Consider the following 125,885-nt stretch of genomic DNA (forward strand, 5'->3'; position numbering starts at 1 on the left):
ATTCTCTTCAGCTTCAACTTGTACTTGCATATGAGCAATTGGTGATCTGTTCCTTAGTCACTCCTGGCCTTGTTCTGACAGATGATATTGAGCTTTTCCATTGTCTATTTCTACAGATACAGTCGATTTGATTCCTGTGTATTCCATCCAATGAGGTCCATGTGTATAATTGCTGTTTATGTTGTTGAAAAACGGTATTTGCGATGAAGATGTCGTTGGTCTTACAAAATTCTAACATGTGATCTCTGGTGTCATTTCTATCACCAAGGCCATATTTTTCAACTACTAATCCTTCTTATTTGTTTCCAGCTTTCGCATTCCAATCACCAGGAATTATCAATGCATCTTGATTGCATGTTTGATCTATTTCAGACTGCCGAAGTTGGTAAAAATCTTGAAGTTCCTCATCTTTGGCCTTAGTGTTTGGTGCATAAATTTGGATAATAGTTGTATTACCTAGTCTTCCTTGCAGGTGCATAGATATTATCCTATCACTGATAGCATTGTACTTAAGACTAGATCTCAAAAATGTTCTTTTTGATGATGAATGCTAAGCCATTCCTCTTCAATTTGTCATTGCTGGCATAGTAGACTGTATCATTGTCTGATTCATAATGGCCAATACCAGTCCATTTCAGCTTAGTAATGCCTACGATACTGATCTTTATGCATTTCGTTTTTGGAAACTTCCAATTTTCCTAGATTCATACTTCATAACATTTCACATTCCAGTTATTAATGGATGTTTGAGCTGTTTCTTCTCATTTTGAGCCATGCCACATCAACAAATGAAGGTCCCAAAAGCTTGACTCTATCCACGTCATTAAGGTCTACTCTATTTTAAGGAGGCAGCTTTTCCCCAGTTGTCTTTTGAGTGCCTTCCAACCTAAGGGGCTCATCTTCTGGCACTGTTCCAGACATTGTTCCACTGCTATTCATAAGGTTTTCATTGGCCAATTTTTTCAGAAATAGTTTGCCAGGCCCTTCTTCTTAAAAAAAAAAAGTTGTTTTTTTTTTTTTTCCTTAGTCTGTGTTAACCTGGAAGCTTAACTGAAACCAAGGGTGACCCTGCTGGTATTTGAAATATCGGTGGCACAGCTTCCAACATCACAGGAACATGCAAACTACCACAGTACAACAAACTGACAGATACATGGTGGATATATTATTGTTGTTATTTGCCGTCAGGTTGATTCTGACTCCTGGTGATCTCATGTGTGCCAGAGTAGAACAGTGGTCAATAGGGTTTTCAAGGTTGTGATCTTTCAGAAGCAAATAGCGAGGCCTGTCTTCCGAGGCACCTCTGGGTGGGTTTGAACCACCACCAATCTTTTGGCTAGTAATCAAGCCCCAACCATTTGTGTGCCCCCCAGGGATGTTATAACACACACAAACATATTTTTTAACATAAATGAGATTATATTACACATATTTTTCAGCAACTTGTTTTATTCACTTAAGAGTATGTCTTAGCCATGCTTCCATGTGAGTATATATAACCCTATCTCATCCCTTGTAATTATAATATACTAATTTCATCATACTGATGTCCTATAATTTATTAACCTTTCTCCTGTGGATAAACATTAAGGTTGTTTCTTAATTTTTTGGTTCCTACAAATGTAGTATTTGCTGGAATTTTTATTTTTCTAGAAATTATTACAATAATTTCTTTGTGAGAAGAGACTATTTTTGTTAAAAAAAAATAGTGCTGGATAGTCTCAAGCTAGAGTCAGTATCAGCTTTGCATGATGACTGAGGGAGAAAAAGGAGGATGGGGGCTGAATACTCTGAGGGTCAGGGTCAGATATGAGGTGGAGCCAGGAAAGAGACACGAAAGCTTTGAAGGCGACACGGCCAAGGGGGAGCTTTTGAGTTAATGATGCACACTGAATGGACGGGGACACACTCTTCCTTCTCTCCTCCAAAATGTTGAGAAACTGCTGAATTGCTCACTAATACTTCAGTGAGGGTGGAATTACTTTTGGAATCCACAAAGAGATGCAGAAGTTTTGTGTCAAGGCCGGTGAGAAAGGAGCAGTGAACGTCTGGATTCCACATACAGTGTTAAAATGGACATCCTTGTACGTTACTTTTGAGTTCACGATAGAGTGAGCTAGGAAGGCAAGATTCTTTTAAAAGGAAGTTGTCCACGGACAACAGCCATTTGTATTGCTGGCACTGCTGAAGCTGGGGCGTGGCTCTTGCTGCAAGAACCTCTGCCACTCACTACTGCCACTGTCACCTGATGGATTCAGTACAGTCTCTGTTTTTACAACACTAGCTCCTGATGAGGTCTGGCATGACTATGCAGGAGAAGTAGAATGGAAACATAACTATCTGGCTTCTGTATAGACTTATAGTGGGAGTGGTCGCTGTGACTTTTTCTCCAATCAAGACTCATAAGATGGGGTCTGCTCCTATCATAAAGAGGGAATTGGATATTGGGCAACCACACAAAACCAAACCAAACCATCAAAACCAAAATAAGACATAAAATTTGCTACAAAATTTACTCATGTTGCTACATGTATTAAGATTTATTTATTTCAAGTGTTATGTTGTATTTCATCATATGGCAGAAACATGGTTTATGTATTCTTTCCTTTACTGAGGCACAGCTAGGTTATTTCTACCTGAATGTTATAGACAGTGCCACAGTTACCATGTTTAGGTATATTCTGGTAATATCTAAGGTAGATAGTTATTGGTGAAGTTGTTGGATTGCAGGTTATGAATATCTTCCCCCCCCTTTTTTTTTTATTAAGCTAAATTATTATCTGGGGCTGGCACTATTGGTTAGCCAGAAGTCCTCCTTTCATTCCTTCCTTGTCAGCAGAACTCCAATTTTGTTTGGATATCAGACAGCTATGTGTTTCTCATGGGGCTGTGTCCCTACCAAAATCAAGGGGGTAAGTCTTAAGCGTTCCAAACTAATTATGGTATTCCCAGTACCTTTGCCAACTGGTTGTCATGGTCATATGATGCAAATCTATACCAGATGAATGGAGTGTGAAGGGAATTCTGTTGGGGGTTTCCAGGAAAGTTATTTTTCCCCCCGATTCATTCATTCTTTCAGCAAAAATGTATTTGATGTCTATTTTATGGTAAGTATTGTTCTAGGCTCTCTTGGAGTTATATTCTAATTGGTGGGGAGAGGAGTACAGAGGCAATAAACAAACAAAAAAGTACAATATAACAGGTGCTAATAACTGCTGTCCCCTGTGTGTGTGTCAGTTTGTTGTACTGTGGGGGCTTGCATGTTGCTGTGATACTGGAACCTATGCCACCAGTATTCAAATACCAGCAGACTCACCCATGGCAGACAGGTTTCAGCTGAGCTTCCAGATGGAGACAGAGTAGGAAGGAGGACCCAGAAATCTACTTCTGAAAAGAATTAGCCAATGAAAACCTTATGAATTGCAGTAGAACACTGATATAGTGCCAGAAGATGAGCCCTTCAGGTCGGAAGGCACTCAAAAGACTACTGGGGAAGAGCTGCCTCCTCAAAGTAGAGTCAACCTTAATGACATGGATGGAGTAAAGCTTTCAGGACCTTCATTTGCTGATGTGTCGTGGCTCAAAATGAGAAGAAACAGCTGCAAACATCCATTAATAATTGGAACGTGGAATGTGGAATGTACGAGGTAGGAGCCTAGGAAAATTGGCAGTTGTCAAAAATGAAATGGAACACATAAACATTGATATCTTAGGCATTAGTGAGCTGAGATGGACTGGTATTGGCCATTTTGAATCAGACAATCATATGGTCTATTATGCTATGAATGATAAATTGAAGAGGAATGGAGTTGCCCCCATCATCAAAAAGAACATTTCAAGATCTATCCTGAAGTACAACACTGTCAGTAATAGGATAATATTCATTCGTCTACAAGGAAGACCAGTTAATACGACTATTATTCAAATTTATGCACCAAACACTAAGGCCAAAGATGAGGAACTTGAAGATTTTTACCAGCTTCTGCAGTATGAAATTGATTGAACATGCAATCAGGATGCATTGATAATTACTGGTGATTGGAATGCAAAAGTTGGAAACAAAAACGAAGGATTGGTAGTTGGAAAGTATAGCTTTGGTGATCGAAATGATGCTGGAGATCGCGTGATAGAATTTTGCAAGACCAATGGCATCTTCATTGCAGATACGTTTTTCACCAACATAAGCGGCAACTATACATGCGGACCTCACTAGATGGAATACACAGGAATCAAATCGACTACATCTGTGGAAAGAGACGATGGAAAAGCTCAATATCATCTGTCAGAACAAGGCCAGGGGCTGACTGTGGACCAGACCATCAATTGCTCATATGCAAATTCAAGTTGAAACTGAAGAAAATTAGAACAAATCCACAAGAGCCAAAGTAAGACCTTGATTATATCCCATCTGAATTTAGAGACCTTCTCAAGAAGAGATTTGATGTGTTGAACACTAATGACTGAAGACCGGACGCATTGTGGAAAGACATCATATGTGAAGAAAGCAAAGACAAAATGGATGTCAGAAGAGACTCTTAAACTCACTCTTGAATGTAAAGTAGCTAAAGCGAAAGGAAGAAATGATGAAGTAAAAGAGTTAAACAGAAGATTTCAAAGGGCATCTCGAGAAGACCAAGTAAAGTATTTATAATGACATGTGCAAAGACTTGGAGATAGAAAACCAAAAGGCAAGAACATGCTTGGCATTTCTCAAGCTGAAAGAACTGAAGGAAAAATTCAATCCTCAACTTGCAATACTGAAGAATCTTACGGGAAAAATATTAAATGACACAGGAAGCATCAAAAGAAGATGGAAAGAATACACAGAATCACTATACCAAAATGAATCAGTCAACCTTCAGCCATTTCAGGAGGTAGCATATGAGCAGGAACCGATGGTACTGAAGGAAGAAGCCCAAGCTGCACTGAAGGTGCTGGTGAAAAACAAGGCTCCAGGAACTGACGGAATACCAATTGAGATGTTTCAACAAATGGATACAGCGCTAGAAGTAGTCACTCGTCTATGATAAGAAATTTGAAAGACAGCTACCTGGCCATCTGACTGGAAGAGATCTATATTTATGCCTATTTCCAAGACAAGGATTCCACGGAATGCGGAAATTATTGAACAATATTAATATCACACGCAAGTAAAATTTTGCTGAAGATCATTCAAAAGCAGCAGCAAGCTGGATTCAAAAGAAGACGTGGAACAAGGGATATCATTGCTGATGTCAGATGTATCCTGGCTGAAAGCAGAGAATACCAGAAAGATGTTTACCTGTGTTTTATTGACTATACAAAGGGATTCAACTCTGTGGATCATAACAAATTATGGATAACATTGTGAAGGATGGGAATTTCAGAACACTTAATCGTGCTCATGAGGAACCTCATGAGGATCAAGAGGCAGTTGTTCGAACAGAACAAGGGGATACTGTGTGGTTTAAAGTCATGAAAAGTGTGTGTCAGGGTTGTACCCTTTCACCATACCTATTCAATCTGTATGCTGTGCAAATAATCCAAGAACCTGGACTATATGAAGAAGAATGGGGCATCAGGATTGCAGGAATACTTATTAACATCTTGTGATATACAGATGACACAGCCTTACTTGCTGAAAGCAAAGAGGACTTAAATCACTTACTGATGAACATCAAAGACCACAGCCTTCAGTATGGATTACACCTCAACATAAAACAAAAATCCTCACAACTGGATCAATAAGCAACATCATGATAAACAGAGAAAAGATTGAATTTGTCAAGAATTTCATTTTGCTTGGATTCACAATTAACACCCATGGAAGCAGCAGTCAAGAAATCAAAAGATGCACTGCATTGGGCAAATCTGCTATAAAAGACCTCTTTAAAGTGTTGAAAAGCAAAGATGTCACCTTGAAGACTAGGGTGCGCCTCACCCAAACCATGGTGTTTTCAATTGCCTCATATGCGTGTGAAAGCTGGACAATGAATAAGGAAGACCAAAGAATAATTGACGCCTTTGAATTGTGGTGTTGGAGAAGAGTATTCAATATACCATGGACTGCCAAAAGAACTAACAAATCTGTCTTGGAAGAAGTACAACCAGAATGCTCCTTAGAAGCAAGGATGGGGAGACTACATCTCACATACTTTGGACATGTTATCAGGAGGGATCAGTCCCTGGGGAAAGACATCATGGCTTGGTAAAGTAGAGGGTCAGTGAAAAAGAGGAAGACCCTCAATGAGATGGATTGACACAGTGGCACCAATGATGGGCTTAAGCATAACAACAATTAGGATGGTGCAGGACTGGGCAGTGTTTCCTTCTGCTGTACACAGGGTTGCTATGAGTCAGAACCAACTCAACGACACCTAACAACAACAACAACTGCTATGAAGAAAAACAAATTATAGGAAGAGGGATAAGGAGCCTAAGAGCTGAGGTTACTGTTCTACATCAGATGTTGGGGGAAGGTCTCTCTGAGAAGGTGGCATTTGAATGGATACATAAATAGGGAGTTATCTGGGGAAAGAACATTCTGGCTAGAATAGCAAGGACAAAGGCTCTGAGGTCCAAGTGTCCTTGGAATGCTAGAAACAGCAAAAGGATCAGTGTGGCTGGAATGATATAATCTGATGTACATTTTAAAAGATGACTCTGGTTGCTGTGAGAAGAATGGACTGTAGGAGCCAAGAGTGGTAGCAGGCAGACCAGTTACGGGGGCACTATAATAATGTAAAAATAAGAACCTTTTCTGCCTAAGGATATTATAATTTATATGTAACAACTAGAACCACAGCAGCCATTTTATGACCAGACGGTGAGCTAGCCCAAGAGGAAAGATGAAAAGAACCTGGACCTTATGACATAAATTAACCAACATGGAACCACCCATATCGAGACCTCTTATTTGGAAAAAAGAAGTTTACCTTAATGCTTAAATTATTTTGAATTGGTGTATCCATTGGCATCTAAACAAACTCTCCAAAGTGATTTTACCAATGTGCACTCCACCAGCAAAGTATGACTCTTCCTTGAACGTAGCCAACACTTTTTCTTATCAGTATTTCATTCCCACTCACAGGTGTAATATTGTATTTCATTGTTTTAAGTTGCATTTTCCTGATTACTAGTGAGGTTTAACATGTGAAAGATTTTGAAATGTCCCCTTTCCCCTAGCTCCCACCCCTCAAAGAAAGAAAATGACTGGGTGTTCTGTGTGGTGGAACTTCTGGGTTTCCTCAGCTCGTCATTGTCTTTGAGCTGTTTTATAACTCTTTAAGTTAAAAAATACTTGTAGTAATGCAAATGATTGTTGTCCACAGAAATGAAAATTGTGTCGTGGAGATGCAGTTGATTACTGCTGTGCAGATATTGAACAGCTTTACATTTATTAAGCAATATTCTTGATTACCTATACATCCTCTCCTCTTGAAGACTAATAGTCATGTGATGCTGTTTGCTGAAACTTTGAGCATTTAAAATGGCTTTGTAACATTTATCTTCCTGGGCAAGAGTTCCCTGGAATAGTAAAGTCATGGTGACAAAGAGAATGGAATTGTAATGTCGTCATGTTAGTGAAGACAGTAAGGCATGTGGGTGCAGATAGTTTGGTTTTCAGGCCTGATTTCTGAGATCTTCCCTTTCGGATTATGGAGAAAGCTCATTTAGCAAGAAGTTTAACCCCTCCCCATCCAAATTCTAATTTAATTTTAATATTGTCTCAATCCTTCAGTAAAGGAATTACTGCATCCCATCTCCTCACACAATGTCTGTGGAAAAAAAAAAAAAAAAAAAAGGGAGCCTCAATTCTACAGGAAAGTTTGGGATGTTGATCTGATTGATCAGAAACTGAGACTTCTATTAGGCCACATTTAATATGTATATGTATGTGTTATTACGCTATATAGTCAGAAACCAGACTTCAGATTTTTGCTCTATTTGGTCAGGTCTTTCTTGCTCCCTCGTACTGAACATTTCTTGGAAAGGACCTCTTTCTAAGAAAAGTCCAGCCATATTCATACTCTCAGATACAGCTCTGTGTCCATGTGGCTGGCTGGCTCAATGGACTCAAATCTGTTCTGCCGCCCAGGCATTCAGATTCATAGGAGGAAAAAGGAGAAGTTTCCCTTATGCTTCCAGGCCCATGTCTCGTGTCCTAGCATCAGTTACCATGGAGGCCCTACATTGGAGAGTGCCGGGTTCATGCTGAATATGCTCCATCTCTCACTCCAGAACATCCTCCATGCTTTTCATTCTGTTCTGTGCATTGGGAAGCTGATCTCTATGGTCTCTATCCGTCTCCTCCCTTGCCTCTCTGTTCCGCTAATGGGAAGCAGCACCATGAGATCTGAGGGAGGGAAGAGAATGAGGGCGAGGTATTTATTCTCCTAGCTCCCTCCTTGATGGTCCTTGGTGTGCTAGTTGAATCACTTAACTGCGTGCCACAGCTCCTGTCACGTGGCCCTCTCCAAACAGTTCTTTCCATCTCTGAGCCCTGGAAACAGTTCACTCCTTTTGTTCCAGTGGGCATAGGCTTGGAAACAGCTCTTCTTGCTCTGAGACTGCAGTTCCTCTTGTGATTTCCTTATACCTTGCCCACACTTTTGTAAAGAGTCCCTTTTTATTAAACTCTACTAAAATTATCCAATTTGAGCATGCCATCCATACCTGTTGGGGCCCTGATCAATGCAGGGCTTTGCTGAGTGGTTAATATAGCTGATATTTTGTTTGACATTTTGTTGTTGTCAAGTGATGCCTGTCAAGAGTTTGATAAATATTTGCAGAATGAATGAGTGACTGAATGCTTGAGTGGCAAGATTTAAACTGCAGCCCCTCTTCTCCAAACTTCCAGTGTACAGCTGAGCATTCACATATAAGTAGAAATGCTTGATGTACTCTCAGCCCAGTGACTGGCATAGGCTCTGGGGCTCCAGTATCCAGGGACCTCCACTTCCATGGCCTTGCCCTAGTGACTCATGCCCAGGGATCCTCCTTCCAAGAGGAGCAAGATCGGTGAATGCAAAGAACATCTGAAATATACAGAAAAGGTAAGGATATCGTGTCCACCAAATGAAAAGTTAAATGATTTTTTTTCAACTGAGGAACAGATTCTGTGGTTCAGACCACAAATTACAAAATGCATATTGAAAGATGTCACTTGGGTTTTAAAGAAACCATATTGAATGAATTCAAGTAAGAGCTACCAGTTATGAATTTTTAAAGTTTATGTGACCTTTATTATAATTAATTTTGTATTAATCATCATAATATTATTATACATAAGAGGTAAATTTGATATAACTACCTTATAATTATACCTGTGGTTACTATCAGTTTCACAACTACAGGCTGCAGTGGTTCTTGACATTTATTATAATTAAATTTCTACTGTGCAACTGTTAGAGGAACCCCTTCAAATTATGAGATGTGAACTGTGATTTGCAAATCTCTAGGAATGCTCTATTTATCCTGCTGGAATATGGCTTCACAGATGGAGCCCAGATAAATATCTGGCAGAAAAGTTCCAGGCTCCCCCACAGTGCCTAGTTGTTTATAAATTTGTCCATATTATAACTCCTTAAGGAGAGAAATTCCATGAACTTCCTCCCTGGATTTCCCAGCAAGAAAGCAAGCCAGGGTGAATTGTTATAATATACTTCCTCTTGGCGCAGGGCTCCCGCTTTGATGATCTCCAGGGCACATTCATCCTTTGGAGCTGGGTTGCCATCAACTATTCCAGAAATTGCCTTCATGGCTGTTTCTGTAGAATGAGAAGGGAAGAGTGGGGTTATCAAAAACTAGTGTGGTCTACATGATGGAAGACCAGTGGTTTAGCTGCTGGGGACTGTTTGCCAGTGCTTGTTCAGCACTACTGGGAACACATACAGCCTGGGAATGTTTAGGCCTGTGGGACAAAGAGAGGCTGTAGTATTAACACGGTCCTGCCTTCCCAGATGAAGATTTTTCAGGGTAGTTAGAAGTGGTCAGTTGGGAGATTTGAATCATGCTGTCTTTGGTGTTTTGGCTGGGAGGGAATGTAGGGGGCCAGAATGAGGGCAGAAGTCATGATGAGCCAGTAGCTAATGGGAAGAATCAGTGGGCAAAAACAGAGTGCTATATGATAATGGGAAACCCTGGTGGCATAGTGGTTAAGTGCTACGGCTGCTAACCAAAAGGCCAGCAGTTCAAATCCACCAGTCGCTCCTTGGAAACTCTATGGGGCAGTTCTACTCTGCCCTTTTGGGTCGCTATGAGTTGGAATCAACTCGACAGCAGCGGGTTTTGTTTTTGGATATACTTATAAAAGGAAGAGATGGACACGAATCCAGGCTTTTAGTCCCTTGCCAACACTAGTCCCTTCATTTAGAAGGTAATTCTATTGTTACCTTCTCTTTCTGTCCAAGTTTTCAGGTTCTCTCTTTGTTGCCATCTCTTTCTTGTCTCTCTCTCTCTTTTTTTTAACTACTACTCAGTTACTGTTTAAATGAAGTTTTCTTATATTTCCTGCTGAATGTTTTAGGTGGACTTGTATTTGGACTTAAAGAAAAGTTGCAAAGATTGTACAAAATGTTCCCTTATATCCTTTACCCTGCTTCCCCTAACCTTAACATCATACATAACCCTTGTGTAATTATCAAGAACAGTTACAATAACTAAACTACAGACCTTATTTTTTCACTGATGCCCCCTGTCTGCCCCAGAATCCTACCCAAGATTGCATTTAGTTATTTCTCCTTTGTCTCCTCCAATGTGTGACAATTTTCTTAGTCTTCCCTTGTCTCTTGTAGCATTGACACTTTTGAAGAGTACTGATCAATTGTTTTGTACCATGTCCCTCAATTTGGGGGTGTCCAGTGTTCTGTCATGGTTGGAGTGAGATTATGCATTTTTTGGCAAGAACACACAAAAATGTTGCTATACCAACTCTTCAGACAGGGATTGTACTGGGCTATGGGATAGAAATGATACTGGTGAAGAGTGGGCTTCTTGGATCAAGTAGGCACGTGAGACTATGTGGGCAGCTCCTGTCTAGAGGGGAGATGAGGGGGCAGAGGGAGTCAGAAGCTGGCTGAATGGACACGAAAAGAGAGAGTGGAGAGAAGGAGTGTGCTGTCTCACTAGGGGGAGAGCAACTAGGAGTACATAGTAAGGTGTATATAAATTTTTGTATGAGAGAGTGACTTGTAAACTTTCACTTAAAGCACAATAAAAATTTAAAAAAATGTTGCTATGTCCTTCTTAGTGCACCATATCAAGGATTTCATAATATTGATATGTCTATTACTGGTGGTGTTATCTAAAAAACACAAACTTGTATTTGGTAAGTCTCATATAGGAAAGTAATGGCCATTGAGTGTCCATAAGGACTTAAGGTGTTCAAAGTGGGGTTAGGTGATGAGTGTGGTGTCACCTAGGATACTTGATGGTCAGAATGGAAAGGAGGTCAAAGAGTGGTCAGGAAGTTCCACTAGTGACAGAAGCCCTTCATTAAATGAGAGGACTACTGCTTTCTCTTTCTCTTGCATGTTTTCAGTGGATTACCCATGAGTCAGAGTTCAGCACTGTTTTTTCCCACAATGGTAAGACAGGCAATTCATTTGCTGGTTTATTTACTCCAATGTCTTGACCTTACCTGTGTTTATGAGGCCAAGGACACAGAGAGTGATTGACACATTGACTTTGGTCACTGAATATTCTGTCCTGATGGAGGAGAAGAACCCATCCAGAGCAAACTTGCTTGCAGAATAGGGAGCAATCAGTGGATTAGCTATTTTCCCTAAATGATAGATTAAAGAAATGGGTTAGTAAGGTGACCCACTTCAGCTTCTGACAGAGCTGATCTTTGCTCTATCTGTAGCAGGTTTTGTGACTTCTGTGGAATCTTCTTGCCCCTTTGAGTCTTAGTTTCTATTCCCTACGGTGATTCTCCTGCTGTGTTGAATTGCTGAAAGAAACATCATCAAGGTATTGAAGAAACTCCCCTTGCAGAGACTGGGGTGGGCTGTAGTGCAAACTTCATGGAAGAAGGATTAGTTACATTTTTAGTAAGGATGTAAATAAGCTAGGCAACAAAAGAACCATGTAATTGCAGAACTGCCAATCCTTCCACTTCTGACCCAAGTGAGCTAGGGATCTATGGATTTGACAAGAGTCTTCTGCCAACTCAGTGATCTGTCACTGATAATGGAAAGGGTATGTTTTACCTTCTGCACAAAGAGGTTGTAAACTCCTGTCTTTGTGAAATCTTTATCCTACTTTTCTACCCAAAGCACTTTTCTTACTATACTGGGTTGAATAGTATTCCCCCAAAATTCATGTGCACCTAGAACCTCAGAATGTGATTTAATTTGGAAATAGGGTCTTTTCAGATGTAATTAGTAAGTTAGAATGAGCATATATTGGATTATGGTGAGCCCTAAATGCAATGACAAGGTCATTATAGGAAGGCCATGTGAACACATAGAGACACACAATAGGAAAAATGCCATGTGAATACGGAGTCAGATTGGAGTAATGCTGCTACAAGACAAGGAACACCAAGGGCTACCAGCAACCACCAGAATCTGGGAAGAGACAAGGGAGGATTCTTTCCTAGGCACCTTAAGAGGGAACATGGCCCTGCTGACACGTTGATTTCAGACATGTAGCCTCTGGAACTTTGAGAGAATAAATTTCTGTTGTTTAAGCCACCCAGTTTGTGGTACCTTGATATGGAAGCCCTGGGAAACTAATACATGTACTTTTATCAGCCTGGTTAATTCTTACTCCTGTTTTTCAGAGAACATATAGGCATATGCCTAAGAAGATAGCCTATTCTTTATACCCTTTCCAAGAGGAAGGAGCAGAAGTGGATGGAGACCTTAGACCCTTTGCTGAGCATTGTTAAAATAGCTGCCTTAAAATCCTGGTCCTCTAATTCCAAAATCTGGGTCACTTCAGGATTGGTTTCCACTTCAAATTGATCACCTTTCCTCCTGAGTATGGGCCAAATTTCCTAGTCTTTGCATGTCAAATAACTTTAGATCGTATCTTAGATATTGCAGATGATACATCGTAGAGTCCTTGGATTCTGTCATATTCCTCCAAAGAGTGTTGATTTTGTTTTGTTTTGTTTTAGTGAGTACCATATTGCTATAAAAAAAAAAAAAAATTTTTTTTTTTATATTGCTATACAAATAATGCACCCTTCTGTGTTTGTTTGCCAGCTGTGCCCTCCCCCTGTGAGGCACCCTCACAAGCAGTGCCATGCCAATCCTCTTCCACATGTTGCTGTAAAAAAATTAGCATAGTGTGCTTACAAAAATACCTCACAGAGGGAGGGTTTGGCTGGTTAATGCAGAAATTGCATGTTATTTGTGTAAAAATATAGTAATTGGCTGAAACTCTGTGTCTCTTGCAGTAGGTACCAACTGAAATCTCTGTTCAGTTACTTGAATTTCAACTGGGCTGCTTGATGTCTGCACTGCCTATGCATAATTAAGGGGTCAACTAGAGATTTGGCAGTTTATATTTAAAAATTAGTGTTCTCTCCTTGTGACACTCTCCTTTCTAGGATGTCTGCCTTTACTCCTCTGCTGCTACAGTAGCCCAGAACTCTCCATTTTGGTTCTTTAAGCCAGTAAGAGTACAGGTTTCTATCCAAGATATGGCACTTGGGCAAAAAGTTAAAAATTGAGAAACTCACCTATTATCACTTCCTCCTTCCAAGTGTCAACACCCTCCAATTTCTGTCTGCTTTTGGTTACTCTCCAGTGCTTTCAAAAGTTGTTTGGTCTATTTTATGCAAAGTTTATAGTTGTTATCTGAGGAATGTTGGTCTGTAAGATACAACTGTGTCACTACTAGGACTGGAACCTCTATAATTTTTAAAATATTATGAGGTTGAATGCCACATCAGTAAAGAGGTCATGGCTAATTCAATAAAATGCTGGGAAAATTAATGGTTTATTAATTGGAAAAAATAAGTTAGTTCATTATTTTATATCATATATATCATATATATATGTATGTTTGTAGCCCTGGTGGTGCAGTGTTTAAGCGTTAAGCACCAATCAAAAGGTTGGCAGTTCAGCTCCACCAGCCACTCCTTGGAAGCCCCGTGGGTCAGCTCTACTCCATCCTATAGGGTCACTATGAGTCAGAATCGACTAAATGGCGATGGGTTTGGTATGTGTATTTATATGTATATGAAAAATTGTGGCAGACAATATTGTCTACCCACTTTCCCTTCTTTAATAATAGAGGCTGATTTTGTTCAGGACCAAAATGTGATTAGATAAAAATACTCATCTCCCCAAGATTCCCTTGCTTCTATGGGTGGGCATGTGAACTAGTTCTTGGCAATGAGAAGTTTAACAGGTGGGGTTTCCAGGAAAGATATTATTTCCTGATAAATAGATGGGGTTAAGTAGCATGCAACTTTTCCATTTTGCCCTTTTCTTTTCTTCCTAAATGGAATTAATATGTGATGCCTATAATTGCAGCAGTTATCTTGTGAGCTTGAAGGAAAACTTACATATTAAGGGTAGAGGAACAGAAATGTGGAATAAGCTTAGATTCTTGAGTGTGTCATAAGTCCACCAAATCTGCCCTGAACTTCCTGTTACTGGAGAAAAAGAAATCCCTATGTGTGTTAAGCCACTATAAAAAAAAATAAGACCTGGAGTATATCCCACCTGAACTTAGAGACCATCTCAAGAACAGATTTGACGTATTGAACACTAGTGACTGAAGGCCAGATGAGTTGTGGAGTGACATCAAGGACATCATCCATGAAGAAAGCAAGAGGTCACTGAAAAGACAGGAAAGAAAGAAAAGACCAAGACGGATGTCAGAGGAAACTCTGAAACTTGCTCTTGAGTGTCGAGCAGCTAAAGCAAAAGGAAGAATTGATGAAATAAAAGAACTGAACAGAAGATTTCAAAGGGCCTCTTGAGAAGACAAAATAAAGTATTATAATGACATGTGCAAAGAGCTGGAGATGGAAAACCAAAAGGGAAGAACATGCTCAGCGTTTCTCAAGCTGAAAGAACTGAAGAAAAAATTCAAGCCTCGAGTTGCAATAGTGAAGGATTCCATGGGGGAAAATATTAAACGACGTAGGAAGCATCAAAAGAAGATGGAAGGAATACACAGAGTCATTATACCGAAAAGAATTAGTTGATATTCAACCATTTCAAGAGGTGGCATATGATCAGGAACTGATGGTACTGAAGGAAGAAGTCCAAGCTGCTCTGAAGGGATTGGTGAAAAACAAGGCTCCAGGGATTGATGGAATATCAATTGAGATGTTTCAACAAACAGATGCAGCACTGGAGGTGCTCACTCATCTATGCCAAGAAATATGGAAGACAGCTTCCTGGCCAATTGACTGGAAGAGACCCATATTTGTGCCTATTCCCAAGAAAGGTGATCCAACCGAATGCGGAAATTATAGAACAATATCATTAATATCACACGCAAACAAAATTTTGCTGAAGATCATTCAAAAGTGGCTGTAGCAGTATATCGACAGGGAACTGCCAGAAATTCAGGCCAGTTTCAGAAGAGGACATGGAACCAGGGATATCATTGCTGATGTCAGATGGATCCTGGCTGAAAGCAGAGAATACCAGAAGGATGTTTACCTGTGTTTTATTGACTATGCAAAGGCATTCGACTGTGTGGATCATAACAAACTATGGATAACATTGCGAAGAATGGGAATTCCAGAAAACTTAGTTGTGCTCTTGCAGAGCCTTTACGTAGATCAAGAGGAAGTTGTTCAGACAGAACAAGGGGATACTGTGTGGTTTAAAGTCAGGAAAGGTGTACGTCAGGGTTGTATTCTTTCACCATACCTATTTAATCTGTATGCTGAACAGATAATAAGAGAAGCTGGACTATATGAAGAAGAATGGGGCATCAGGATTGGAGGAAGACTCATTAACAACCTGCATTATGCAGATGACACAACCTTGTATGCTGAAGGTGAAGAAGAGGACTTGAAGCACTTACTAATGAAGATCAAAGATCACAGTCTTCAGAATGGACTGCACCTTAACACAAAGAAAACAAAAATCCTCACAACTGGACCAATGAGCAACATTGTGATAAACGGAGAAAAGATTGAAGTTGTCAAGGATTTCATTTTACTTGGATCCACAATCAATAGCCATGGAAGCAGCCGTCAAGAAATCAAAAGGTGCATTGCATTGGGCAAATCTGCTGCAAAGGACCTCTTCAAAGTTTGAAGAGCAAAGATGTCACCTTGAAGACTAAGGCAGACCTGACCCAGGCCATGGCATTTTCAATCACGTCATATGCATGTGAAAGCTGGACAGTGAATAAAGAAGACCGAAGAAGAGTTGATGCTTTTGAATTGTGGTGTTGGCAAAGAATATTGAATATACCATGGACTGCGAAAAGAATGAAGACATTTGTCTTGGAAGAAGTGCAGCCAGAAAGCTCCTTAGAGGCAAGAATGGCGAGACTGCGTCTTACATACTTTGGACATGTTGTCAGGAGGGATCAGTCCCTGGAGAAGGACATCATGCTTGGCAGAGTACCGGGTCAGCAGAAAAGAGGAAGACCCTCAACGAGGTGGATTGCCACAGTGGGTGCAACAGTGAGCTCAAGCATAAGAACGATTGTAAGGATGGCACAGGACAGGGCAGTGTTTCATTCTGTTGTGCATAGGGTCACTATGAGTCAGAACTGACTCGATGGTACCTAACAACAACAACAACAACGAGGAAACCATTTGCAGCATATCAGTCAGACACAATCTTACTAGCCTCAATTCTTATACAGAGTGCTTACAAATAATAATAAAAAAAATACAAACACTCTAGGGAACTTTTTTTTCTTTTACTTTTTGGTTGGCTCAGCATCTCTTTAGGGAACTACTCCAACTCCATTCTCAATCATGAGTTTTAGGTTGGGATAACTCCACAACCAAGTTTCAGGGATAAATGTGTGATACACAATGGTCATTCAGAGCATCTTATAACACTAGGAATACTGAGTAGTCTGGGGATGGGCCAATGATCCAAGCAGGGCTGCAGTACACATTCTTAGTTGCCTAAACAACATTTATTTCCTTTTCTTCCTTTGCAACAGAACCCCAGTTTAATGAATGTTTCCACCTATTGCAAAGAGTACTGGTTATCTCTCAATATATCTTCTGCCCTTCTTCCTTAGTAGTAAACCAGGTGTCACTGAGTCAACTCCAACTCATGGTGACCAAATGTGTGTCACAGTAGAACTGTTCTCCATAGGGTTTTCAGTTGCTGATTTTTTGGAGATGATTGCCAGGACTTTCTTTCTACCATAGAGAAGAACGTCTGATTTTTAGGTGGGCTAATAGTTTCCTGGAACAAAATCCATGTTTTTTTTTTTTTCAGTCAGATGTTGCTAAATGATTACATTCTCTCCAATAGGAAGTTAGAAGAAGTATACCATGTGACTTCTGGGACATGTCCTTAAAGAGAGAGATCAGGCTCTCCCTTCCCTCTCTTCCCTCCTTTTTGGTGCCTGGAAGTGGGTGTGGTGGCCGTAGCTTGGGAGCTATCTTTAACCATGATGTAGAAGCCACATGTTGAATATGGGAGAACAATGAGATAGAAAGAGGAAATCTGGGTCCCTGACGAACTACTAGCTGCCATACTAGCCCTTCACTACCTACCTTCAGCCTTGGTTTACCTGAGAGAAAAATATGCTTCTAATTGTTTAAGCCACTGTAATTTGTGTTTTCTCTAAACAAAACAAAACAAAAAAAAAAATTTTTTTTTTTTCTATCCCAGAGCTGACTCCAATTCTTACTGATAGTCCTTCTCATGTCTAAGCAGCCCAAGTGCCAAAGGAAAGCTGACATCACTTTTACGGGTGGGCTTGTGTAATCTATCTAATCTCATCCTACTTGTACATGATTGATACAGGAATGGGCATGTGGCCCATTTTGGACCAATGAGACCTGAGGAGAATTTTGTCATGGTGTCTTGGAAAATTCTTTGTTCTTCTGAGAGAGTTTCCAAACATAGCAACCCTCCTTCTCATCCACTGGACATTTTGTGCATGGATATGGGGACAGGATCAGCTATCTCATTGTCAACCTGAGGGTGAAGCCACATATGGAAGAGAGCAGAGCAAAGAGATTCACGGGAACATTGAACTTGAGCCAAGTCAACAGTGAAACCTGTCCTACATCTGGGCTTCCAGTTATGTCAATAATTTTCTTTATTGTTTAAGCCAAAAATAAATCCAAATTATTTAAAAGAATAGCACAGTGGTTACAAGTATGAACTCTAGAGACAGATAACCTGGATGTGAATCCCAAGTATACCATTTCTTAGCTGTAATATATGTCTAATAATATTATTAAGTGGACATAGTCCATGTAATATACTTAGCACAAAATCTGACATATAGAAAGTATTCAGTAAATGCTATTATTATTGCTACTAATAATTGTAGTATTAATATTAGTAATAGTATTTTAAATTAGTGAGAAAAGTATAAGCTATTCAATTAACCATGTTGGGAGAAATAGCTGACTCCTTGGAGAAAAGAAGAATACCATTCTGATAAATGAAATTAGATTAGAACAGAGACTCATGCTCACACTGCCAGCTGCTTCCCTACCCACCTGAAGAGAGGTGGTAAGTGCTCCCGTGCTGCCAAGCTGGTGACAAGTGGAGCATGCCTGTCCCACCCGCCCAGATATACCAGAACAAAATAAAACAAAAAATCAGGATGGAGCAAACAAACATACAGTCAACCAATCAATCAATAAAACAACACCTTAATGCCTCAGAGACAAGAGACAATATCAAATTATATAAAGAAGCAGGAAAAGATGGGTCAAGTAACTGACTAAAAGGGGTAGAAAACCTTCCTGAGAAAGAAATAGCAATGAAACTATCTGATAAGGAATTCTAAAGACTTACATATAGGAAGCTCAAAGAGATAAAGGAAAACACAGACGAAACCAAGGAAAATACAATACAAGAACAAAATGACAAAATAAATAGAAACCATACAAAATACCAACTAGAAATCAAGAAGATTAACAATAAAATATCAGAAATAGATAACTCAATGGGAGGACATAAAAGTAGAATAAATAAATGGAAAAAGGAATCAGCAAAATAGAGGACAAATCCCTTGATACTAATTTGTTTGAGGAACCATCAGAAAAAAGAATGAAGAAAGCCTAAAAACAAACAAAAAAATTAAAAAAAAATTTACTGGCAGAAAACTTTCCTAATATCATGCAAGATAAAGTTTCTAAGAGGGAGACTCAACAAACCCCATACAAGATACAACAAACCCCATCCCAAGAGAAATTAACCAAGACATATCATAATCAAACTTTCCAAAACCAAAGGCAAAGAAAGAATGCTGAGAGCAGCGTGGGAAAAATGAAATGTCACTTCCAAAGGGGAACCAATAAGACTAAGCTCTGATTTCTCAGCAGAAACCGTGCAGGCAAGAAGGCAATGAGATGGTATATGTAAAATCCTGAAAGAAAAGAATTGCCAACTAAGAATCATATATACAGCAAAACTTTCTCTCAAATATGATGATGAGACTAAGACATTGGCAGATAAAGATAAATTAATGGAATATGTGAAAAACCAGATCAACCTCACAAAAAATATTAAAGGAAGTCCTTCGGATGAAGAACCAAGAATATCAGACAACAACCTAAGATTGAAACACTGACAGCATCACCCAGATACCAACCCAGATAAAGTATCTTCAAAAGTAAAGTTACAAAACTGAAAATGGAACCAGAGACGTCAATTTGTAAATGATGACAACTTTAAAACAAAAAGAAGGAATGAACGATGTAGTTATAGAACTTACATATGGAGAGGAAGTCAAGGCAGTATCAAGAAATAACAGATTGTTTTAAACTTAGGAAGATAAAGATAGATTTCAGAGCAACCACAAAAAAATTAATACATCTACTCACCAAAATAAAAAAGAAAATCATAAAGACTCAGTGTCATGGATTGAATTATGTCCCCCCAAAAATGTGTGTATCAACTTGGTTAGGCCATGCTTCCTAGTATTGAGTGGTTGTCCTCCACTTTGTGATTGTAATTTTATGTTACTAGGATTAGGGTGGGATTGTACCACCACCCTCACTCAGGTCACCTCCCTGATCCTAGGTAAGGGGAGTTTCCCTGGGAAGTGGCTGTACCACCTTTTATCTCTCAAGGGATAAAAGGGCAGCAAGCAGAGAGTTGGGGACCTCATACAACAAAGAAGGCAGCACGAGGAGCAGAGTGCATCCTTTGAACATGGAGTCCCTGCGCCTGAGAAACTCCTCGACCAGGGGGAGATCGAGGACAAGGAACTTCCTCCAGAGCCAACAGAGAGAGGAAGACTTCCCCTAGAAGCTGACACCCTGAATTTGGACTTGTAGCCTACTTGACTGTGAGAGAATAAACTTCTCTTCATTAAAGCCATCTACCCATGGTATTTCTGTTATAGCAGTACCAGATGACTAAGACACTCAGTAAACACAAAATCAACAACAATGAAGGAAATGAAAAGAAAATCCATAAATAAAAAGAACTCAGCACAGAAAATTAGAGGAAAAAACTGTCAATGCCACAAAAAAAAAGTGTAACAAAATGACAGCAGTAAATTCATACCTTTCGATAATCACAATGAATGTAAATGGTTTAAATGCACCAATCAAGAGACAGAGAGTGGCAAAATGGATTAAAAAAAAAAAAAGCATGACCCATCAATATGTTGCCTACAAGAGACACACCTTAGACACAAAGATATAAATAGGTAAAAAATCAAAGGATGGAAAATATATATCAAGCAAACAGTTACCAAAAGGGAGTAGGAGTGGCAACACTAATTTCTGATAAAATAGACTTTAAGGCAAGATCCATCATAAGAGACGAGGAATGGCACTATATAATGATTAAAGGGTCAATTCACCAAGAGGACATAACCATAATAAATATTTATGCACCCAATGATAGAGCTCCAAAATATATATGTAAAACAAACTCTATAAGTTTTGAAAAAAGAAACAGACAGTTCCATAATAATAGTAGACAGCTTCAACACACACTTTTGATGAAGGACAGAACAACAAAAAAGAAACTGAACAAAGATATAGAAGATCTTAAATAACACAATCAACTAATTTGACCTCATAGACATGCACAGAACACTCTACACAACAGCAGCACAGTACACATTCTTCTCCAATGCACACGGATCATTCTCCAAAACAGTCAACATTTTATGCCACAAAGCAAGATCCAGTAATTTCAAGAACATCAGAATAATACAAAGCATCTTCTCTGATCACAATGCTATAAAACTAGAAATCAGTAACAGGAAGACCAAAGGGGGAAAAAAAATCAAATACAGGGAAACTGAATAACACCTTGCTTAAAAGCCAAGTGGTAAAACCACTGGATAATAGAAGATATTAAAAATGAAATTAAAAAATTCCTAGAATCAAATGAGAATGAAAACATAACATACCCAAACCTTTGGGATACAGCAACAGCAGTGCACAGAGGAGGATTTATAGCAATACATGTACACATTGTCTTAGTTATCTAGAGCTGCTATAACAGAAATACCACAAGGAGATGGCTTAAACAAACAGATGTTTATTCTCTCACATTCTAGTATTCTAGAAGCCCAAATTCAGGGTGCCAGCTCCAGGGGAAGGCTTTCTGTCTTTGTCAACTCTGGAGGAAGGTCCTTGTCATCAATCTTCCCGTGGTCAAGGAGCTTCTCTGCACAGGAACCTTGGGTCCAAAGGACACGCTCTGCTCCTAGCATTGCTTTCTTGGTAGCATAAGGTTCCCATATCTCTCTGCTCGCTTCTCTCTTTTACATCTCAAAAGAGATTGGCTCAATACACTATCCAATCTTGTAGATTGAGTCCTACCCCATTAACATAACTGCTGCTGATTCCATCTCATCAACTTCATAGAGACAGGATTTACAACATATGGGAAAATCCTTTCAGATGACAAAATGGTGGACAATCACACAATACTGGGAATCATGGCTCAGCCAGATTGACATACATATTTTTGGGGGACACAATTCAACCCATGACATTTCATCCTGTGGTCCCCCAAAATTCATGTCCTTGCCACATGTAAAACACATTCACCACATCATATCATAGCAAAAGTCTTATATCAACTGCAAGTCCAAAATCCAGAAATCCTTCCTCATCTGTGAAATCTAGAATGCAAGTTATTTGCTTCCATAGTACAATGGTTAAACAGGCACAAGCTAGACATTTCCATTGCAAATGGAAGAAACTGAAGGGAAAGAAGGGATTACAGGCACCAAGCAAGTCAGCAGAACACATTACATTAGCCCTCAAGGCTTTGAAAATAATCCTCTGTTCTCTGAGACCATTTATAAAATGGCCCTGCCCTCTAGTCTCTAGGTATGGGCCACACTCTCCAGATTCTGAGCAGAGACCCCTGGGTCTTTGGCTTCAGTTCTGCCTTCCAGGCACACTGGAGGGGCAACTCCGCTCCCTTGGCTTTAGATGCACCATTCTCCTAATCCATATGAGTGGTGATTCCACCTGTAGAAACTCCAGAGGCCATGGGTCCACCCTTTGAGACTCCAGAGGTCCTGGCCATACTCTTTGAGGGTGAGGCAGCTCTGCTTCCTGTGTTTCTTTTCATTTTCTCTTTCCTAGTTCCTTGGCCTCTTGGCCCCTTGGGACTCACTGTCTGTGTCTGCCCTGCTGGGACAACTGTTCCAAAGCTTTGTAGTTACACCAGTAGCTGCCTGGAGGCACTCCACTCTGCCAGGATCCCTCCTGCACACAGGCACTCAGCTCTCTCACTCCATGGGTTGGCTCCAGTGCTGTCTTGCGCTGGTCTCCTGGCTCTGCCACTGCCGTTTCTCTGCTGCTTCTGGTCTTCTGCCCCTGCCAGTTATGTGCTGCTTTTCACCGTCTGTGCCGTCTCCAGTGTAACAGCACTCTTCACTTCCTTCTGATTCCTCACCAGAATTATGTTTGATGTCCATAGTTCCAGCAACAGTCTCTTCAAGGCAATCTTAAAACTCTTTCAGCCTCTATCCATTTACAGTTTCAAAACCACTTCCATATTGTAGATATCTGCTACAGCAGCATCCCACTCCTGGTACCAAATTCTGTCTTAGTTATATAGTGCTGCTATAACAGAAATACCACAAGGAGATGGCTTTAACAAACAGATATTTATTCTCTCATAATCTAGTAGGCTAGAAGTCCAAATTCAGGGCACCGCTCCAGGGGAAGGCTTTCTCTCTTTGTTGACTCTGGAGGAAGCCCCTTGTCATCAATCTTCCTGTGGCTTAGGAGCTTCTCTGCATAGGAACATTAGGTCCAAAGGATGCACTCTGCTCCCTGCATTGCCTCCTTCATAGTATGAGGTCCCCATGTTTTTCTTCTGGCTTCTGGCTTTTATATCTCAAAAGAGATTGACTCAAGATACAATCCAATCTTGTAAATTGAGTCCTGCCTCATTAACATAACTGCTGCTAATCCCATCTCATCAACATCATAGACATACATTTACAACATGTAGGAAAATCACATCAGATGACAAAATGGTGGACAATCACACAATACTGGGAATCATACCCAGCCAAATTGACACACATATTTTTGGGAGACACAGTTCAATCCATGACACACATCAAAAAGGAAGAAAGGGCCAAAATTAATAGCTTAACCATACAACTTGAACAAATAGAAAAAGAGCAGAAGAAAGAAGCCAACAGTCACCAAAAGAAAGGAAATAATAAATATTAGAGCAAAAATAGTTGGTTCTTCGAAAGGATCAATAAAATAGACAAACCACTGTCTAAATTGACAAACAAAAAGAATGAGAAAAGCAAATCATCAAAATAAGAAATGAGATGGGTGACATTACAACAGAACAAACAGAAATAAAAAGGATCATAACAGAATATAACGAAAAATTATACTCCAACAAATTTGAAAACCTAGAAAGGAGGATAAATTTCTAGAAACACACTACCTACCTAAACTAACACAAACTGAGGTAGAAAATTTGAACAGATGCAAAACAAAAGAAGAAATTGAAGAGGTGATAACCGCCCCCCGCCCCCCATCCCCCCAAAAAAGCCGAAGCCCGGACAGCTTCACTGGAGAATTCTACCAAACATTCAGGGAAGAGCCGACCAATTCTCTCAAACTATTCCAGAGCAAAGAAAAGGAAGGTATACTATTGAATTCATTCTGTGAAGCCAGCATAACCCTGATACCAAAGCCAGGCAAAGACAGCCTGAAAAAGAAAACTACAGACCAATATCCCTCATAAATACAGATGCAAAAATTCTCAGCAAAATTCTAGCCAATGGAATTCAACAACATATCAAAAAAATAATACATGATGAGCAAGTGGGGTTCATACCCATCTGTCAGTTTGTCATACTGTGGTGGCTTGTGTGTTGCTCCAATGCTGGAAGCTATGCCACCAGTATTTAAAGTACTGGCAGGGTCACCCATGGTGAACAAGTTTCAGCAGAGCTTCCGCAATAAGATAGACTAGGAAAAAGGACCTATTGGTCTAAGTCTGAAAAAAATGGACAGTGAAAACCTTATGAATAGCAGCAGAACATTGATTTCATTTTACTTGGATCTACAATCAACATCGATGAAAGCAGCATTCAAGAAATCAAAAGATGTATTAGGCAAATCTATTGCAAAAAAAAAAAAAAACGAGGTCTATTGCAAAAGACCTCTTTAAAGTGTTAAAAAGCAAAGATGTCACTTTGAGGGCTGAGGTGCACCTGACCCAAGCAATGATATTTTCAATCGCGTCATATGCATGTGAAAGCTGGGCAATGAATAAGGAAGAGTGAAGAAGAATTGATGCCTTTGAATTATGATGTTGGCCAAGAATAGTAAATATTGAATGGACTACCAGAAGAATGAACAAATCTGTCACAGAAGATGTACAGCCAGAATGCTCCTTAGAAGTGAGGATGGTGAGACTTCATCTCATGTACTTTGGACATATTATCAGGAGGGACCAGTCCCTGGAGAAGGATATCATGCTTGGAAAAGAACAGTGAAAAAGAGAAGGACCCTCACACCTCACCCAACAGCAAGTATACATTCTTTTCAAGGTACATGGAACATACTCCAGAATAGACCACATTTTAGAACACAAAGCAACCCTCAATAAAATCCAAAACATCAAAATAATACAAAGCATTCTCTCATCACGCCATAGAAGTATACATCAATAACAGAAAGAGCAAGGAAAAAAATCAAACACATGAAAACTGAATAACACCTTGCTAAAAAACAACTGGATTATAGAAGAAGTCAAAGAGGGAATTAAAAAAATTCCAAGAATGAAAACGTATCATACTAAAACCTTAAAAAACAAAAAACCTGTTGCCGTTGAGTTGATTCTGATTCATAGAGATTCTAAAGGACGGAGTAGAACTTCCTCATAGGGTTTCCAAGGAGCATCTGGTGGATTTGAACTGCTGACCTTTTGGTTATCAGTCAGAGGTTTTAACCACTATACCACCAGGGTTTCTACCAAAACCTTTGGGACACAGCAAAGGCAGTGCTCAGAGGTCAAATTATATCAATAAATGCAAGCATCAAAAAAAGAATGGCCAAAATCACAACGTTAGCCTTACAACTTGAACGATTAGAAAGAGAACAGCAAAAGAAGCCCGCAGGGACCAAAAGAAAGGAAATAATAAAGATTGGAGCAGAAATAAATAGAGAACAGAAAACAATAGAGTCAACAAGACCAAAAGCTAGTTCTTTGAAAGGACCAAGAAAATTGACAAACCTTTGGCTTAACTGACAAAAGAAAAACAGGAGAGGGAGCAAATAACACAAATAAGAAATGAGATGGGGGATATTACAACAGACGCAACTGAAATAAAAAGGATCATAAGAGACTACTATGAAAAATTATACTCCAACAAATTTGAGAATTTAGAGGAAATGGACAAATTTCTGGAAACACCCCATACCCATTGCCATTGAGTCAATTCCGACTCATAGTGACCCTATAGGTCAGGGTAGAACTGCCCCATATGGTTTCCAAGGAGTACCTGTTGGATCTGAACTGATGATCTTTTTGTTAGCAGCTATAGCTCTTAACCGCTATGCCACCAGGGTTTCCTCTGGAAACACAGTACTTCCTAAACTAATACAAGCTGAGATAGAAAATCTGAACAGACCCATAACAGGAAAAGAGATTGAAAAGGTAATTAAAAAACTCCCAACAAAATAAAGCCCTGGCCTGGAGGGCTTCACTCAAAGAATTCTATCAAACATTCAGAGAAGCACTCACACCAATACTACTCAAACTATTTCAGAGCACAGAAAAGGAAGGAATACTCTCGAATTCATTCTATGAAGCCAGCATAACCCTGATACCAAAGCCAGGCAAAGGCACCACAAAAAAGAAAATCATAGACCAATATTTCTCATGAACATAGATGCAAAAATTCTCAATAAAATTCTAGCCAATAAAATTATTGAAGGATGGTTGAACATTAGAAAGTCATTAATGTAATCCACCACATAAATAAAACAAACAATAAAAATCACATGCCCATCTCAGTTGATACCGAAAAGGCATTTGGTAAAGTCTACTACCCATTCCCGATACAAACTCTCAATAAAATGGGAACAGAAAGAAACTTCCTCAACATAATAAAGGGAGTCTATAAAAAACCAACAGCCAACATCATTCTTAACAGAGAAAGGCTGAAAGTATTCCCCCTGAGAATGGAAACAAGACAAGGATGTCTTTTATCACCACTCCTATTTAACATTGTGCTAGAAGTCCTGTTAGAGCAATAAGTCAAGAAAAAAAAAAAGAACATCCATATTGGAAAGGAAGAAATAAAACTGTCCCTATTTGAAGATGATATGATCCTATACATAGAGAACCCCAAAGATCCCCCAAGAAAACTACTGGAACTGATAAATTCAGCAGAGTAGCAGGATACAAGATCAACATAGAAAAACCAGTTGGATTCCTATACACCAAAAAAGAGAATTTCAAAAGAAAATCAGGAAAACAATACCATTAAAGTAAAATAGCAAGGAATAAATCTAACCAGAGACCTAAAAGACCTATACAAAGAAAACTAACAAACACTATTGCGAAAAACCAAAAGAGACCTACATAAATGGAAAAAACATACCATGCTCATGAATAGGAAGACTCAACGTTATGAAAATGTTAATTCTACCCAAAGCAGTATACAGATATAATGCAATACTGATCCAAATAGCAACAGCATTCTGTAACGAAATGGAAAAACTAGTCACCAGCTTTATGTGGAAAGGAAAGAGACCCTGAATAAGCAAAGCATTATTAAAGAAAAAGAACAAAGTAGGCGGCCTCACACTGCTTGATCTCAGAACCTGCTATACTGCCATGGTAGTCAAAACAGCCCCATACTGCTACAAAGACCAATGGAATAGAATAGAGAACCCAGGCGTAAATCCATCATCTATGGTCATCTGATCTTTGACAAAAGACCAAAGTCCATTAAATGGGGGAAAAGACAGTCTTTTTAGCAAATGGTGTTGACAAAACTGGATATTCATCTGTAAAAAAAATGAAACACAACTCATACCTCACACCATTCAAAAAACTAACTCAAAATGGACCAAAGACATAATGTAAAACATAAAATGATAAAGATCATAAAAGAAAAAGTAGGGACAATCCTAGGGGCCCTAATACATGGCATAAATAGAATACGAACCATAACTAACAATGCACAAACATCAGAAGATAAACTAGATAACTGGGAGCTCCTAAAAATTAAACACCTATGCTCATCAAAAGACTTCACCAAAAGATTAAAAAGAGAACCTATGGCCTGGGAAAAAATTTTTGGTTATGACATATCCAACAATGGTCTAATCTGTAAAATCTATAGAATACTTCAACAACTCAATAACAAAAAGACAATCCAATTTAAAAAAATGGGCAAAGGATATTAACAGACACTGCACCAAAGGAAACAATCAGGCACCTAAGAAACATATAAAAAAATGCTCGTGATCATTAGCCGTTAGAGAAATGCAAATCAAAACTACAATGAGATACTATCTCACCTCAACTTTACTGGTACTAAAAAAAAAAAAACAAAACAAACAAACAAAAACAACAGAAAATAACAAATGTTGGAGAGGTTGTGGGGAGATTTGAACCCTTATGCATTGCTGATGAGAATGTAAAATGGTACAACCACTATGGAAAATGATATGGTGCCTCCTTAAAAAGCTAGAAATAGACATACTATACAATCGAGCAATCCCACTACTAGGAATATGTCCTAGAGAAATAGCAGCCATCACACAAATAGACATATGCACACCCATGTTCACTGCAGCATTATTCACAATAGCAAAGAGATGGAAACAACCTAAGTGTCCATCAGCAGACGAATGGGTAAACAAATTATGGTACACACAATGGAATACTATGCAAGGATGAAGAACAACAATGAATCTGTGAAACATCTCACAACATGGATGAATCTAGAGGGAATTATGCTGAGTGAAATAATTCAATCACAAAAGGATATAAATATTGTATGAGACCACTATTATAAAAACTCAAGGAAAGGTTTACACACAGAAAAACAATCTTTGATAGTTATGAGGGAGAGGAGGGATGGGGAGAGGAAATCAGTAATTAGATAGTTGACAAGTGTTAACTTTGGTGAAGGGAAAGACAACACACAGTATAGGGAAAGGCAGCACAACTTGACCAAGGCAAAGTCATAGAAGCTTCCTAGACACTTGAAAACACCTTGAGAGACTGAGTTCCTGGGGCTGAGGGCTGGGGGCCATGGTCTTGGATGACAACTAAGTCAATTGGCATAATATAGTTCATTGAGAAAATGTTCTACATCCTGCTTTGGTAAGTAGCATCTGTGGTCTTAAAAGCTTGCAAATGGTCATCGTAAGATATATCTATTGGTCCCACCACGTTCAGAGCAAAGGAGAATGAAGAAAACCAAAGACACAAGGAAAATACTAGTCCAACGGACTAGTGGACCACATTAACCACAGCCTCCACCACCCTGAGCCCAGAAGAACTAGATGGTCCCTGGCTACCACCCCCAATCACTCTGACAGGGATCACAAAATGGGAGAAAAATGTAGAACAAAATTCTAATTCACACACACACACAAACCAGACTTACTGGTCTGACAGGGACTGGAGGAACTCTTGAGACTATAGCCCCCAGACGTCCTGCTAACTCAAACTGAAGCCACTCCAGTGGCTTTCAATCAAAGATTAGATAGGCCTATAAGACAAGAATATCATGAGTGAGGAATGTGTGCTTCTTAGCTCAGTCGAGTGTAGACCAAATGTGCAACTACTGCCCAAAAGCAAAGAGGAGAAGGGAGGAAGGGACAGGAAAAATGGAGGAAATGACGTGGAGAACCCAGAGTTGAAAGGGAAAGGAGGAGAGTGCTGACACATTGCACGGATTGGAACCAATGTCAGGACACAATTTGTATATAAATTTTTGAAAAAAGCTAATATGTGCTGTAAACTTTCACCTAAAACATTATAAAATAAAAAAGGAGGAAGACTCTCAATGAGATGAATTGACACAGTGGCTACAACAATGGGCTCAAAAATAGGAAATATTGTGAGGATGGCACAGGACCTGGCATTGATTCATCTGTTTTATATAGGCTCCCTATGAGTCTGAACCGACTAGAGGGTGCCTAACAACAACAACGTGTGTGTGTGTGTGTGTATAAAATATGGAGCCCTGCTGACACAGTGGTTTAGTGTTTGGCTGCTAACCAAAAGGTCAGCAGTTCGAATTTACCATCCACTTCTTGAAAACTCTGTGGAGCAGTTCTACTCTGTCCTATAGAATCACTATGAGTGGGGATCTACTCAACGACAATAGTTTTTTTGGTTTTATGTATGTATACATATATATACAGAGAGAGAGAGATTGATTTATTGCAAGGAATTGGCTTACACAAATCGGGAGGCTGCTTACCAAAAAAAAACCAATGCCGTTGCTGTGGAGTTTTTTCTAACTCATGGAGCCTGCTTAGGAAATTCTGAAATCCGTAGGACAATCAGGCAGGCTGGAAACTCTCGGGCAGGCACTGATGCTAAAGCATACAGGCACTCCTCATCTTTTAGATGCATTGCCTCATCCCTGTGTCCATCTTCATATGACCTTCTCGTCTTTGTCTTCTTCTGTCTGCATCTTCTCCTCTTCTTACAGGGATATTCGCCATTGGATTTAGAAACCACCTGATAATTCAGGCTCATCTCATTTCGAGGTCCTTAACTTAATTACATTGGCAAAGATCCTTTTTCCAAATAAGTAACATATTTGGGAGGACATGTCTCTTGAGTCCCCTATTCAACCTGCTATACCCTTCTAGATGATGATAAAGGTATTGATGTGGCGTTTTGTAATGTGTCTGTTCAGGCAGCCACAGACCTTGTTTTGTGAACCTATGGCCTGAGTTTCTGGAACACTGATTTTTTTTGTACCTCTCTTAGAGCTAGGGTTGCTATGAGTTGGAATCGACTCGACGGCACTGGGTTTGGTTTTTTTGTTGTTTTAGAGCTAAGTGCATCAATTTTTTATCCTTAATTGTGACTTGAGTTACAGGCAGTTTTGCTCAAGGTAGAAAAAAGGATCCTAAATTGTTTTGCAGGAGAAAAGAAGAAGAATTGTTTTGTTCCTGAGAGGAATGTGAGAGAAGGTGGGAAGAGAAACAGGAAGAGTGGAGAAAGGGAGGGAAGGAGTCAGTGACACAGAAGAAAATAGTTCCTGAAAAATTCACAAAATAAATGCATTAAAAAGACATTAAAAATGTTTTTAAATGGTGAAGAAAAATACTGAATTATTAGACAGTGGTCAAGACTGGACAAAGACTAATGAAACATTATTAAGCATTATAATTAAAATTATGCATGAGGTACATTGTAGCATAACTACCTGTGGGAGCTGTCAGTTTCTCAGCCAAAGACTGCTGCTGCCCTGGACATTCATTATAACCATATTTTACCTCTTTAAAAATAAATGGGCAGTGTCATGTTTTGTGGCCTGTCATTAATCTGCAAACCTTTAAATCAGTAGTTCTCAAATTCATCACACATAAGGACCATGTGGGGCACCTGTTAACCTGCAGATTCAAGTCCACACCTGCCTCCATCCTCCCTAGATTCTTCTTGGCTGTGTTCTGGGGTGGAAAGATGTGTTGCAGAGTTCAGCAGGAAAGAGTGTCTTCATGTATAAATGACATTTGTGGTGGCTTTTGAAGAAGGGGGTGGTGGTAGCGTTAGCTTGTTGAACCTAATCTAGGAACGTGCAGAAGAAAGGGCAAGAGGAGGTCTTTGGAGGGGCCTGAAATCCCATAATGGTAGGTATGTGAGCAGTCACTGAATTATGGATTTTTGTCTCTTTAAAGCCCAAACTAGTATGATGTGGGAAAACATGGGTCCTAAATCCACACTGAATATTCAGGTGAAGAAAGATCATAGAGTAGAGGAATTATTAGACTAACCAGGAAACTCCACCTAGAGGAGGTTAGTTTTGAACTCTACATTAATGAAGGAAAGTGCAGAAAGGACCAGAGGTAGGAACAAGTTAGTTAGGCAGTGAGAAGCAAGTAGAACAAGACAAATAATAAAAAATTCCTTATATTTTCTCCTTTACAGAAGTAAAGCATTATCCAAACCCTTGGGGCCATGTATGTTAAGGAACTCAGATTTTTTTTTTTTTTTAAGAAAGGTGATACGGGGCATATACTATATATTATATTAACACTCCCAGTAGGGAGTGTTAATAATATAATATAATTAATATAATATAATATAATATAATATAATATAATATAATATAATATAATATAATATAATATAATATAATATAATATAATATAACCCTGTAGGCAGACACATTTATTATTTCTGCACTAAAGCATTTAAAAGTTCACACCGAGACAAATAAAGGCTTTAACCTTGCTTCAGTTCAGATTAAGTTAATTGTAATGAGATCATTACAAAAACAAAATTCAAAACACCCTTAATTTTCAGAGCTGTATTTTTTTTTTCCTTTTTTTCCCCAGAGGTTTTTGGATTTTGGAATTGTAGATAATGGACTGTGAACCAGTCTAAACTCATTAAAGGTGAGAAACCATTTTATTTCTTCTGGAATCCAGATTCCTGGGTCCATGGAATTAGGGTGACCTACCCAGGCCATTACCTTTAGGTGTCCTTTTGAACCTTGAGCCTCTAAGGGAACTTTTTTCCTAAAGTCACCTTCAAGTCAAACAATAGCCTAGTAAGCAGCTTTGCAGAGATCATTTTGCCTTGGGCATTGGGCTCTTTTGGAGAATTATCTATGTGCAGGCAGATTTGGGAAGCAGGAACTCCAGGGTGTGACTGGAAGCTGTGTCGTAGGATATATGGCATGTCTTTACGACTCTGTCTTATTACTGACTGACCCTGGGGCCTTGCATGTGCTCTGAGAAAGGAACATGGAAGGAATTTACAGTGACCCTTAGGAGACTACTTTGCCCACCTATATAACCTACTCTCACTGTCACTTCTTCAGAGTGCCTTCCTGATACCTTCTGGTTAATGCTGGCCGGTTGAAATTGTATGTACTCACAATAAATATATTCTGCTACACTAATTTTTGATTTTTTTTCCTGCACATTTAGGTTTTTAACAAAGGAAAGCTGAAACATTGTCTTGGTCATTTAGTGGTGCTATAACAGAAATAGCACGTGTAGATGGCTTTAACAAAGAGAAATTTATTCTAGTACACTAGAACTCCAAATTCAGAGCATCAGCTCCAGGGGAAGGCTTTCTCGCTCTGTAGGCTCTGGAGGAAGGCCCTTCTCATCAATCTTCCCCTGGACTAGGAGCTTCTCTGCGCAGGAACCCGAGGTCCAGAGGACACGCTCTGCTGCTGGTGCTTCTTTCTTGGTAGTATGAGGTTCCCCGCATCTGCTCACTTCCCTTTCCTTTTTGTCTCTTGAGAGATAAAACATGGTGCAGGCTACACTCCAGGGAAACTCCCTTTACATTGGATCAGGGATGTGACCTGGTAAGGGTGTTACAATCCCACTCTATTCCTCTTTAACATAAAATCACAATCACAAAATGGAGGATGGCCACAGAATACTGGGAATCATGGCCTAACCAAGTAGATGCATATTTTAGGGGGACACAACTCAATCTATGACACATATCAAAAAGTAGAAAAAAAGAGAAGAGAGAAAAATCTCCTATATTCTCACTATTCCAAAACAACCTTGGTGCATTTTGTTTAAGTCTGTTTTTTATTCACAGATACGGTTCTTAAACATCTTTCTACATAATGTTAATTAGTTTGTGAGGAAACCTCTGAATTCTGCTTTACGTAAAATATATTTAGGAGCTTCAAAAAACTGAAAAGGGTAAAGCTCCTTTAAACTCCAGAATTTAATTTTTTTAAAAGGCTCTGGGAATTAAAAGGCTTAGGCAAAATGTAATAAATAATATGTTACAGGATGTTAAAATTTGACTTTTCCTGCTCCAGTTTCAGCTGAGGTTCAAAGGCTAAGAAAAATACAATATTTGGAAATGCCTCCCCATTCTGAAGGTTCTAGATCACCTGGAAACTTATCCCAAATGTGGTAAAACAAACAAAACAAAAACAACCATGGGTTTGCAACACTTAGACCCACAGTCATCCCCTGGAAATAGAAGGCTGAAATAGAAGAGGCCACAGAGGATGGGAATTAGGACAGGAAATTAGTAGTGTTGAACTGATCTTCCAAGAAGGAGTGGGGCTTCCCCTCCCATCATTCCTCATGAGAGAAGCTTCAGGGGAGTCCCTTGGGGAGCTTGCTAACAGGAATTTGAGGGGCTTCAAAGACTGAGTCTGACCCAACCTGAATAATTTAAAAATAAGGAGTTATGGTTATGGGCAAGGCTACATAACTAGTGCAAATTGCACAGTAGACAAAGGAACTTTTTGTGGATGAGCCTAAAATTTAGCCCATTCTCTGCTCACCACTCCAAGGGGCTTGTTCTTCCCTGGGGCCATTTCCAAGGCATCCCCAAGGGACAGCCCGAAGTGGTGGGCATATTCCCCAGTATTTGCACTGTATTCCAGAGCCCGAGGGAATAACATAAGTCAAACATAAGTCGGTACTGCCTAAATAAAAGAAAGAACTACGAATATTTCCAGCAGGGACCTCTGAGGAACCCACAAAAGCACTCAATGCAAAAGTCAGCTTTGATCATCCACTGAGCTTTGAACATCTGCTGGGGCCAGAGGAGGCCAAGGCCATATTAGCTGGGTGTCCACCAAGCAAGATCTTTCCTAGCCCTAATTTGTCTTCTTCCATTCATTCTCCCCATTTCTTTAACCCAAGAGAGGCTAGAGATAGCCCCATGAGTGAGGAGAAGGTGGGGAAAAGGAGGAAAAGACCAAACATAACCCTTTTTATGACCCCAGATTTTCTACTAGCAGCAGGTCCAATATTGACAAGGGGTGGCTTTAAAAAGTTAAATTACACATGACTGGACATTTTCAGTACTGAAATGAGACTGTTCTTGAAACCAGAAGCAATCAGAGAGTCTTCTATTATTAGGAAAAAAAAAAAAAAATAGAGCGACTGCAAAAGCGTTGTGGTCTGCCCTTGCTTACATCTGTGTCCGGGGAAGCGCTAGCCCCGCCGACAGGGTCTGAATGGGGAGTGTGAGGAAAGAAAAAAGCTGTTTTCAGATTGCACCCCACGAGGCCCACTTGCTCAACTACTAGTTAAAAACAATATGCCCAAAATATGAGCTTCATTGAATATATAAGTGGGAGTATATGTGTTTAAATACGAATGAAGCAGTCATTAAGGGAATTAGTTGCCTGAGTGCTTTTGCCCAAGGTTAAATTTTGGCTTATGTGGGGAGACTGGAGTAGCAGTGGCAGAATAAATATGTTGCAGGTGATTTCTCCTTGGGAAGTTTTAAGCTACAAATAAACAGAATTATGGTGACTCTTTTCTGAAGCAAAATATGGGACATGGAGCCTGACAAATATGAATGCAGATGTGGTGACCAATGGGGCAGAATGTTAGCCATTAGCTCTGTCCCAGAAACGCTGGAACTCAGCCCCTGTGGACACAGCAAGAGCTGGCAGAGAAGCCAGGCACGGAAGCTCATTAACTGAGCAGAAGAGGTCAAAAGGATGTTCATCCACATCCAATCTCTATCCCAGACTGCCTTGCTGAGATTTTGAAATGATTTCCATTTCAAAGGTGGATTTTAAACTGCTCTGAGATCTCAAATTGTGGTAGGATTGAAAAGCTTCATTCCTGCCTGCCTTGAGACTTTTAAATCGACCTCAGGCAAACCAGCCACACCCCCTATGGGGGCCCCACTTGAGGTTCCACAGCTGGCTCCAAGGCTAGGAACTCATTTTGGGCCCTGCCCTTTTTTTTTCTAGCTATTCCTAAAAAGTTTGCCTCAGCTAGACTCTAGTGGTCTAAACTCTTTTGTTGTTGAGGTTGCCCTCTCAGGTTCTTAGGATAAATCCATCTACCTAGTCCAGTCCGTGGAGGACCTGAGATGTCATGAGAAGTACTGAGACAATGTACGATCCTATGATAATCGAAAAGCAATGGGAATAATGGGATTGCCCAGGGAGAGTGTGTTGGGTGAAAAGAGAAGAGGGCTTAGGATCAAAAGAATCCTGAGGAAGCCAACAATTAAGTGTTGGGAAGACAAGCAGCTTAAAGGACACTGAGAAAGGGCAGTCAGAGGGATGGGAGGAAAACCACAGGAGCGTTTTGACAGAAGACAAAGGAGGAGTGTATCCTGTTAAAACAGAGCAGATGCTCCAGAGGTAGTAAGATAAAGCCTGTTACTAAATGTTGCAATAAGGTGACTTTGACAAGAGCATTTCTGTGCAAGTATGAGGCCTGGTGATACAGTGGTTAAGTGCTTGGCTGCTAACCAAAAGGTCAGCAGTTTGAACCCGCTAGCTGCTCCACAGGAGAAGGATATGGCAGTCTGCTTCTGTAAAGATTTCAGCCTTGGAAACCCTATGGAGCTGTTCTACTCTGTCCTGTAGGGTTGCTATGAGTTGAAATTGACTCGATGGCACCAAGTTTGGTTTGGTTTTTGGAAGTACACTACTGTTACATGGCAAACATTAGCGATTAGGAACAAAATGTCTATGTATGCAACAACTCTTCAAAATTCTCTCAGCAAAGGTGGTCTACACTAGACATTTTTCATAAATCTCAAAAAAATATTTGCACCTGAGTGCAGTTTGCTTTCTGCTGCAATTAATGGGTCATTCAAGGAATTGCTTTTAGAAGAATTGATGTGTGAGGGTTTGTCTGCTCTTGACTAATCACTGAGAGACTTGAAATGAAAGTTATGGTTGAGAAAAAGATAAGTGTTCTTTTAATAAAATAAAGACCAAATGTTAGAGGATGGGTTTGAAAAAGTAGAGGGTTGTAGGTTTGATGAAGGCTATCGGCAGATTAATCTTTACAAAATGAGATATTTGATTAAAAAAAAAAAATTAAGAGCAGACAGAAAAAAACCAGGAGTGAAAATGTGTGATGCCGCCTAGGGTGGAGGCCTCTTCTATCTCCCACCCTCTCCCATCTTGCATGAAGTTCATGGCTACAATGAAGCTCACTGATGTACGTGGTCTCAGTTTGAGAACCTGTTAGTGGTTCTCAAATGGGAGCAGTACAGTTTAAATGGGGGCATTTTAAGTTGCCACAGTGACTTTGGGAAGGGTGTCTAGCATTTAGTGTCAAGGCCAAGGAAGCTAAATGTCCTATAATGCATCAGATAGCCCCACACAATGAAAAACTGTCCTTATGCAAACTCCAGTAGTATCTGCGTTAAGAAGCCCTGACATAAAAGCCTAGAAACAGAAAGAAAGAAGGGAGGAAAAATAAGGCCATGTGTCTCCATCACTGTTAAAGGAAAGACATGATATCAGAAATCCAGCTACTACCAAGCCATTTTACCACATATTCATTCAAGAATTTGTTGATGATTTGTCAATTGTGTTAGCCTTAGGGAAGCAGAGGTGAATGAACCGAGTTCCTGCCTTTAAGGAGTGCACAGCCTAAGTTACTGTGGGAAAATGATGTATTTCATCAGATCTAAGATGCCATTGAGGAGCCCTAGCAGCGCAATTGTTAACTGCTTGGCTGCTAACCAAAAGTTTGGTGGTTTGAATTCACCCAGCGCCTCTGAGGGAGAAAGACCTGACAGTATTCTCCCATTAAGATTACAGCCAAGCAAGCCCTATGGGGCAGTTCTACTCTGTCACACGGAGCTGCTGTGAGTCAGAGTCGACTTGATGCCACCTAACAGCAACAACCTAATGCCATGTCTCTGGGTTGTGAAAATGGTTACCATCCTCAGCTGCTACCCAGAGCCACCTCAGAAGAAAGGAGACTGCCAATGGAAAGATAATATGATTTTTTTTTTCTTTTTCCATATGACTTTTTTTTTTTTTAAATCGTACTTTAGGTGAAGGTTTACAGAGAAAATTAATTTCTCATTAAACAATTAATACACACGTTGTTTTGTGACATTGGTTGCCAATCCCATGACATGTCAACACTTTCCCCTTCTCGACCTTAGGTTCCCTATTTCCATCTGTCCAGCTTTCCTGTCCCCTCCTGCCTTGTTATCTTTGCCCCTGGGCTCGTGTGCCCATTTAGTCTTGTATGCATAGTTGAGCTATGCATGTTATTGTTTGTTTTATGGGCCTGTCTAATCTTTGGCTGAAGGGTGAACCTCAGGAGCGACTTCAGTGCTGAGTTAAAAAAAGAGTGTCCAGGGGCCATACTCTCAGGGTTTCTCAAGTCTCTGTGAGATCCATAAGTCTGGTCTATTTTTGTGAGTTTGAATTTTGTTCTACATTTTTCTCCAGCTCTGTCTGAAACCCTCTATTGTGATCCCTGTCAGAGCAGTTGGTGTTGGTAGCCAGGCACCATCTAGTTGTGCTAGACTCAGACTGGTGGAGGCTGTGTTGTGGTCCATTATTCCTTTGGACTAATCTTTGCCTCGTGTCTTTGGTTTTCTTCATTCTCCCCTGCTCCAGACAGGGTGGGACAAGTAGATGTACCTTAGATGGGTGCTTACAAGCTATTAAGACCCTGGACACTACTCACCAAAGTAGGATATAGAATATTTTCCATGTAAACTATGCCATGCCAATTGAGCTAGATGTACCATGGTCCCCAGCTCTTAGCCCAGTAACTCGATCCCTATGGGAGTTTGGATGAGCCTATGATAATTATTTTTTATCCCTTGGAATTTTTGTTTGATGCTTGTTGAAAAAGTTTGTTTAGACTTATACTTATATATAAAAAATTATGTTTTTTTAAAAAAATCATGCATCACATAAAATCACTTTTCAACTAATAGTCTTTTCCCCCCTATACAGTCTCACCCTTTGTGCCATCAAGAGTGTCGGTGATGCAGCATTTCTTAAAAGAGTACTTTCTAAGCCATTGACATATATTTTGCAAGTTTTGATGGTGGTATTTTCTTGATCTTATCAAAAGATAAAATCAAGAAAGCACTAACATGAATTGATTACACCAGTACTTGGTGCTTTGAATTCTTTATACATCTATTCTAAGAAATTTCTTCTGCCTTTAGTTGTATTGCTGGGTATATAATTGGCCACCTATTTGCATATTCTCAGTAACAAGACATAACAGAGCTTCAACTACTTGTGAGTATTTTCCTTTCTCAGTTCTGGTAAAGCACAATATTTGCTTCATTAATATCAAATTTACACCAAGCTTCTCTGACTCGACGGCAACAGGTCTTTTTTTTTTTTCCTGAGCCTATGCATTTCTATGTATGAGGTAACTAATTGTTTCAAGGCTGAAGCATAGTGTATTTTCTGAAGACATTTTACCAGGTAGTTATATTTAACTAAAAAAAAAATGCATAACTCAAAGAGATGACAATGTGAATAGCAACTGCCAAGTTTGCACGTACAGGTAATGACAACTGTGCCACAACTACTGCCTGGCTGATAGCGATTGTAAGGTACCATCTGTGTAAGATGCATCCTCCTTTCCATATTGTTTAAATGTGACTAGATGTGCATTGAGAATCAATGAAATACAGCACACAACTGTGCTCTGCCCTTTTTGTTGATTCCACACTCATCAAGCAACATTATGACGATTAATCGGGATTTGTTGGTTTCCTGATATAGTAGGCACCTGGATGGCCTGGAAAGGAAAAAGCTGTCTGATGGTAGCAATTTTTAGGGATGATTATCCAAAGGATATACAATTGTATTAGACAAGTCTACAATTGCCTTCATCATCAGTAAATAAGTGCTTCAAGTCATCTTCATTTTTGGCAAGCAAGGCTGGGTCATCTGCATACCACAGATTATTAATGAGTGTTTCTCCAATCCTGATGCCATGTTCCTGTTCATATAATCCAGCTTCTTGGATTATTTTTTCAACATACAGATTGAATACTTGCCAAAAATGAAGATGACTTGAGGCATTTATTGATGAAGGTCAAAGACTATGTAGCCTTTAGTATGGATTACAACTGAAGGTGAAGGAAACAAAAATCCTCACAACTGAACAGATAAAAAACATCATGATAAAATAAGATGAAATTGCAGATATCAATTATTTCATTCTACTTTGATCAACAATCAGCATCCATGGAAGGAGCAGTCAAGAAATCAAATGAGGTATTATTGCATTGGGCACATCTGCTGCAAAAGACCTCTATAAACTTTTAAAAGGTAAAGATGTCACTTTGATAACTTAAAGTGCCTCTGACCCAAACCATGGTCTTTTCAATTGCCTCATATGCATGTGAAAGCTGCATAATGTAAAAAGAAGACAAAAGAAGAATTGATGCATTAGAACTATGGTATTGGCGAAGAATAGTGACTGTTCTGTGGACTGCCAGAAGAATGAACACATCAGTCTCAGAAGAAATGCAACTAGAATGCTCCTTAGCAGTGAGGATGGCAAGACTTCGGCTCACTTACTTTGGACATGTCATCAGGAAAAACCAATTGCTAGAAAAGGACATTATGGTTGGTAAAGTTGATGGTCGGCAAAACGAGGGAAACCCTCAATGAGATGGATTGACATAATAGCGGAAACAATGTACTCAAACATGCCAATGATCATGAAGATGGTTCAGGACTGGGCAATGTTTTGTTCTGTTATATATAAGGTCACCATGAGTCAGGGCCGACTTGACGACAACTAACAACAATAATGTGTGTGTAACACAAATGCATATATATGCACATATATATGCATGTGTATATGTATATATAGATAAACTTTTATGGTCATAGAAACATTAAAAAAATTGTTGTGGGCATTGGTCTTTCCATTATTTTGTGCCTTCTGTTTTCAGTCTTTTATAGAAATTTATTTCAGAAATTATTTGCTCCCTGCTGTGCTTCTTTGTTTTGAATATAATTTTATCTATGTATTTATTCTATTATTTTTCCTTTTTTTTGTTAAGAAATTCAAGCGCCAAATTTAAAATTTAAGGACAGCATTTATATTGAGTCTAATTTTTGTACATTTATATTCTTTTTTCTTAAGACCTAATTTCCAATCTATGTTTTCAAAGAGAGTGTATTTGTTCTAAGCCTTCTCAAATTCCTTGCTGAGTAAATATAAAGACATGAAGCTATATATTCACATGACAGTAGAACTCACCTATTTTCATTCAGAAGGAAATTCATAGTGTAGCAGGAGCAGCTCTCTACTTAAGCTCCACCCAGTCTTTAAAGAGGAAAATATGGAAAGAGTAGTTGTCATGGCTAGCACTAAACTGTCACTGTCTTCAGCAAGAAATCCTTGCCCCCATCAAGTCTCCACCTCCTCTGTTTTTGAGGAAGATACAACACTGAACTCCTAGATGAGTCCAGCAGGTTCTGTCTCTATCCCTCAGGTTCTTTACTCAAACACATTCTCCTGAATTGAGGCAATAATGACATCTGGAATTTTTATGCCCACATTGTCGATTCTTACTCCAATCCTCTTCTTGGTGCCCTTTCAGGACCTGTAGATGACACATCTACACACACACATCTACACACACACACATCTACACACACACACACACACACACCTCACGTCCACATTTTTCTACCCAGACCTCACACCATACACAAACAGTCCAACCCTGAAACCCTCTCCTCTGCAAATACAAATATACAAAACCAGCAGCCAACATCATTCTTAACAGAGAGAGGCTGAAAACATTCCCTCTGAGAACAGGAACAAGACGAGGATGCCCTTTATTACCACTCTTGTTTAACATTGTGCTGGAAGTCCTAGCCAGAGCAATAAGGCAAGAAAAAGAAATAAAGGGCATCCAAATTGGTAAGGAAGAAGTAAAACTATCCCTATTTGCAGATGATATGATATTATAAATAGAAAACCCAAATGACTCCACAAGAAAACTGCTGGAAGTAACAGAAAAATTCAGCAAAGTAGCAGGATACAAGATAAACATACGAAAATCAGCTGGATTCCTATACACCCATAAATAGAACTACAAAAAGGTAATCAGGAAAGCAACACCATTTATAATACCAAAAAAAAAACCCAAACAAACAAACCATCCCACTGCCGTCAAGTTGATTCAGACCCATAGCGACCCTATAGAACAGAGTAGAACTGCCCCGTAGAGTTCCCAAAGAGCGCCTGGTGGATTTGAACTGCCGACCTTTTGGTTAGCAGCTGTAGTACTTAACCACTATGTCACCAGGGTTTCCTCCATTTGTAATAAAAAAAAAAAAAATTTTTTTTTTAATAGCCCCTAAAAAAATAAAATACTTAGGAATAAATCTAACCAGGGATGTGAAAGACATACAAAGTGGCATGAATTGAGTAATGTCCCCCCAAAAATGTGTGTATCAATTTGGCTGGGCCATGATTCTGGTATTGTGTGATTTTCCTATATGCTGTAAAGCCTGCCTCTCTGATGTTAATAAGGGAGGATGGGTGGCAGTTGTGTTAGTGAGGAAGGACTCCATCTACAAGATTGGATTGCTTCTTGAGGCAATCTCTTCAGATATAAAAAAGAGAAGCGAGCAGAGAGACGGGGACCTCATATCATCAAGAAAGCAGTGCTGGGAGCAGAGCGCTTCCTTTGGACCTGGGGTCCCTGCATGGAGAAGCTCCTAGTCTGCAGGAAGATTGATGAGAAGGCTGACAGAGAGAGAAAGCCTTCCCCTGGAGCTGACACCCTGAATTTGGACTTTTAGCCTACTTTACTGTGTGGAAATAAATTTCTCTTTGTTAAAGCCATCCACTTGTGGTATTTCTGTTAAAGGAGCACTAGATGACTAAGACACAAAGAAAACTACAAAACACTGCAAGAAAACAAATGAGACCTGCATAAATGGAAAAACATACCATGCTCATGGATAGGTAAACTCAACATTTTGAAAATATCAATTCTACCCAAGGCAATCTACAAATACAGTGCAATCCAGATGCAAATACCAATAGCATTCTTTAACAAGATCAAAAAAACTAATCATTAACTTTATATGGAAAGGGAAGAGGCCCCAGATAAGTAAAGCAAAAAAGAATAAAGTAGGAGGACTCTCACTACCTGACCTCAGAACCTACGTATAGCTACAGTAGTCAAAACAGCCTGGTACTGGTACAACGACAGACACATTGATCAATGAAACAGAATTGAGAACCCAGATGTAAATCCATCCACCTATGGTCACCTGATCTTTGACAAAGGTCCAAAGTCCATTAAATGGGGGAAAAGCCAGTCTTTTTAACAATAGTACTGGCAAAACTGGATGTCCATCTGCAGAAAAATGAAACAGGACCTATACTTTACACCATACACAAAAACTAATTTGAAATGGATCAAAGACTTAAATATAAAACCAAAAACTATAAAAATCATAGAAGAAAAAATAAGGTCAATACTAGAGGCCCTAATACATGGCATTAACAGGATACAAACCATAACTAACAATATACAAATACCAGAAGATAAGCTAGATAATTGAGAGTGCCTAAAAATTAAACGCCTAGCTCATGAAAAAACTTCACCAAAAGAATAAAAAGAGAACAGACTGGGAAAAAATTTTTGCTCTAACAAATCTGACAAAGGTCTAATCTCTAAAATCTGTAGGTAAATCCAATACCTCTATAACAAAAAGACAAATAATCCAATTAAAAACTGGACAAAGAATATGAACAGACATTTCACCAAAGGAGACATTCAGGCAGCTAACAGACACTAGCCATTAAATCAAAACTACAGTGAGATATCATCTCACCCCAACATGACTGGCATGAATCAAAAAAACAAAATGACAAATGCTGGAGAAGCTGCGAGGAGCTTGAAACTCTTATGCACTGCTGTGGGAATATAAAATAGTCCAACCACTTTGGAAAATGATATGGCACTTCCTTAAAAAGCTAGGAATACCGTATGATCCAGCAATCCCACTCCTAGGAATATATCCTGGAGAAATAAAAGCCATCACACGAATAGACATATGCACACCAATGTTTGTTGTAGCATTATTCACAATAGCAAAAAGATGGAAACAACCTAGGTACCCATCAACAGATTAATGGATAAACAAACTATAGTATATACACACAATGGAATACTATGCAACAACAAAGAACAATGATGAATCTGTGAAATATCTCACAACATGGATGAATCTGAAGGGCATTATGCTGAGTGCAATAAGTCAATCACAAAAGGACAAATGCTATATGAGAACACTATTATAAAAACTCATGAAAACGTTTACACACAGGAAAAAAAAACATTGATGGTTACTAGGGAGGGAGGGAAGGCATGGGGAGGGAACGACACTAACTGGACAATAGATAAGTGGTAACTTTGGTTACGCCTGGTAGATTCAAACTGCCAACCTTTAGATTAGCAGCCATAGCTCTTAACCATTACACCGCCAGGGTTTCCAACTTTGGTGAAGGGTAAGACAATACACAATTCCGGGGATGTCAGCACAACTTAACCAAGGCAAGGTCATGGAAGCTCCATAGACACATCCAAACTCCCTGAGGGACTGAATTAGTGGGCTGAGGGCTGAGAACAGTGGTCTTGGTGACATCTAGCTCAATAGGCATAACATAGTGTATAAAGAAAATGTTCTACATCCTCCTTTGGTGAGTACCACCTGGGGTCTTAAAAGCCTGTGAGTAGCTATCTAAGATATTCCACTGGTCTCATCCCTTCGGGAACAAGGGAGAATGAAGGAAACTAAAGACACAAGGGAAAGATTAGTCCAAAGGAATAATGGATCACAACTACCACAGCCTCTACAAGTCTGAGTCCAGTACAACTAGATGGTGCCCAGCTACCACCACTGGCTGCTCTGATAGGGATCACAATAGAGGGTCCCGGATAGAGCTGGAGAGAAATGTAGAACAAAATTCAAACTCATAAAAATAGACCAGACTTACTGGTTTGACAGAGACTGGAGAAATGTCGAGAGTATGGCCCCTAAGACACCCTAGACACCCTTTTAACTCAGTACTGAAGTCACTCCTGAGGTTCACTCTTCAGCCAAAGATTAGACAGGCCCATATAACAAAACGAGACTAAACGGGCACACCAGCCCAGGGGCCAGAACGAGAAGGCGGGGCGGGGGATAGGAAGCTGGAAATGGGGAACCCAAGGCCAAAAAGAAGAAAGCATTGATATGTTGTGTGGTTGGCAACCAATGTCACAAAACAAGATGGGTATTAATTGTTTAATGAGAAACTAATTTGCTCTGTAAACGTCTATCTAAAGTACAATTAAAAAGACAAACAAAAAAACCCCAAAACCTATATTCATATGCATAAACACTTTCATTCACTGTGGAGTTTTCATTCCCTGAAAATTATTACTGGGTAGTTAGATTTAAGGTAAAGATGCATCTCTTCTCAGAAAAATTAGAACCATTGGGATGAGGGATGAACCTCCTCTCTCCACCCTAGTTCCCAGGCCCCTTCACATATAGAATTTGACCCCCCACTGCACCCCAAATACATGCATACATTGAGACATTGATCCACCATTCAGGAAGGAGTGGATATGCCAGAGCTGAGAGCAGAGGTGAGATTAACATCTGTATGTTCTTGTCTTTACGGAAACAACATTGTGAATATTCCAAATCCTGTTAGTTGATACATGTAGTTGAAAAGCCTGTTGTTTTTTTCCTCCCGTTACTGTTGAATTCTTGAAATAAATTTAGACCAATCAGGTTAAAGTCCAACAAGCGACTTTATCAGTTCATCTGAGTTTTCCTGCAGAAGCATTGTCTTACAAGGTATTTGCCCCTGAAGTCAGAATCCACTCAATGGCAAAGGGTGTTTTTAGTCAGCTCATATCAACAAAACCAAATCTGTTTCCACTGAGTTGATTGACTCGTAATGTGCCTGAAATACCGCATATTTACATAAAAAATAGTACAAAGCAATGCTGTGAATGAGTAAACCAGAAATGAGTACATTTGGATAAGACTTAAAAATATATGTGTCTTGAATGTTAATCTTTTTTAAAAAAGATTTACTTGGAGAAAAATGAGTATTTGGCAACACTTATTGAGCTTCCAAAGAGAGGTTTGGGCATTCAGAGGTTAATAACAAAGTACCTTTATTCCTTTTGATGTGTTTTCATGTTGAATGTTTAAAGAAACCCAGACTTTTATTATTTTTGTTGTTGTTAGGTGATGTTGAGTTGGTTCTGACCCATAGCGACCCTGTGTATAACAGAGCGAAACACTGGCTGGTACGGCGCCATTGTTGTGATTGTGGCTATGCTTGAGCCCATTGTTTCGGACACTGGGTCGGTCCATCCCTTTTAGGGTCTTCCTCTTTTTCTCAGACCCTTTACTTTACCAAGCATGATGTCCTTCTCCAGGGACTGATTCCTCCTGATAACATGTCCAAAGTATGTGCTCTGTGGAGCATTCTGGCTGTACTTCTTCCAAGACAGGTTTGTTCTTTTGGCAGTCCATTGTATATTCGATATTCTTCACCGACACTGTAATTTGAAGGTGTCTACTCTTCTTCGGTCTTCCTTATTCATTGTCCAGCTTTTGCATGCATATGAGATGGTTTTTAGTTCTACTTAAAAATATGGCCTTTATTTTCCTTGGTCCAGAAGAATTACTATGCCTACACTTATGCTTGTCCAGTGTGTTTAGCATTTGTATCATTATTATTAGTATTTCGATCACCAGTGAATCCAAAAAAGAGGAAGAGAAAGGAAGTTAGATTTCTGAAAGTAACTTACTGAATTGTAGAGAGGAAGAGGAAATGTTTAAGTGGTTCTGTGGAATACTGAAGACGTCATATGCAGTGCGATTAAATGGATTTGGGAAAAAGAAAGGAACAGAGGGGTGATAGGGTTTGTCCATGATTCCCCTGAGAAGGAATAAAGGAGAGGAGGAGAAACAGCATTAAGAGCTCTGTTTTAGCCATCATGTGTGTAACTAACATGATGATGGCCATGGTTGTGGGGTTCACAAAGCCAAGGGGCCCAGACATGGAATAAACTTTACTTTTCTGTAACTGAACCTAAATCAAGAAGACTCATTTTAACTAACAGCAGATAAATCTTTTCCAGATGTTTCCAAGTATTCTCTGCCCGATCCAGTGATTTTTTTCAATTAAATTCAAGCATTATAATCTCTGTCTCTGTTTCATAAATACCATTTAGGCATTCTCTTTTACTTCTTTTTCATCTCCCACTGTCCCCTGTATAGAAGAGTTTTTTTTTTTTTTTTGTGATGGACTTTGGATGTGAATGAGAGTGGGTCTCGGGTGTGTGTGTGTGCATGATGTGGGGTATACATGTGAGGTAGACTGGAGGGTAAGATTCCTTCTAGTCTTGTGTACTTTTTGGCCATGGGTGATATGAGAGAGACTGTTACTTGTTTATCAACAAGTGTCTTTTATAGAAATGGAATTTCTGATTTTTAGATGGATACATGGCCACTTTGAATAAAGACCATAATTGCAGCCAGGAATGGTCACTGGAGGAGCCCTGGTATCACAGTGGTTAAAGTGCTTGGCTGCTAACTGAAAGGTCGGCAGTTCCAGCTCACGAGCTGCTTGCTCTGTGGGAGAAAGATTGGGCAGTTTGCTTCCATGAAGATTACAGTCTTGGAAACCCTATGGGGGAGTTCTACTGTGTCCTGTAGGGTCACTGTGAGTTGGAATCAACTTGATGGCAAGGGGCTGGGTGGCCACTGGTATGTGAGCTAACGGGAAATATTCAACTTTCAAGCTATATCCTTCTTTCTCCATTCTCTCTGCTAAAATTCAGACATAATGATGAGCCATCTTGGACATATAGATGAGGGTAACAGCCTAGGGATGGCATTGCTAAGATAGAAAGAGTCTGGGTTCCTGGACATCCTCATGTCGCAGGAAGAACTACCATATTAGCCTTGGACTGCCTACCCTAGGCTGTTTTATGAAAGAAAAATAAATTTTGAGTTTTTTTAAGCCTTTGTAAATTTGGGTCTTTGTTATAGCAGCTGAACTTATATCCAAACTAATACATGATAGAAAGAGGGGAGCCTAGACAATGTAACTGGATGTTACATATACTTAGAGGCTTAATCAGAGGTGCCAAAAAAAGGTGTTGACTGGTAGAGGGATGTGTACTATAAGGAATTTTCCAGACGAACAATACTGTCTATGTTGATGCTAAAGAAGTAGCTGAGCCTTCGCAGAACATATTGAAAGATAGGATATCTCTCAGGAATCCTAACAGACAGGAGCGTACATTTCCTTGGCAATGTAGCGCAATACCTGAAAATGTGTTGGGGACGACAACAACTGTTCGTTACTGTAATTCAATATACAGCTTAGGGTGTTCCCTGGAAGGAATGATTAAAACTCTAACCCATACTCTTTGGCGGACCTTAGGATCAATTTGAGGTTTAGCATCACATGTTTGTAGAATCCAGAATTTAAAGTGGAAGGATTAATGAGCATTATTGCACACTATTTAAAAGAACACACCATAGAATTTCCAGAGAAAGCAGTGTGTCTGTATTTTGCAAGTTCACAGACACACATCAGAGCAAACAGGCTGACCCTTCTCACTTATATAAACACTAGACATGAGGAGTAGTAGTCCAACTAAATGTCCACCTCCCAGAGTACACAAAATACAAGGCGACGTTTGGTGGGTAGACAAGACGTGGGAAGAGATGTTATCAGAACTTTATCATGTCCTTAGGCTTCTACAGTAAATATGTTCCTTCTGAGCATAGTTAGATGGTGTGTTATTGAAATTAAAATTCCGCAACCAAAGGTGATGCACATCCTAGAGTGAATGTTATTTAAACAGGCGGAATTAGTGAAGCCACCTCCACCATGGCTTATTTGGATGGGCTGGGGATGTGCCCAGCACCCTCACACTCAGTATGCATCCGGAAGCTCTCCATTCCTTTCAGCCCAGAGAGAGGCTGCCTTTGGGAGGGGTGGGGAGTCTGTGTTGTCTGGGAAGCACAGGAATGCATATCAATCACTCTGTTTGGTGGGTCACACAAGACGAGCTCCCATTTTATCCCATCACTATTCAGACCTTTCCTGGGCCGGAAAATAGAGCTTTTTACAACATAGATGGTATTACTGGTTACCATAATAACAAACGTTTGTAAAGTACCTAACAATCGACAGAATCCTAGGTTATTTGTTTTTACATTGCCAGGAACCACATTGAGAAGGCTGATTTGGATCCTGGTGTGTTAACCTTCCAGCCACTTTCTTTTAACCAACTGATTTACAAAGAGATATCAAACTGCTCTCCTGGACTCATGCTGACATGGGCCTAGGAATCCCCCAAGCTGAAACTCTCTGTTTTTTTTTGTTGGCATCAGGGGCCTTTCTTGATTCCACATAGCTCTCTTGAACATTTCTCCTCTGTATGCACAGCCTCTCTATTCAGTACAAAAACAAACAAAAAACCCTTTGCCATCGAGTTGATTCCGACTCATAGTGACCCTATAGGATAGAGTAGAACTGCTCCATAGTTTTCCCAAGGAGCGACTGGTGAATTAGAGCTGCCAGCCTTTTGGTTAGCAGCCGAGCTCTTAACCACTACGCCACCAGGGCCCTCTATTCAGTTGGTTCTTTAAATTGGATTTTTAATGCAGCAAGTTCAAATTTTGGAGAATATGGCAATATATATATATATAAAAAAAAAAAATTTTTTTTTTTTTTATATATAGGCAGGTCTATTACTAGTATGTTTTCATTTCACTTTGCCTTAGCTTAACCCACTTACCAGGCAACTGCACATTGTTAAAGTATTTCACTTTTCTGTTTTACCTTTGCATCAACTAACCTTATTGACCTAGAACTCTAGGTAACAGAGGAAGCAAAATCTTTTTTTCACCCATATATGCCCATGTGTATATATGTGACCAGGTGTCTCTCGTAGGATCAGGACAGGCTGTACCTCCAGCAGCCTTTCAGTGTCCACCTGGTCTTCCATTTGCTGATCATAAGCCACCAGGCTTCTGGTGGGCACCCTGAACTGCTCCTCTCTGTTGTTTATTTTCAGGGATTTTGTAGCCCACCAACCTTGATCAACCCTTCTTTTTTTACAGTCCAACTTATTCTCAACAGCTCCCCTTTCACTCAGCATGCATATCCCTCACTGAGTTTATATACTCAAATCTCTAGTTAATGTATCTTACTGCCCAGGCATATGAGCAGACTGTTAATCAGCTTTGGCTTAATATCACTGTGAGCATTTCAACTTCAAGTTTATATTGTGTTACTTGTCTGTATGGTAACAGGTAAACTCATGGCACTTCTCCTAGCCCTACCTTCCACACGGTTCCCTGTTCCACTTACCCGCTGTTGAGGAGACCACAACAATGCTTCCATTGCTTTGCTTCAGCATGGGCAAGGCAGCTACACTCAGGACCACATAACTGAGGAAGTTGACCTCCATACTTTTGCGCACGTAGTCGATCTCATTGTTAAATAAATTCATAGATGTGTTGGTGATGTGGTTGAGAATGAGCATGTCTAGCCCCCCTGCAAGAGATGGCTGTGTTGAGAGAAACCGTTTGGGATTGGTTCTTTCCCTCCCCAAAGCTCGCTGGTGACTGACCCCTAGTGTAAAGTCAGGGAGGAGGGAGGAGAAGCAGCCTCACCCATGAGCTTTCCTGCTTTGGCAATGAATTGCTCTGCGAAGGTCATGTCCTCCATGGTGCCAGCAATGTAGTGTGCTGAGGCTGCTCCCAGCTCCAGGCAGTGGGATACCACCTGTAGGGACATGGCAGCTGTGGCATCAGTCTTGGCTGCAGACCCCGGGGGACAGTCTCAGAAGTAATGGGAATTTAAGTGAGAGGTTGCTCACAGCCCTGTTTTGATAAGATACGGTAGCAGTGTGTGTGTGTGGCTAAATAAATCCGATCCGATCATTGTCCTTTGTGTGAATACTTTCTGGAACAAGGTGGAGTGTAAATGGATAAATTTTCACTGTGCTGGGGGTTAAGTCCATGATTTATGCTCATAGGTTTCTGTAAATGTATGCTTATGAACATATTAAGGGTATGGGTACTGCTTTCTATGTGGGTGACGTTAAGTCTGTGGGTGTTCATATATCCTTGTGTTTGTGAGTCTGACAATATGAGAAGGCAAGCAGGTGAGAGTTGCTGTGGGTAGGAGAATATGTATTCATGAGTATATACTAGAATTTTGGTATCTGAATACATATCTGTATATTTATGAGTCCCTGTATAAAAGTGCGTGAAATAGCCACGTCTGTGACCACAGATAGCCCGAGAACTTGCATCTGAGTATGCAGTATACATGTGTGTATGGGAGCAAATGCCTAAATGCATATACTTATATCCCTGTGGGGTTTGAGCCTGCATATGAGAATATAAATATATGTATGTTTGTGTGTATATGTGTATATGTACCCAAAAAATATGGAAGTGCTAGCTTCTGTGTGTCTGTGTGTATACATGTGAGTATATTTAAGAATACACGTGGGCAATGAGAGTACATAAGTCTGTGGGCACAGAACCCTCACCTTCTGTAGAGTTTCCTTTGATCGTGCGGTTACCATCACATGGGCTCCCATCTTCGCCAGCTGATAGGCCATCTCCTCTCCAATCCCTTTGCTGGCCCCTGTGACAATCACTTTCTTTCCTTTGAGCATCTCTGGGAAACCCCAAAAGGAAGTGAGGACTATACCCAACTTGGCAGCAATGTCCCTTCCTCCTTCCTTTCTGTATGTGGCAGCCTTATCTCAATGTTTAACTTTCCAAGTCTACGGTCTCAGATAATTTGGCTTCAGCCTGTGCACTGAAGGGGCACTGCACGTCTTCAGTGAATACGCTCTGAAATGGGGGTTTGGCTAGGTTGCCCAAGACCAGGCCTCCCTGTGGCTCCTTCTGAAAATGCCCATAGGCAGAGGTCACAGGACAAGACCAGGAAGGCTATGCTTCAGGTAAAATGCAGAGCTCATAGGACAAGGCCAGGAAGGTCATGGGTCAGGTAAAATACAGAGTTCATAGGACAAGGCCAGGAAGGCCATGGGTCAGGTAAAATACAGAGTTCATAGGACAAGACCAGGAAGGCCATAGATCAGGTAAAATAGAGTTCATAGGACAAGGCCAGGAAGGCCATGGGTCAGGTAAAATACAGAGTTCATAGGACAAGGCCAGGAAGGCAATGGGTCAGGTAAAATACAGAGTTCATGGGACAAGACCAGGAAGGCCATGGGTCAGGTAAAATGCAGAGTTCATAGGACAAGGCCAGGAAGGCCATGAGTCAGGTAAAATACAGAGTTCATAGGACAAGACCAGGAAGGCCATAGGTCAGGTAAAATACAGAGTTCATAGGACAAGGCCAGGAAGCCAATGGGTCAGGTAAAATACAGAGTTCATGGGATAAGACCAGGAAGGCCATGGGTGAGGTAAAATGCAGAGTTCATAGGACAAGGCCAGGAAGGCCATGGTTCAGGTAAAATGCAGAGTTCGTAGGAAAAGACCAGGGAGGCCATGGGTCAGATACAATACTAGAGTTCCAGACATTTTTGGACTTACCCAGTTCTTCTCAATTCAAAGAAAATTTTAAAAAGCAATTAAAACACATATGTTCATAGATTCCAGGGATCTTCCCGTGCTTCTATTTAGTTCAGTTCCAGAGTTCTTTCTGCTTCCTACTTATCAGTCTCTCCACTGAGCCTAATTATCTGGCTGAGTTGTGTGTTTTGGAATTCACCTTCATTTTTGTAGAGGACTTGAAATTGTGTTCCATTAAGGACGCCAAATAAAGCATGGCCTATTTGGCATTCTTTTGGCTACAGGATTGCCCCTCCCCACATCCCTCCTGCCCACAGCCTATGCTGGAGGACACAGAAATACAGTCCCACCTCAGGATACCCTCTTTTTCAGCATTTTTGGGGATCAGGAACTCATCTTGATCCTCAGGAATACTCCAGTACCCTGTGTTTTTAACCTGTTCCTCCAAAATGAGACACATTGGTACTTACCTGGTCTGAATTCCTCGTTTGCAGAATAGAAGTAGTAGGCCAAGAAGAGCACCCAAAGGGGGAGGAGATATTTTTTCACAAAAGCCATCAGGCAGGGACCTGGCCCGCAGAGCCCTGTAGGACACACAGAGAGAACCTACAGAGCTTTCTACAACCTCCTAGGCGGGTAGCAGCCTCTGAATTGTGACATCAGGGACGAGGGAGGTTGGAGTAGTCTCAGGCAGTGCTTGCCAATTTCTCTGTCAGAGTAGTGATTGGCCTTGGGTGGGATCCCATTTGTCCTGGCAGCCTTCGCGGTGGATTTCATAATGGACAATGTTTACTCCATTTCATTGAGCAAGAGGAGACTTCCAGATGGCCAAGCTCATGCCTGCACAAGACTGGGTTCCTGAGCATCCCTACTTGAAGCCCACCTTCCCCTTAACACCACTTACGCTAGGGATCAACTACCTTTCAAAAGTGGTATGTCAGAGACAGAGAGTGTGTGTGGGCTTCTGGGGAAGTGTGAGTAATAGCAAGGAGAGCCAAATCCGAGTCAGTCTCACTCAGTCCCACCCCCAGTCAGAAGCAATTAAAAATAACAGCAAAATAAGCTTATGAAAAAATGTGCACATCTTGGAAAAAAAAATAAAAGCAAACAAGCCCTATAAGCCCCACACTCAAATTGAATGAAAAATTATTACAGCATCAAAGGAGAACTGCAAACCAGCCAGAACCCAGATGACGGGAAACCCAAGACCGGTTCAAGACTCTCAGGCAAGTGCAACGGAACGTACACTTATTACTTTAACAGAGAATAAAGAGGAGATAAGGAGTGCCAAAAAAAAAAAAAAAAAAGACACTAAGCTATTAAACTGGGTCTTGTAAATGCTATAAAGGAACAAGAAACATGGAGAGGATGCTAGAAAGATTCAAGACCACACCAGGCGCAGAAGAAAAAAGAACCAGTACTACTGAAGAGAAGCTTGCCTGGGAAGCACACATCCCAGCTCAGAATAGATCTGGTAACAAGTAAGAGAGGAGGGACCCCTAGCAGCTTTGGACTTATCAATTCAAAGAAAATTTAAAAGTGGGGCCATGGCCTGAACTCAGCAAGGAACAGCCCTCAAAGAAAGAATTTAAGGTGTGTCACTGAAGGCTTTCAACTTAAAACCAACCAACCAAACCGTGGAAATCACTCCACCACAAAAAAACCCAGGATTCCACAAGTTATCAATAAAAAAAAAAAAAAGAAAACAATTTAAACGTGACAATAAAAATGGCAACAGTGCTTTGGAGGAGGGATCACACTTAGCGGAAATTCACAAAAGATTAAGAAAAATCGAATTATGACCCTAAGTACAGTATCTGGAAATACTGAATTTTCACTTCAGAGTAGGGGAAACTAAGACCCAGAGGAGATGAAACAGTTTGTCAACAAAGGCCCACAGCTGTGAAGTTCACTTCCAGAAAACAGTGGAGATCTGACAACAGTTAAGAGTAGATCTCAAGGTTCACAGAGGACGAAATAAAAAATAAGTAAGAAAATTCAAGTAGAAAATTAGATTACATACTCTCAGGAAAAAATGCAAGATTATATATATATATAATTCAATAAAAAATTTTATACACTCCCAAGGTATGTTACAGACTAAACTCCGGTTTCATTCTTAGAGGGAAGGACGTTTGTTTTACTTAAAAACTGGAACCAGTTGCTGACGGGTTGATTCTGACTCATGGAGACCTCATGTGTGTCCGAGTAGACACAAGGTTTTCAGTGGCTGAGTTTTTGAAGTTACCCGTTTATACCACGCAGGGACTCCTGTTGTACTTAATATTATACTATTTATAGTAAAATCACAGTAAACAATGAAAAGCTGCTTTAAATTATGAAGATGCTGAAAGAATAGAAAGATGGGTGGACCTGGGAAGTTTATTGTCTGACAAAAAGAAATAAAGAATTTTAAAGTCCACTACGTTATATTAATTTTTTAAAAGGAAAACTGACAATGAGTGAGATAAACTTGCAGGGTGATAGAACATAAAAGAAATGTATCATCTATTGCTGACTGCTGGCTGAATTAAAAAATAAAATTCAACACTGTGCTGCCTCAAAACACACATTTAAACCCAGAGGCTCAAACAGATTAATAATGAGATGGCCTATTAGTATCATGCTAGAAAATAAGGATATAAAAAAGGTATATGACGAAGTCATTTTCATATTATTAGAAGAGATCATTTTCTATGGAACGCATTGTTGAGAAACAAGGACAATGTGTAATGGTAGGTGATACATTAAGTCAGCAATTCTCAAACTTTTTGGTCTCAGAACCCCTTTACACTTTTAAAAATTACCAAGGACCTCAAAGAACTTTTGTATACGTAGGTAAAATATCATTGTATTTATAATGCTTTAATATTAATGTATTAATACATTGATAATGATATTAATGTATTAGAAATTAAGACAGAGATTTTTAAATGCAAGAATACATAAGCATACATCTCGTTGCAATCAAACTGATGATGGCATACATGCCCTGTAGCCTCTAGAAAACTGGGTAAGAGAACCAGTGGTAAAAAGGCAAATAATGTCTTTATATAATTATAAAGATAGTTTTGACTTTTCACACTTCCAAGAGGGGACCCATGGAGACCAGGCTTTGACCACATTATGTAATGGAAACAAAAACTGCTGTGTGCCCACGTTTACATGCCTGGTTCTCTCATTAACTCGTAGCTTCTGGAGGACATGGACTATGGTTTTCATCTTAGCTTCTCTCCATTCCCCCCAGCCTTGCTTCAAAATAGGCTTTCTTCAGACTTTTGTGTTCTAATGTTTCTGAGATGCTGCAGCAATGAGGAAATTGCCATCTTCTTGGGTATGAGTTGCCATCAAGATGATTCCAACTCATGGTGACCCTCTGTGTGTCAGAGTAGAATTGTGCTCCATAGGGTTCCAATGGCTGATTTTTTGGAGGTAGATTGGCAGGCCTTTCTTCCGAGGCACCTCTGGGTGTACTCAAACCTCCAACCTTTTGGTTAGCAGCTGAGCACGTTAACCATTTGTACCATCCAGGGTCTTGTCTTCCTGGAACTTTATTTAATCCAGAGAAATCACTGTGATTCAGCATCCCAGTCAGAACAGATCAACTCCTATCTCTTAATCCATTTCCAGTGGTTCTCACTAAATTAAAAAATATGTATATTAAAGACAAAAAAGAAATAGGATTGCTTCACCTAGCATTTACTTCAACTCAGATTTTTACCAAATAAATTTCTTTTTGCTGCTATAGCAATGAAGCTAGCTGTTCACTTAGCTTTGTGGTGCCCCTCCTTTGTAATCAATCTTCATTTTAGAGCCTGCTTTCAGCTAGTATGCTAAACACAACCTGGCAGCTTTCAAATACCACAGAGTGGGTTCCTCCCAGCTGGAGGTGTGAAGTCAGAGCCTAACCAGGAGTTCTCTCAGATTTGATCATGTCAACTTGAATAAATGGAGTCAGGGAAAAGCAACAAGGTAAATCATAGGGATTGAATGGAGAAAGGGATCATGGGTAGGAGCCAGCTCTGAGAAGGTTAATAAACCAAAAACCAAGCCCACTGCCCACAGGTTCATTCTGACTCATAGAGACTCCACAGGACAGAGAAGAACTGCCCCACAGAGTTTCCAAGGAGCAGCTGGTGGATTCGAACTGCCGACCTGTTGGTTAGCAGCCGAGTTCTTAACCACTATAACACCAGAAGCCCTGGTGGCACAGTGGTTAAGAGTTTGGCTACTAACCAAAAGGTATCAACAATTCAAATCTGCCTCCTGCTCTTTGGAAACTCTATAGGGCAATTCTGCTCTGCCCCATAGGATTGTTATGAGTCGAAATTGACTCGACAGCAACAGGTCCAGTAGTTTTGTTAAGAAAGTGGCCTCTTATTTTTTTTTAAGGGTCCTCTTACTTTTGGAAACTAGTCATGTCAGGGGGAAATAGGGGCAGACCTCAAAGTAAAAGGTGAGGTGGACACCCTCCATTCAGAGGTTCTGCTTTCCTTGCTGCTTTTCTGGGTAAGTAACATCAAAATGTTAGAACAGGAAAAGGTTTTAGCATTATAGTAACATGCATTAAACTCTCTTTCTCCCCACCCTCCCAGCCTAGTTTCTCAGGTGTAACTTCAGGAACTCACCAGTCTGTACCAAGCCTGCCAAAGTCCGTGGCCAGCTACAGAAAAAACTACCATTTAATATCAGTTCATCCAGTAACACGGGCTCCCTCCTTCCTCCTCTTCCCCTCTCTCCTATACCGGAGGGAGAGTTCTCGTTTGTCGTCCTTCCAGCATGACCCTTCTCCCAAAGGACAGCTTCACCCATATTTTCCACCTCATGGAGCCTCGGGTCCAAGAAAATGGCCTACAATGGGATCAACTGTCCTGTTCCCACCTGGCCTATGTAGTCTGTGGCAGGGGGACTGACCGGGCGACTACCTGCCTGGGAGAGCCAACAGCCTCTTGGAAAAGTACTCTTACAAGGCCCACATATGTGGTCTCATCCCTGCCCCTCAGTGGGCTGGGGGCAGAGACACTCCTAAACATGCTGTAGTTGTAGCTTTTCAGTTTTTTCCTGAAAAGTCCCATGGACTTGCATCTTAGCACCCAGGAGAGAGGGGCCATGCACAAATAATTGAAGAAGTTACTCCCCAGGAAGTTGGGTGAAACTCTGGTAGTGTAGGGAGCAGTAGGAGAACCCCACACAAGGATGGGCCATGGAGTGGGGATGCAGCCTGCCTCCTGTGTGTCCATCATGCCGCTCCTCCCACCTAGTGTTTCCTCCTGGAGGTTCAGCCCAGCTTTCAGGACGCACATCAAGGCACAGCATACCACATCAGGGGTCTTGGGGTGTCGATGACTTCAGCATTGGTAGGGAGTGGCTTCCCTCTGGTGGAAAGTTGGTTGTCAGTTTAAGCATGTAAAAATTCAAGGCAACCAATTAAATTTGAATTTCAGATTAACAATGGTCACTTTTTACTGTATATATGTCTCAACTATTGTGTGGGACATACTTATACTAAAAAAAAATTCCTTGTTTATCTGGAATTCAGATTTAACTGGGCATCCAGTGTTTTATGGAACCCCTAGAAGTAGCGCAGGAGCTTTGGGACCCTGGGGAACTATGCCTTAGATGTGGACAAAGCATCTTTACCCATAGCTGCTTACAGTGGAGGTAAGACCATCTCCCTGACCTTTGCCATGATGGAGCTCATCCCTCAAGGGTCCCAGGAGGAAAGGATGGAAAGAGTAAATACCACATGGTGGCTAAGTGAAGGTTTCATCTACTAACATTTACAGTAGTCTCTTCTTACTGTGGGTTGTTGTTAGGTGCTGTTGAGTTGATTTTGACTCATAATGACCTCATGTGACAGGGTAAAACTGCTCCATAGAGTTTTCTAGGCTGTAATCCTCACGGCAGCAGATGGCCAGGTCATTTTTATCCAATAACATAGACTCCCTCTCCTCTTTTCCAGGTGGAGCCACTGGATGGGTTTGAACCGCCAATCTTTCGGTTAGCAGCCAAGTGGTTAACCATTACACCACCAGGGCTACTTTACTAGGGTCAGGTAAGCCAAAAACTATGCCTATTGTCATCAAATTGATTCCCACTCATGGTGACCCCGTGTGCTGCAGCAGGCTTTTTTTTTTTTTTTGGCTGTAACATTTACAGAAGCAGATTGCCAGGCCTTTGTTCTTTGGTGACACTGGGTAGGTTTGAACAACCAACCTTTAGCCTAGTAGTTGAACGTGCACCATTTGCACCAACCAAGGACTTATATGGGTCAGGTACTATGAATTGAAAACAACAACAACAACAAATGAAATGCCTTCCAAGCCCTAGAAGAAGCTAAGCGTGGGAATAAGTGAAATGTGTGAAGCGTTGCCAGTGTTATGATAGAAGTCTATTGTGGGAACATAAAGAAGGAAATAGCCTGTTTTACAAGAGGGATGTCAGCACTCATCTGTCAGTTTGTCATACAGTGGTAGCTTGAGTGTTGCCATGATGATGAAAGCTACACCACTGGTATTTCACAGACCAGCAGAGTCACTCATGGTAGACAGGTTTCAGCTGAGCTTCCAGACTAACACAGGCTAGGAAGAAAGGCCTGGTGATCTACTTCTAAAAATAAGCCAATGAAAACCCTATGGATCACAACCGAGTATTGTCTGATATAGTGCTGAAAGGTGAATCCCCTAGTTTGGAAAACCGAAAAAGAAATCCATTGCTGTCAAGTCAATTCCAACTCATAGCAACCCTGTAGGACAGAGTGGAACTGCCCCATAGGGTTTCCAAAGATGTAAATCTTTATGGAAGCAGACTGCCACACCTTTCTCCTGCAGAGCAGCTGGTGGGTTCAAACCACCAACCTTTCAGCTAACAGCTGAGCACTTAACCACTGTGCCACATAGCTCCCTCCTAGTTTAAAAGGCACTTAAAATACACAGTGGCTTTAACAATGGACTTAAGCATGTCAGTGATTATGAAGATGGTGTAGGACTGTGCAGTGTTTGGGTATTTTGTACATAGGGTCACCATGAGTTGAAGGTGACTCCATGTCGACTAATGACAACACATGGAGGATGGGCAAGTAGGAAAGGCTTCAGAGAAGAGGTTAACCTTGATCCGTATTGAAATATCAGCAGGGATGCTCTAGGCAAACATGGAAGGGCAGGAGTGAGTGCTGAGTTGGGTTTCAGGAGTGTGGGGAGACTAGAGGGTTGGTTTGTAGGAATATTCCATACAGAGGAGTCTGTATGAGAAAGTAGAAGGAGGTATGAAAGAGAATGGCTTGTTTGGGAAACTGCAAACAGTTCCACATGGCTAGATCTTAAGGGGTGATATTACACGGTGAGAAATAAACCTAGAGAAGTAAGCCAGGACCACATCTTTTGAGTCTGCACTGCTGACCATTTGCTTCCAGGGATGAAGCCCTGCACCCTGTGGCCTCTCTATCCCTGTCCCAGACCTCTACCTCTCCACTGGTCCTTTGTGTACCTTAATTGCCAAATGCAGAATATTTGGGATTCCCTGAATTCTTCAGGCTCATCAGTTCTTCCTCTATCAATGTTGCACTCTACCAGCCATGCCACCATGGATATGACCTTGTTCCCTGGAGGTCTGCAACCTCCCAGAGCTATGTACAGAAACATCATCCAAGTGGGTTTTTCTACCACACTTTCCTCTCTTTGGATCTTTCTGTACTTACCTGACTTCTCAGTAGCCCTCGCCCAAAACATCCTCTTCCCTTGGCTTCTGTCAACTCTTATCCACTGGGTTTTTCCTGCTTCTCTGTTGCTTCTTCTCAGCTTTCTTTGTAGGCTTTTTTTTCTTTGGCATTCCATGAATGTTGGAGTTAGCCTTGATTCTGTTCTTGCTCTTTTCTTGTCTCTATGCATTCTCCCTGGGTAACTTCCCTCATTTTCATGGATTCAATTACTATCTTAAGTTGATGAGTCTTGAAAATCTGTATTTCCTGTGCAGCATTTCTCCTAAGCCTCCTAAGCACCTAGAACTCACCTTGCTGAAATGGACATTTTAAAAATGGCTTTATCAAAGGACAATTTATATGCCAGAAAATTATCATGTTTTAAGTGATTTTTAGTAAATTTACGGAGTTGGGCAACCATAACCACTATCTAGTTTTAAAACATTTCTATCATTCCAGAGATCCCTCATGACTGTTTGCAGTCACTCCTTGTTCTCCAGGTAACCAATAATCTTCTTTATGTCTTATAAAAAAAAAAAATAGATTTGCCTTTTTTGGACATTTCATATACGTGGAATCACACAGTATATGATTTTTGTGTCTGACTTCTTTCACTTAGCATAATGTTTTTGTGGTTTATCCATATTATAGCATGCGTTAATCAGTACTTTACTCCTTTTTATTGCCAAATAGTATTATATTGTCTGGATACAAATATTTTTAGTTCACCTGCCAGATTATAGACATTTGATGATTTCCACTTTTTGGCTATTATGAATAATGCTGCTGTGAACACTGGCATGCAAGTCTTTGTGTGAATATATGTTTTAATTTCTCTTGGGTTTATACCCAAAAATGGCATTGCTAGGTTGTATAGTAAATTTATGCTTAACTTTTTAAGAAACAGCCAAAATGTTCTCCAGTGACCTTGTTATTTTTTAGACACAACCTCCTAGTGATCTCTATTTTAATCAGTGGCTTCACCATCCATCCAATTAATAATCCAGTCCTCTGTGAGTTCTCCCTCTCTGTATCCCCACATCCCATTAATTTCTGAGTCTAGTCAATTTCACCTCTTAAGTATCTCTACAACCATCTCCACATCTTCACTTTCACTGTGAATGTCCTAACTCAGGCCACCACTATTTTCTGCTGTAGTAACTGCCTCACTCTTTTCTCTGTGCATCTCACTTTCTCTAATCCATTTATTAAAAAAAAAAAAAAGATTGTGAAATATTTGCTATGCACAAAAGAATATATGAAAACAAATAATTTATGAAGCCTAATAATAATACGGAAGCCTTGCGAGCCCACCATCCCACATAAGACATGGAACGTTGTTATCACTGTGGAAGTTCCCTGTGGGCTTTACCCCCAATTCTCCTTCACGCTACAGCAGATCAATGCATTTCATCAAAGCTGACATACCTATGGCCAATAACTACATGAAAAGATGCTGAGGATGCGGAGAAATTGGAAACCTCAGGTATTGCTGGTGGGAATGTAAAACAGTGCAGCTGTAGAAAACAGTTTGGCTGTTCCTCAAAAAGTTAAACATAGAATTACCTTATGACCCAGAAATTGCACTCCTAGGCATATAGTCAAAAGACTTGACAGCAGCAATTCAAACAGACATTTTCGTACCAGTGTTCATTGCAGCACTATTCACAATAGCCCAAAGCTGGAAACAACCCAAATGTCCATCAACAGAGGAATGAATAAACAAAATGTGGTATCTACATACAATGGAGTATTATTCAGCCATGAAGAGAAATGACATTGTGATGCATGTTACGACATGGATGAACCTTGAAAACATTATGCTGAGTGAAATAAGTCAGACACAAAAGGACAAATATTTTTTATATATTATTTTTTTTTTATGATTCCACTTATATATGAAATAAGAAGTAAATACACAGAGACCAAAGTTTACTAGTGATTACTAGGGCAAGTGGGAGGGGGAGGGAGACTTACTGCCTAAGCTGCACTGAGTTCCCATTAAGGCTGATGGGAAAATGTGGAAATGGGTAGTGCTGATGGCTGCACAACATGGTGAATGTAGTTAAGGCCACTGAGTGTGCACGTGAAAACGGAAGAAATGTCAAATGATGTATGTATATCATATATATCACAATAAGAAAACAGGGAGGGGGAATGCATTGAGCCTTGTGTGTCAGACTTGTTGGAGCTCTATATCAGTGTTCTGAAAGAGTGACGGTACCTGAGAAAATGAAATGTTTAGCATGAGCATAGGGGATACTTTTTCTTTTTAGATTCTTAATTTTTCCCCATATACTGTCATTACAAAAAAATACAAAAGAAAAAAAGAAACTACTACAAAAACATTCAAGGGCTTGTCAATGCGAGAAAATCTAAAGACTGCATCCCGGGGCCTGGCTGAACCAGTCTTTCTCCCGTCTCCTTCACAGCTATGGGGATGGAGTGAGATTACACAGGCATAAAAGGAATCCCCTGCACGATCTCCAAGATGGGTAAGAAATACCTAGCTTTACCTATCACAAAAGTAGGATTTGGAAGTTTGAGGGTGGCTCGGCCCTGTGTCCTGAGGTGTGGGGAGAAACCTGTGACATAGGAGGTACTTTCGAGAAGCATGCAGATCTGAAGGAGGTTTTGATTTTGAGGACAGGAATGAGTTAAGGTTTCGCCTGAATGTTTTTGAGGATTTCTTCTGTGCCAGGCACTGTACTAGTCTGAGCATGTTTTCAGCTAGTGGTCCAATAGGGAGTGCAAAGACAGAAGTGCTGGAGGGGATGGATTATGTAGTGCTATTCTAGATGACATGGCACATTACTCTGGAATAGGGGACCACTTCTTTTGAGACTACCAAAAAACCAAACCCGTTGCCGCCCAGTCAATTCTGACTCATAGGGACCCTATAGGACAGAGTAGAGCTGCCCCATAGGGTTTCCAAGGAGCAGCTAGGGGATTTGGACTGCCAGCCTTTTGATTAGCAGCAGAGCTCCTAACCACTGAGCCACCGGGCTCATCTTTGGAGACTAGAGGAAATAAAATAAGGGTGCGTATTGAACCCATGACTTCTTCCAAATTCAGTGACCTTTTTAGCCTAACCTGTTTCCTCCACTTTTGGAAGGCAGATGACTGTGGCTTCTCCACCCATCCATGTCTCTTAGGGGAGGGTGAGGAAGGAGGTGGGAATTGAAACCTTCACTGTCTCCTCTTCCTCGGTCTTGACTGCAATATACCTCTCATTCTCATTTCTGCCTCATCTGGCTCCCTCCTGATCTTTATATATCTTACCTTTAAGGCAAGAAAATCTCTCCCAAGTTTAATTTTCCATTTTATGTATAATGGGAGGGCTCATGAAGTTCACGGCTTGGAAATGGCCCCAGAAAGTGACCTAAACAGGAACCTATGGAGAATTTCCAGGCTTAAGACACTAAGGATTTTAACAGACTTTTGCCAGCAGAGGGAGCCCCAGGGTTGGGAGAAAAGGCTCAGACTGAGGGGGGCATAAGGCTGCAAAAATAGGGCTTCCTTTCTGACGATGTTTTCAGTAATCCAGAGGAATTTATGGGTTAAGATAAACCAAAAACGAAACTGATTGCTGATGAGCCAATTTCGACTCATACTGACCCTATAGGACTGAGTAGAAGTGCCCCTTACGGTTTCCAAGGAGCTGGTGGTGGATTCGAACTGAGAACCTTTTCGTTAGCAGCCAAGGTCTTAACCACTGTACCACTATCAGGGCTTCTAAATTAAGATAAAAGAGGGAGGGAGTGAGGAAGAGAGCCTCATAGTCTACTATCATACATGGAACGGTTATATATGTATAAACATGTAACAGCCCCTCCCTTGCCCATAACCCCACACACCACAGTTTGTGCTCAACAGAATCATTTGGGGAACTAAAAGGGCAGATTCCTGGGCCACACCAAGGGTTGCTGAATCAGAATCATCCAGGGGGACCCAAGAACCTGTATTTTTCTAAAGCTCCCCAGGTGATTATGAAGCAACCTGCTGATAGGCATACTGCTGCTCTAGGTGAGTAGGTAAATACTTTAACCTGTTTGAGACTTGATTTAATGGCTCCAGGCATGAACATGTTGACTGGTGGCTAAAATGTAATCTCTGGGAGATGGTTGTTATGATGAAGCTGTTCCTCTTTTTTTTTTTTAGTCTTATTTTTATGAATATAATACAGGAATTCAAATGATACAAAAATGAGTATAGTGAATAAACAGCAATCCTTGTTCTTCCCTTCCTCACCCTACTCTGGCTCAGAGGCAATCACCTCCAAATCTAATTTTTCCCCCTGGGAATCAACTCCCCATTTTTAAACAATACGCTTGTCATGGATTGAATTATCCTCCCCACCCCCCCCCCCCCCGCGCCCACCAAATGTGTGTATCCAACTGGACTAAACCAAAAGCTAAGAAGTTTCCTGAATACAGCCAAACACTTTCAAGGCCGGAGTAGCAGGAACAGGGGTCTGGGGACCATGGTTTCCGGGGACATCTAGGTCAACTGGCATAACAAAATGTATTAAGAAAACATTCTGCATCCCATTTCGGTGAGTGGCTTCTGGGGTCTTAAACACTAGCAAATGGCCGTCTAAGATGCATCGATTGGTCTCAACCCACCTGGAGCAAAGAAGAATGACGAACACCAAGGACACAAGGTAAATATGAGCACAGGAGACAGAAAGGGCCACATAAACCAGAGACTACATCAGCCTGAGACCAGAAGAACTGAATGGTGCCCAGCTACCACTGATGACTTCCCTGACAGAGAACACAACAGAGAACCCCTGAGGGAGCAGAAGAGCAGTGGGATGCAGACCCCAAATTCTTGTAAAAAGACCAGACTTAATGGTCTGATTGAGACTAGAGGGACCCCTGAGGTCCCAGACCCTCTGTTAGCCCAAGACAGGAATCATTCCCAAAGCTAACTCTTCAAACAGGGATTGGACTGGGCTATAAGACAGAAAATGACGCTGGTGAGGAGTGAGCTTCTTGGCTCAAGTAGACACATGAGACTATGTGGGCAGCTCCTGTCTGGAGGTGAGATGAGAAGGCAGAGGGGGACAGGAACTGGTTGAATGGTCATAGGGAATACAGGATGGAGAGGTGGAGTGTGCGTCTCATTAGGGGGAGAGCAGCTAGGAGGACATAGCAAGATGTGTACAAGTTTTTGTATGAGAGACTGATTTGATTTGAAAACTTTCACTTAAAGCACTATTAAAAAAAAGAAGTGTGTGTATCAGTTGGGCTGGGCCATGATTCCAGGTATTGTGTGGTTTTCCTATATGCTGTAAATCCTGCCTGTGTGATGTTAATGAGGGAGGATGGATGGCAGTTGTGTTAGTGAGGCAGGACTCAGTCTACAAGATTGGATTGTGTCTTGAGGCAATCTCTTGAGATATAAAAGAGAGAAGTGAGCAGAGAGACAGGGGGACCTCATACTACCAAGAAAGCAGTGCTGGGAGCAGATCATGTCCTTTGGGCCTAGGGTCCCTGCACAGAGAAGCTCCTAGCCTGGGGGAAGTCTGAGGAGAAGGCCAACAGAGAGACAGAAAGCCTTCCCTGGAGCTGATCCCCTGAATTTGGACTTTTAGCCAACTTTACTGTGAGGAAATAAATTTCTCTTTGTTAAAGACATCTACTTGTGGTATTTCGGTTATAGCAGCACTAGATGACTAAGACACACTGCTATTTCTTGATTTCGTGATTTTAGAAATTATTTATTGATTTTCCTACTGTGGAATATTAGGATTTTATCTTCTTACAACACACAAAAACACTCATTCTCTTCCTTCTCAATTCCTAACGCTGTTGCATCACGATTTCTCATTAAATCAGTAATCAGTGTTCACATTATAATGACTGGTTGTTGACAGCTGATCAATATGGTGACTGCATTTTTTCCTATACCTCCCCCCCTCCACCCCAGGCTTAATACTTATCTCAGTTTTGTCTGTTTGCTTACTTAGTTGTCCGTGTTCTTCAAACCATGACAAGACCTATAAAACTCAAATAAATAGGCAAAATTAATTGGATAACCTCTCAGTTTTTTATTTTCTTGTGGACACCTGTCTGGGGCCCTCAGCCTTCTCTTCCATTCTGGACCAGGAATGCGAAGGCCTATTATCTGGGGATGCCCCTTTGCCATCCACCAGTGACCTATTTTTCTGTCTTGGTTTACTTCCTCTTGAGGAAGCTTTCTGAGACTTTGTGTGCAGGGGTGATATTAACATTTTTAACAGCTTTACATGGGCAGCAACCAGTCAGACCCTGGCCATGTAAAACCAGTGTGGCAGCTCTGGGGAGCCCTGCCTGCTGGTCCTTATTTACCCTGCCATGGCTGCTGGTTTGGCTGGGTGCAGATTTCTAGATTGGAGATTATTTTCCCTCAGAGTTGGATGACATTGTTGTTTTGCCTTACAGTTTCTAGCTTCCAGGGTTCCTACTGAGAAGCCCAGTTGCTGTTTGGATTCCCAATTCCTGATTCGAGAACTGCTTTTTTCTCTCTAGAACTTTTGGGATCCTTTTATTCCTAGGGTGCTAGCATTTTCAGTGAAGTACTTTGGTGAGAGCCTTTTTAGTTCATTGTGTCAGGCACTCACTGGGTTCTTTCTGTATGGGAATTCGGATCTTTCATTATGGAACATTTTTGAGGAATTATTATTATTTGGCTAATAATAAATGCCCTCCATTTTCTCTGTGCTGTCTTTTTGAAATTCTCATTGGAAGGTGTCGTAGTTCCTGGATGGATCCTTTAAGTTTCTTACCTTTTTTGTCTATTTTTTACCTCTTTCCCTTTTTGTCCTACATTCTGGGAGATTCTCTCAATTTTACCTTCCAGTGCTTCAATTTAAATTTTAAATTTCCAGCCGTACTTTTGTTGGTTGTATCTTTCTTGTTCTTTAATATATAGATATTCAAGTTGGCATCCTGATCTTAATTCATGGGTATACTATCTCCCCTAATCCCTGGGGGTGGGGTGGGGCAGGGGGACTGATATTGCTCTGGTTGCTCTCGCTGATGATTTTCTGCTCTCTGGAGTACATCTGTTTCAGTGTCAGAGACTTTCATCCCATGTCTGGGGATCCTTGGCAACCACTCCTTGGCTGTTGGAAGGTTTGTGTGTGAGGAAAGGGCTTGCCAGTTAGTTATTGGACTCTCCTGGAGGATAATCTACAGGGTTCTGGCAGTTTCACTGGGGGACCCCAAACGCAGTGTCGGTAGTCTTCTCTTTGATGGGGTACTTTCTATAGGGACCCACCAAACCCAGTGCCATCGAGTCGATTCCGACTCATAGTGACCCTACAGGACAGAGTAGAACTGCCCCATAGAGTTTCCAAGGAGCGCCTGGCAGATTCGAACTGCTGACCTCTTGGGTAGCAGCCGTAGCACTTAACCACTATGCCACCAGGGGAGGAAACCTTAAATCTTCTGCTCGGTGCCAAGTGTGGGATAGGGTGGGTAGAGGGGGTATAAGTTGTTATTTTGTGTTCTGGGAGATGAGCCGGAAAAAGGGACTGGGGAATCTCTTTTTTCGGTATGGAATCTTTCTCTAATTCCTCTGTTTCAAGCTCTGTGCCTAAGCCCAGCCTCTGCTGTGCTGGGTGTCCCTGAGCCTGGTGCCTCTTAAATCAGCTTCTCCAAAAAAAGAAACTTTCCTTCCCTAGTTGGAGTAGCTGTGGAGAGCAAGGGAGGAATCTGGAGTGTCTCCTCCTATTGTCAGCCCCATTCCTCCCCGTTTTCTGAGTTTCGGATGTCCTAATCCCTGCGACTCTCCTGGGCCCTGTGGCTTCTTGTTGGAGTCCCATCGTGGGCCCTTGGGCTTATGACTCTACCATTTACTTTCCATCTTTGAAAAGGGTGTTGACATCTCTCATCTGCTGCTGGCTCCTATCCTGTTCTCTTTGTCCTTGTGGTTTAGAACATGAAAATTTTTCTACTGTGATCAGTATGTTTTGTGAGGAAGCAGACATAACTATGTTTGTTCAAACTGCATGTCTAACTGTAGATATTGCTTTTGAGTGGCCTGTCAGGCTTGAAAGGAGGGGAAGCTTATAACAGTGACGTATTCTATATCTCCCCAAGTTACCCAAGGGCCAAGAGCTTGGAAATGAGACTTTTCATTAAATCATTTTGATGCAAGGAAACGAAAGGCAATATTTCATTTGTTCATTCATTTTTTTCAAAAGTTTATTGAGCACCAGTAGTATAGGCCCAGAATTGTGCTAAGCACCAGAAATAGAAACACTGAGTTATGTTTGGAATCTGCCTTCCAAGAGATTGTAATAAAAGGAAATATAAGGAAGGCAGGCAAGTAAATTATAACTGACAATAATGTGACAGATGCTGTAATACGGGTAAGCACAGGGTGCCCTGGAAGCCCAGAGTGGGCCATCGAAATCAGCCCAGGATAGCAGGAAAGCCTTCTTGGAGGAGGTGACCCCTGAGCTAAGTTTTGAAGGATATGGAGATGATGGAGTTGGGGGGAAGGGCATTCTAAGCAGAGGGAACTGCGTGTGTTCAGTTAAGGAGTCCAGAAATAGCAGAACATGGCAGAGGAACCTCAAGTAGATTAGAATAGCTGGAGCAAGAGTCCATGTCAAAGAGGGTGCTGAGTGAGGGAGCAGTGTCTGAGCTATAAATACCCACATTAGCCCAGGAGGTGATCCTGGCCTTCTAGCAAGAGATCCAGAAATCACATCCAGAAATAATAATATCTGTGTGAATTTGAGCACACTTTAAAAAATCTCAGTTGTAAAATGAGAATAACGAGCAGACTATATAATGAGATGAGTTACATAAAATGCTGATCAGTGGGTAGGAATGTAAAATATTTTAGTTCTATCCTGATGAACCTGTCTTGAATTCTTCCCCTACTCCTTAAAAACAAACAAACAAACAAAAAATCAAACCCTATGCTGACTCATAATGACCCTATAGTGACCCCATCGGACAGAGTAGAACTGCCCCATAGGGTTTCCAAGGTGCCGCTGGTAGATTCGAATTGCCAACCTTTTGGTTGGCAGCCGAGCTCTTAACTACTGCACCACCACTACTGCACCACCAGGGCTGCCCAATAGTTAAGCTTTTCCAGAATCTGTTATATAATTATTAGATGACTACTCCTTAGTCATCTAATAATTATATAACAGATTCTGGAAAAGCTTAACTATTGGGAAAATCTTTTTCTTCTTTCCATTTCTGCCATGCAAGGATTACTTGAGCATCTTTTTAACTGAATATTTTAGTTAATCAGCAGATTATGAGCTCTTGGGGGCCTGAAGTACCTTCCTGTCAAGCTTGGCTGGTTTCATGAAAGGCCTGAGTTGGGCCGGGAGAGCTTAGTTTCAGCCTCTCCTCTACTGCTGACATACATGGGGCCATGGACAAGGCCCTTCACTTGTCTTGGCTTCCATTGCTTCACCAGGCAAACAAGAGAAATTAAATTAGATCGTCTTTAAGATTTGTTCCAGTTTGGAAATTTCATGCAGGGAGCTTTTAAACAAACCAACAAACCCATTGCCATTGAGTTAATTCCGACTCATGGCGACAATATAGGACAGAGAAGAACTACCCCTTAGGGTTTCCCAGGAGCAGCTGGTGTATTCAAACTGCCGACCTCTTGGTTAGCAGCCATAGCAAGCCTTTAGCTGTACTAAATTAGCATAAAGAAAGAGCTAGGACTTTTGGATTTTATTTTTATACCATACCTAAGAGGGAAAGGCAATTCCTTTCACATGTTGTCAATCAAGCACAAAGTGAGATTCTTCCATCTCTCCTTACCTCTCCCACCCTCATTTCCGCTCCCAACCCTGATTTGCTCACACAATCCCCTTTGGGGGTTGTATATTTCATATATATATATATACACACATATTTCACATACATGTATCAAGCATGTCCTTCCGATATTGTTAAGCACTGTTGGAAAAGTTGGAACAACAGGACTCTGAAAAGCCAGCTGTTGTGAAAACACATCATCATTTTCTATAGACGCTTTTGGAAGCAGAGTCTAACTATTTAAATCCCTCTGAGTGACTCGATCAGTAAACTGGAACCCTCTGGATGGTACTGTCTATTGAGAAGGTTTGGGTAAATGGTGGGGGTGGGCAATGGTATTTCCTGCTCCTTTTAGGGTTTCTCTAACTCCCTAATTTGAAAGAAGTGCCTTTAAATTCTGTCTGAGCAGGCCCTTTAAGGCTTGGAAGGTCAGTATCCTGGGCAGCCAGGCTGGACCGGGATTAATGGATAGGTGAACAGCATATGAAGAATTTGATTGACAGCTTTAGGCTCACCTTGGTCCATTGAACAAGACTTCTTGAGATAAAATGAATCTTTCTCAAAGCTCCAGATCTCAATATTAATAGTATTAAACTACCTGATGATTGGATGCAAAATGCAAATATTACCACTCTTAGCAATTCACAAGATACAGCAGTTTGTGTTTTGTCATCGGTTTAAAGCTGATTGTAGAAAAATGCTTACGATGTGCAGTCTTTGTACGATTTCAAAAGAACACAAAGACATTACTACAATCTTTGCAACTTTCTTGTTCCAACTCAACATTCTGTCCCAAAATGATCAGAATGCTCTCCGTGTCAGTAACAGACGCCCAACTCCATCTGCGTCTTATCATCTCTTTCCTCTTACACATCTGAAAGCTGTTGGGGCGTTTCTTTTTGTGTTTTGACCAGCATTTGACATTGAATTCCCTCCTTAGCCCAACCCTTCAGTTCATTCCAATAGATTCATTATTTCAACAGCAAATTTTGAGGACCTACTCTGTCCTAGGCCCTGATAAAAATAGTGATGCTATTTTATATGTGATTTAAAAAATTCTTACCTTGAGGTTTCAACCAAGTTTTACTTCTTTTTATTTATCTCCTTTTCCTTCTTTTTTCTCTCTCTCCCTCCTCTTCTCCCTTCCTGCTGTTTCACCTCTCTCTTCCCCTGCGGTTTTCTACTCTTTAGGGAGCGGCAGGATTTCCTGCTCAGAAGTTGGTTGGTTTCTGGGAGGAGTCAGAAGACCTGATTTGGGACTGAAACCAGCTGGTCTGCCACCTGATACAAGACGGTGAAACGCTAAGAAGAAGGTCCTTATGCTAGGACAGAATTTGTAGCCAGCAACCAGAGGCAGCTGCTGGGGGAACCCCTAAGAAAAGAGAATGGGCCAATCCTGGAGCCAGGCATCAAGGTTCCCCAAAGCACAGAGGAACCTGTAAGGCAGGCCAGGACAGGAATGCTTCAAAGTGGTCCTGGTTGCCCTGGAGACTTATCTGTTACTATCTTGCCCTCAACTTGGGAGAGGCATACCTGGTGGGGAGAGCCCCTTTCCCACCCTTAGCAATTGTTCATTCTTGGATTCTGGCTTTTTCTCAAAGGAACGTACTGAAACAAGAATTGAGTTTGGGCAGGTTTTCCCTCCCCACCAGGAGTGACTCTAGTGATCCAGTGTATTCTGTGAGGCCTGCATCTCCACGAAGTTTCTCCAATTATAAACTGCTTAGGAAATTGCCTATGTGACTTACAAACCACCATGGAGATGGCATTAGCAGTCAGGTGGAGTGGAGGGAGAGAGAAGGAAGGAGTCTGCCAAGGAATCCATATGGGGCGGGTGTTCCATAAATAGGGACAATAATTCCACCCTGATTCACACTGGCTAATGATAGGGGGCCACATCCCAAATCAGAGGTGTGCAGTCTTCTCCTTCACCTTGGTAAGGCATGGACAACATTGTACCAAGAAAAAATTCAGTTTAGTCGTCATATTTAATGAGCACCTACTTTGTGGAGGCACTGGGCTAGGAGCTGTGGTAAACCAAGCTAGGTATAGCCCGTGCCCTGATGGAGAGCATGATTTATGTGGTTGCACATTGCTACCTTTGAGAGTTGAGGTCACAAGTTTAGAGGAGGGACAGGGAATTGTTAAGTTCGAATTCTTCCTTGGAGAAGCATAATTGGGCAGATTTTAGGTAATTATCCTTCCATTTCGCAGCCAATATGGGGTGTTGATTCTTTCAATGACCCTTCTGCTTGCAATATGTATAAATATCACCATCTATAGGCTCCCAGGTCTTACAGGCTGTAAGACTTTCTGATCTTATTTTTATTTCAGGAGCCACTTGTTTAACCTGTAGGACCATAAGTTGTATTGATTTTGAGCTTATTTACTTTCTAAGGCTCTCTGAACATGTCTTGCCACATCCTGGATATTTTCTAAACTATCAGCTTCACATTTCAATTATTTTTTTTCTCATTAAAGCCTCTAATTAAGATTTAAGCCCATTAAAAAAAAAAGAACACAAGACTTAACTTTAGCTATTGGGTCTACCCTAGAATATTGCTTGAAAGTTTCCTGAAGTCTATTTTTATTTAGTTTATAATTTTGGATCCTTGTCCAATCAACCTTCAAAGGAAAGGCTCCTGCTTTTTGTACTGTGTTTCCTATTTTTTATTGCCTTATTTGGGATTTTTTTTTTTTTTTCCAGTTTGCACAGCTGAGTTATTTAAATTTTACCTTCCTTACCCTGCTGCTTTTAAATATTTTTTTTTCTAACTGAGGTGCTAACAATTAACTGAAGTACTTGGTACTACCGATTAGCTGATGTGTTTGGTACAGATCTGTAGTCCAGAACAATGAATGGCTAATAAAATCCTAAATGCTCTAGCAAATTTCCACCTGGCTTCCTGAGGTTTAGAAAAATATTTAATTATAACTCTCAACTTGGCTCCAGACCAGGGTTTTAATTAAACTTCTTTAGGGCTGCTTTCTGGTCTAGCAGTTTTCAACATCATTGCTCTTTTCCTGAGAAAACTCTGAAGAAAGTGTGGCTCGTGTCGAAGGTCAGATAATACTGAGTGGAAAGAGAGAGAAATGAAAGGAGGGTGAGTTTCAGAAAGTATCAGTGTCTTTGAGAGAGAACATCCTGGAATTAGAATTTTGTCTTGAGGCCTCAGCATACCAATTAAAGAAGGTAGCTGTTAACTCTTGGGGGTTTGTCTCCTAATTTTCCTGGGGCTTCTCTTAAGTGTATTAACTTACTGATTTTTGACATGTCAAAAGTCCTCTATGATGGCCATTGTTATTCTAACTTAAAATTTTCACCCTTTGTCAGAGTAGGTGCAAGAGTTAGGATTACGGTATAAAAGTTCTTCCAGAAGAGGTTGCAGTTTGATATAGAACTCATGAAAGACAAGAGGGGCCGCTTAGTTAAGACTATGTCCCTATGAATGGTATTTCAGATTTCCTTTCTAAGCAAAAGTTAGAAAAGAGCCAAGAATCAATGACCTGACAATCATTGGCCCCAGAATTTGAACTAAAAGTGACCTTCTTTCACAAATCAACAAGGCAGACAGTGCTCTCATGAAAGTTTTGTGGGGGCCCAAATCTAAGTTTGACCAATGGCCTTTTCATGCATTGGTAGCCAGTTCAATCAGCCTCCAACTGGCTCTCTCTTAGGACTGGCTTGGGCTGAACTAGAGGCTTACTTCGTCTATATCACTATCCCTTCCCTACGGAACACTCCCTTATACATATATTAGAAACAAGACAATCCAGAATACCACAAAACATGTAAAATGAGACTTTATAACAGATAAAAGCAAAAGTGAACAACAGGGGAATAAGCAGTTTAATGGCAAAAATATTTATCAAATGGTATACCTCCAAAACAAAAAGTCTATAATACTTAAACAAAGACCAATGTCTAATTACCTAATGGTATACCTTCCAAACAGAATGCCTGCTGACCTTGTAGAAGAGTCTAGTATTCCTTAGAAGTACGGATGGCAAGACATTGACTCTCTTACTTTGGACATATCGGGAAAGACCAGTCACTAGAAAAGGACATCATGTTTGGTAAATTGGAGGGTTAGCAATGAGATGAACTGAAGAAATAGCTGTAATAGTGGACTCAAACATACTAAGAATCACAAACATGGCACAGGACCAAGCAATGTTTCTTTCTGTTATACATAAGGTTGCTATGAGTTAAAGTGAACTTGACAGCAAATAACAACATATCTAATTATTTCCCTGAATATGTACCTGTAAACCAAATATTCTAATTACTCTATGCAATGACCAAGGTCTAATGGTCTTTTACAAAGGCCTACTTGTTTACAAATTATAGGAGTGATGAGAACTCAGTGAAACTAGTCAGAACTCAGACCATTGTGAGACTGACTCACCTGGCAGCAGATTGGAAAGACAAATGGGGTTTGGCTGCAAGAGGCCCAGTGAGTACCTATTGGTCTAAGGGTTTCCTGGAATTGTTATTGTTGTTAGGTGCTGTCCAGTCAGTTGCGACTCATAGGGACTGTACATACAACAGAATGAAATGCTGCCCAATCCTGTGCCATCCTCACAGTCATTGCTATGTTTGAGCCCGTTGTTGCAACCACTGTGTCAGTACATCTCCTTGAGGGTCTTCCTCTTTTTCACTGACCCTTTATGTTACCAAGCATGATGTCTTTCTCCAGGGACTGGCCTCTCCTGATAACACATCCAAAATACATGAGATGAAGTCTCCCCATCCTCGCTTCTAAGGAACCTTCTGGCTGTGCTTCTTCCAAGACAGATTTTTAGTTCTTTGGGTTAGTATTTTCCTTATGTCTTTGGCTTTCTTCATTCTCCTGTGCTCCAAGTGGGATGGGGCAATTGATGTATCTTAGATGGTCACTCGCAAGCTTTTAAGACCCCAGACACTATTCACCTAAGTGGGATATAGAACATTTTCTTTATAAACTATGTTATACCAGTTGAACTAGATATCCCCTGAAACTATGGTCCCCAGGCCCCAGCCCCAGTTACTCTATCCTTCAAAGTGTTTGGATGGGTCTAGGAAACTTCCTTGCTTTTGCTTTGGTCCAGTTGTGCTGACTTCCCCTGTATTTTGGGTTGTCCTTTCCTTCACCGAAGTTGACCTTGTCTATTAGTTAGTGATTTCCCCTTCTCCTCCTTGTAACCATCAAAGAATCCTTTTTTTCTGTGTTTAAACCTTTTCTTGAATTCTTATTATTGTAAGTGCTCTCATGCAATATCTGTCCTTTTGTGACTGACTTATTGCACTCAGCATTATGCCCTCCAGATTCATCCATGTTGTGAGATATTTTGAAGATTCATCATTGTTCTTTATCATTGCATAGTATTCTGTTGTGTGTACCTACCACAATTTGTTTATCCATTCATCTATTGGAAAGTTGATGGGCATTTAGATTGTTTCCATCTTTTTGCTGTTATGTATAGTGCTGCAAAGAACATGGGTGTGCATGTCTATTCAGGTGACAGCTCATATTTCTCTCCGGTATAGTCCTAGGAGTAGAATTGCTGGAGCATATGATATTTCTATTTCTAGCTTTTTAAGAAAGCACGATATTGTTTTCCAAATGGCTTGTACCATTTTACATTCCCACCAGCAGTACATAAGAGTTCCAATCTCCCTGCAAGCCTTTCTAACATTTGTTATTTTGTGGCTTTTGGATTAGTGTCAGCCTTGTTGGGGTGAGATGGTATCTTATTGTAGTTTTGATTTGCATTTCTGTAGTGGGTCGTGATCATAAGCGTTTCCTCATGTGTCTGTTAGCTACCTGAATGTCTTTTTTTGGTGAAGCTTCTGTTCATATCCTTTACCCATTTTTTTTTTTAATTGTGCTTTAAGTGAAAGTTTACAGTTCAAGTTAGTTTGTCATACAAAAATTTATACACACATTGCTATGTAACTCTAGCTTCTCTCCGTATAATGTGACAGCACACTTCTTTTCACCTCGGATTTCCTGTGTCCATTCAACCAGCTCCTGTCCCTTTCTGCTTTCTCATCTCACCTCCAGGCAGGAGCTGCCCATTTAGTCTCATGTATCTACTTGAGCTAAGAAGCACACTCTTCATGAGTATCATTTTATGTCTTAATTGACTCCATGACAGCGAGGTTTAGTCCAGTCTAATCTTTGTCTGAAGAGTTGACTTCAGGAATAGTTTTAGTTTTGTCCTTTGCCAATTTTTTAATTGGATTATTTGTCTTTTTGTTTTGGAGGTGCTGCAATATGTCATAGATTTTAGAGATTAGACCCTTATCAGATATGTTGTAGCCAATTTTTTCCCCCTATCGGTAGGTTCTCTTTTTACTCTTTTGGTAAATCCTTTTGATGAGCATAAGTGTTTGATTTTTAGGAGCTCCTGGTTATTTAGTTTCTCTTCTGGTGTTTGTGCGTTGTTAGGTATGGTTTCTATACTATTTATGCCAGGTACTAGGGCCCCTAGTATTGACCCTGTATTTTCTTCCATGATCTTTATAGTTTTAGATTTTATATTTACGTCTTTGATCCATTTTGAGTTAGTATTTGTATATGGTGTGAGGTATGGGTCCTGTTTCATTTTTTAACAGCTAGATATCCAGTTATGCCAGCACTTTTTATTAAAGAGACTGCCTTTTCCCCATTTAATGGACTTCAGGCCTTTGTCAAATATCAGCTGCTCATAGGTGAATGGATTTACATTTGGGTCCTCAATTTTGTTCCATTGGTCTTTGTATCTGTTGTAGTACCAGTACCAGGCTGTTTTGACTACTGTGGCAGTATAATAGGTTCTAAAATCAGGTAGTGTGAGGCCTCCCACTTGGTTCTTCTTCAGTAATGCTTTACTTATCTGGGGCCTCTTCCCTTTCCATATAAAGTTGGTGCTTTCTTTCTCCATCTCGTTTAAAAAAAAGTCATTGAAATTTGGATCAGGATTGCATTGTATCTGTAGATGACATTGGGTAGAATTGACATTTTCATGACGTTGAGTCTTCCTATCCATGAGCATGGTACGTTTTTCCATGTGTGTAGGTCTCTTTTGGTTTCTTCCAGTAGTGTTCTGTAGTTTTCTCTGTATAAAAATTTTACATCTCTGTTGTTGTTATGTGCCATCAAGTCGGTTCTGTCTTATAGTGACCCTATGTACAACAGAATAAAACACTGCCCAGCCCTGTGCCATCCTCACAATAGCTTTTATGCTTGAGCCCACTGTTGTAGCCACAGTGTCAATTCATCTCGTTGAGGGTCTTCCTCTTTTTGGCTGACCTTCTATTTTACTGAGCATGATGTCCTTTTTCAGGGACTGATCCCTGCTGATAACATGTCCAAAGTACCTTGTCTGCTTCTGGTTCTCAGGGGAATGCTTTCAGTTTCTCTCCATTTAGAAGGATGTTACCCGTTGGCTTTGTATAAATGCCTTTTATTATATCAAGGAATTTCCCTTCTATTCATATTTTACTGAGAGTTTTTATCAGGTATGGGTGTTGGACTTTGTCAAATGCCTTTTCTACACCGATTGATAAGATCGTGTGATTCTTTTATTTATGTGATGGATTACGTTGACTGATTTTTGAATGTTGAACCATCCCTGCATACCTGGTGTGAATCCCACTTGGTCATGATGTGTTATTTTTTTGATGTGCTGTTGAATTTTGTCAGCTAGAAATTTGTAGAGGATTTTTTGCATCTATGTTCATGAGGGATATTGGTTTTGTAATTTTCTTTTTTTGTAGTGTCTTTGCCTGGCTTTGGTATCAGAGTTTTGCTGGCTTCATAGTATGAGTTTGGGAGTATCCCTTCCTTTTCTATGCTCTGAAATACCTTTAAGAGTACTGGTGTTAACTCTTCTCTGAAAGTTTGGTGGAATTCTCCAGTGAAGCTGTTCAGGTCAGGGCTGTTTTTTGGGGGAGTTTCTTTATTACCTCTCCAATCTCTTCTGTTGTTATGGGTTTATTTAGTTTTTCCACCTTGGTTTGTGTTACATTAGGTAGGTAGTGAGTTTCTAGAAATTTGCCCATTTCTTCCAGGGTTTCAAATTAGTTGAAGTTCAGTTTTTCATGGTATTCTGTTATGATCCTTTTTATTTCAGCTGGGTCTGTTGTGATATCACCCATCCTGTTTCTTATTCAGGTTGCTTGCTTTCTCTCTTCTTTTTTTTTTTTTGTCCATTTGGCCAATCGTTTGTCGATTTTGTTAATCTTTTCAAAGAACCAGGTTTTGGTCTTGTTGACTCTATTAGTTGTTTTTCCATTCTCTATTTCATTTATTTCTGCTCTAATCTTTGTTATTTCCTTTCTTCTGGTGCACTAGGGCTTCTTTTGCTGCTCTCTTTCTATTTGTTTGAGTTGTAGGATTTATGTTTTGATTTTGGCCCTTTCTTCTTTTTGGATGTGTGCTTTTATTGCTATAAATTGACCTCTAAGCACTGCTTTTGTTATTTCCCAAAGGTTTTGTAAGATATGTTTTCTTTTGATTCTATGAATTTCTTTATTCCATCTTTGATTTCTTCTATAACCCAGTAGTTTTTAAGCAAGATGTTGTTCAGTTTCCATGTATTTGATTTTTTTCCTTGCTGTTTGTTACTGATTTCTACTTTTAAGACATTATGATCAGAAAAGATGCTTTGCATTATTTCAGTGTTTTGGATTCTCTTAAGGCTTGCTTTGGAGAAGGTTCCATGTGCGTTGGAAAAGAATGTATACTTTGCTGCTGTTGGGCGGCATGTTCTGTATATGTCTATGAGGTCAAGGTCATTGATTGTGGCATTTAGATTTCCATATCTTTATTGATTTTCTTTCTAGATGTTCTGTCCTTCACTGAAAGTGGCGTGTTGAAATCTCCTACTATTATTGTGGAGCTGTCTGTTTCTCTGTTCAATACTGTTAAGAGTTTGTTGTATGTATTTTGGAGCCCTGTTATTGGGTGTATATGTATTTATTATGGTTATATACTCCTGGTGTATTGACCCTTTAGTCATTACATAGTGTCCTTCCTTATCCTTTGGGGTAGATTTTACTTTAAAGTCTACTTTGTCAGAGATCAATATTGCCACCTCCTGCTCTTTTTGATTGTTGTTTGCTTGATGTATTTTTTCCATCCTTTGACTTTTAGTTTATGTGTTTGAGTCTAAGGTATGTCTCTTGTAGACACCATATAGATAGGTTGTGTTTTTTAATTCATTCTGCCACTCTGTCTCTTTATTGGTGCATTTAGGCCATTTACATTCAGTGTAGTTCTTTATAGGTACGAGTTTACAGCTGTCTTTTTTTTTTCGTGGTGTTGACAGTTTCTTTGCTCCACTTAATTTTCTGTGCTGAATTCTTTTTCTATATGTATTTTCTTTTCATTACTGTTGATTTTGTGTTTTTTGAGTTTGTATGTCTTTCTTTTTATTTTGATGAGTAGGTTTTTTAGCTTCCTTTGCGGTTACCTTGAAATTTACCCTTATCTTCCTAAGCTTAAACCAATCTTTTTTCTTGATACCGCCTTCACTTCTTTTCTGTATGAAAGTTCTATTAATACCCTATTTATTTCTTCTTTATTTTTGACATTGTCATCATTTACATATTGATGTTTCTGGTTCCATATTTTTCAGTCTTTTAGCTTTGATTTGTTTTTGTGAATTCTCTATCTAGGTTGGTAATTGGTTGATCTGTCCTGTGTCCTAGTCTTGGACTGTTGTCTGATATTGTTGGTTCTCTACCTGGAGGACTCTAATATTTCTTATAATTTTCATTTGGTTTTTACAAATTCCCTTAATTTCTATTTATCTGGAAATGACCTAATTTCACCATCTATTGTAGAGACAGTTTTGCTGGATATATAATTCTTGGCTGGCAATTTTTTTTCCTTCAAGGCTTTATGTATGTCACCTCATTGCCTTCTTGCCTGCATGGTTTGTACTGAGTAGTCAGAGCTTAGTCTTATTGGTTCTCATTTGTAGGTGACGTTTTGTTTCTCCCTAGCTACTCTCAAGATTCTGTCTTTGGTTTTGGCAAGTTTGAGTGTGATATGACTTGTTAACTTTCTTTTGGGATCTTCCCTATATGGGGTTTGTGGAGCTTCTTGGGTAGATATCTTCTCATCTTTTGAGATATCAGGGAAGTTTTCTGCCAGCAAATCTTCAACAATTCTTTCTGTGTTTTCTGTTATGTCCCCCTCCACCCTTACCCCTCCCCTCGTTCTGGTACTCCAATCCCTTTTAGGTTTTTTCTCTTGATTGTGTTCCACATAATTGTTAGGCTTTCTTCATTTTTTAAAAAATTCTTTATTTTCTGATTTTGCCTCAGATAAATTAGTGTTAAGGGGTTTATCACCAATCTCACTAATTCTGACTTCCAATATCTTGATTCTGCTCCTGTGACCTTCTATTGAGTCGTCTAACTTTGAAATTTTATTTTTAACTTCTTGGATTTCTAGTTGCTGTCTATGTATGGTTTCTGGCAGCCTGTTAATTTTGTTGTTTCGTTCTTGTATTGTTTTCCTGAATTCCTCTATTGCTTTCCCTATGTGTTCCTTGGCATGGTCAGAGTTTTGCCTGACCCCTTTCCTGATCTCTTGGTAAGCTCTGTGTATTAGTATTTTGAATTCTTTTTCAGGTATTTCATTGCTTTCTCTTCCTTCAGAAGGTTTCCTGGTTCTTTATTTTGGTCGCTTACTGGAGCCATCTTTTCCTGCTTCTTTATATGATTTGATATTGACCGTTGTCTCTGAGGCCTCAGTAAGTTATTGTGTTTACTTATTTATTGCATGCTTGTTTACTGTCCTGACTTTTTGTTTTGTTTTGATATGCCCAAGTAAGCTGACCATGAGCCACATTGGTTGTTGGAGTCTTTGAAGCTCTCGCATCCTGTCTCCAGGTGTTCAGAGCTAGGTATGTGAGCCCAGAAGTCTATTCACATTTCTTGTGGGAGCGTGGCACAGGTGTCCAGGTTGTCAGTCACTGAATATGTAGTGCAGACTCTCACCTACAGTCCTAGGCAGGCAGGGCTGCATGGGGGTGTTTGGCACAGGCACAGATGTGGGGGGCTATGTGTGGAGTAAGACAGATGGCTGATGGCTGCCCCCAGGTGCCTGGGTGAAAGACGTGTCCCTGTCTCCTAGAGCACATAGTTAGGGGGAGTACTGCAGCCAGTCTTTGGGTAGCCAGTACTGTTGGCTGGGGGACTGGTGGCACCACTAATTCTCAGGCCTCTGTTGTGGGTGGCTAGATGAAGTGGGTGGTGTCACCAGCTCTCAAGCACCTGGTGTGGGTGGGCGAGGCCCCTGCTTAGGGGGCAGGGCGGTGTCAAATTACACAAATTTGCAACTCCCCCTTGGCTGCTGTAGTTGAAAATGGCTTCAGATATATGCCCTGCTGCTTTAGGCTAATGAGGGTGTGCAGTGTTGAACTGGCCCACACAGGTCTGGACAGGGGCGAAAGGTGCTGAAAGTCCATGGACCCCTTATGTCAGTGACTGGGTGAAGGGGCAGGGCTTCCTGTCCAGCCCCGAGTGCCTGGCTTAGGGGGTGTGGTATTTTTTAACACTGTGGGACTGGTGTTGGAGTAGGGCAGGGAGGTCGGTGGGTGAGGGGAAGGAAACACTTCTCCACTGTGAAACTTTGGGAAGGCGAGGGGTTATTTTTCCCCCATGTGGTAGGGTAGTAACTTGCACTTAACTTTCATAGGTCTGCTGTTGCTCCTTCTTGGTTCTGGAGGTGAGTGCAGATTTGCTGCTGCTTGGCTGCACCTGATGTGGTGAGACGTTGAATGACGTTGCTTGCCTCAGCCCGTGTGCACTGCACAGACTCAGCTAGCAGAGCGCTAGCAATCTTGAGATCTGAACTTTTCTACTGCTTTTGAATTGTCTCTCTTTCCATCTGCCACTCAGTCTGATTCTTCAGCTTTGTCTTTGATAATTAGGGTTCCTAGATTGTCATACATAATTGACTCACTTGTTTTTTCAGGTCTTCATTGTAAGAGGGAAAACAGGAAGTGTCTGACTATTCTGCCATCTTGGCCCTGCCTCCCAGGAAATGGTTTATTTTTGGAATTGGATTTATTACCTTTAAGAGTCATCGAGAAAAAAATTTGTCAGCATGATGAGAAATAGAACAAAGAGGCATTGGAAATATAGAGAAGGGGGTTCTAGAGAAGCAGGCTGGGGTAGGAGAAATGTCTCTTGTTTGATGGTTGTCTTAGACAGAGTTCTAGCTTCTTATAGTTGCATGAGACCTCAGATTAACCTCCCTCCAAATTCAGAAATCTCGACTCCAGTTTGTACCATCTTGGGCAGATGGCTTCTGAGGTCCTGCTCCAGCAATTGATTACTTTTGATGATGTGTCCCACCAAGTGAGTTGGACAGTGCTCAGTTGTTGTCCATAGGTTTTCACTGGCTAATTTTTAAAAGTCAATCACCAGGCCTTTCTTCCTAGTCCTTCCTAGTCTGGAAGCTCTGCTAAAATCTGTCCACCATGGGTGACCCTGCTGGTATTTGAAATACATATGGGTGATGGATAATATATGATATGATATTAATAATAACTGATTGACTGAAAGCTTACTATGTGCCAGGCACCGCTCTAAGCACTTTACATATATTATCTCATTTAGCCTGCAGTTATCCCATGAGGAAGGTGTCACTTTATAGATGAAGGAACTGAGACAGAGAGTTTAATAGAGCTAGCAAATGGGGGAGATTGGATGCAAATCCAGGCAGTCTGACAACGTCCATGTTTTCCTACCTGATGAATTACAGAATACAGTGAAATCACCTCCTCCTTCTGGACATTCTACTTCTACAATGAGGTGCTGGTTGTTTGTTTTAGCAGCCTGTCACAAACCCCTGTCACTTATATTGTAATTAGTGAAAATCTTTAGGTTTTTTGTACATGGCCTGCTGCTAGAGTAGACTTCTGTAATTCTGTGGTCATGCAATTGATTTTTTGGACCTAACTTCTATACTACATCTTCCTTATTCAGTTTCATTCAGTTAGCTTCAGTACGTGGTTTAAGCCAGTTGAGTTGTTTTGAATTCTCTTTCTGCTGTCTCAGCTCCATGTGTCATCAACAGAATGGCTATCTTCTGCCACTTTTCCTGGGTTGCTGATAAAATTAAACATTTCCAAACAGGATAGGGCCAAGGTGAATTCTCGTCTGTATGTTGGAAGAGGGGCTTATGCTTGATTACAATCAGACATGTTTTTCTTGGGTGATCACCACAAAGACTTAATTATGAAACTACTATGTAAATTCTTTCCTCTAACCCAGGGTATCTCTTCCTCAGCTCTATTGACATTTTGGGCTGGATAACTCATTTTTTGGCGGTGGGGTGGGGGGCACTGTCCTGTGCATTACAGGATGTTTAGCCTCATCCCTGGTTTCCACCCACTAGATGCAGTAGTGCTGCCCACCCTCCCCCCAGATTGTGACAACCAGAGGTGTCTCCAGACATTGCCAACGTCCCCTGGAGGGGAAAAATTGCCCCCATACACTGCTGAGAACCACAACTCCAACTTCATAAATGGATTAATTAAGCAATCAAATATTTATTATGCCCCTATTTTTTTTTTTTTTATTCATCCAGGACTTAACGATTTCTATGAACACTGAAGAGGAAGACACTATCCTTGACCTCAAGAAGATTAAAGTATGAGAGACATGAGCAGCTCCTGTGAATGAACTGGAAAAACAATTCATTAAAGTCCTTTGTCTAGTGACACAGTGTGAGACCCAGATTGGATGGCCTTTAGGAATTCATAAAAATGAGAAGATCAGTGAGGACCGAAATTTTATGAGCTAGGACTTGATAGTTATGTAGTTTGAACATGTATAAGCATGGGATAAGGTCCATAACTTCTGAACCAAAAATAAGAGCACATGATTTGATAACCTGAAAATAGGTGGAATCTTTGAAATCATATCTCTTTTGTGAACTTGAGGTATATAGTTTCAGAAGATGTAGAGCTTATGGGTGGGAGGACATTCCAGGTGGGAAGAGTAGGTGAACAAAGGTGCAAAAGACCACAAGGGCAGGAGGAACAGGAGGGCACCAGGGCTGTGCCGGGCAGCATGAGAAGTCAGGTGAGAGGGCTGAGAATGGAGCCGGTCATGGAAGCACTGAAAACCTGGTGCAGGAGTTTAGTCTCTGATGTTCTTTGAGTGGAGGAGCAGCAGGATGAAAGGTATTGATGAAACAATGATCTGGCAATGGATTGGTTCGTAGTGAATGTGCTGGAGAGTGGGGGAGGTGGTTTGGGCTGTTGAGAGCTGGACAAGGGTGGTGGAGGAATAATAATGTAATAGCAGAGACATTCTGGAAGACCAACTGGAAGAATCAGATTGGGTGAATTTCTAGAAAAATGTTCGGGTGTTTGAGGTGAGACTATTTCTTAGTTTAGAGCCAAGTTCCCCATTTTGGAACCTGGGAGAACAGTGGTGCCCATTGTCATTTTTCTCTTCCTTCAAAAATCCAAATATGTGAAGGCAGAGCCAAGATGGCGCTATAGACAGAAGCATCACACTATCCTTCCACGGCAAAGATCTGAAAAACTAAGTAAAACAGAGACAAACATCAATCCCGGAGCCCTAAGCATCAAATGAAGGGATACAGAATTCAACCAAGCACCAAATGGAATCAGAAACTAACAGAGAACAGAAAGTGAACAGAGCTATGGAATGAAGGTCTCCTTTCAGCTAACGTGGCACGGATTCACCATCTTGGACCCCTCAGCCACCTTGAATAGTGGACAGGGAGTATGGGAAGGCAGCTTCACAGAGCTCCCAGCAGAAGACAGAGCAGGTAACCAGTGATAAACACTTTCCCAGCCGCCACCCTTCTTTCCTCTGCTCAGCCTCGCCTGCTTTGTGGTGAACTGAGGTTGCACAGCCAGGGAGATGCCTGCTCCTTTTCACTTGGATTCACCCTGCCTACACTGGAATTTTTTTTGTTGCTTTTTTTGGCTTCTTTTGGTTTCTTCTCTCTCTCTCACCTCCTTTCTCTTGAACACCTGGCTCCATGTGCCATCTCTGCTCCTTCTCGATGGGCTGTGCAGCATCGCTTAGCTGGGGAGCCACTTTCCCAGTCTGCACCATCATGTCAGTGGGCTCCCTGGGGACTTTTTTTTAAATTCTTTTTCTTTGTTTCGCAGTTCCTTGTCTCTCTCTACTTTCCTTCTTTTCCTTTCTCCTGAGTACCTGACACCCTGTGCCATCTCTTTTCCTTCTTGACAGGCTATGTGGTGCTGCTTGACTGGGGAGCCACTTCACTGGTCCAAGTCACCATGCCAGTGGACTACCTTGGGGCATTTTTAAACTTCTGATTTCCTTTTTTTTCCTCTTCCTTTCTTTTCTCGGTTTCTTGTCTCTCTCTACCTCCCTTCCCTTCCTTTCTCCTGGACACCTGGTGCTGTGTGCCAGCTTAGTTCCTTTTTGATGGTCTGTGCAGTGCTGCTCGGCTAGGGAGTGCCTTCCCTGATCTGAGCCACCATGCCAGTGGTTTTCCTTGGGGCATTTTTTACATTTTTTTTTCTGTCTTGTTTTCTTGGTCTCTTGTCTTTCTCTACCTTCCTTCCTTACCCTTCTCCTGAACACCTGGCAATGTGTGCCATATCCGCTCCTTCTTGACAGGCTGTGCAGCGTCCCTTGGCTGGGGACCTCCTTCCAGTGGGCTCCCTTGGAGCATTTTTTTTTTCTTCTTTTTTGCTCAGTTTCTTGCCTCTTTCTACCTTCCTTTCTTTCCTTTCTCCCAACCACCTCGCATCTTTTTTTTTCTCTTGGTTTCTTATCTCTCTCTCTACCTTCCTTCCATTCCTTTCTCCCAACCACCTGGCTGTGTGTGCCTTTCTCTCTCTCTTTTTAAAAAGTCTAGTTTCTTATCTGTGTGTCCCTTTCTTCCTTTCCTTTCTCCCACCCACTTAGCTGCGTATGCCATTTCTGTCCCTTCTTGATAGGCTGCACCACACCGCACGGCTAAAAACCCACTGGCACATAGCTTCCCCAGGTCTGCGCCACTCCAATGGCAGGCCCCTCATCACTTTTTTTTGGCTTCTGTTTCTCTCCTTTTCTTCTTTCCCACACCCACTTAGCTCCACACATCACACCCTCCCACTCCCTCCTGCCTATCTGCACTGAGTGGTGAGCATCACACCTCTGAGTGGCACAGGCAAGGGCTACCGGAACCTCCCCTGCACTGCCCCGGCCCTGCCCTATTGGACCCAGTATGTGCCACAAATGACCCATCTGAGGCGCTCGCCCTCCACTGGACATGCTCTGCTGCACCATAGCTAAGGGACTGGCCCTGCCCATTGGACAAGGTGGTAAGAAGTATCATGCCCACAGACAAGCAAACATTAAAGAATGTCCAGCCCTAAAAAGCAGGATGAAACAAACAAATCTACAATCAGTAAATGAAGAAAATAATTACTGAATGTCCCGAAGACAGCAGATAATTTCAAAACATATTAAAAAAAAAAAAAAGGACAGGATGGTTCCAGTAGATGTTCAAAATAAAGCACAAGATTACCTCCCAGTAGAAGAAAAGGCACTGGAACTACCTAATAGGGAATTCAAATCTCTAATATGCAGGACCAGTCAAGAGACGAAGGAAAAAGCAGATAGCAATGAGGAAAAATAGACAAAACCATGGAAAAGACAGACAAAACAATGAAAAATTCAGGAGAATAATACAGGAACAAAATGTCAAACTCACAACTAGAAATCATTCGAAACAGCAATTAGAAATCCAAAAGATAAACAAGATTTCAGAAATGGACAGTGCCATAGAAGTTTGAGGAGCAGGTTTGAACTGATGGAAGACAGGATCAACAAAATTGAAGTCAAACACTTGGATACCACTTTCTTTGAGGAAAAATGAGAGAAAAGAATGAAGAAACCCTGGGAACGATGTGGGAAACAATCAAAAGCAAAAATTTACAAGTGATCAGAGTTCCAGAAGAGGAGGAGAAAATTGAAAACACAGAGAGGACCATTGAAGAATTGCTGACGGAAAACTTCTCTAATATCATGAAAGATGAAAAGCTGACCATTCAGAAGCTCTACGAACCCCATATAGTATAGAAAAAAAAAATAGTATAGACCTCCCCCCAAATCACCAAATCACCAAAGCGTATCATAATTACACTCACTATAGCCAAAGATGAAGAAAAAATTCTGAGAGCAGCTCAACAAAAATGAAAAATCACATACAGAGGGGCACCAATAAGACTAAGCTCTGATTACTCAGCAGAAACCATGCAGGCAAGAAAGCAATGGGATGACATATATAAAACCTTGAAAAAAAAATTGCCAACCAAGAATAATATATCCTGCAAAATTCCCAGTCATATATGATGGTGAAGTTAGGACATTTTCAGATTAACAGAAATTAAGGGAATATGTAAAAACCAAACCAAACTTACAAGAATTATGAAAGGGAGTCCTTCAATCTGAGAACAAACATCAGACCACAGCCTGAATCTAGGATGCAAGATTGTACTAGCCAGATACCAACCTAGGAAATGAACTCTCAAAGACTATTGAAAACCAGAAGAATTGCAACAGGGAGCCAGAGAGGTTAATCTGTAAATGACAACAACATCAGAACAATAAAAGAGGGAATAAACAGTGTAGGTACCGAAATTTCAAATGGAGAGGAAGTCAAGGCAATGCCAGGTAATAAAATGCTGGTTCAAACTTAGGAAGATTTGGTAAATTTCAAGGTAATCACAAAGAATATTAACAAACCTACTCATCAAAATAAAGAAGAAAAACATAAAGTCTCAGTGAACACAAAATCTACAAAAACAAAAGAAATGAAAAAAATCCACAAACATAAGGAATTCAGCACAGGAGTGTAAGCAGAACAAAGAAAATGTCAGCACTACAAAAAAGAAAAAAATTACAAAATGACAGCAATAAACTCACACCTATCAATAATTACATTGAACATAAATGGCCTAAATGTACCCATAAAGAGACAGAGAGTGACAGAATGGATAAAAAAACAGGACCCATCAATATGCTGTCTACAAGAGATACACCTTAGAGACAAAGACATAAATTTATTAAAAATCAAAGGATGGAAAAAGATATATCAAGCAACTAGCTACCAAAATAAAAGAGCAGGAGTGGCAATATTAATCTCAGATAAAATATACTTTAAAACAAAATCTATCATAAAAAACAAAGAAGGGCATTATATAATGATTAAAGGGACAATCCATCATGAATACATAGCCATAAGAAATATCTAAGCACCTGATGACAGGACTCCAAAATACATAAAACAAACTCTAACAGCACTGTAAAGAGAAATTGACAGTTCCACAATTATAGTTGGAGACTTCAACACATCACTTTCAGTAAAAGACAGAACATCTAGAAACTCAACAAAGATACAGAAGATCTAAAGGCCACAATCAGCCAACTTGAACTTATTGGCATATATAGAACACTCCAACCAAGAGCTGAAAAGTACACATTCTTTTCCAACACACATGGAACGTTCTCCAGAATAAACCACATCTTAGGCCACAAAGCAACCCTCAACAAAATCCAAAACATTGACATAATACAAAGTATATTCTCTGATCAAAATGATAACAAAGTAGAAATTGATAACAGGAAAAGCAAGGAAAAAAAATCAAATACATGGAAACCAAATAACACCTTAAACACCACTGGGTAATAGAAGAAATCAATGATGGACTCAGAAAATTCCTAGAAGCAAACAAGAATGAAAACACATCATACCTTTGGGACACAGCAAAGGGAGTGCTCAGAGGTCAATTTATAGCAATATATGCAAACATCAAAAAAGAAGAAAAGGATAAAACCAAAACAATAGCTACACAACTGGAACAAATAAAGAGAACAGAAAAAGGAGTCCACAGCCACCAGAAGAAAGGAATTATAAAGATCAGAGCAGAAATAAATGAAATAGAGAATAGAAAAACAATAGAAAGAATCGACAAAACCAAAAGTTTGTTCTTTGAAAGGATCAACAAAATCAATAAACCGTTGGTCAAATTGACAAAAGAAAAGCAGGAGAGGATGCCAGTAACCCAAATAAGAATTGAAATGGGGGAAATTACAAAAGGATCATAACAGAACACTATGAAAAACTATACTTCAACAAATTTGAAACCTAGAAGAAATGGACAAATTCCTAGAAACACACTACATACACAAACTAACACAAAATGAAGTTGAAAATCTGAACAGACCCATAACAAGAGATTGAAAAGGTAATAAAAAAAACTCCCAACCACAAAAAAAGGCCTGACCCAGATGGCATCACTGGAGAATTCTGCTAAACATTCAGAGAAGAGCTTACACCAGTACGACTCAAACTATGTTTCGAAACATAGAAAAGGAAGGGATACTTCAAAATTCATTCTATGAAAGCAAACATAACCCTGACACCACAAAAAAATAAAATTACAGACCAATATCTCTCATGAATATATATGCAAAAATTCTTGACAAGATTCTAGCCAATAGAGTTCAGCATTGTATCAAAAAAATAATACACCACGACCAAGTGGAATTCATACCAGAAAAACAAGGATGGTTCAACATTAGAAAATCAATCAATGTAATCCACCATATAAATAAAAGAATCGCATGATTGTCTCAGTCGATGAAGAAAAGGCATTTGACAAAGTCCAACACCCATTCCTGATAAAAACTCTCAATAAAATAGATATAGAAGGGAAATTTCTCAACATAATAAAGGATATCTATACAAAACCAATGGAAACGCTGGTGGCATAGTGGTTAAGAGCTACCACTGCTAACCAAAAGGTCAGCAGTTCAGATCTGCCAGGTGCTCCTTGGAAACCCTATGGGGCAGTTCTACTCTGTCCTATAGGGTTGCTATGAGTCAGAATCAGCTTGACGACAATGGGTGGGTGAGTTTATACAAAACCAACAGCCACCATGATTCTTAATAAAGAGAGGCTGAAAACATCCCCCTTGGGAACAGGAATAAAACAAGGATGCCCTTTGTCACCATTCCTGTTTGACATTGTGCTGCAGGTCCTAGCTAGAGCAATAAGGCAAGAAAAAGAAATAAAGGGCATCCAAATTAGTAATGAAGAAGTAAAACTGTCCGTATTTGTGGTGATATGATACTATACATAGAAAACTGAAAAGACTTCACAAGAAAAATACTGAAATTAATAGAAAGATTCAGCAGAGTAGCAGGAGATAAGATAAACATACAAAAACCAATTAGATTCCTATACAACAATAAAGAGAAAGATGAAAAGGAGATCAGGAAAACAATATCATTTATCATAGCCTCTACGAACATTAAATACTTAGGAATAAACTAACCAGGGATGTAAAAGACCTATGCAAAGAGAACTACAAAGCACTACTGTAAGAAACCAAAAGAGAACTACATAAATGGAGAAACATACCATGCTCACAGATGGGTAGACTCAACATTATGAAAATGTAAATTCTACCCAAAGCAACCTAGAAATACAATGCAATTCTGATCCAAATACGAAGAGCATTCTTTAAAGAGATGGAACAACTAATCATTAACTTTGTATGGAAAGGGAAGAGGCCCTGGATAAGTAAAGCACTGTTGAGGAAGAATAAAGTAGGAGGACTCACACTACCTGACCTCAGAACCTACTAAACAGCTATGGTAGTCAAAAAAGCCTGGTATAGCCTGGTACAGTACAACGACAGATACATTGACTAACGGAGCAGAATTGAGAACCCAGATGTAAATCCATCCACCTATGATCACCTGATCTTCTAACAAGGGCCCAAATGCCATCAAATGGAGAAAAGACAGTCTTTTTAACAAATGGTGCTGGCAAAACTGAATATCCATCTCCAAAAAAAAAAAACAAAAACAAAAACACAGGACCCATACCTCACACCATACACAAAAATTAATTCAAAATGGATCAAAGACCTAAATATAAAATAAAAACTGTAAAGATAATAGAAGAAAAGTAGGATCAACGCTGGAGTCCCTAATACATGGCATTAACAGGTTACAAACCATAACTAATGACACACACACTCCAGAAGATAAGCTAGATAACTGGAATCTTCTAAAAATTAAACACTTTTGCTCATCAAAAGACTTCACCAAAAGAGTAAGAAGAGAACCTACAGACTGGGAAAAAAATTTTGGCCATGACAAACCCAGCAAAGGTCTAACCTCTAAAATCTGCAGGAGAACCCAACACCTGTCCAACATAAAGATAAATAATTCAATTAAAAAACGACCAAAGGATATGAACAGACACTTCACCAAAGAAGACATTTCTTCTGAGTCACCTAGCTGCAGGGGCTGGCGAACCCAAGATAGGCAGGTCGGGGAGCAGGACTCTTGCTTGCAGGCTGTGAAGATTGGTGAATCCCAAGATGGACAGGTAAGCTGTTAGCTCAAGTCCCAAGAACCAGAGGTCAGACATGAGACAGCTGTTGGATGCAGAGCAAGCCAATAACATTTGCAAGGCAAGCAGAAAAGGAAGTGGGTGGCAGAAGGTGGAGAGATGAAGCCTGAGGGGGCGGTGAGCCACCACAGCCCTCACTCCCACCGGTACCACTCAGCAGATTCCATCATGGGGGTAAATCTGCTGCAAACGACCTCTTCAAAGTGTTGAAGAGCAAAGATGTCACCCTGAAGACTAAGGTGCGCCTGACCTAAGCCATGGTATTTTCAATCGCATCATATGCATGTGAAAAAGCTGGACAATGAATAAGGAAGACCGAAGAAGAATTGACATCTTTGAATTGTAGTGCTGGCGAAGAATATTGAATATACCATGGACTGCCAAAAGAATGAGCAAATCTGTCTTAGATGTACAGCCAGAATGCTCCTTAGAGGCAAGGACGACGAGACTGCGTCTTACATACTTTGGACATGTTGTCAGGAGGGGTCAGGCCCTGGAGAAGGACATCATGCTTGGCAAGGTACAGGGTCAGTGGAAAACAGGCAGACCCTTAACGAGGTGGATTGACACAGTGGCTGCAACAATGAGCTCAAGCATAACAACGATTGTAAGGATGGCTCAGGACCAGGCAGTGTTTTGTTCTATTGTGCATAGGGTCGCTATGAGTTGGAGCCGACTTGACGGCACCTAACAATAACAAGTGTTAACTTTGGTGAAGGATAAGACAGTACACAATACTGAGGAAGCCAGTACAACTTGTTCATGGAAGCTCCGTAGAAACATCCAAGCTCCCTGAGGGACCAAACTGCTGGCCTGAGGACCATGTTCTCAGGGACATCTAGCTCAATTGGCATAACATAGTTTATAAAGAAAATGTTCTATATTCTACTTTGGTAAGTAGTGTCTGGGGTCTTAAAAGCCTGTGAGCAGCCATCTAGGATACTCCACTGGTCTCACCCCATCTGGAGCAAGCGAGAATGAAGAAAATCAAAGACATAAGGGAAAGATTAGTCCAAAGGCTACCACCACCAACTGCTCTGACAAGGATCACAATAGAGGGTCCTGGACAGAGCAGGAGAAAAATGTGGAACAAATTCTAACACACATATACACACAAAAGACCAGACTTATTGATCTGACTGGAAAAACCCTGAGAGTATGGCTCCTGGACTTCCTTTTAGCTCAGTACTGGAGTTACTCCTGACGTTCACCCTTCACCCAAAGATTAGACAGGCCCATAAAACAAAATGAGACTAAAAGGGCACACCAGCCCAGGGCAAGGAAGAGAAGGTAGGAGGGGACAGGAAAGCTGGTAATAAGGCAACCAATGTCACAAAACAATATGTGTACTAATTGTTTAATAAAAAGCTAGTTTATTCTGTAAACCTTCATCTAAAGTACAAAAAAAAAAAAAAAAAAAAAAACCCAAGAGGTAACGACTGTAGAAATTATTTTAGGACCATAGCAGTTTCATTTTCCTCCAAAGACATGACAAAATAGTGATTCAAATAAAATTTAATGCACACATTAAAAAAAAAAATCCAAATGTGCCACTTTCCTTGATGAATCTCGCTCCTTTCTAATTGTGCTTTTGTCTGGGGTGATAAGGACAGATTTTAAGGAGGGTCAGAACACTGGGTAGGATTTATGCTGGCAGAAATGAGATGGGTGTGTATGTGGGGGGGTGTGTTTGGGGGAGGGTCTCATCAAAGGCAGTGGCATGTGGAAAACATCTGATAGGACTGTCAGAGGCCCCAGAGAGGAGCAAGTGTCTGACTTTCAGGAAGCTGCTCCCTCCACAGTGCCCAGGTAAAACCTCAGTCATCAGCATGCCCCCCACCCTCCCTCCTGCCCACCTCAGGAATCAGATACTGAGATACAGTATAAAACGTTTTTATTTAAAAATGCAAAATGGTGGTCATTGCAATAATAATAACAATAATATAAAAAGCATTTCCTCGCCTTCTTCCCTAGCGCAAAATGATAAATGCACTTAAATATCCGCCCCCCCCTAAAAAAACAAACCCAAACTCATTGCAGTCCAGTCGATTCCGACTCATAGCGACCCTGTAGGACAGAGGAGAGCTGCCCCATAGAGGAGCACCTGGATTTGAACTGCTGACCTTTTGGTTAACAGCTGTAGCACTTGACCACTACGCCACCAGGGTTTCCAGATGCACTTAGGTACCTCGAAAATAGTTTTGGACGTGCCATCCCTCTGCACTGCTGCACAGCGGCAAAACTCAATCCGGAACTCTTCTGGTGGAACCGCGTGGTTGGTCAGTTCCAGATGTCAGTGTTGTCTCTGAAGTCAGTCCGGATAGGATTCGGCTGGCTCCCGGGCCCTCTCGCTCTCCTGTGCTGGCCTTTCCCGGTCCCTAGGAGGCGTGCTGCCTGTGGGAGAAGCCCCGGCGGCAGCGTACGGACTCCGGCTGCTTGTCTTTTTCCAGCAGCGCCTGCCTCCGCAGGGCCTGTCGCTCCCGGGCGGCCTGCAGCGAGGCTACGGCGGCTTCCTCGTCCCGCAGGCGGCTGGCGGCCGTGAAGGGGCTGCACACGGTCTCCACTATGCCGAGCACCACTCCGAAGAAGGCCAGCAAGCTGCCCAGCACGTACAGCTTCACCAGCTTCCCCTTGGGCTTCTGGGCCATCAACTCCTTGGCCAGAGGAATCAACTCCTGGACCGTCTCCATCGCGGCTCTGGGCTCTCGGGGCGGGAGTGACCTGCAGGAGAAGCAGAGCGGGACAGGCGGCTTTTAGCCACCGAAGGCCCCAGCCACCCTGAGCACCCGTCCGTCAGCTCTCTTGGGAAGGGGGGCCGAGCCGGGACAGGCGCCGCAGCCCCTGCCCAGAACCAGCGGGGCTCACCCTGTAGCACAGCGCGAGCGGGAGGCGACCGTGGTCACCGCGATGTGGGTCAGGCCGGCTTCTGCGTTCTCTTCCTCTTCCTCGGCAGCCGCAGCTCTTCCAGATGAAGACTCCGCAGCTGGCACGGTGTCAGCGTCCCAGGGCCGCTTATATCTTTTCTCCGAGACCCGCCTCCTTGGTTCCCTGGCCGATGCCCGCGCGGTGCAAGCCAGAAAAGGGAGGAGGGCGAGGGGAGGCGGGGCCGCGACCAGAGAGACGGCCACGAGCCGCGCACGCCGGGGGCTGTGGGCTGAGGGTCCTGGGAGCGGGAGACTGCGGCGGGGGTGGGTGGCAGGGAGGTCCTGCTCCGGGCGAGGGCGCGCTGAGGACCCAGGGCCCAGGGAGGTGTGTGCAGGCATTCGGATATGACTATTCTTTCTTGGTGGTTTCAGTCGGTGCCCTTGTCCCGGGAAGCCTGAGAAAACCAAAAACCAAACAAAACGGACGCCTAATAAGGGAATCTGGGGGCTCAACGTAACTGAAAAATCTTTAGTTTTTATCCAGAGGGGTTATCACCTTCCTACATGCGTGGGGATGCGGAGGGATGGAAGCAAGGGGGAGGGAGGGGGAGGAACCCTGGGTAAGGAACTGAATAGAACAGGTCTCCCTTGAGTTGCATGATGCAATGTACGCTTGTGTTTGTTCCTTTCCTGCCGGGCTGATTTTATTCAGAGATGCTTTCATTACTAGGGTCCTTTCCCCTTGCATGTTCAGGTGTGTGTGTATGTGTGGTCAGTCTGTATTCCTGCAGGTGTTTGTATATGTAAAATATGTATGCATTTGACAACAGCCATTATACCCAAGTTGTCCTCACTACCACCCCAGGGTGCTTGAGAAGTTGGAAGGCTGGAGAAAGGCACGGATATAAAGGACATGTTGGTAAACTTCTGTCTGCTGGTTTAGAAAGCAAATATTTCATGCTTTCCCCAGCAATTATTTGCCACTTCTCTAGATCTGGGGTTGCAATTCCACCATGCCAGCTCTGCTCTATCGTGGAAGAAGTTTAGGGACAAGAAGTAGGCAGTTTGATTGAGAAGCTAAAAGAGTGGAGGGTGTCCTTGGAAGCATGAGGATGAGTAGAATTTTGGCAAGGATTAAACAGTCACCTTGGTGAGGTTCTGACTCAGGTTTGGTGATAGATATACCAGAGCTAGCAGTGTAGGGGGAAAGGGGAGGCAAGTAGGCCAAAGGGCTTCAAGGGGGTGGGAGGGACAGTGGAGGGATGGAAGAGGGGAAATCGAACTGGCAAAGGTCAGTGATGCAATCCTGCAACACCCTGTGACAGTCCGCCAGGCAGAGCCAGGGGTGGGGAGGAGAAGAGGAACGGGTTGTTTTAGGGATCAAATTATTTTAGTCATTTGAAATATTAACGGCAATCTTTCTTTGGGATCTGAGGAAATTTCCTAGAATTCAGTTAAAAATGGCAACAGTAACAACGACCCTTTGCCTTGGCTATTAGCAGTTCAGGTAAAAGGGTTTGTGTGTGGAGACAGAGAGGGTTACCTCAAAAGCTTATCTAAAATTCAGCATTGTAGTCTGTGTACAAGTAGACAAGGTGACCACATGCCTGGAGCATTGTGCCTGTCCATTGTTTTCCTAACCTTGTCAGGCAGGAAAATTCTGTCACAAGGGCCCAAACTGAGTTTAATATCACTCTTGGCATTTCTTTTGAATCTTCCTTGAAACTCTGGAGCAGTCTTTGATAACTGGCAGAGGTTCTTTGTGAACCTTCCCAAGGTGAAGAACAAGCCAGGTGTTCTGAAAAGCCAAGCTTCTGCATATGTGAGGGTTGCAAACAAGATGGCTTCTGGAAGCACAGAAGATGTGTACCTTGCTATCAGAGCTTTCCCCTGGTATTCACTATAAAGGTGAGTCAGCCCAGCTCTGGACCCAAAACTCCAAAATTGACTTGCCAGTAAGCATTTCCCCTGCGTTTCAGAAACTCAGACACCAATCGCGCAATTTCCAACGTCAGCAAGCCATAATTTACCTGTGACTTGCTTGTCAGAGCACGTCATCTTCTCCTCAGGTTAGTTCCCCTCTTGATAATCTGACGTGGACCCGCATATCCCACCAGCTTGCTGGCCAAGGATGGGCAGAGGGAACAGCAAATGACATGGACTGGGGTTCCCGATGGATTTGGTGTTCCCAGTTGAGGTGGTGGCTGGGGCTGAGGATGGAGTGGGAGATGGCTGGAGTAGAAGGCTGAGGAATCCAGTGCAAACAAACCTGGAATTCCTGGGCACAGTTGCTGTGTCTGGATGAGGACAGAGAGCCTAGCTTTCAGGGGTAGGGGCTTTAGGTAAGGCTCAGGAAGTGAAGCGTTTTCTTTAACTGTACTGATGTCACTTCAGGGAGGTAAACTATCAGATAGGTTATAGTTGTGGAAGTCAGAGCATGCTGTAGGGTGACCAGCTGTCCCAGTTTGTCCAGGGCAGAGTTGTTTTCTGAGATGTGGGACTATCAGTGCTAAAACCCATACGAATCCAGACAAACCAGAAGACTGGTCACCTAGCCCTGAATCTATCCCAGTGTATACTTCTGACTTGTCAGGAAGGCAGGAAGGGGAAGTTTAAAAATTATTTATTTTGCTTTCCAAATCCTTTCCCCTTAAACACTAACCCAGAGCTGTGTGCAGTGGGAGAAATCACAAAGGAGCACTAGGAGTGTAAGGAGTTAGTGACGCAGAGCGGTCTCAATAACTGTGCTATGGGGGTTGAAGGGACAGGGCAGACAGGTCCTTCAGATGGTTAGTTGTGTGAGCCTCAGTTATCGTTATTATTTTATTATGAGCTGCTTGTTTCCTACCCAAAATCACTGCTCACTCCTGGGATTCCAGGAGGCTGGAGGAAGGGGGTCATTTTAGTTGCTGGGGTGTCCCTGCCCACCAGACCTTCTAGGTCTCACCATCTCTGACTCCAGCCCCAGCTCCTGCTCAGTTGTCCATTCCCTACACGGGCATGACCCAAGGTGAAGCCCTCCCTCTCCATACCTTCTGCACAGCACTATACCTTAGGGCTTCTTACAGTAGCTTTGAAATCTCAGAGATCTGGGGGAAACTATGGAGCCTGTGAAGTACCAAGCCTGCCACGTCTACCCACAGGGGGACTTTCTTCCCTATAAAGTTCACTTCGAAGAATAAGTATGGTCCCTTTTTCTCCCCAAACACTCTTCCCTGTTTCTTTCAAGACTCCTCTTCCTTGCCCCATCCTAATAATTGGCACACTTCAAGGTGGGGCACACTCCTGCTCTCTTTTTGCACCCTCTTTAGAGCTCTGGATTGCTCCAAGCAGAAGATGGTGTGCTGGCTTCTCTGTCCTGGGCACCCAAGGGGATGGGCCAATTAGCTTCCTCTACAATACTGCTGTGGCAGCCCACCATGAGAGTCCCCTTCAGTGTATATATGGTCATCTGCTTACTTTGCAAATGCCGTTTTACTCTTGATTTGTTTTTGTGTTGTCATGCCCTTTGGAGGATAAGCTCCATGAGGCTGGGGCATTGTTTTGCTCTTCATTGTTGTTTCCGGGGCCCAGTATAGTGCTTAGCACATACCCATTGCCGTTGAGTCAATTCCGACTGATAACAGCTTTACAGAACTGAGTAGAACTGCCCCTTAAGGTTTCCAAGGCTGTAATCTTTAAGCAAACTGCCTCATGTTTGTCCTGTGGAGCGGCTGGTGGGTTTGAACTGCCAGCCTTTCAATTAGCAGCCAAGCGCTTAATCGCTGCACCAGTTAACAGGTAACTACGGAATTAATGAATGTCTTCCCCATTAGACTGTGAAGCTTGTGTGGGGAGTGACTGTGTGTTCAATGCAGTCAGACTTTTTGTGGATGCACAAAGAAACATGCAGTTTTTTTTTTTTTTTGGTGGGGGGCATACAGTTTTTTGCCTTCAGCCCTCTCCTCTAATTCATCTCAAGAGCTATCATCAAATTCATCTTCCCAAAATTTAATTTTTTAAAGACTAAGATGATTTCTCATTGCCCACACAATGAACCTGTGATGCTGCATGTTGAATTTGCTTGCTTTAATGTTCCTGGAATCCAGGGCCTACATGGTCCAAGCTTCCCTGTACATCTAACTTTTCCTCCATTCTTCTATAATGGAACTCTTTGCTCTACTGACAGCTTCTTCACAGACTAAGGAAAAATTCATTCTCATTTCTGCTGCCTCACCTTTGCGCATACTCTTCTTCCTCCCCGAAACACTGTCCTCTTTCTACTCTATCTTCCCACCTTCTTTGAGACCCATCTCAAGTTCATGTACTCCAAGAAGCCCCACTGCCTATGCCAGCATACCCTGGACCCTCCTTTCTGTGAATTTAAGCTGCCTTTGTGGTTCTTCCTACATAGGTTGGCCCTGGATCAGGTACTGTTTCAAACAACTCTCATATTGTTCCCTTGCCTTGTCTCCAGGAGGACCAAATCTTTGTACTTTTCATGGCACTGACATATAATAGGGGTTCAATCAATATTAGTTTGATTGTTAGACTGACCTGAAAATCAGCGTTGGGGTAGAGATTGCAAAATGACCAGTTTAGACTCTCTTGGGAGGTTATTTTAGGCACAGTGGCCTGTCCTTGGCTCGGAGCCTTGGGGTTGAAATCGCCCAAGGCCTGACAACTTGGCTTAGTTTCCCACACTCTGGCCTCCTTACCTTTCACTTCCTCTCCCGACTTAGTGCTGGCACTGCAGTGATTGGCTTGCTCTGGGGCACCCCTCCAACCTGCCCCTGGGGCCCTGAGCCTTGACACATCAACACTGAAGGACAGACCCTTCGTAGACATTTTACCTTTATCCATCATGGCTTCTGGCCAGGCAGAGCCACCAGCATGCACGGTGTGTTGGAAGCCATGGATAGCCATAGGTGATACAATTAGGATCACCCCCAACCCGCTGCCTATGTACCGCTTCTGAATCGCTGTGCTACACATTACAAGGAACTTCCACCTTGCTCAAATGCCACTTGGACTTGAAGTATATAGGGCTCTGGAGATGAGCAGATTTGAGTTCAAGTCCTGGCTCCACCACTTACTAGGGTCTGACCTTGGATAAGTTACTTAACTTCCTTAGCCTCCATTTCCACCACTGTAAAATGAGGATGATAATACCATCTATTACATGGGATGTGGTGAAGACTGAATGAGATAGAGCACTGTAAAAGGCTTGGTGGTATCTAGCACAAATGAAGCAATCAATAGCTATTGTTGTTGTTAGGTGCCATCGTCTGACTCATAGCGATCCTATGCACAACAGAGTGAAACACTGCCTGGTCCTGCCCCATACTCACAATTGTTGCTGTTCTTGAGCACATTGTTGAGCCCCTGTGTCAATCCATCTTGTTGAGAGTCTTCCTTTTTTTCGATGACCCTATACTTTACCAAGCAAGATGTCCTCCAGGGACTGATCCCTCCTGATAACATGTCCAAAATACATGAGATGTAGTTCTGGCATACTTGCTTCTAAGGAACATTCTGGATGTTCTTCTTTCAAGACAGATTTTTTCCTTCTTTTGGCAGTCCATGGTATATTCAATATTTTTCTCCAATATCATAATTCAAAGGCGTCAATTCTTCTTCTGTCTTTCTTATTCATTGCCCAGCTTTCGCATGCGTAAGGGGCAACTAAAACACCATAGCTTGGATTAGGTACACCTTAGTCCTCAAGGTGACGTCTTTGCTTTTCAATACTTTAAAGAGCTCTTTTTGCAGCAGATTTGCCCAATGCAATGCATCTTTTGCTTTCTTGACTGCTGCTTCCGTGGGGGTTGATTGTGGATCCACGTAACATGAAATCCTTGACAACTTCAATATTTCCTCCATTGATCATGATGTTGCTTATTGGTCCAGTAGTCAGGATTTTTGTTTTCTTTATGTTGAGGTGTAATCCATAGTGAAGGCTGTGGTCTTTGATCTTCTTCAGTAAGTGCTTCAAGTCTTCTTCACTTTCAGTAAATAAGGTTGTGTCATCTGCATAATGTAGGCTGTTAATGAATCTTCCTCCAATTCTGATGCCCTGTTCTTCTTCACACAGTCTAGCTTCTTGGATTATTTGCTCAGCATTCAGATTGAATAGGTATGGTGAAAGAACACAACCCTGATGCACACCTTTCGTGGTGAAAGAACACAACCCTGATGCACACCTTTCATGCAGCATCCCCTTGTTCTGTTTGAACGACTGCCTCTTGATCCATGTACAGGTTCCTCGTGGGCAGAATTAAGTGTTCCGAAATTCCCATTTTTTGCAATGTTATCCATAATTTGTTATCATCTACACAGTCGAATACCTTAGCATAGTCAATAAAACATAGTCAATAAATCAATAGCTGTTGCTATTCAGTTCTCTTTGCCTCTTGTTCCATGTCAGCAATTCCCATGGTCCTTTATCCCAGCCCAGGACATTCCATATTCCACAGGTAGCATTTAGGCAGCCCCAGTAAAGCCCAAAAGCATTTGTTGAAGTCAGACATGTCAGACACTGTGTTAAGCGTGGTTATAGAAAACAGAATACAACCATGCCCTTACCCTTAAGAAGCTTATAGTCAAGCAGAAGACACAAACCTGTAAACAAATTATTACAATATAATGGATAAGCACAATAGTATAAATACGTACTAGTAAATTGGCCAAAAATGCCTAAGAGTGGATGGTACCTGAGCAGATATGGTGTTAAAGGATAAATAGTGTTCAGGAGGGGTTGGGGACTGGGGTAGGTTTTGCAGGAGACAGAACTGCATATGAAAAGGGGAGAAAGTGTGAGAAAGCATTGCATGGTCCAAGACAAGTTAGGCATCACGGGTGTTAGAGCAGAAAGGATAGGTTTGGGGAAATGGCAGGAAATGAGGACTGAGTTGACAGGAACCACATAGTGAACAATTGTGTAAATGACCACCTACATATGCCATGGAGGGAGCTGTTGACCACTGCCTTCTTGTAGAAATACTCCTTGGCTTTCTTGACATCACATTCTCCTAGATTTCCTCCTACCCTATTCTTTTGGACACTGCTTTTCAGTATTTTTTCCTCAGTCCCCTTTCTTTATCCATTCTCTAAATGTCAGCATGTCTCAGGACTCAGTCTTAGAGCCTCTTTTCTAATTCTTTATGCTCTCTCTAGGTGATTTAATCCACTCTCAGGGCTACCATTACTATCTCTATACAGATGACATATATGTCTGGGTTTTAGTCCTGTGTATCCACATGCCTATTCTTCATCTTGATTTGGATGTCTTGCAGGTATCAAACTTACCATGCCAAAAGCCAAATTCAGTATTTCTACCCACAAGGTTGCATCTGCATTTTTCTTTCTTCAGGCATCACCATCCACCCAGTAGCTCAGGCTAGAAGCCTGAGAGCCATCCTTTGCTCTCCTCTGTCACTTCTCATATCTGAACATTCACCAAGACTTGTCATCCTACCTCTTAAATATCTCTTGATTTTATCTGCTTTCTATTCCCTCTGCCACTTTTCTAGTCCAAGACACCATCATCTCACCTGGACTATCACTTTGGCTTCACAACCGGTCTCTCTGCCTCTGGTCTTGACCCATCCAATCCAATCAAATTCAATTGAATCAAATCGAATCCAACCCAATCCAGTGTGAACTTAAAATGCAGACCTCATCATGCCACTTTTTCTTAAAATTTTTCAATGGATCCCCACATTGCCTTTTGGAAAATGTCCCAGATCCTTAGGATGGCTTGTAAGGATAGAACCTGGGGAGCTGGGGGGAATAGCTGTTTTTGCCAGGGGCTAGTGGTGAAGGAGAGCAATATGGTCTAATTTCCTAAGTTGGGCTACAAAGTAGCTCAGCTCTATGGGTATGCATCATAGTCTTTCTTCCACTTTATACCCAGAATTTAGGTCAGGAGTCCTCTTGGCATAATGGCTCATTTTTTATGTGGTAGGCAGATTTATGTGATGGTTTCCAAGATTCCCTACCCCTGGTATATACACCTTGTATAATCCCCAAGGCTTACGACTATGATGGAATAATCAGTCCTGTGATTAGGTTACATTATATGGCATAGTTTTGTTTTGCTTTTTTTTTTTTTTTTTTTTAAGATAGGGGGATATTCAGGTAGCCCTTAAAAGGAACTGGGCTGTTCCAGAAGAATAGATTGGAAGTGTGAGGGGGATTCAAAGTGAGGAAGATTCTCCCTTGTTGACTTTAAAGATGGAGGGAGCCATGTGGCAAGGAATGTGGGTGGCCACTAGGAGCTGAGAGTGGCTCCCAGCTAGTAGTTAGCAAAAACAAAAAACCTCCATCCTACAGCAATAAGCAACTAAATTCTTCTACAACCATATGAACTTGGAAGAGGACTCTGAACTCCAGATGAAAATGCAGCCCAGCATTCTCATCGACATTAGCTTTGTGAAACCCTGAGCCACTATGCTCAGACTTTCTGACCTACAGAAGTATGAATTAATAAATGGGTGTTGTTTTAAGGTTTTACATTTGTGGCAATAGAAAACTAATAAAGGCATCATGCGAGGAGCTCCTGCTGCAATGACAGGAGAAAACCAATTCAAAGCTTGATGAGGACTGGGGAAAACTAACCAGAGTGGGGAGAATCTGGCTTAAATTCTATTCAAGCACTTCCATAAAATCTGATATGTTGTATCCCCTTCCCCTTCTCTGCTTCTTTTATATGCACCTGGAAAGACTTACGCACAGTTGGAGTCAGCTATCTGCTCTACCTAAACGTGCTTCCAAAGAGTTTATCATTGCTGGAGAAAATTATCTGACAAGGCTGACTTTTTCTGTAAATTTAAGACTAAGTCTCAAATGGATGTTTAGCAATAATTTTATTATATTTCTCAAGTCATTATTTTCATTACTCTTGAAAAACTCTCCTCACACTTTCTCCCCTCTTCCCAAAATGACTGTATCCTCTCCTCCCCTATGGCCTTGTTGTTGTTAAGTGCCCTCAAGTCAATTCCCACTTATAGTGACCCTATATACAACAGAATGAAACGCTGCCCAGTCCTATGCTATCCTCACAATTGTTGTTATGCTTGAGCCCATTGTTGCAGCCACTTTGTCAATCCATCCTGTTGAGGGTCTTTCTCTTTTTCACTGACCCTCTGCTTTACCAAGTATGATGTCCTTTTCCAGTGGCTGTTGCCTCCTGATAACCTGTCCAAAGTACATGAGATGAAGACTTGCCATCCTTGCCTCCGAGGAATATTCTGGGTGTACTTCTTTCAAGACAGATTTGTTTGTTCTTCTGGCAATCCGTGTGTCTTAGTCATCTAGTGCTGCTGTAACAGAAATACCACAAGTGAATGCCTTTAACAAAGAGAAATTTATTTCCTCACAGTAAAGTAGTCTAAAAGTCCAAATCCAGGGCGTCGGGTCCAGGGGAACCGATATTTCTCTTCCAGCTCTGGAGGAATATCTTTGTCTTCAGTCTTCCCCTGGTCAAGGAGCTTCTCAGGCACAGGGATCCCAGGTCCAAAGGATGCACTCTGCTCCTGGTGCTGCTTTCTTGGTGGTATGAGGTCCCCAACTCTCTGGTTGCTTCCCTTTCCTTTTATCTCTTGAGAGATAAAAGGTGGTGCAGGCCACACCCCAGGGAAACTCCCTTTATCTTGGATCAGGGAGGTGACCTGAGTAAGGGTGATGTTACAATGCCACCCCAATCTTGTCAGCATAAAATTACAATCACAAAATGGAGGACAACCACACAATATGGGAATCATGGCCTAACCAAGTTGATACACATTTTTGGGGGGATGTAATTCAATCCATGACACCATGGTATATTCAATATTCTTCACCAACACTGTAATTCAAAGGCGTCAGTTCTTCGGTCTTCCTTATTTGTTGCCCAACTTTTGCATGCATATGAGGTGATTGAAGATACTATGGCTTGGGTCAGGTGAACCTTAGTCCTCAAGGTGATATCTTTGCTTTTTAGTACTTTAAGGAGGTCTTTTGTAGCAGATTTGCCCAATGCAATGCATCTTTTGATTTCTTGACTGCTGCTTCCATGGGGGTTGATTGTGGATCCAAGTAAAATGAAATCCTTGACAACTTTAATCTTTTCTCTGTTTATCGTGATGTTGCTTATTGGTCCCGTAGTGAGGACTTTTGTTTACTTTATGTTGAGGTATAATCCATATGAAGGCTGTAGTCTTTGATCATCATCAGTAAGTGCTTCAAGTCCTCTTCACTTTCAGCAAGCAAGGTTTTGTCATCTGCATATCACAGGTTGTTAATGAATCTTTCTCCAATCCTGATGCCCTGTTCTTCTTCATGTAGTCCAGCTTCTCATATTATTTGCTCAGCATACAGATTTAATAAATATGGTGAAGGCTACAACTCTGATGCACACCTTTCTTGACTTTAAGCCACATAATATCCCCTTGTTCTGTTCAAATGACTGCCTCTTGGTCTATGTATAGGTTTCTCATGAAAACAAGTGTTCTAGAATCTCCATTCTTTTTAATGTTATCCGTAATTTGTTATGATCCATGCAGTTGAATGCCTTTGCATAGTCAATAAAACACAGGTAAACATCTTCTTGGTATTTTCTGCTTTTAGCCATGATTCGTCTGACATCAACAATGATATCCCTCGTTCCATGCCCTCTTCTGAATCCGGCTTGAATTTCTGGTAGTTCCTCTTTGATGTACTGGTGCAACCACTTTTGAATGATCTCCAGCACAATTTTACTTGACCATAATATTAGTGATATTTTTTCATAATTCTGCATTCTGTTGGATCACCTTTCTTTGGAATAGCATAAATATGAATTTCTTCCAGCCAGTTGGCCAGGTAGCTGTCTTCCAAATTTCTTGGGAGACAACGAGCACTTCCAGCACTGTACCTGTTTGTTGAAACATCTCAATTGGTATTCTGTCAATTCCGGGAGTCTTTTTTTTTTTTTTTTAACCGATGTTTTTAGGGCAGCTTGGGCTTCTTTCTTCAGTACCATTAGTTCTTGATCAGATGCTACCTCCTGATTTGGTTGAATGTTGACCAGTTCTTTTTTGGTACAGTGACACTGTGTATTCTTTCCACCTTCTTTTGATGCTTCCTGCATTGTTCAATATTGCAAATCGAGATTTGAATTTTTTCTTCAGTTCTTTCAGCATAAGAAATGCAGAGTGTGTTCCTCCCTTTTGGTTTTCTAACTCCAGGTCTTTGCACATGTCATTTGAATACCTTATTTTGTCTTCTTGAGCCACCCTTTGAAATCTTCTGTTCAGCTCTTTTACTTCATCATTTCTTTCATTCATTTTAGATACTTTATGTTCAAGAGCAAGTTTCAAAGCCTCTTCTGACATCGATTTTGGTCTTTTTAATGACTTCTTGCTTTCTTCATGTATAATGTCCTTGATGTCATTCCACAACTCTTATGGTCTTTGGTCATTAGCTTCCAAAGCATCAAATCTATTCTTGAGATAGTCTCTAAAGTCAGGTGGGATATACTCAAGGTTGTACTTTGGCTTTTGTGAACTTGTTCTGATTTTCTTCAACTTTAACTTGAACTTGCGTATGAGCAATTGATAGTCTGTTCTGCAGTGAGCCTATGGCCTTGTTCAGACTGATGATATCAAGCTTTTCCATTGTCCTTTTCCACAGATGTAGTCCATTTTATTCCTGTGTATTCCATCTGGCGAGATCCATGTATATAGTCACCATTTATGTTGTTGAAAAAAGGTATTTGCAATGAAGAAGTTGTTGGTCTTGCAAAATTCTGTCATGCCTCTTGGATATCATTTCTATCACCAAGGCTGTATTTTCCAACTACCAATCCTTCTTTATTTCCGACTTTTGCCTTCCAATCACCAGTAATTATCAATGCATCTTGATTGCATGTTTGTTCAATTTCAGACTGCAGAGGTTGGTAAAAATCTTCAACTTCTTCATCTTTGGCCTTAGTGGTTGGTGCTTAAATTTGAATAATAGTTGTATTAATTGGCTGTCCTTGTAGGCATATAGATATTATCCTATCACTGACAGTGTTGTACTTCAGGATAGATCTTGAAATGTTCTTTTTGATATGAATGCAACATCATTCCTCTTCAATTTTTCATTCCTGGCATAGTATGCCATGTGATTGTCTGATTCAAAATGGCCAATACCAGTCCATTTCAACTCACTAATGCCTAAGATATCGATGTTTATGCTTTCCATTTCATTTTTGATGATTCCCAATTTTCCTAGATTCATACTTCATCCATTCCACATCTGTATTATTAATAGATTTTTTTGTAGCTCTTTCTTCTCATTTTGAGTCTACAACCTTCAGTATGGATTATACCTTAACATGAAGAAAACAAAAATCCTCACAGGTGGACTGATAAACAACATCATGATCAATGGAGAAAATATTGAAGTTGTCAAGGATTTCGTTTTACTTGTATCCACAATCAACACCCATGGAAGTGGCAGTCAAGAAATCAAAAGATGAATTGCATTGGGCAAGTCTGCCACAAAAGACCTCTTTAAAGTGTTAAAAAGCAAAGATGTTACTTTGAGGACTAAGGTTCACCTGACCCAATCCGTGGTGTTTTCAATCCCGTCAGATACATGCGAAAGCTGGACAATGAATAAGGAAGACTGAAGAATTGACGCCTTTGAATTATGGTGTCGGCAAAGAACGTTGAACTGCCAGAAGAATGAACAAATCTGTCTTAGAAGAAGTACAGCCGGAACGCTCCTTGGAGGCAAGGATGACGAGACTTTGTTTCACATAGTTTGAACATGTTATCAGGAGGGACAAGTCCCTGGAGAAGGACATCATGCTTGGTAAAGTAGAGGGTCAGCAAAAAAGAGGAAGACCCTCAATGAGATGAATTGACATGGTGGCTGCAACAATGGGCTCAAGCATATCAATGATTATGAGGACGGTGTCAGACCAGGTAGTGTTTTGCTCTGTTGTACATAGGGTCTCTATGAGTTGGAATTGACTCAATGGGACCTAACAGCAACAACAATAAATATCTTCCTGGCTGTCTGCTTTCAGCCATGATCCATCTGACATCAGCAATGATATCCTTAGTTCCACGTGCTTTTCTGAATTTGGCTTGAACTTTTGGCAATTCGCTGTTGATGTACTGCTACAACTGATTTTGAATGATTTTCAGCATAATTTTACTTGTGTGTGGTATTAACGATATTGTTTGATAATTTGTGCATTCTGTTGGAGCAGGCACCTTTCTTTGGAATGGGCACAAATATGGGTCTCTTCTAGTCGGTCGGCCAGGAAACTGTCTTCCAAATTTCTTGACATAGATGAGTGACCACCCCTACTGCTAGATTTGTTTGTTGAAACATCTCAATGATGAAGTAAAAGAGCTAAACAGAAGATTTCAAAGAGCAGCTCAAGAAGACAAAGTAAAGAATTATAACGAAATATGCAAAGACCTGAAGTTAGAAATCCAAAAGGGAAGAACATGGTCAACATTTCTCAAGCTGAAAGAACAGAAGAAAAAATTCAAGCCTTGAGTTGCAATACTGAAGGATCTATGGGAAAAAATATTGAACGATGCAGGAAGTATCAAAAGAAGATGAAAGGAATATACACAGTCACTGTACCAAAAAGAATTGGTCAGTGTTCAACCATTCCAGGTGGTAGCATGTGATCAAAAACTGATGGTACTGAAAGAAGTCCAAGCTGCACTGAATGGAATTGGTGAAAAACAAGGTTGCTGGAATTGAAGGAATACCCTATCACCTTATGCATGTCAAATAGAAAGAATTAGACAGGAGAGACTTCATCTTCCAATCACCAAATCTATCAGTATCCGTATGCTCTGCCTTCGTGGCTCAACTACTTAAGGTTTTGGGGCCCCTGAATAAATTAGGTTGCTTTGGGCTGCAGGTAGGAAAATCTAATTCAAAATGGCTTAAACAATAAGAAAAATATATTATCTCACAAAACAGAGATTCCAGAATTGATTAATTCAGTATCTTAACACTATCAAGAACCTAGGTATTTTCTATCTTTCCACTCTGATCTCTTCAGTATGTAGGGCCTCCATAGTCTAGCTCCCACCATGGTCTCAAGATAGCTACCACAGTTGCAGGCATCATATTCAATGTGACAACATACAATGAAAGAAGAGAGGCCGTCTTTCTCTTTTGTCAACAAGGAGAACTTTCTTAGAACCCCCCCGTCATTGGTCACAACAGGTTACATGCCCACCCCCAAAACTACTTATGAAGGAGGAGTGTATTACCACCATAAGCTTAAACCAGTGGTTCTCAAAGTGCATTCCCTGGAACCCACAGCATCAACCACACCTGAGAACTTTTTGTAATGCCATCTCTCAGGCTCCACCCTAAACATATTGACTCACAAATTCTGGAAGCAGGATTAGCAACCTATATTTTAAAAAGTTCTCTAGGTAGTTCTGAAGTGTGTCATCTCCGAACTTTCCATAAAGTTTACTCACTAGTTATGTGTTTTGTTCTTTGGAGAAAAGAGGAACGACCTTGTTTTATGCTTTGAGGTCAAAATCAGCTAGAAAGATCAGGGACAGCACGGAGTAGTGGTTATAAGAATGCTAGAAAAAATGAATAAATAAAAAGAATGCTAGAATTGTTTAGGGAGAAGGCCACAGTGAGAAAGGATAAGCAGCAGCTAGAATGAATTTGTATTATCTGTTAGCATTTTCCTAGCATTCTCAGAATTATTATTATTGGATAGTAGAGGAAAGAATGACTCTCGAATGGCTAAAGAAATTGCGGTCACTCTAGTTGCATAATTAATAAATTATTTGGTAATTATGTGTTTAATATTTGTGTCCCACATGAGACAGTAGTTTCCCTTTGGACAGTGATTGTGTCTGACTTGTTTACTGCTGTGCCACTGGGTGCCTGGCATCGGATAGGTGCTCAATAAATATTTGTTGAATGAATGAGTGGTTCTGGATGTTTTTGTGTCTCTGGGTCATAAGTTAGAAGGTCTGCTGAGATGTGATGAGGAAAACTGGAAGAAATGTCCAGGCCCTGAGGATGAGGACCAGGTAGAAGCTGGGGGCGGGAAGGGAAGGAGGATCAATATGCAGATTGATTTGCTGGGAGGACTCAGACCTGAACTTCAGGGTGCCAGGATAATGAAAAGATAACAGGCATTATCAGAGACCCAGACAGAAAGACCGTAAAAGCAGTAAATTAGACACACAGAGGGACTGCTGTGCCCTTTAATGCTGATGTCTGACCCGGGCACTGTTCACCCCTGGTCAATGGACTTAGAAAAACAAATATTTCCAGACCACATTTGGTTGTGGGAAGGAGTTTCTTCGTGTACCAGGCTAGGTGCTCATTGGCCAAGGATTAGGGTAGAGATGAGACATTATTGTTGGCATCATAGGGTCAGGCAGGGACTGAAATGCCTTTTGCTACACATGCTCTTTGATTCTTTGGGAGTGACAAAGAATCCTTAAATCATACTTAGGAATTCGTGCTTCCTAAGATCCTCTGTCCATTCTCACCTTTTACTCCCCCACACCCACATTTACCTCTTCATCACCTCTCATGGTTCTTAAAAAGTTCTTCACAATCTTGAAGGCCTCAAGTGCTAGGATCCAATGGCCTGACCCTACAAGTATTTCAGTTTCAAATACCAAAAGTACTGTCAGTTTGGTTCCTAGTATCCCCATCCCTAAGTTCCAGCCATGGCTGACAGAATAGAAAGTCGACATATGATGCTAGGCTGCACAGCCTTAGTAGCATGCTGATCTTGGATCGAGAATTTTCCCATATCCAATTCTTATGGGAAAAATTTGATATTTCTTTTCTAGGTCTTTTCCTCTCTATGCTGTTATGAGAGGGAGTTATGGGGTAAAATTATGGCATCTTATTCTTCAAATACTTTTGTATTAGCTTTTTCCCTTGCCCCAAGAATACACACTAATAACTCAATGTCTGTTGTCTTAGTCATCTAGTGCTGCTGAAACAGAAATACCACAAGTGGATGGATTTAACAAACAGAAGTTTATTCTCTCACAGTCTGGTAGGCTAGAAATCCAAATTCAGGACTTTAGCTCCAGAGGAAGGTCATTGCTGCGGAGGAAGGTCATTGTCATCAATATTTCCCTGGACTAGGAGCTTCACCATGCAGGAACCCCAGGTCCAAAGGATGTGCTCTGCTCCTGGCACTGCTTTCTTGGTGGTATGAGGTCCCCCAATCTCTCTGCTCACTGCTCTCTTCTATATCTCGAAAGAGATTGGCTTAAGGCACTATCTAATCTTTTAGATTGAGTCCTGAGCATAACTGCCACCTATCCCATTGTAGAGGTAGGATTTATAACACATAGGAAAATCATATCAGGTGATGAAATTGTGGACAATCACACAATACTGGGAATCAGGGCCTAGCCAAATTGATACATATATTTTTGGGGGACACAATTCAATCCATGACGTCTGTTTATTGAACACTTAATATGTGCACACCATGGGTTATGCACCCACTAGGGGATATGAGGAATTCACCAAGGATTGTCCTTGTCCTCAAGGAATTTACATTCCAGACTTGGGGAAAAAAATCACAAAATAACTAAAAGTTAAACTGTAAATATGTAAATTTGAAATAGAAGGGATTTGCAAAACAGAGCAGAACTGGTTGCTAGTTGAATTGTAGACATAAGATCCGCTGTGGGAATTGGGGAAGAATTTGCAGAGAATACCAGACAGGCACAACTGATCCAAGAGTCTGATCAGTCTTGCATTTACAATTTTGTCAAGTACAAAGCGGGTGGAGAGGGCCATGTACACATGCAGAGCAGGATGGATCAAGCCTATGTATGGCCAAGGGCAGGGATTCGAACACTTGTATGAAGAGGGACTGTGTGAGCGAAGGCTGGGAATGCAGCTTTTCCAGCAGGATGCTGGATGCCTGCCTGAGGACTCTGGACTTTAACCTGGAGGTGATGGAGAAAGTGTAGGACAAAGTCCATAGCAAGTCCAACTCAGCAGATGAGCACTAGGCCAAAACTAATAAGATGAAATGCAATAGAAGAAAGTGTAAAGGTGTGTAAATGTGTGTGTGTGCGTGCACATGTGCACGCATATGTGTTTAAAGAGTGGCACAAATGCAAGATGGAGGCAACCTGTTTTAATAGTATTTTACTTGAAAAAGATAGCGGTATTAATGTATCTATAACGATGGCACTGGGTTTTTTTTTTTTTTTATGCACAGTAAGCTTAATAATAAGCACCACCTGTCTGTCAGTTTGTTGTGCTGTAGTGGCTTGCGTGTTGCTATGATGCTGGAAGCCATGCCATTGGTATTTCAAATACCAGCACAGTCACCCATGGTGGACACGTTTCAGCAGAGCTTCTGAAAATTATCCAATGAAAACCTTATGTCTCACAACAGAACATTAGCTGATGCTGCAACAATGAATTCAAACATACCAACAACCACGAAGATGGCACAGGACCTGGCATTGTTTTGTTTTGTTATACATAAGGTCGTCATGAGTTGGAGCCATCTCAGTGGTAACTAACAACAACGAACTCAATATGGGTTTGTGGTATGATTTGGCTGGGTAAAGCCTCCTGTACGTCAGGCTGCAGCAGTAGGAGTAGAGTCTCCAGAGCAAAAGTCATGTTGGCAGACTATTTTCTTCCCCGGCGTCCATGAAGAGAACTGTTTTGCTAAGGTGAGCCAACATTCACTTAGGGGCTTCCTGAGCTCTTTCCTACGGGAGAGTTATATTCCCATGTGCTATTTCCATCAAGGTTTTTCTTGAACTGAGAGCCAACTTTACTTTAACAGGTCAATGTGTGTCTTCACCCAGGGTTTTCTGAGCCACCTGAGGCGACACTTTCAAAAGTTGTCTGGGGGAAAAAGTATTGATGCACAACTAGGGAGACCAACAATCCCAGTTTGCCTGGAACTGAAAGATCTCCTGGGATGTGGAAATATTAACGTTAAAATGAGGAGAGTCAGGGAAAATCAGAATGGTTGGTCACCCTACAACATACCAGAATCTTCTCCTTGAAGATTTGTCCCCAACCCCATTGAGTTTTCCCTTAGAGCCTGGAGTGGCATACATGTTTCATAGATATTTACCCTCTGGCTCTAATTCTCAGAGACCTCATTGTCTATGTTTTTAAAGTTTTCCAGGGGCAATCTTTTCATTCTCTAGGTTTTGCAAATCTAGAATATTCATCACGTTCATTTTTTCTACCAGTTTCTTTGAGGTGGTATCTATCTCATATGGTATCTCCTTTCTGTGAAAAACAGATCCCCTCAATCTTGGGAAGCCAAATGTTTTAGTGGAAAGAGCACGGACTTTGGAAACTTAAAGATCTGCCATTGAGTTTTAGGTTATATACTAGTTGGAAACCCTGGTGGCGTAGTGGTTAAGTGCTACAGCTGCTCACCAAAAGGTCGGCAGTTCAAATTCACCATTTGCTCCTTGGAAACTATGGGGCGGCTCTACTCAGTCCTATAGGGTTGCTATGAGTCCGAATCAACTCGACGGCAATGAGTTTGGTTTGGTTTATATACTAGTTGTGGTAGACAATGCTATATGTTCATCAAGTCCTACTTCATTTTCCTTTTCTGGGCACCTAGAAAGATCATGTAAGAGCCATGAGAGTAGTTCTGGTCAATGAGTTGAAAGTAGAAATGGCTGTGTCATTTCAGAGCTGAAGCATGGAATAACTGGGAAGAGTTGTTCCATGCTCTTTCTAACCTTGCTGTAGTAACCTTTAAGGCCATGGGTCTTGTCCTGGATGGTGCAGCCACGAGAAATCAGAAGTCCACGACTTCTCCCCACTACTGTTGTGCATCCTACCTTGTGTGAGCAACAAATAAACTTTCCTTGTGTCAAACTGCTGAGATTTGGGGGTTAATTTATTACGGCAGCCTGTTGTTCTCAGGTGCTGTCGAGTCAGTTCCAACTCACAGCAACCCCTTATATAACAGAACAAAACACTGCCCAGTCCTGTGCCATTTTCATGTTTGAGCCCATTGTTGCAGCCACTGTGTCCGTGCATCTCATTGAGGGTCTTTCTCTTTTTCGCTGACCCTCTACTAAGCATGATGTCCTTCTCCAGGGACTCGTCCCTCCTGATAACATGTCCAAAGTATGTGAGATGAAATCTTGCCATCCTCGCTTCTAAGGGGATTCTGGTTGCACTTCTTCCAAGACAGATTTGTTCATTCTTTTCGCAGTCCATGGTATATTCAATATTCTTTGCCAACATCATTATTTAAAGGCATCAATTCTTCTTTGATCTTCCTTATTCACTGCCCACTTTCTGCATGCGTATGAGGTGATTGGAAACACTATGGCTTGGGTCGGATGCACCTTAGTCTTCAAGGTGACATCTTTGGTTTACAACACTTTAAAGAAGTTTTTTTGCAGCAGATTTGCCCAATGCAATGCAATGCAATGCAATGTTTGATTCCTTTTTTAAAAAATTTTTATTGTGCTTTAAGTGAAAGTTTACAAATCAAGTCAGTCTCTCACACAAAAACTTATATACACCTTGCTACATACTCCCAGTTGTTTTCCCCCTAATGAGACAGCCCACTCCTTCCCTCTACTCTCTCTTTTTGAGTCCATTCCACCAGCTTCTATGACCCTCTGACTTCTCATCTCCCCTCCGGACAGGAGATGCCAACAGAGTCTCAAGTGTCCACTTGATTCAAGAAGCTCACTCCTCACCAGCATCCCTCTCCATCCCATTGTCCAGTCCAATCCCTGTCTGAAGAGTTGACTTTGGGAATGGTTCCTGTCCTGGGCCAAAAGAAGGTTTGGGGCCCATGACCACCGGGGCCCTTCTAGTCTCGGTCAGACCATTAAATCTGGTCTTTGTACAAGAATTTGGGGTTTGCATCCCACTGCTCTTCTGCTCCCTCAAGTGTTCTCTGTCAGGGCAGACATTGGTTGTAGCTGGGCACCATCTAGTTCTTCCGGTCTCAGGCTGATGTAGTCTCTGGTTTATGTGGTCCTTTCTGTCTCTTGGGCTCGTAATTACCTTGTATCCTTGGTGTTCTTCATTTTCCTTTGGTCCAGGTGGGTTGAGACCCATTGACACATTTTAGATAGCCGTTTGCTAGTGTTTAAGACTCCAGATGCCACTCTTCAAAGTGGTATGCAGAATATTTTCTTAATAGATTTTATTATACCAATTGACGTAGATGTCCCCTGAAACCGTGGTTCCCAAACCCCCACCCCTGCTATGCTGGCCTTCAAAGCATTCAGTTTATTCAGGAAACTTCTTTGCTTTTGGTTTAGTCCAGCTGTGCTGACCTCTCCTGTATTGTGTGCTGTCTTTCCCTTCACCTAAAGTAGTTCTTATCTACTATCTAATTAGTGAATACCCTCTCCCACCGTCCCACCCTTTCCCCCTCGTAACCACCAAAGAATATTTTCTTCTCTGTTTAAACTATTTCTCGAGTTCTTGTAATAGTGGTCTTATACAATATTTTTATCCTTTTGCAACTGACTAATTTCACTCGGCATAATGCCTTCCAGATTCCTCCATGTTATGAAATGTTTCACAGATTCATCACTGTTCTTTATTGATGCGTAGTATTCCATTGTGTAACTGTACCATAATTTATTTATCCATTCTTCTGTCTATGGGCACCTTGGTTGCTTCCATCATTTTGCTATTGTAAACAGTGCTGCAATGAACATGGGTGTGCATATATCTGTTTGTTTAAAGGCTCTTATTTCTCTAGGATGTATTCCAAGGAGTAGGATTGCTGGATCGTACGGTAGTTTTATTTCTAGCTTTTTAAGGAAGCACCAAATTGATTTCCAGAGTGGTTGTACCATTTTATATTCCCAATAGCAGTGTATAAGTGTTCCAGTCTCTCCACAACCTCTTCAGCATTTATTATTTTGAGTTTTTTGGATTAATGCCAGCCTTGTTGGAGTGAGGTGGAGTCTCACTGTAGTTTTGATTTGCATTTTTTTTTAACAGCTAATGATCGTGAGCATTTCCTCATGTATCTGTTAGCTACCTGAATGTCTTCTTTAGTGAAATGTCTGTTCATATCTTTTGCTCATTTTTAAATTGGGTTATTTGTCTTTTTGCAGTTGAGTTTTTGCAGCATCATGTAGATTTTAGAGATCAGGTGCTAATCAGAAATGTCATAGCTAAAAACTTTTTCCCAGTCTGTAGGCAATCTTTTCACTCTTTTGATGAAGTCTTTGGATGAGCATAGGTGTTTGATTTTTAGGAGCTCCCAGTTATTTAGTTTCTCTTCTGCATTGCTAGTGTTGTTTTGTATACTGTTTATGCCATGTATTATGGCTCCAAACATTGTCGCTATTTTTTCTTCCATGCTCTTTATCATTTTAGGTTTTATATTTAGTCCCCTGATCCATTTTGAGTTTGTTTTTGTGCATGGTATGAGGTATGGGTCTTGTTTAATTTTTTTGTGGATGGATATCTAGTTATGCCCCACACGATTTGTTAAAAAGACTGTCTTTTCCCCATTTAACTGATTTGGGGCCTTTGTGAAATATCAACTGCTCATACGTGGATGGATTTATGTCTGGATTCTAAATTCTGTTCCATTGGTCTATGTATCTGTTGTTGTACCAGTGTTGTTTGATTTCTTGACTGCTGCTTCCATGGGTGTTGATTGTGGATCCAAGTAACATGAAATCCTTGACAAATTCAATCTTTTCTCCATTTATCATGTTGTTGTTTATTGGTCAAGTTGTGAGGGTTTTTGTATTCCTTATGTTGAGGTGTAATCCATACTGAAGGCTGTGGTCTTTGATCTTCATCAGTAAGTGCTTCAAGTCTTTTTCATGTTCAACAAGAAAGGTTGCATCATCTGCATAATGCTGGTCGTTAATGAGTCTTCCTCCAGTCCTGATGCCCTGTTCTTCATATAGTTCAGCTTCTTGGATTATTTGCTCAGCATTCAGATTGAATAGGTATGGTGAAAGGATACAACCTTTCCTGGCTTTAAACCAAGCAGTATCCCCTTGTTCTGTTTAAATGACTGCCTCTTGATCTGTGTGCAGGTTCCTCATGAACACACTTAAGTGTTCTAGAATTCCTATTCTTTGCAGTGTTGTCCATAACTTGTTATGATCCACACAGTTGAATGCCTTTGCATAGTCAATAAAACAAAGGTAAACATCTTTCTGGTATTCTCTGCTTTCAGCTAGGATCCATCTGACATCAGCAATGATATCCCTCCTGTTCTGAATCTGGCTTGAATTTCTGACAGTTCTCTGCCAATGTACTGCTGCAGGTGCTTTTGAATGATCTTTAGGAAAATTTACTTGTGTGTGATATTGTTCGATAATTTCCACATTCAATTGCCTAGCCTACTGCAACCTAGACTAGCCTAACTTGACTAAAACAGTAACTCTGTGACTTTGTACATGCTGAGGCTGTAAAAAAGGGAATAATAACATCTCCCTCAAAGAGCTATTTTAAAGGGCTGCTGTAATTCTTAAGGAAACCTTGGTGGCAAAGTGGTTAAGAGCTACAGCTGCTAACCAAAAAGGTCGGCAGTTCAAATACACCAGGCACTCCTTGGAAACCCTGTGGGTCAGTTCTACTCTGACTTTTAGGGTCACTATGAGTTGGAATCGACTCGACAGCAACAGGCTTAGTTTTTTTGGTTTGTGATGCTTAAATGAGATACTGTACATTCATTGCCTAGAATGGTGCCTGCTATACAGCAAGAGCTGGAAAAATATTTTGTTCCTTTCTATTCTCTCAGGAAAATACACAGTGATTTCTTTTTAGCTGTTTCTTTCTGGAGTAGTACTCAAAGGAGTAAATACAACCTATAAAGGAGCCCTGGTGGCACAGTGATTAAGAGTTTGGCTGCTAAGCAAAAGGTCTGCAGTTTGGATTCACCAGCCACTCCTTGGAAGCACTATGGGGCAGCTCTACTCTGTCCTATAGGGTCACTATAAGTCAGAATCAACTCGACGGCAACGAGTTTGGTTTTGGTATAACGCGACAACGTTAGGAGCACATATGTAATCTCCAGGTGATAGGGGGAATAAGCCCATTTCTGTGCTGCTGGTTCAACTCTTGGGCCTTCACCCAGAGTGACCTTAAATAGAGGCCCATGCCCAGAGGATGCCACCGGGGTACTATCGATCACTTCTAAGCATATTTTAGGAAGATTATTGACAGATGGGGAACTTCTAGAGGAAGATGGGCAGGATAGGAAAAATCTGGAAGTCATGGGACTGGGTGAACAACCTACTACAAGTAGGGTTACTAGATTTAGCAAATAAAAGTAAATATCTCAAAATGTGAGATAATTTCAGATAAACAATGAATAATATTTTAATATAGGTGTGTCCCATGCAATATTTGGGGCCTACTTGTACTAACAAAGTATTATTTATCTGGAATTCAAATTTAACTGGATATCCTCTATTTTTATCTGGCAACCCTAACTATATGGAACTTATGGCATCTTGCTAAAGACAGTGCAGACACATGAGATAGAGACAAAACACCCCAATCACAATCACATGTGCATTTACACTTGAACAATGTGAGCTGCTGGGTATACAAACTTCCATGCAGGCACTGGAAAAGATAAGAATTAGGAGGCATTATCCTGGAAGAATTTCAGGGAAGAGGCAAATTTGGATGAGGGTAGGAATTTCAGCTATCTTTACTTCCTCTTTCTTATCCAAACATAGATAAATGAGAGCTGACCCTATTTCCTTTCCTTATGATTTGCCCTAACATAAACTTGCAGTTATAAAGCAGGAAGATAAGGTGCTGGCCGTTACTTACTACATTTTCAGCCCTCCCTCCCTCCCTTCCTCTTTTCTTTCCTTCCTCACACATTTATTGAGGAACTGTGGTGAGTGCTTTCTTAACGTCACAGATCTGACAGCTCCAAGCGTAGTACTTCTTAACAAGGGGAACCCAGATCTTACAAAATCTACAATGATTTCGGAAACTCGTAGTGCAAACTTCTGGGCAGCCTGAGGGCATAGTGGAAGGGGGTTCAAGGTGAAGGAAGGAGCAGAGAGAGGAAGGATTACTCAAGGTGGACAAAAGTCTTTCCTCCTTGCCTTGAAACTTTTTAATTTTATTTTTATTGATTATTCTAGCAAAATGTGCCCATTGTAGAAAGTAAGAGTGTACAGAGAGTTAGGAAATGTTAACATTTTAGATATTTTCTCCTGGTCTTCTCCCTGAGTATTTTTTTTTTCTTTATAGTCAAGTAGATTTTATGCAAATTTCTTTTATTTTTTCCAACTTAACAAACCAAAACCAAACCAAAACTGTTGCCATCGAGTCGATTCCAACTCATAGCAACCCCATAGGACAGAGTAGAACCACACCATAGGGTTTTCAAGACTGTAATCTTTATGGAAGCAGATTGCCATATATTTCTCCCGCGTGGTGGCTGGTGGGTTCAAATCACTGACCTTTCGTTTAGTAGCCAAGCACTTAACCACTTTTCCACTTAACAATATTTCATAAACATTTCCCCAGGCAATTAAAACCTAGTTATCAATACTGTAGGTCAGAAGGTCAATTTTGAATTATGTTTTAAGGGGAAATAACTACGTTAGATAAGGACTCACCACCCTTGTCTGATGGGAAACCAATTTTGATACGAGTAAGCAGAGGCCTCCAGAAAAAAAGTACCTTTTCATTGCAGCCCTCAGATTTGCTGGGCAATTGCCCTGAATTAAATTACAAACCTGATGTCCAGACTAGCTTTGACTCCTATCTTTTCAGGTGTTGGCCCCTGGTTTTATTAGCTCTTAAGGGCCATGAAATGGTAAGTTTCTCATGTTGACACTTGTTCCACTGCCCTCTGTCCTCTGTGTTTGTAAACACCTCCCCATCTAGGAAGACCAGAAACATCCCCCAGACCTCCCTCCTTCCCTTCTGGTCCAGCTTGTGGATGCTGGGGAGCTTCCAACCCAAAGGAATAGTGTGGCATGCTGATAGCACAGACCTGGGCCCCCCTGAAGGGGGAGGAGGAGAAGCAGCCTGTGCCGGCTCACTTCTGGTACATGAGCTGTGCTTTCTGTTAAGCACTACTGTAAAGACTGCTGAGCATAGTAGTCAGCTGTCTGTGATACCATGTGGGAACAGACATCTTTTGTAGAGCGTGCCCTTAGCCGGGCACTGGGCTGAGAGTTACACAGGCGGTGTCTCCTCTCATGTTTTTAAGGATCGATGAGGTAGTTATCACTACCCGCACTGCAGTCATGCACCATCGGGAGGTTAAATGATTTGTCTGAGTCACATAGCTGGTGAGTGCGAGAATTAGGACTTGAACCTTCATCCGACTCATTCCTACTGTTCAAAATCACCGGCTGAGAACAGAGCATCCTAGAGCTGGAGAGAGCTTCAGTGTTTCCCAGCTCTGGCTGCACATTAGAATCACCTTAAACAAACAAACAAAAAAACTAGTTGTCATTGAACTGATTCTGACTCATGGAAACCCATGTGTTGCAGAGTAGAACTGCACTTCATAGGCCGTGACCTTTCAGAAGCAGATCTGCAGGCCTTTCTTCTGAGGCACTTCTGGAGGATTTGAACCAGCAAACTTTTGGTTACTAGTCAAGTGCTTAACTGTTTGCACTACCCAGGGACTCCAGAAAACATACTGTTTAAAACATAATGAATGTCCCTGCCCCTTTGCAAGCCAGTTACATCTTTCAGGTGAGGCTTGGTGTTCACATATACTGGCAATTTTTATTTTTTTATTATGGTAAAACATATATAACAAAATATTTGCCATTTTAACCATTTTTAAGTCTTTCATTTAGTGACATTAATTACATTCATTATGTCGTACACCACTATCCATTTTTGAATGTTTTTCATCCCCCTAAACAGAAACTCAGTGCCCCTTAGGCAGTAAGTCTCCACCGCTCCCCTCCAGCCCCTGGGAACCACTAATAAACATTTGTCTCTGTGCATTTGCCTATACTAGATCTTTCATATGTAAGTAGGATTATACAACATTTGTTCTTTTGTGTTCGACTTGTTTCACTCAGCATGTTGACAAGCTTCATCCATCTTGTAGCATTTATCAGAGCCTCATTTCTCTTTATGGCTAAATAATATTTCATTGTTTGGATATGCCATATTTTGCATATCCAGTCATGTGTTGATGGACACTTGGGTTGTTTCCATCTTTTTGCTATTGTGAATAATTCTGCGGTGAACATTGGCATACAAGTATCCAAATCCCTGCTTTCAATTCTTTTCAGTATATACCTAAGAGAGGAATTGTGGGTCATATGGTAATTTTGTTTAATTTTTTGAGAAACTGCCAAAATGTTTTCCACAGCAGCTGCACCATTTTACAATCCCACCAGCAATGGATAAGGGTTCCAATTTTTTTAAAGTTTCATTTAAAATATTAATTCTAATTCTATTATTTATAGACGGTATGTGTATAAAAGAATAATGCCATTCTTCGTTGTTGTTAGGTATCTGTCTTAGGCTGGGTCCTCTAGAGAAGCAAAACCAGCCAAGCTTATAAATATGTATATATAGAGATATTTATATCAAGGAAAGGACTCACATGGTTGTAGAGACTGGGATGTCCCAAGTCTGTGGGCCAGAATAAAGGCTTCTTCTGATTCACATAGCCACAGGGGCTGGTGAACCCAAGGTCCGCAGGTTAGAGAGCATGACTCTTGTTCACAGGCTGCGAAGATCAATGAATCCCAAGATTGGCAGGCAAGACTACAGATAAGCTGCTAGCTCAGGTCCCAAGAACCAGAGGTCAGATGAACAGGAGCCAGCTGCAGGGTCCAGCACGAGCCAAAAAGCCCCTGAGCCTTGACAGAATGTCGTTATATTCAATGCAGGCCACATCCCCAAGAAACTCCCTTTCAACTGATTGGCTACTCACAGCAGATTCCATCATAGAAGTCATCACATATTGAATATCAACAGGAAAGTGATCACAACATTATGTGACTGCCAAAACACTGAGAATCATGCCCCACCCAAGTTGACACACAATCTTAACCATCACAGTCCACCCCTTGTTAACTTGGCACCTGTACACATCTCCTTAAACCATACATAATGTCTGAATAAAGACAATTATAAAGTCATACTTGGGCCTAACACGATACAATGAACATACACACAACCAAAAATGTACTAGCCCTGTTTACATCTTATATTTTATAAGTGAAGAAAACAAAAATATTTGATATACATATACAAAGCAGAAATGCTCATAATAATTACAGTCTTTGTTTCTGCAACTGGTCACGTGGCTGTAACTGGTATTTAGAACTACCTCCTTCCACCACCCATTCTGTATTCCCTTTTCCCTCAGCCAGCACCTCAGCTGGTTGTTGTTCTTTGCCTGGTGACGTGACCCAAACCTTCATTACTGAAGGATCTAGGTCATTAGTAGTCATGTTGGAATTGGATTGCTGTAGTTTTCCATTGACTTTAATCACAGGGCATGGTAGTGCTAAGAGATACCCTAAGGGATCTCCTGCATTCCAGACATATTGTTCTTTACCTCCATTAAAAAACATAATGTAAATCCCTGATTTCCTCTTGATACTCAGGATCAATCACACCAGCCAACATGGTAACTCCTTTCTTTGCCTATTGATCCAGAAGCATAAGGAGCCCAAAGTGGCATTCTTAGCTCCCAGTTCAATGGAATCAGTGGTGTGTGTCCAAGTGGAGGCATTCCTCACTTTGGAACTAAGACCTCTAAACTGACAGAACATAAGGTCAGGTACAGGAAGTAAAAATCCTGTGAGTGGGTCGCTAGAGGTAACAGTGGGTGGTGCCACTCCCATTTCATCCCTTGATTCCTGCACCCATGAATCGTGGCTATGGGAGAAACAGCACCATATATTGGATGCTATTTTAGAGCATATACAGCCTAAAGAGAACATTGTGCCAACTCTGCAAGGTATTGCCACCTAGCTGGTGCTGTAATTAGGTTTTTGGAAGGCCATCCCATTGTTCTATCAAGAAAGCTGCTTCAGGATTATGGGGAACATAGTACCAAAAACCAAAACCATTGCCATCAAGTTGATTTCAACTCATACCAACCCTATAGGACAGAGTAGAACTGCCCCATAGGGTTTCCAAGGAGTGCTTGGTGGATTTGAGCTGCCAACCTTTTAGTTAGCAGCCTAGCTCTTAACCACTATGCCACCAGGGTTTCCAGGGAACATGGTAAACCAAAAAAACCAAACCCGGTGCCGTCGAGTCGATTCCGACTCATAGTGACCCTATAGAACTGCCCCATAGAGTTTCCAAGGAGCGCCTGGCGGATTCGAACTGCCGACCCTTTGGTTAGGAGCCGTAGCACTTAACCACTACACCACCAGGGTTTCCAAGGGTAAGACCAGTGAATTCCATGAGTGTGGGCCCATTTCTGCACATTTCATTTGCTGTGAAGTGAGTCCCTTGATCCAAGGTAATGCTGTGTGGGATACAATGACTGTGGCTAAGGCATTCTGTAAGTCCACAGATGGTAGTTTTGGCAGAAGCATTGCATGCAGGGAAGGCAAATCCATATCCAGAGTAAGTGTCTATTCCAGTAAGAAGAAAATGCTGTCCTTTCCTTGATGGAAGTTGTCCAATGTAATCAACTCGCCACCAGGTTGCTGGCTGATCACCTCAAGGTGCTGCTGGCAGATTGGGCACTCAGCAGTGGCTGTGGCCAAGTCAGCCTTGGTGAGTGGAAGTCCATGTTGCTGACCCCACGCATAACCTCAGTCCCCACCACCATGTCCTCTTTGTTCATGAGTCCATTGAACAGTGATGAGAATAGCTGGGGAAAGAAGATGACTGGTTTCCGTGGAACGTGTCATTCTATCCACTTCATTGCTAAAAATCTTCTTCTGCTGAGGTCACCCTTTGGTGAGCATTCACATAAGACGCAAATATCTCCACTTCTTTGGCCCATCCAGAGAGAGGTCTACCTACATACTTCTTCCCTATAAACTTTTGTCTCCAATTTTCCAAACATGTTCCTTCAAAGTCCCTGACCATCCAGCCAAACCATTGGCCACAGCCCATGAATCCATATACAATCGCACATCTGGCCATTTCTTCTTCCAAGTGAAGTGAACAACCAGGTGCACTGCTTCAGGTCCTGCCCATCGAAAGGATTTCCCTTCACCACTGTCCTCCAGGGATGCCCCAAAAAAGCGGCTGTAGTGCTGTGGCTGTCCACTTTCGAGTGGTGCTTACATATCGCGCAGAGCCATCTGTAAACCAGGTACAAGTTTTCTCTTCCTCAGTCACCTGATCATAAGGAGTTCCCCTTGAGGCCATAGTGCAGACTGGGAGATGGAAAGTAATGTGGCAGGAGTGGAGACCATGGGCATTTGGGCCACTTCCTCGTGCAACTTACTCGTGCCTTCAGGTCCTGTTTGGGCCCGGTCTCATATATACCACTTCCATTTAATGATGGAGTGATGCTGTGCACATCCAACTTTATGACTCTGTGGGTCAGACAACACCCAATTCATGATGGGTAGCTCAGACTGCATGGTGACTTGGTGTCCCATGGTTAAGCATTCAGTCTCTTCTAAGGCCCAGTAACAAGCTAAAATCTGTTTCTCAAAAGGACAGAAGTTATCTGCAGAGGATGGCAGGGCTTTGCTCCAAAATCCTAAGGGTCTGTACAGTTATTCACCAAGAGGGGCATGCCAAAGACTACAACCACATCTGTATCTCCATGGATACTTCAAGCATTGCTGGATCATATGGCCCAAGTGGCAGAGCGGCTTATACATGAGCCTGAACCTGTTGTAGAGCCTCCTCTCGATCTGGCCCCACTCAAAACTAGCAGCTTTTCAAGTCATTTGATAAATAGGCTGGAGTAGCATGCACAAATGAGGAATATGTTGCCTCCAAAATCCAAAGAGGCCTACTAGGCATTGTGCCTCATTTTTAGTTGTGGGAGGAGCCAGATACAATTACTTTTCCTTCACTTTAGAAGGAATATTCTTGACATACTCCACACCACTGGACCCTTAGAAATTTCACTGAGGTGGAAGGCACCTGAATTTTTGTGGGATTAATTTCCCACTGTCTAGCATGCAAATGTTTTACCAATACATCCAGAGTCATTGACAGTTCTTCCTTACTAGGTCCAATCAGCATAATGTCGTCAATGTAATGGACCAGTGTGACGTCTTGTGGAAGGAAAAGATGATCAAGGTCCCTGTGGACTACGTTATGAGATAGGGCTGGAGAGTTGATGTAGCCCTGATGTAGGAAACTGAAGGTGTATTGCTGGCCTTGCCAGCTGAAGACAAACTGCTTCTGACGGTCCTTTAAAACAGGTATGGAGAAAAAGGCACTAGCCAAATCAATAGCTTCGTACCAGGTACCAGGAGATGTATTAATTTGCTCAAGCAATGAAACTATATTTGGAACAGAGGCTGCAATTGGAGTCACCACCTGGTTAAGTTTTCAGTAATCCACTGTCATTCTCCAAGATCTACTTGTTTTTTGCACATGCCAAAAAGGTGAGTTGAATGGGGATGTGGTGGAAATCACTACCCGTGCATCCTTCAAGTCCTTGATGTTGGCAGTAATCTCTGCAGTCCCTCCAGGAATGCAGTATTGCTTTTGGTTTACTATCTTCCTAGGTAGGGGCAGTTCTAATGGCTTCCACTTGGCTTTTCCTACCATAATAGCCCTTACTCCATTTGTCAAGGATCCAGTGTAGGGGTTCTGCCAGTTGCTGAGTATATCTATTCCAATTATGCATTCTGGGACGGTTAATCACTGTAGGATGAGTTCAGGGACACACTGGACCTACTGTGAGACCGATATGAGCTAAGACTCCATTAATAACCAGACTTCCATGTGTCACCACTCTGACTGGTGGGCCATAGTGATGTTTTGGGTCTCCTGGAATTAGTGTCAGTTCACAGCCAGTATCCAGTAATCCCTGAAAATTCTAATTATTTCCTTTCCACCAATGAAAATTCTTGTAAAAGGCCATGGATCCCTTTAGGGAAGGCTGGGAGAAAGATTAACAGTATAAATTTTTTGCAGTGTATTGGAGGCCTTCCTCAAGGGGACCTGGCCCCCCTTCATTCAAGAGGTTGTGGGTCTTTAAATTCACTCATGTATGGGAATTGATTGAGAAGCTATGACTCTTTATTCTGGCAATTCAAGTTAGACTGCCGTTCACTTGACGAAGAAGTCATTGTACAGATCAAGTAAATATTTAGATTTCCTATCTATTTCACTCCTAGGGACACCACCACTAAGTAGCCAATGCCATAAGTCCATACGAGTCAGACTATTCTGATTGCTGCCTTGACTCCACTGTCTATTACTGTAACCATGCCTACCTTGTCAATTGAGTGCAGCAACTTGACTCCTACTACCATGGGGTCCAGTCAGCCCCATTGTAGTTAGGTGTCTTAATCCAGTTAGAACAATTCCCACTATCAAATCTGACTTACATAAAATAGCAATCACAGCAGCCTTCACAAATTTGTTCCTCACAGTTGTGGTAAAAGATGTGTCCTCTGGGTACTCCATGTGTGGGTCTGTGGGTCTAAACTGATAAATTCACTCTAGTATGCCAGTTTCCCTAAGCCTTTGGATACCTTTTTCTACAGTATACCAAGGCAGGTCTGGTACTTCAGCTTGATTTAGTGTAGGCCACTTCATAATCCATGTTTCAGTGATTCAACCAAATAAACTATTAGATCTTTTACTAACTTCTCAACCTGAAACATCTGTGCTTAGTGGACCCATATCAATAAACTCAGACTGATCCATCTTTATGTTCCTTGCACCACTATCCCACACCCTTGATAGCCATTCCCACACATATTGCTCAGGTTTCTGTTTGTATATATTAGAAAAGCCAAGCAGTTCTTTTGGCAAGACAAAGAAAGAATCCTGCCAGCAGCTTGAGTAAAACAAAAAGTCACATACAAAGGGGAAACAATAAGACTAAGCTCTGATAAACACGCAGACAAGAAAGTGATGGGATGACATATATAAAACCTTAAAAGAAAAAACTAGTAACCAAGAATA

At 41.2% G+C, this 125,885-nt stretch overlaps 2 protein-coding genes and 1 long non-coding RNA gene across 4 annotated transcripts; 1 reads left to right on the forward strand and 2 right to left on the reverse strand.

The window, feature by feature from the left end:
* Window positions 1-9,377: 9,377 nt before the first annotated feature.
* Window positions 9,378-52,671, reverse strand: HSD11B1 (hydroxysteroid 11-beta dehydrogenase 1). Its single transcript, XM_003410282.3, has 6 exons — window positions 52,584-52,671; window positions 51,117-51,247; window positions 50,230-50,341; window positions 49,925-50,110; window positions 11,621-11,764; window positions 9,378-9,748 (listed from the first exon to the last, which is right to left on the reverse strand). The coding sequence occupies exons 1-6, from the start codon at window positions 52,669-52,671 to the stop codon at window positions 9,531-9,533; spliced, it is 879 nt and encodes a 292-aa protein (XP_003410330.1). The 3' UTR covers window positions 9,378-9,530.
* A 3,368-nt stretch (window positions 52,672-56,039) lies between these two features.
* On the forward strand, window positions 56,040-93,127 carry LOC111750714 (uncharacterized). 2 transcript variants are annotated; one of them, XR_002785800.2, is made up of 4 exons: window positions 56,040-58,168; window positions 60,269-60,309; window positions 62,242-62,304; window positions 83,172-93,127. It is a non-coding gene; the product is annotated as an uncharacterized LOC111750714 (long non-coding RNA). The 2 variants fall into 2 exon arrangements; XR_010318735.1 differs by lacking the exon at window positions 60,269-60,309.
* Window positions 93,128-93,207: 80 nt separating this feature from the next.
* G0S2 (G0/G1 switch 2) lies at window positions 93,208-93,701 on the reverse strand. Its single transcript, XM_010590419.3, has one exon. It carries the CDS (start codon window positions 93,699-93,701, stop codon window positions 93,390-93,392), a length of 312 nt encoding a protein of 103 aa, XP_010588721.2. The 3' UTR covers window positions 93,208-93,389.
* Window positions 93,702-125,885: the final 32,184 nt, after the last annotated feature.

Source organism: Loxodonta africana, chromosome 20, assembly GCF_030014295.1.
Source record: "Loxodonta africana isolate mLoxAfr1 chromosome 20, mLoxAfr1.hap2, whole genome shotgun sequence".
NCBI classification, from domain to species: Eukaryota; Metazoa; Chordata; class Mammalia; order Proboscidea; family Elephantidae; genus Loxodonta; species Loxodonta africana.

What these genes read in the sequence shown, in the direction of transcription:
- HSD11B1 (XM_003410282.3), bottom strand. Translation starts at nt 52,671, where the DNA reads ATGGCTTTTGTGAAAAAATATCTCCTCCCCCTTTGGGTGCTCTTCTTG. An exon ending in AAACGAGGAATTCAGACCAG is followed by an intron (nt 51,248 to 52,583) that starts GTAAGTACCAAT and finishes GGGGTTTCCCAG; the next exon opens with AGATGCTCAAAGGAAAGAAA. An exon ending in CCTTGGCCTCATAAACACAG is followed by an intron (nt 9,749 to 11,620) that starts GTAAGGTCAAGA and finishes CTCATTCTACAG; the next exon opens with AAACAGCCATGAAGGCAATT.
- G0S2 (XM_010590419.3), bottom strand. Translation starts at nt 93,701, where the DNA reads ATGGAGACGGTCCAGGAGTTGATTCCTCTGGCCAAGGAGTTGATGGCC.